At 50.7% G+C, this 139,792-nt stretch overlaps 5 protein-coding genes and 2 long non-coding RNA genes across 17 annotated transcripts; 3 read left to right on the top strand and 4 right to left on the bottom strand.

Moving 5' to 3' along the window:
- Nucleotides 1-2,947: 2,947 nt before the first annotated feature.
- LOC311522458 (uncharacterized protein) lies at nt 2,948-10,958 on the bottom strand. 3 transcript variants are annotated; one of them, XM_084631816.1, is made up of 4 exons: nt 10,824-10,958; nt 10,181-10,307; nt 9,013-9,129; nt 2,948-5,308 (listed from the first exon to the last, which is right to left on the bottom strand). In XM_084631816.1, the coding sequence occupies exons 1-4, from the start codon at nt 10,845-10,847 to the stop codon at nt 3,984-3,986; spliced, it is 1,593 nt and encodes a 530-aa protein (XP_084487942.1). In that variant the 5' UTR covers nt 10,848-10,958; the 3' UTR covers nt 2,948-3,983. The 3 variants fall into 3 exon arrangements, with proteins under 3 accessions (XP_084487942.1, XP_084487943.1, XP_084487941.1); XM_084631817.1 differs by having other exon boundaries at nt 2,948-5,305; nt 10,181-10,310; nt 10,824-10,942; XM_084631815.1 differs by having other exon boundaries at nt 10,181-10,310; nt 10,824-10,942.
- A 143-nt stretch (nt 10,959-11,101) lies between these two features.
- LOC311522491 lies at nt 11,102-16,516 on the top strand. 3 transcript variants are annotated; one of them, XR_014712132.1, is made up of 4 exons: nt 11,102-11,717; nt 12,085-12,222; nt 12,454-12,560; nt 15,259-16,516. It is a non-coding gene; the product is annotated as an uncharacterized lncRNA (long non-coding RNA). The 3 variants fall into 3 exon arrangements; XR_014712134.1 differs by having other exon boundaries at nt 11,124-11,222; XR_014712133.1 differs by lacking the exon at nt 12,454-12,560 and having other exon boundaries at nt 15,259-16,514.
- An 8-nt stretch (nt 16,517-16,524) lies between these two features.
- Nucleotides 16,525-30,548, bottom strand: LOC311522484 (zinc finger protein 517-like). Of its 2 annotated transcripts, XM_084631878.1 has the most exons (5): nt 30,353-30,548; nt 29,701-29,827; nt 28,061-28,177; nt 21,490-22,168; nt 16,525-19,348 (listed from the first exon to the last, which is right to left on the bottom strand). In XM_084631878.1, exons 1-4 carry the CDS (start codon nt 30,374-30,376, stop codon nt 21,498-21,500), a joined length of 939 nt encoding a protein of 312 aa, XP_084488004.1. In that variant the 5' UTR covers nt 30,377-30,548; the 3' UTR covers nt 16,525-19,348; nt 21,490-21,497. The 2 variants fall into 2 exon arrangements, with proteins under 2 accessions (XP_084488004.1, XP_084488005.1); XM_084631879.1 differs by having other exon boundaries at nt 16,525-22,165.
- A 2,155-nt stretch (nt 30,549-32,703) lies between these two features.
- On the top strand, nt 32,704-44,662 carry LOC311522493. 2 transcript variants are annotated; one of them, XR_014712136.1, is made up of 5 exons: nt 32,704-35,076; nt 36,852-37,013; nt 42,122-42,264; nt 43,065-43,221; nt 44,019-44,662. It is a non-coding gene; the product is annotated as an uncharacterized lncRNA (long non-coding RNA). The 2 variants fall into 2 exon arrangements; XR_014712137.1 differs by lacking the exon at nt 44,019-44,662 and having other exon boundaries at nt 43,065-43,376.
- A 21,202-nt stretch (nt 44,663-65,864) lies between these two features.
- LOC311522720 (maestro heat-like repeat family member 5) lies at nt 65,865-68,881 on the top strand (the record flags this gene model as incomplete). Its single annotated transcript, XM_084632208.1, has 6 exons — nt 65,865-65,888; nt 66,775-66,897; nt 67,190-67,269; nt 67,693-67,876; nt 68,009-68,104; nt 68,804-68,881. The coding sequence occupies 6 exons, from the start codon at nt 65,865-65,867 to the stop codon at nt 68,879-68,881; spliced, it is 585 nt and encodes a 194-aa protein (XP_084488334.1).
- Nucleotides 68,882-84,109: 15,228 nt separating this feature from the next.
- LOC311522455 (uncharacterized protein) lies at nt 84,110-99,263 on the bottom strand. 3 transcript variants are annotated; one of them, XM_084631807.1, is made up of 4 exons: nt 98,471-99,263; nt 97,829-97,955; nt 97,039-97,155; nt 84,110-88,887 (listed from the first exon to the last, which is right to left on the bottom strand). In XM_084631807.1, the coding sequence occupies exons 1-4, from the start codon at nt 98,492-98,494 to the stop codon at nt 87,521-87,523; spliced, it is 1,635 nt and encodes a 544-aa protein (XP_084487933.1). In that variant the 5' UTR covers nt 98,495-99,263; the 3' UTR covers nt 84,110-87,520. The 3 variants fall into 3 exon arrangements, with proteins under 3 accessions (XP_084487933.1, XP_084487934.1, XP_084487932.1); XM_084631808.1 differs by having other exon boundaries at nt 84,110-88,884; nt 97,829-97,958; XM_084631806.1 differs by having other exon boundaries at nt 97,829-97,958.
- Nucleotides 99,264-104,764: 5,501 nt separating this feature from the next.
- LOC311522453 (uncharacterized protein) lies at nt 104,765-113,871 on the bottom strand. 3 transcript variants are annotated; one of them, XM_084631801.1, is made up of 4 exons: nt 113,753-113,871; nt 112,184-112,310; nt 111,134-111,250; nt 104,765-108,592 (listed from the first exon to the last, which is right to left on the bottom strand). In XM_084631801.1, exons 1-4 carry the CDS (start codon nt 113,774-113,776, stop codon nt 107,100-107,102), a joined length of 1,761 nt encoding a protein of 586 aa, XP_084487927.1. In that variant the 5' UTR covers nt 113,777-113,871; the 3' UTR covers nt 104,765-107,099. The 3 variants fall into 3 exon arrangements, with proteins under 3 accessions (XP_084487927.1, XP_084487928.1, XP_084487926.1); XM_084631802.1 differs by having other exon boundaries at nt 104,765-108,589; nt 112,184-112,313; XM_084631800.1 differs by having other exon boundaries at nt 112,184-112,313.
- Nucleotides 113,872-139,792: the final 25,921 nt, after the last annotated feature.

Raw genomic sequence — 139,792 nt, forward strand, 5'->3', positions numbered from 1 at the left:
GCTGCTGTAGCTCCCAACCCGGACCACTCACAAACAGCCTCCAGCATTCCGGTGTCACCCCGAGTGTCTGTGTGTAGCTGCTGCCTGCCAGCCACGCTCAGCTCACACTCTGGCTTTCACAGCCTTGGTTATTACTGCAGGGTGACCCCAATACACATAAAGTCCCAGATTTCCCCCCAGAAATGTGTGGCCTGAACTGTCCAGCCCTCTCCTGGACAGTCCTGATAGAATAGGTCCATTGCCCCTCTAAGGGGATCAATACACAGTCATTTTTCCCACCCCAAATGGAGTTACCCACACAGTTTTCTTCTTTAATTGAAATGAAGTGAACAAATTTACTTAATCACAAAGGTAGATTTCAAGTGAGTACAAGTGATGAGGCATCAAAGTCAGAAATGGTTTCAAGAAAAAAAAAGAGATAAAAACACTTCCTAGTACTAAACTGAACAAACTAGACATGGTGCAAAGTGAAGTCCTTTACCACAGGTTTCCAGGAGCATTGTTGATAAAGTTTTCAGTTCAGGATCCGTTCCTTAGGTCCAAGGGCTGCTTTTCTTTCTTTCTTTCTTTCTTTTTTTTTGGTCCTCTTAGGTGAAAACGAGAGATGAACAGGGAGAAAGAACAAGAGGTGTTTTTGCCCCTCTCTTTTATAATTCAATCACCCTTTGAAATGCAGAATTTTCTCAAAGCTACCCCTAGATAAAGTTCTCAACTGAGTGGGGAGACATGAACTTTGGTGGGGAAGAAGTTTCATGCTGTTGTTTGCTAAAATGCAGATCAGTTTGTTCCTGATTGCCTTCCTTTCCAAAGAATGGCTACTTTATAGGTGATGGCTCATCAGCTCTGAGGACACCTTGGCTAGAGGGGTTAACTTTTCCTTTGTTTCTGAGAAACAGTTTTACCCACTCCCAAGACGTGTCTGGTCAACACGCTTCAGTTGCAATTTCAGCTTCTGTTCGTAAGTTTTTATATAAAGTTGCTGCATACATTTCACTATGATCATGCTGGCCAGTAAGTTATTAGTTTTCAAATGATACCTACCTTATAAGGCATAATTTGTACATAGATGATTATAGCAGTGTGTAGGGTTTGAATACAGGGGTGTATTCCATCCCAGAGACCTCTTGAGACTTTGGAAAACTCCAGTATCCCTGTGTAAAACACTTTTGTGTTGTCCCAGTTGGTGTGAGACCTGTGGGGTCATGGAGTGAACCTCAGCTCCAGTCAGTAACCTACCTCCACAAGCTACTTTTCATGGAATCCCTGCCCTGTGCTCCTTTGGCCAGCTTTGCATGACTCCATGCTCCTTCCATCAGCACTCTGAGCTGTGTGCAGAAATTAGAGATCTAAAAGGTAGATAGTTAACCGGTAAGCATAGTCTTACCAGTTAACTTAACTGTTAACCCCCACGCCAGCTGGAGCAGGCCCGGACACGGCACCCGGCCGGAGCAGTGCTGCCCAGCTGGAGCAGGCCTAGCCAGAACAGCACCATCCAGACAGACCAGGCCCCAGCCCCAGTCAGATGGGCCCCAGCCGCTTAAACAGTTAACTGTTTAAATGACATATTTTACTTGTTTAAACGGTTAACTTTTAAAACAGTATTTACATCCCTAGCAGAAATTTCCATCTAGAAGTTTGAACAATCTCTATGGAAAGTCTCTTTCCACTCCTGGATGGCTCCGTCCTTGGAGAGTAGCTCATCCCAGAGACATATACAGGGATTTGACTCATTTGCGTAGTCTGTGGGCATGGCTAACATGAGTGAACAGCTGAGGAAAGAACACGAACAGCTCTACGCACCTCTGTGCCAGGGCTTGACACTTCCCTACACGTCAGTGATTACATGTGTGACGTCACTTCACATGCGATACTCACGGAGGAATTCTGTGCCACCTGCAAAAGCACAAACTTCATGTTCTCCACATATTATTTTTCACCCCAGAATAATTGATTTTGATGGAGCAGCGCTGCAATTACACCTTTTCCCCCCTCTGGGGGCTGCTGTGACACCAGAAGAGAGGGCAGCTGGCTTACAGCTGGAGCAGCCAGCCACAGAGGGACAGGGTCAGAGGATACTTCACAGTTCTCTGCCCGCGAGGTCAGGTGTGGAGGCAAGGAATATGGGGGAGATGGACAAAATGGGGCATATAGGGGTCCCTGGGAGGGTCACAGAAGCTATTGAGGTAACATTGAGCCAGGGGTGGAATGCAAGTGGGGATGCAGGGACACATGGGGGAAAAAGGAGGGCAGGAATACACAGGGATGGGGGGATGCAGGGACACATGGGGAGAGAGGGCAGATGCGCCTGACTGAATGGGAGAGACCAAGGGTGAGCCAGGGTTTCATATGGGAGGCTCCCCAAGTCTCTAACAATCACTCTTCCCCTCCCCCCACAAAACCCCCTCTTGCATACGTCTCCCACCAACACCCAACAATTCTCAAAGTTCACTCCAGGCTCCTTCCCAGCAATTACTTCCCTCTCCCTCAGCTTCTCCATTACCCCGGCTCCCCCAAGTCTTTGCACTACTTCTGAGGGGTGCAGGAAATACATTTCTATATTGTAGTTTAAATGAATTATTACTCAAAGTTCTGTGTTAAAATGACGAGTAAGGAATCTATTTGTGAAAAATCCCTTCCTGAATCTTGTTTGTAGTGTTACAAACATAGTTGCTGATAATTTATTTCAAACTACCTATCAAAATAATTGAAACTTAGTGGGGGGGATGGATAGCTCAGTGGTTTGAGCTTTGGCCTGCTAAACCCAGGCTCCTGAATTCAATCCTTGAGGGGGCCATTTACGGATATGGGGCAAAAATTGGGGATTGGTCCTGCTTTGAGCAGGGGGTTGGACTAGATGACCTCCTGAGGACCCTTCCGACCCTGATAGTCTATGAAACTAGTGTGATTATATTATTTTGACAAATAAAATATGCAGAATTTTAAAATATGGTGTGCAAAATTTTTATTTTTTTTGGCACAGAATTCCCCAAGGAGTAATACAAAACTCTCTGTGCGGCTCACCAGTCACACAGTTCATCAGGCCTCATGGTCAGTAAGGCCTTAGGACATTTGGACTGGTTTATCTTAAAGATTTACACTTCATATTGGTTTCTCCACACACCATTCGAATGCATCAGCTTCTTTAATAGCAAAGAAACAACTGGTTAGACCTTTGCTACACATTAGTCACGTAGTTTTTCTTCATCACATTTCTATTTAGAATAGACGGTTTGAGCAGTTCCTGAGTCTTCTTTCAATCTGACACACCGCGCTGTCCTGCCCCCCCCACCCCCTTTGGACCAATCCATGCTGAGACAGGACTGCAAATCCCACCTCTAGATGTCACCCAAGAGTCACCTCCTGGCTGAAATCAAGGTAGCTCTCGGGGAGGGATGCAGGGGGAGGAAGGGGGATTGTCCTGGCTGCCTGACAGCTATATGTGTTGGGGGGAGTTTGACAGAAAGAGAGAAACCTGGCTGGACCCCACCTAGATGGAGGGGGTCCCAAATGGAGAAGGTTGTGCCCATCTGCTCTAAAATCCCCTCACCTGTCTCCTCTTCCCCACACTGCTCAGCCAAGTCCCATTCTCTGCCCCACAGTCTCTGCTGGGCATCATGGGGACAGGACCACTCCCTGGTCTGATTCTGCTGGCATTGTGCCAGGCCCGCCAGCTGCCAGAAGCCCCTTGGGGCCTAGCGGTGGCAGAAGGGCGAGTCAACTGGTGCCAGGTGAGGCTGCCCAAGTGAGCAAAGCATTTGCCCCAGTCAGCACACCTGGACAGCCGCTCCCCGTTGTGAATGCGCTGGTGTATTCTCAGGTATTAGCTCTGTGCAAAGTGCTTTCTGCAGACAGTGCATTGGAATGGCCGTTCCCCGGTGTGTGTGCGCGCAGATGTATTCAGAGGTTTGAGCTGTGTGCAAAGCCCTTGCCGCAGACAGCGCAGTGGTCCGGCTGCTCTCTGGTGTTCGTGCGCTGAAGCTGGGTCAACTTGTTGGCATTGCTGAACCTCTTACCCCAGTTGGCACAGCGGTAGAGCTGCTCCCCGGTGCGTGTGTGCGCTGATGTCTGGTCAGCGTACTGGCATTGCTGAAGCTTTTCTTGCAATTGTCACAGTGGTAGGGCCGCTCCCCGGTGTGCGTGCGCTGGTGTATTCTCAGGGTTGAACTCTGTGCAAAGCCCTTACCGCAGTCGGTGCAGCGGTGCGGCCGCTCCCCGGTGTGGGTGCGCTGGTGTGTTCTCAGCCTTGAGCTCTGGGCAAAGCCCTTGCCGCAGTCGGTACAGTTGTATGGCTGTTCCCCAGTGTGCGTGCGCTGGTGTCTTTGCAGGTGTGCAAACTGTGCAAAGCCCTTGCCACAGTCAGCACAGCGGTATGGCCGCTCCCCAGTGTGTGTGCGCTGGTGTACTCTCAGCTTTGAGCTCTCTGCAAAGCTCTTGCCACAGTCAGCACAGTGGTACGGCCGCTCCCCGGTGTGCGCGCGCTGATGTATTCTCAGCTTTGAGCTCTCTGCAAAGCTCTTGCCACAGTCACTGCAGTGGTAAGGCTGCTCCCCAGTGTGCGTGCGCTGGTGTTTTCTTAGAGTTGAGCTATGTGCAAAGCCCTTGCCGCAGTCGGTGCAGCAATACGGCCGCTCCCCGGTGTGCGTGCGCTGGTGTATTCTCAGCGTTGAGCTCTCTGCAAAGGTCTTGCCACAGTCAGCGCAGCAGTACGGCCGCTCCCCGGTGTGTGCGCACTGATGTGTTCTCAGGCTTGAGCTCTGGGCAAAGCCCTTGCCGCAGATGGTACAGTTGTATGGCAGTTCTCCAGTGTGCGTGCGCCGGTGTCTTTTCAGGTGGGCAAACTGTGCAAAGCCCTTGCCACAGTCAGCACAGCGGTGCGGCCGCTCCCCGGTGTGTGTGCGCTGATGTATTCTCAGCTTTGAGCTCTCTGCAAAGCTCTTGCCACAGTGTGTGCAGCGATACGGCCGCTCCCCGGTGTGCCTGCGCTGGTGTGTTTTCAGGGCTGAGCTCTTTGCAAAGCTCTTGCCACAGTCAGCGCAGCAATACGGCCGCTCCCCGGTGGGCATGCACCGGTGCTGGGTCAGTGCGAAGGGGTTCCTGAACCTCTTGCTGCAGTCGATGCACTGATGGGGACACCGGCCCATGGGGAGTCTCTGGTGTGTAATCAGATTTGGTCTCTGGCTGAGTTTACCCCAAGCATGGACTGCGTCCTGTGCATGGATCCCTCTGTGGGATGTGGGATCTTGTGTTCCAACAGTGCTCTCCCCACATTCAGACTGTGTCTGCGTTCCTCCCGGGATCCCGTGCCCTGCTGGAGAGAGCAGAGGCAATCCTGGTGTTAGCTCACACTTAGGGCTGCAGGTTTGTCAAGGACGGAAAATGTCACGGATGGAGCGATAGTCACAGACAAATGGGGCAGTTTTTGGGATGGGCGTCTCACCCTACAATGGCAGCTCCTGTCTGGGCATTGAGACCTGGCCTGCGGGGTTACAGTTCCACTCAGATTTGCCCCCGCCCACGGTCATGATGGTGAGGGAGGCAGGTCAAATTTCAGTGAATGGCATTAACACTCATGTTCTACACCCCAGGGGTTTTCAATCTTTTTCTTTCTGAGACCCCCCCCAACTTACTATAAAAACACGATAGCCCACCTGTGCCACAATAATTGGTTTTCTGCATATCAAAGGTGGGGACGGCGTTAGGCGGTAGCAAGCAGGGCACCCATGCTACAGGGACCCCCATGAAGCTACATGGCTCAGACTTCAGCCCTGAGTGGCAGGGCTTGGGGACCTGGGCTTCAGCCCCATGTGGAGGGAGCTTCAGCTTTCTGCCCTGAGCCCCAGCAAGTCTAATGCTGGCCCTGCTTGGAGGCCCCCCCGAAACCTGATCAACATCCCCCTAGGGGCCCCCAGACCCCTGGTTGAGAACCACTGCAGTACCCCACACCAACCCCTCTGCACCAGGCTGGGGTTAGGGTTGCAGTGCTGGCAGAAGAGTGCTTCTTTGGGTAGTTCCCCCTGGGCAGGGCAAGGAGGAGGGCAGGTGTTGTAAATGGTGGTGGTGGGGGAGTAGTACACCTGCCAGCCAGCCCGTTAGCTATAAAAATCCTTAGTAGCTGTTCCCTTTGCTTTACCTGTAAAGGGTTAAGGAGTCTCACTGCGATGCTTAGGTAAGAGGAAGTGAGTGGGCACCTGGCCAAAAGAGCCAATGGGAAGGCTAGAACTTTTTAAAATAGAGAAAAAACTTCCCTTTTATCTCTCTCTAGTTCTCTGGCTGGAGAGACAGGGAGCAGCTGCGCTGTAAGAAGCTTGGGGCCAGGTACGAAAATCATCAATATCTATACCTAGACTTTCTCATTTGGAACTACAGCTAGGTAAGTAGAACAGGAACATTTAGTGAGATGTGATCAGGTCTCTCTCTTTATTTTGGGCTTGTGGATTCGTCTGTGCTAAAACAGGTGCTTTTGTAACCTTTAAGCTGGACCCCAAGAAAGCCATTTCTGGTGTTTAATCCTTGCAGTTACTTTTTTTATTTAATATCTAACAGCAGCCTAATTTTCCAGATGTGTTTTCTTGTTTTTTTTTTCTTTTCAATAAAACTTATTTTTGTTTGTTTAAGAGGAGGATTGGATTTCTGTGTCTTAAGAGGTCCGTGTCCATGTTTTTCAATTAGCTGGTGGCAATAGCTGATTTCTTTTCCTTTTCTCAGCTCTTCCCTGTAGGGGGTCTGAAACAGTCTGGGGGTACCCCACAGGAAGGAATTCCCAAGTGCGCCTTCCTGGGCTCTCAAAGGGAATCTGCACTTGGGGGGTGGCAGAATTTACCAACCCAAGACCAGGGGTATCTCTAACCTTGGGAGTTTAATACAAGCCTGGAGTGGCAAGTATTACGTTTTAAAGTCCTTCCGGGCCCCCACCTTCTGCACTCAAAGTACCAGAGCAAGGAATCAGCCTTGACACCAGGTTTTATTAAAAATCCTGGAGCAGTCACAGTAAATTTACAGACCTGTGATTTTACTAAAGTTACTGTAACCGCTCTGTAATTTCTGATACAAAATGCTGTGACAAATCTACAACCTGACTCAGGGTGGTTCTACCCTATGGTGTTTCTGCAGCACCTAGCGCCTGCTCCCACAGGGGCTAGGCATGTCTTGGGTCTTGTTTTAAGCTTAAATGGTAGCCTACCCAGGATACAGGCAACACCTCTCGCAGCAGGGCCCTGGTTTTGTTTTCAAACTGATTTTGTCTTTATTTCAATCAGAGGGGTTTATTTATGTGGTATTGGTTCTTCACTTTCTCCTGTTTTATAGCATGAGGCCTGTTCCTCAGTATTTTTGCTGTTATAATTATATTGGTTTGAAACTAGTTTAGTTGAGGGGCTATAATCCCTTCATGCGGATGCAGTGAGACCAGTTTAAAACTGCTTAGAACAATGTAGCTTATTCTTGCGGGGGAGTGAGTCCTTTTCTAGGAATTCCTTTTGAAGAAATCATTTACTCTTGGCCTGAGGTTTCAGTCTTTGAGCAAAACTAAAATGAAACTAAAAGGCACGAAAGCCTTTTGAAAAATCTCTAGGGCGCCCCTTACCTTGGTATGACTTTCTGAGGTGTGGGAAGCCTAGAAGGTGTTGTGGTGTATGGCCGGACAGGCTTGTCTTTCTACCCAGGTGCTTGTTTCCTCCCCAGCAGCCAGCTCACACAGTCCCTCTATCTCCCCTCCTCCCCACCACCAGTCCATGTACCCATCTCCTCAGAGTGAGGGAAGGGGAGACAGGGCTCAGGAGAGCTTTCAGTGAATGCCTTAGATACAGCACCCAGCGTCTCTCAGAAACTTCCACAGCACACAGACTGACTCTGTGTGGTACAAACCCACACAGTCTCTGGCTCTTTCACACTCACCTCCCAACACAGAGTTGTAGTAGGTTTCAGAGTAACAGCCGTGTTAGTCTGTATTCGCAAAAAGAAAAGGAGTACTTGTGGCACCTTAGAGACTAACCAATTTATTTGAGCATGAGCTTTCTGCTACTTCTTGGTACTTCCTGTAATGCACATATCATCTCTGCAATTTTATGCTTCCTAAGTGTGTTACTTTAGGGTTTTGACTGGTCTATGCATTTCATGATTTTTATTTCTCTTCTACTTAAAAATTTAATTTAATTTAATTAGCGAGTTCTGAAATACCTAATGTCTCCTGGCTGGAGTAATTATCCCTATGGTAACTTTAAAAAAATATTATATTGAGGTTTTTTGTTTCTATTGGTGGCGCACAGACCTCGGTGCACATAATAAAATTTATTCTGCAGATGGATTGAAAAAAATGAGAGGGAACATTGCTCACAGCCCCAGTGCCCTTTCCATTAAACAGCTGGGGAAGCTGAGGAATGGTGGAGCTGTAGCGACTCTTGAAAAAAAGAGTCGTACGATAAACGGAAAGCAGGTCAAATTACAAAAATGAGTCTTAAAAAACAAAACAAGCATGTAGGGGGAAAATTAGAAAGGCAAAAAGCAAAACTAAACTAGCATTATAAAGGGAAAAAACAAAGCATTTTACAAATACACGGGAAAGCAGAGGAAAACAAGGACAGGCTAGGTCCACTACTGTGTCCACTTCTGGGCCCCAAACTTCAGGAAGTATGTGGACAAATTCGGGAGGGTCAGAGGAGAACAACAATACTGATTACATGTCTCGAAAACATGACTTCTGAAGTAAGTGAAAAAACTGGGTTTGTTTAGTCAGAAGAAGGGGGCGGGGGCAGGGGAGAACCCCTGATAACAGTCCTCATGGACATAAAAGGTTGTTACAAAGTGGAGGGTGATAAAGTGTTCTCCTTATTGACTGAGAATAGGTCAAGACTTTATGGGCTTCAATTGCAGCAAGAGAGATAGAGGTTAGATATTTGGAAAAACTTCCAACCTCTGAGGGTAGTTAAGCACTGGAACAAAATGATCTTGGCAGGTTGTGGAATCTCCACCATGGGAGGTTTCTAAGAACAGGTTAGACAGACACCTAGGACTCACCTGAGGAGGGGCTCTCAGGCCCAGAGTGTACCCTGGAGCCCTTGGCATCCCGGATCCAGAGCTCTGCCTCCCCGAGCTCGATCCGGTGGATTAAGTCCGGTTTGGAACCTGAAGAGCCTGTTTGGGGGAAAGTTTTATTAATAAATTTTTGGCGGCAGGGACTCGTTTATATGTTTGTGCAGCACCTGGCACAACAGGACATCACTCTCACAGGCTGCTTCAGAGGAAAGCTCAAGAGATCCAAAGCAGAAGAAAGAAATAAACCTTCCTTAGCAATAAACCTTCTTCCCGTCTCCCACCAGGCAAGTTCAGTTCGTACCCTGAATCGGCAACATCTACAACCCTCTCAGTTTGCAGTGGGGCCTAGTTTAAAGCCTTGCTGGGGTAACTTTAAATGTTCCCTTGAGATATCCCATTCTGCTAACACCTTGGCCTCTATGCTATCTTGTGGCACTACGTTCCATAGGACAAGCGTGTGACATGGTTTTCTTTTAACCCACAAAAAGACCAGTGAACACCCATTAGTTTCAGATTAAGAGACAGGGCGAATAGAAAATCTGCAACCACCTTCTTTCTGGTCATTATTTCACTTACCCAACTGTCTCCTGAAATATGGATCATGGGGAAGACTTTGGAAGAAGGGAACTTTGCTCCTTGCCAACTTATAGCTGTTGAAACGTTTCAGGCATGTCATTAAGGCAAATCGGCCACAATGTGCCATGGCAGGTGTCACCCGGTGTCACCGTTACACAGACATTCCAGTTCTTTTGCATTGTTCAGTTGTACAGTTATTAAATTTACGATGTTCATTCTTTTGGGGGAGGTGGGGAGCTGTTGCAGCAGCAGTGTTTTCCCCCTGCCTTATTTGTCTGACTAGAATCAGCTCCTGAGGCAGAGTTGCTGCCGTCAACCTCTGGCTGGGATTCTGGGAAGAGATGGTTGCTCATCGGCTCTTTGCTACCATCAGGGATGTGCCACGACTGAGGCAGGTAATTCAAATAAACCAGTTACACCAAGATTAGCCCCAGGCTCTGTAGCCCTGAGTTCTCCTCCAACAGCGAGCTGACCTGAAAGGGGCTGGCATTTGCCACCACTCAGTGACAGGGTGCCACATGGGGAACCCAAATGTTTTTCAGATGTGAATAAATGAAGGGAAATCGGTCCTTACCCAAGGAAACGAGGGCCCGGTAATTCCTCAGCATCTGGTCCCGGTACAGCTGCTTCTCTGGCCGGGATAAGAGCTCCCACTCCTCCCGGGTGAAATACAGAGCCACCTCCTCAAACGCCACCCGCAGCTGCTGGCACAAGCGTTACACACTCAGCACCCTCCGCGCCAGCCCCAGCCCGGGCTCTCCGCAGGGGACGCGGGTTCGAGGGCAGCGGCTCCCGGGGAACCCCCAGCCCAGCAGCTGTGAGCCAGGGAGACCCCCCCGCACAGCCCCCCGGGGACTCGGGCCCCGCTGGCCGGCGACAGGAGTCGCCCTCGGCTCCCCACGGGGCTCTGGGGCGGGGCGCTGGGAGGGGCCCGAATCCCAGGGCAGGGACCAGGCTCCTCCCCCGGCCGGAGTCCCCGCCTCCGCCCCAGGCCTGGGCTCGGCCCCGCCCCCGCCCCCGGCTCGGGGCTCCTCGGCCCGGCTCCGCGTGTCCGCCCGGCCCGGGGCCCCCAGCGCCGCTCCCCGGCCCCAGCGCTCCGGCTGCGGCAGCCCCCAGCCCCGGGGTCACTAGCGCGGGAGGGACCCGGTCCCGGCCCCCCTCGGCCCCAGCCGGGACCAGCCAGTGCCCGGCCGGGGAGTCCCCGCCCCGCGTCCTACCTGCGCCGGCCCCGCTGCAGCCATCGCCGGGCTCGGCTCCGGCCCCGGCCGCTTCCTCCGCCCGGGCAGCGACCTCCCGCCCCGCGGCTGGTGCCTCCCTCCCCGGGGCCGCCTCCCTGCGCACGGGCTGGGCTGGGACCCGGTACGCTCCCCACCCGCCCCCGACTCAAGGGCCCCGCGCCTGCGCCGCCATCTTCAGCTGCCGGGGGAAGCCCCAGCGCAGAGACCTTCCGGCCCGGCCCCGCCCCGCCCGGACGCCTGGGTCCCGAGTCCGGCCGCTGGGGGCGCTCGCGGCACCTGGTCCCCCGGCGGCAGGAGCCCGAAACGGGACAACTCGGTCCCCGCCCCTGGGCTGTGCGCGGGGCCCCGCTGTGCCGTGGGGAGCCGGGAGCAGGGCAGGTGGGTGGTGGTTGTTGCTAGGCTGTGTGAGGTTGGTGTGTGTATTTGAGGAGATCCCCCCCAGGCTGGGTCTGGGGTGTGGGTCTGAGTGGTACAGGAAGGCTGTGTGATGTGAGTGGTTTACAGATCACAACGTGACTGTGGAGTGTGTGTGTCACAGTAAGACACGGGTCTGGCTGTGTGATGTTGGTGTGTGTGTTACTTCCAGGGGATCACAGCCTGGGGTGTGTTTCAAGTGCTCACACCCATGTCCTTCCCAGGGCCCCGGGGAGGGCAGGTGCCCCATAAGATGCCGTGTTCTGGCCTCGGTGCTGGCGCTGAAGCAGCTGCCCCTGCCCCCCGCTCATTGGGCCGGGCCCTGCACACCTCAGGTGCCCCCCCCCCAGGCCGGTCAGAACAAATGGTCCAAGGTGAAGCACATCAAGGGCCTGCGGGACACCGAGCCCAGCCGGCTCTTCCAGAAGCTCGCCATGCTGCTGCGCTTTGCTCGCAAAGGTATCGCGGGGGGAGGAAGGGAAGGATCTTGTGCGTGACACAGCCCCAGCCAGAGGGAGTGCTACGGAGCCCTGCCAGCTTCCCCGTGCCCCACAGGCCCCGCTGCAGCCAGAGGGGGCATTACAGAGACTTCCCAGCTTCCCAGTATTTGACAGGTCCCAGCCAGAGGCTGTGGCTACAGAGCCCTGCCAGCCCAGCCTTGACCACTAGCACTGACCCTGTTGCCCCTAATAACCACAGCACCCCCTAACCTCTGTTAACCCAAGGCTAGCATCCTTCTTGGCTGCTGGAGCAGAGGATGCTGGTCTGAGGGGTAAAGTCTCCCCTTCTCATCCTTTCTCCACTGGACCTTTCTTCTGTTTCACAGCACCTCCCCTACGGTGGCTGAGTCTCTCCCCATCTCTCGCAGATGTTTCGCATAAGAGGGGGCAACCCAGTCTCTGTGGTTCAGGCAGCCTAAGATAACAGCTAATGGTGGCTGAAGAGGGGAAGGGCCCTGGAACAGGTAATTTGGGGCAGGGAGGGTCACCAGGAGCCCCAGGACTCCTGGGTCTCATCGCCGCCTCTGCAATTGGATAGTGGGTTACAGCAGGGGGGGCACCTTGTTTCTATTCCTGGCTCTGGGAGGGTAGTGGATTGTGGTGGGTTAAAGCAGCGGGGGCTGGGAGTCAGGACTGCTCTCAAGTGGAGTCCCAGCTGTGCCTCCCTTGTGACGCTCCATCTCTGTCCTTTGCAGCAGGGGGACCCAACCCTGATTTCAACACCAACCTGGCCAACCTCACTGAGCAGTGCCGGAGCATGGTCTTGACCAAAGCATCCACTGAGGTGGCCATCAAGGGAAGGGTACGTCGCTGCGTCCTGCCAGCTGGGCTCATGGGCTGCAGCCTTTTTGAATTCTCTGGGTCAGACCAGACCATGCCGAGGTGTTACAGGGAAAAATGAAAACCATTGTAAACCTATATGTTCCCCCTTCACAGGATGTAGGATCTTGTTTCTGGTATCAGCGTCTATCGCTGTGGAAGCAGCTGGTGATGTTGGTCTCATCCTCCTTCCAGTGTAGTGCAAGGAAAGAGGACAGAGACAGATAGGTGTTCCAAAACAATATAATAACATTTAACATTCCTGTGATGGGAAGAACATGTCAACAGCCCAACACTATAGCATTTTATTTCAGAAAGGGGAACTATACAAAAATGAGGGGGTTAGTTAAACAGAAATTAAAAGGTACAGTGAATAGAGTGAAATTCCTGCAAGCTGCATGGACACTTTTCAAACACACCATAATAGAGGCCCAACTTATATGTATACCCCAAATTAAAAAACACAGTAAAAGAACTAAAAAAGAGCCTTAAGAAGCATTGAGAGATAAAAAGGCATCTTTTAAAAAGCGGAAGTCAAATCCTTGTGTGGTAAATAGAAGGGAGCATAAACACTGCCAAATTAAGTGTAAAAATGTAATAAGAAAAGCCAAAAAGGAGTTTGAAGAAAAGCTAGCCAAAAACTCAATAGGTAATAACAAAATGTTTTTTAAGTTCATCAGAAGCAGGAAGCTTGCTAAACAACCAGTGGGGCCCCTTGGACGATCGAGATACAAAAGGAGCATTTAAAGACGCTAAAGTCATTGAGGAGAAACTAAATGAATTCTTTGCTTCAGTCTTCACGGCTGAGGACGTTAGAGAGATTCCCAAACCTGAGCTGTCTTTTGTAGGTGACAAATCTGAGGAATTGTCACAGATTGAAGTGTCACTAGAGGAGGTTTTGGAATTAATTGATAAACTGAACAGTAACAAGTCACCGGGACCAACTGGCATTCACCCAAGAGTTCTGAAAGAACTCAAATGTGAAATTGCGGAACTATTAACTATGGTTTGTAACCTGTCCTTTAAATGATCTTCTGTACCCAATGATTGGAAGATAGCTAATGTAACACCAATATTTAAAAAGGGCTCTAGAGGTGATCCCGGCAATTACAGACCGGTAAGTCTAACGTCAGTACTGGGCACATTAGTTGAAACAATAATAAAAAGAAAATTGTCAGACACGTAGAAGAACATAAATTGTTGGGCAAAAGTCAACATGGTTTCCGTAAAGGGAAATCAGGTCTTACTAATCTATTAGAGTTCTTGGAAGGGGTCAACAAACATGTGGACAAGGGCGATCCAGTGGACATAGTGACCTTAGATTTCCAGAAAGCCTTTGACAAGTCCCTCACCAAAGGCTCTTATGTAAATTAAGTTGCCATGGGATAAGAGGTGAAGATCCTTTCATAGATTGAGAACTGGTTAAAAGACAGGGAACAAAGGATAGGAATTAATGGTAAATTTTCAGAATGGAGAGCGGTAACTAGTGGTGTTCCCCAAGGATCAGTCCTAGGACCAATCCTATTCAACTTATTCATAAATGATCTGGAGAAAGGGGTAAACAGTGAGGGGGCAAAGTTTACAGATGATACTAAGCCGCCCAAAATAGTTAAGACTAAATCAGACTGTGAAGAACTTCAAAAAGATCTCACAAAACTAAGTGATTGGGCAACAAAATGGCAAATGGAATTTCATGTAGATAAATGTAAAGTAACGCACACTGGAATAAATAACCCCAACTATACATACGATACGATGGGGGCTAATTTCATTAAACTGAGCAGGAAAAAGATCTTGGAGTCATCTTGGATAGTTCTCTGAAGACGTCCACGTAGTGTGTAGCGACAGTCAAAAAAGCACACAGAATGTTAGGAATCATTACAAAAGGGATAGAGAATAAGACGGAGAATATCTTATTGCCCTTATATAAATCCATGGTATGCCCACATCTTCAATACTGCGTACAGATGTGGTCTCCTCATCTCAAAAAAGATACACTGGCATTAAAAAAGTTCAGAGAAGGTCAACTAAGATGAGATTAAGGGGGTATATGCACGAGGTATATAAAATTATGAATGGTGTAGAGAAAGTGAGTAAGAAAAAGTTATTTACTTCTTCCCATAATATAAAAACTACGGGCAACCAAGTGAAATTAATGGGCAGCAAGTTTAAAACAAATAAAAGTAAGTTTTTCACACAGCACGCAGTCAACCTGTGGAACTCCTTGCCTGAGGAGATTATGAAGGCTAGGACTATAACAGGATTTAAAAGAGAACTGGATACATTCATGGAAATTAAGTCCATTAATGGCTATTAGCCAGGATGGATAAGGAATGGTCTCCCTAGCCTCTGTTTGTCAGAGGGTGGAGATGGATGGCCGGAGAGAGATCACTTGATCACCTGTTAGGTTCACTCCCTCTGGGGCACCTGGCATTGGCCACTGTCGGTAGACGGGATACTGGGCTGGCTGGACCTTTGGTCTGACCCAGTATGGCCATACTTATGTTAACAAAAGGTAAGTGTATGAAGGTTGGTTTACAATAACTGGGGAAAAGGGGAAAAGGAAACACAACTGTCATAAAACCTAAGCAAACTGGGATCACAATACAAGGAGCTTGAAGCAAACTAAAATGATAAAATCCCCTAAAGTCCTGCTGCTGTCAGATGCTTTCTCTGGACAGGCTGGGTGTTGGAGTGCGTCGGACCCAGGACCTACGGCCCCCAGACCTGGTGATGGCCCGAAGGGAGGAACGCTGGATCGTGCTGTAGCTGGACTTGGAGCCAATGGCAGGGGTACGGCCAGGAACCCTGGATGCGGCAGGTACGCGGATGGGATGGATGAGGATGAGTTGTCTCTCAGGATTCGCTGATTCGTGATCTGAGGACCGTGCGAACGCCACTGCGCTCGGCTGCCGCTGTGACGGAGAGCATTGTGGTGATGTCACGCAGTTCCTTTTAACGGTTCTGTGACAGGAAAACCTGAGGTAGACTGTCAGTTACAGAACCAGTTCATTGTGGCCTGTTAGCTGCCCTTTCCCACCAAAGTTCAAAAAGGTGCAAAACCACCACCACCCAGCTGAAACAAGATGGAGTCGTTTGTGGCAAAGAGACACCATATTAAGTGTCCGACTCCATATTGGATAATCACCATTTTAGTGATTATGAGGGTATAACATCATAAAACCTCATTAAAAACGCTATAAAATCACAAGATACAAATATATTAAAACAGGGCGTTTGGAGCCTTGAATGAAGGAGCGAGGCTGGGCTTGTAATTATGGTGCTGGCCTGGACTACAGGACTCGTGGTTTCTATTCCTAGTTCTGCCACTTGGTCCCTCTCTGACCTTGAGCAAATCACTCAGTCAGTGGTTCTCAACCAGGGGTACAGATACCCCTGGGGGTATGCTGAGGGGGTGCACCAGGCAGTACACCATCTCATCTAGAGAGTGGCCTAGTTTTACAACAGGATACAAAAAAAGCACTTGCAAAGTCAGTACAAACTAAACTTTCATACTGACAATGACTTGTTTATACCACTCTATATACTATACACTGAAATACAAGTACAATATTTATATTGCAATTGATTTATTTTATAATTATATGGAAAAAAGGAGGAAGTCAGCATTTTGTCAGTACTAGTGTGCCGGGAGACTTTGGTATTTTTATGTCTGATTTTGTAAGCAAGTGGTTTTTAAGTAAGGAGAAACTTTGGCACACGCAAAAGAAATCAGAGTGCTGAAAGGGGTACAGTATTCCGGAAAGGTGGAGAGCCACTGATTTAAGTCATAGGGAATAGCCAGACTGGATCAGAGCGGAGGCCTAATTTGTTTGGTCAGTAATCTAATCTAATCTAACAGTACTTGTGGCACTTTAGAGACTAACAAATTTATTAGAGCATAAGCTTTCGTGAGCTACAGCTCACTTCATTGGATGCAGCCGATGAAGTGAGCTGTAGCTCAAGAAAACTTATGCTCTAACAAATTTATTAGTCTCTAAGGTGCCACAAGTACTCCTTTTCTTTTTGCGACTATTCAACTTTGTAACGTTAATAGCACAAGCAGGTCAGCTGTGAAGCTTTGATCCAAATTCAAACTCCTAATCTTCAGATCCAAACTCAAGTAACTTCACAAGAGTGTTGGGATTTGAGTTCTGAAATGGGCCATCATAAAAAGAAACCTGAGCTGTGAAGTTGAAATCTTCACCTAGATCTGATTTTCTTCATGTTTCTGAGTGGTCTGGATTCTGTGTCCTAGTTTGGGGTCTATCTCTAGTTAAACGTGAACTGTAAAGAGAAAATGGAATTGTAGGCAAGCTCAGATAGGTGACTGGAACGTCCCTGCTCACTGGACTGGGCACAGGAGATTGAACATAGAAATCTGTTTTAATTAACGTTCCAAAAATTCTTTCAAACCCTTCTCCTAGCATGATACCTGTTTTTCCAGCTTTGCTACTGACGCCCCATATTCAGCATTCTGTGATACTATAGATACCAGGAGAGAGACGTCATAGTCCCCAGAAGGGTTAGCATGAGATTTCTGATACCTGTGATGCCCAGGAGAGCCAAGCTTTCCTTCTAAATCCAGCAGAGAGAGCAGATTCAAATGCAGAGGGGAAATAATTGTATATGGTTAAATTAGAACTGATTCCTGACAGAATTATTGGGTGCTGATATTATCACAAGAGCCCCAAAAGATCATATCAAAAGTTCAGTTTGCAAATATCTCTGTTCTTCAAAATGATACAGTACATCAGTGCAACCCAGAGCTGCTTCATGTTGCTATGGCATAGTTTCGTAAAACATGACTGTGACACTGCGCTCCGTATTCTTCATAGCATAACTGAGATGTATTTTATGCAAGATGGGTTATGTGAGGTTTCACTGGAAAGGTTATGATTACTGGATGTGATTATCCTATTTGTAACCATGTTTCATTTTGGTATCTGTAGTTAGGAATATTGATTATGAATCAATTACAAGTGGGTTTTCACTGGGGAACGCCCACCAGAAAATGCAATCAGTCTGGATGGACTACGAGGAAAAACAATACATCTTTTAAGATTCCAATATCCCACCTTCCTGGGAAGCCTTCCAGTGGGCCCAACAAACAGACTTTGAGTGGTGGCTGCAGGGTCATATGATCACGTCGCCAGATACTGAACTCTATGATAAAATTAATACTTTTCCACTGACTGGGGATAGAATCACCCTGGAAAACAAGGGATTCTGGCCATATGTGAAACCTATTTAAGGCAGGGGAGCGACATAATCAGTGTTTGGTTTTCAGTGAATCCCTGCCCAAGATGCTGTAAGAAATTGATGCTGATAACTGGTTTCTTTAGCTTATTGAGTTTATCTTGCATGTTTGTTTTAGTTGATCCGTAATCTGTTTTGATCTGTTTGCTCTCTCTCTTATAATCACTAACATCGATCTTTTGTAGTTAATAAACTTGGGTTCGTTTTCGCTAAAACCACACTTCTTCCTCCACGCTGAGGAATGGGACGAATTTCATGAGCTTATGCCGTATAGTTCTCTATGCAGTGCACGACGATGTAAGTTTGGGTTTACACTCCAGAGGGGTTGTGCACTTGAGTGCTGAGCAATTCCTTAGTTGAAGCCTTCCCCTGCAGTGCTGGTTGCAGTGTCGGTGTCTTTCTGCAGCTGGGTGTGGCCCTACCTGTGTGCGTGCCGAAAAAGGCTTGAGGGCCTGGCTCAGCAGGACAGGGTAAGGGAGCCCAGGCTTGTGGAGCAGGCAGGCTCAGTGGTACCCAAAGTATATCAGGTGGCACCCTGAAGGGTGGGGGCGGCAACCAGACACAATGACATCAAAAGTAGGTCTAGAAATCAAAACTCCTTCGTCGCTTGAGTACCTGCCCTGACCCTGCAGCACACCACCAGAGCCTTTACATATTCCTCCCCGCACTGCCAGCCGTTACCAGTCACCTCTGCACATCAGACATTTTAGTCGCCCAGAGGGTGTTAACTCAGATATGAAGCAGTTCACTTAACACAACCATGCTGTCAATTCATTAACCAGTGTGTAAATATGGTTCATTAACCAATAAATAGCAAAATGACTTTTTTTTTTACATATCTGTTGGAGCTGGCATGGAGGTGACTTCTCTAGCTCAGCTTCACCGTTGCAGTGACTGGTTCTAGAGACGGAGAGGGAGTTCATTCAGGCGATTCACTCAAGGTGCTGTGTCAGCCAGACGCCTGTTCTCTGGGTGGATTTCTCAGCGGTTGCCCAAGACCAGACTTTAAAACAGGGAGTTAGTAGGGTGCTTGTCAGCAATCAGAATAAAATTGTTACCCAGCAGGCGGTGTTCTCTATGGCCAGGCTTTGCTGGTCCCACTCACGTCTCCTTCGTACAGACATTTTGACTTGAGAAAGCGACATGCCGAACAACATGGGACATTTTATACCATTTCTGTTGGATGGTGCAGCCTGGTCACGCTGCTGGGCAAAGCTGGCCTGGGCCAATCAGGAAATGACCCATACTCATGGCAGAATCTTGGAACATCCAACCAGGATATGAGCTGTGTCCATTCTTACTGTCCAATGAGACAATCACAATCCAGGCTGTAATCCAAACTAGTAAGGAGAGGTGGGGGAGCATGTCACCGCCTGCCCTGTAACCTGGGGTGCCCAGTAATGATGTGCTTCTGTAGTAGCTCCCAATGAGAGCCCTTGGCATCCCGGATCCGGAGTTCTGCCTCCCCTAGCTCGATCCAGTGAATTAAGTCCGGTTTGGAACCTGAAGAGCCTGTTTGGGGGGAAAGCTTTATTACTAAAGTTTTGGGGGCAGGGACTCATTAATATGTTGGCACAGCACGTGGAATGACAGGACACCAATCTGTCCAATCTGAAACAGAGGAAAGCTCAAGCGATCCCAAGAAGGAGAGTAATGAAATTAATTTTCCTTATTGGAGATTTCTTCCTGTCTCTCACTTGTACTCTGAATCGGCAGCTTTTACAACCCTTCTCACTTTGCAGTGGGGGCCGAGTTTAAAGCCTTGCTGAGGTTAACTCTAGATGTTCCATAGAAATATCCCATTCTGCTGACACAGGGCTGGGCAAACTTTTTGGCCAGAGGGCCACATCGGGGTTGCAAAATTGTATGGAGAATCATGGGGAAGACTTTGGAAGAAGGGAACTTTGCTCCTTTGCCATCTTACAGTGGTTGAAATGTTTCAGATATGTCATTAAGGCAAATCGGCCACAACGTGTCATGGCAGGTGTCACCGTTATACAGACATTCCAGTTCTTTTGCATTGTTCAGTTATACAGTTGTTAAATTTACGATGTTCATTCTTTTGGGGGAGGTGGGGAGCTGTTGCAGCAGCAGTGTTTTCCCCCTGCCTTATTTGTCTGACTAGAGTCAGTTCTTGGGGCAGAGTTGCCTCAAGAACTGACTCTAGTCAGACAAATAAGGCAGGGGGAAAACAAATAAGTGGGAAACTCTCTCTGTGCACCTGCCAGTCACAGGCCTCATGGGCAGTTGGGGCCAAGAACATTTTGATTGGCTACACTGTTTACACTGGCTTCTCCACATGCTGTGTGAATGCATCAGCTTATTTAATAGGAAAGAAACACTGGGTTAGACAGACCTCTGTTACAGATTAGGTACATAATTCTTCTTTGTTACATTTCTATTTAGAATAGACGGCATGAGCAGTTCCTGAGTCTTCTTTCAATCACACACACTAGGTCAGAGGTGGGCAAACTACAGCCTGTGGGCCACATCTGGCCTGCGGGACCGTCCTGCCCGGTCCTTGAGCCCCCGGTCAGGGAGGTGAGCCCCCGGCCCCTCCCCCCGCTGTCCCCCTTCCCCCGCAGCCGCATGGGCAGCATGGTTGGCTCCGGCGGGGCGGTGCGGCTGCTAGTCCTGCTGCTCTGAGCGGCATGGTAAGGGGGCATGGAGCAGGGGGGTTGGATGGGGCAGAGGTTCTGGGAGCGGTCAGGGGACGGAGAACAGGGAGGGGGGGTTGGACAGGCATGGGAGTCCTGGGGAGCCTGTGAGGGGCTGGGGGTGTGGATGGGGTCAGTGCAGTCAGGGGAAAGGGAGCAGCTGGCGTTGGAGTCGATGGGATGGGGGTGGAGTCGATCAGGGGACAAGGAGCATTCGGCACTGGATGGGTTGGGGGTTCGAGAGGGGCCCTCAGGGGCGGGGGCCCGGCTGTTTAGGGAGGCACAGACTTCCCTACCCAGCCCTCCATACAGGTTTGCACCCTGATGTGGCCCTCAGGCCAAAAAGTTTGCCCAGCCCTGCACTAGGTTGTCCTGCCCCTCAGCCCAATCCATCCTGAGACAGGACTGCAAATCCCACCTCTAGATGTCATCCAAGAGTAATCCTCTGGCTGGAACCAAGGTAGATGTGTGGGGGACGATCCTAGCTTCATCCCATTGAGACGGGGGGGGAGGGGGAGCGAGCGTGGGATGGAAAGAGAGAGACCTGGTTGGATCCCACCTAATGCAGTAGGCTGTGACCATCTGCTCTAAATACACTCCACCTGTCTGCTCTTCCACACACTGCTAAGCCAAGTCCCCTTCCCTGGCCCCCTCCCCCCCATCTCTCTGCTGGGCATCCTGGGGACAGGACTATGTCCTGATCTGCTCTGCTGGAGCTGTGTCAGGCCCACTGACTGCCAGAAGCCCTTGAGGCCCTGCAGGTGGCAGAAGGGCATTGGGGTGCATGACCGGGTGCTGAGAGGTTGGCCAATCTAGCAAAGTGCTTGCCCCAGCCAGCACAGCTGTATGGCCGCCCTCGGCTGTGAATGAACCGATGTGATAGCAAGGAGGAGGCCCGTGCAAAGTTCCTGCTTCAGCCAATGCATCGGAATGTCCTCCCCCCAGCCTGCGTGCACTGGTGCTTGATCAGTGCACTGGTTCTGGTGAAGTTCTTACTAGAATCGTTACAATGGTGCGGCTGCTCCTTGATGTGTGCGCTGGTGGGCTCTCAGGCTTGAGCTCCATGCAAAGCCCTTCCCACAGTCAGCACAGCGGTGCGGTCGCTCTCCGGTGTGCGTGCGCTGGTGTCTTCTCAGGTGTGAGCTCCGTGAAAACCTCTTCCCGCAGTCAGCACAGTGGTGCGGTCGCTCCCCGGTGTGCGTGCTCTGGTGTGTTCTCAGGTGTGAGCTCCGGAAAAACCTCTTCCCGCAGTCAGCACAGCAGTACGGTCGCTCCCCAGTGTGCGTACGCTGGTGGGCTCTCAGGCTTGAGCTCCATGCAAAGCCCTTCCCGCAGTCAGCACAGCGGTGCGGTCGCTCTCCGGTATGCGTGCACTGGTGGGCTCTCAGGTGTGAGCTCTGTGCAAAGCCCTTCCCGCAGTCAGCACAGCGGTGCGGCCGCTCCCCAGTGTGCGTAAACCAATGTGTTCTCAGGATTGAGGACTGTCTGAAGCTCTTGCCACAGTCAGCGCAGCGATAGGGACACCGGCCCATGGGGAGTCTCTTGCTGAGTTTATTCGGGGGACGGACTGCGTCCTGTGCATGGATCCTTTTGTGGGCTGTGGGATCCTGCGTTCCTGCCACGCTCTCCCCACACTCAGACGGTGTCCTCGGTCCCCCCAGTATCCCGAGCCCTGCTGGAGAGAGCAGAGACAATCCCAGTGTTAGCTCATAGTTAAGGCTACAGGTTTGTCAAGGAAGGAAAAATTTCAAGGATGGAGCGATTTCCCCATTTGTCTGTGACTGTTTTTTGGATGGGTGCCTCACCCAGCAATGGTGGCTCCTGTCCCACAGGGCTGGACCCAAAGCCTCGCTCTGGGTACTGAGACCTGGCCTGCGGGCTTACAGTGCCACTCAGATTTGCCCCCGCCCCCAGTCATGATGGTGGGGGAGGTGGGGCAAACTTCAGTGAATGGACTTGCCACTCATATCTTCTCCAGCCTGCCTCAATGCCTCTGCATCAGCCTGCGGTTAGGGTTGCAGTATTGGAGGGTTCCTGGGCAGGGCGAGGAGGAGGACAGGTTTTGTGAAAAATCATGGAGCAGCCACAGTAAATTTAGTGACCTGTGACGTTTACTAAATTTACTACAACTGCTCCGTAATTTCTGATAGGAAATGCTGACACAAATCTGCAGCCTGACTCAGGGTGGTTCTACCCTATGCTGTTTGTGCAGCACCTAGCACCTGTTCCCACGTGCGCCATGCACCTCTTGGGTCTTGTTTGATGCTTAAATTGGAGCCTGCCCAGGATACAGGCAGCGTCTGGCACAATGGGGCCCTCATCCAGAACGAGGGGCTCTAAGTGCTAACACACAGGATCCGGGTTTTGTTTTCACTGATTTTGGTTTTATTTCCATCAGAGGGGTTTATTTACATGTTGCTGGTTCTGTGCTGTAAAACAGGCGACAGTACGTCTCTTGTTCCCCAGTATTTGCTCTGTTTAAACTATATTAGTTTGAAACCAGCTTAGGATCTACAATCCCCTCGTGGACACATTGAGACCGGTATAAAGCTGCTTACATCAGCGTAGCTTATTCCTGTGCAGGAGTGAGTCCTTTTCAAGGAATTCCTTCTAAAGATGTCATTTACCCTGAGCCTGTTTCACTCTTTGTGCAAAACTAAACTAAAACCTCAAGAGGGTTGGGGGGAGGTTTGAGGGGATTACCACTCAGTCAGGGTTTGTGTGAAGTAACCTGAAAAACAGGTCCGTATTGTGTCACAAGACAATCAGTGACACTGCTGAGCTGGAAGGGGTGAACGGCTGCCACCCAGCAGGCCTTTGATCTACAGAGGGTCACAGACCATGTTAAGGCTGAGGGCTGTGCTAAGCATTGACACTGAAGCAATGTAAGTGACAATGATTTTGTGCCACTGAGAGAGCAGGAGGAAAGGGGGATGTGTTAAAGGCCATCCCACCACCTTCTCCCTCATACCCAGCCCATACACCAGGATACTCCAAGTTGTGCTACACAGGATAATTTCCTCTGGCTCCCATGTGCATTCGTGCCCCCAGCAGCAGCTGTCTGGCACGTGGGGCAGTTTTAGAGCATTACAGTGAAACGCTGCAAATACTGGAGACCTGCTCTACAAAATGGCGTCCTCCGCACTTATCGTACATGACTGATCCTGCCCTGAGTCATTCCCAGCTTTCTCCTTGCTCGCCGGGGACATGTTTCTCCAGTCGGAGAGGTCACGTGTGATGTGAAGTGGCAGAGAGGGGGTGGGGTGGGAACCTGAAGAGGACAGCGCCTTCTCTGCTAAGGGCCAGTGACTTGGGGATGTTCTCCCAGGCTGCAAGCAGGTTTTTGCCTGTCTGAGCTATGTCTGGATCCAGGTGCCCAGCCAGAGAACACCAGCGCACACAACTTGAGTCAGGAGGGGCAGAGGCATGAAGCCCATCTGAAAAATGTCTAGGATGCCCCCCGCTCGGTATGATTTTCTGAGGTGCGGAAAGCCTTGAAGAAGGTGTTGTGGTCTATGGACCAGTAGCAGTGTCTTTCTACCCAGGTGCTTGTCTGCCCCCCAGTGCCAGATCCACTGACACGCACATATTTTATTCTCACAGCCCCAGTGCTCTCTCCATTACACAGGTGGGGTAACTTGAGGCATGGGGGAGTCCCAGTGACTCACTTCTAGAACCGAAACAAGATGTTTTGAATCCTGCTGCAAAGTCCTACCCACAAGGGAAATGCAGTCCCCATATGCTCCCCCATCACAGAGACCTCTCTCTTTCCCTCAGCATCTCTCAAATCCACTGTGACATTGCACTCTATATGATTTTATAAAAATATGCTAATGAGTGTGCCTATAATGTAACTGAGGCATGCTTCATGCAAAAGGTCTCATTGTAAGGTATCATTACAAAGCTTCTAATCTACTGAATGTGTTTATCCTATTTGTATGAATGTCTCATTCTTGTATCTGAAACTAGAAATATAATATATAACTCTGAGGGCCTATTGTAATTATGCAAAGTGTGGACCATTAATAGTGGTATGGAATCTTGACAGGAACACTTCTTAAGCTGCTTTCAGTTTAAGCCTACAGCTGTTAGGGGGCGTGGTTCAGACCTGGGTCTGGGTTTGCAGCAGGCTAGCGGGTCTGGCTCAAACCAGGTAGGGCACTGAAGTCCCAAGCTGCCAGGGCAGGGAAAGCAGGTTCAGAAGTAGCCTTGGCACATCAGTTGGCAACCCCAAGGGGGTTTCTGTGATCCAACCCATCACATCCACCACCCCACATCTCTTCCAAGTTCATCACTGTTAGGATATAGATATTCAGGCCTGTCTGTAAAGGCCTATACTCTAAGAATTTAGGTGTATTTTTACCACTTGGCTAGTTAGAGGTATAAAAGAAAGAATCAAAATCACTGTCTGCCAGTGTAAGGGCCTTCTCTTACTGTGACAGTCTGAGGCCCTGTTCTTAGGCTAAGGCCTTTGGCTAAGCAGCAGAGGCAGCCATAAGCTGGGAAGCAACCGGTCATATCCTCCCATTCCAAACTAGTCACATTGAAAGAAGGTGCTATTGGGCTGTTAGGAATACAATCCTGTCCTGATAATGCCTATCACCTCCAGAGAAAGGGAAGTGCCTAGAAGACGTAAAAGGAAACTTAGTTTGATAGCATCCTGTCTGGCAAGAACTCACTTATCAATTGCTGGGATGTGAAATCCTCACTTCTGTATTGTTCTGTCATTATAGTTCCCATTTTGCTATTGTTTGTCTGTATAATCTCTGTCTGGTTCTGTGATTGTTTCTGTCTGCTGTATAATGAATTTTGCTGGGTGTAAACTAATTAAGGTGGTGGGATATAATTGGTTACATAATCATGTTACAATATGTTAGGATTGGTGAGTTAAATTTCAGGAAAAGGATTGGTTTAGGTATAGCTAAGCAGAACTCAAGTTTTACTATATAGTCTGCAGTCAATCAGGAAGTGGGTGGGGGGAAATGGGAACAGGGAATGGGGGTAAGGAAACTGAAATAATGTTTTGCTAAAGGGGGAAATGGGAACAGGGAATGGGGATGGGGAAACTGGAATCATGTTTGGCTAAGGGCAGGAATGGGAACAGGGACACAGGTGTAAGGCTCTGTGGTGTCAGAGCTGGGAAGGGGGACACTAAGGAAGGAAACTGGAATCATGCTTGCTGGAAGTTCACCCCAATAAACATCGAATTGTTTGCACCTTTGGACTTCGGGTATTGTTGCTCTCTGTTCATGCGAGAAGGACCAGGAAAGTAAGTGGGTGAAGGAATAATCCCCTTAATAATCACCTCCCCATCTCTGATCCATTTCTGTCACAGCTTTGAGGCCCCATCATTTTTAGGTCCCATCGTAGGTCACAGATATCCAATGAGTAGGAAAGATGGGAAGTATGATAGTAAGACTCCCTGGCTTAACCAGGAGATCTTCAATGACCGGAAACTCAAAAAGAGAGTCATACAAGAAGTGGAAACTAGGTCAAATTACAAAGGATGAATATTAAAAAAAAAAAAAAAAAACCCCAAACAAACCCACAAGCATGTAGGAACAAAATTAGAAAGGCCAAGGCAAAAAAGCGAATTAAACTAGGCAGTAATATAAAGGGAAAAAACAAAGCATTTTACAAATACATGGGAAGGCAGAGGAAAACAAGGACAGGCTAGGCCCATTCCTAAATGGAGGGAAAGAGAATAAGAGAAGAACGCAGCAATGGCCGAACAGTTAAATGCCTCTTTTGTTTCAGTTTTCACCAAAAAAGTTAGCTGTGATCAGCTGACTAACATAGTCAACATCAGTGTCAATGGGGTAGGATCTGCGCCTAAAATAGGCGAGGAAAATAGTTATGAATTACTTAGACAAGTTAGAGGTCTTCAAGTTGGCAGGGACTGATGAAGTACATCCTAGAATACTTAAGGAACTGGATGAAGAGATCTCTGAGCCATTAGGGATTATCTCTAAGAATGTGTGGAGGATGGTTGAGAGACCTGAGGATGGGAAAAGGGCAAATATAGTACCTAGGTATAGAAACGGGATAAGGACAACTCAGGGATTTATAGGCGAAGTAATCAAACATTCTATTTGTGAGCACCTAGAAGGACATAAAGTAATAACTAGCAGTCAGCATGGATTTGTCAATAACAAATTATGTCAAACTAACCTAACATCCTTCTTTGACGGGTAACAAGCTTTGGACTGGGCGGACGCAGTAGATGTCACATCTCAAATTTAGCAAGGCTTTTGATACTGTCTTACATGACCTTCCCATAAATAAACTAGAGAAATATAGCTGAGGCAAAGCTACTGTAAGGTGGGTTCGCAACTGGTTGGAAAACTGCACTGAGAGAGTGGTTCTTATCATTCTCTAATGAACTGAAAGGGTATCTTGAGTGGGATCCCAAAGGGATCTGTCCTGGGTCCGGTTCTATTCCGTATCTTTATTAATGATTTAGACAATGGCATGGAGAGTGCACTCATAAAGTTTATGGATGATTTAAAGCTGGGGAGGGGTTGCAAGCCCTTTAGAGGTCAGGACTAGAATTTAAAATGATCTTGACAAAATGGAGAAATGGTCGGAATTGAAATGATTGCCTAGGAAGGAGTACTGCAGAAAATCATCGGAGGTTATAGTGGATCACAAACTAAGTGAGTCAACAAAGTGAATCCTCAACTGGAATACTGTGTCCAGTTCTGGGCCTCACACTTCAGAAACGATGTAGATAAGCTGGACAGGATCAGAGGAGAGCAACAAGAATTACTAAAGGTCTAGAAAATATGACCTACGAGGTAAGATTGAAAAAAATTGGGTTTGTTTAGTCTGGAGAAGGGAAGATGGCCGGGGGAGGGGGAGAAAGGGTTTGATAACAGTCTTCAAGAACGTAAAAGGTTGTTACAAAGAGGAGGGTGATAAATTGTTGTTCTTATCCACTGTGGCCAGGACAAGAAGTAATGGGCTTAAATTGCAGCAAGGGAGATTTAGGTTGGACATTAGGAAAAACTTCCAAACTGTAAGGGTAGTTAAGCACTGGAACAAATTACCTGGAGAGGTTGTGAAATCTCCATCATGGGAAGTTTTTAAGACCATGTCAGGCATGGACTCGATAATACTTAGTCCTGCTTCAGTGCAGGGGACTGATTGGACTAGATGACTTACTGAGGTGCCTTCTAATTCTATGTTTTTAGGATTTCCAGGAGTCATAGATATCAAGGCCAGACAGGCTCACTGTGCCCATCTAGCCTGGCTTCCCGTCTATCGCAGCCAAAGAATCTCTCCCCCGTGACTCCTACCTCCTGGCTGAAGAAGAACAAAGCTTTGAGAAAGTCACACCCCATTTCCACTGACAGACTTCCAGCGAGGGAAAATCTATTGCGTCCTGTGGGGAGCTCTCCCAGTGGTTCATTCCCCTCCCAGATAAACACTGGCCCCTAATTCCCAGTCTCCATTTGTCCCCTTCTGCTCCCAGCCAGTGGATCTCACTTGGCCTTTGCCTTCTACATGAAGGAGCCCTGTGCTAGCAGGTATATAAATCACAAGGGACTGGTTTATGACGACTCACCTCGGGAGGGGCTCTCAGGCCCCGAGCTTTCCCTGGAGTCCTCGGCATCCTGGATCCAGAGCTCTGCCTCCTCTACCTCAATTCTGTGGATTAAATCTGGTGTGGAACCTGAATAGCCTGTTTGGGGGGAAAGAATCAGTTTTATTACTGAAGTTTTGGGGACAGGGACTCATTTATATGTTGGTGCAGACCAAAGAATGGCCCTACTGGGTCAGACCAAACGTCCATCTAGCCCAGTATCCTGGCTTCTGACAGTGGCCAGTGCCAGGTGCCCCAGAAGGAATGAACAGAACAGGTAATCATCAAGTGATCCATTTCCTGGATTCACATTCACAGCTTCTGGCAAACAGAGGCGAGGGACACCATCCCTGCCCATCCTGGCTAATAGCCATTGATGGACCTATCCTCCATGAATGTATCTGCTTCTTTTTTGAACCCTGTTATAGTCTTGGCCTCCACAACAGTCTCTGACAAGGACTTCCACAGGTTGACTGTGCATTGTGTGAAGAAATACTTCCTTTTATTTGTTTTAAACCTGCTGCCTACTCATTTGATTTCGTGACCCCTAGTTCTTGTGTTATGAGAAGTAGTAAACAACACTTCCTTACCTACTTTCTCTACCAGTCATGATTTTATAGACCTCAGTCTCCCCTTAGCTGTCTCTTTTCCAAGCTGAAAAGTCCCAGTCTTATTAATCTCTGCTCATACGAAAGCCGTTCCATACCCCTAATCATTTTTGTTGCCTTTTTCTGATCCTTTTCCAACACTAATATATCTTTTTTGAGATGGGGCGACCACATCTGCATATAGTATTGAAGATATGGGCATCCCATGGATTTCTAGAGCGGTAAAATGATATTTTCTGTCTTATTATCTATCCCTTTCTTAATGATTCCCAACATTCTGTTTGCTTTTTTGACTGCTGCTGCACATTGAGTGGATGTTTTCAGAGAACTATCCACAATGACTCCGAGTTCTCTTTCTTGAGTGCTAACAGCTAAACAGCACAACAGGACCCCGATCTCAGTCAAGGTGCGTCTGCACAGCACCTGGCATGATGGGGCCCCAATCTCGGATGCTGCTTGAGAGGAAAGCGCAGGAGATCCCAAGCAGGAGAGTAATGAAATAAACCTTCCTTAGAGGAAATTTCTTCCTGTCTCTCACCAGGCAAGTTCAGTTCATACTCTGAAGCAGCAATGTCTATGACCCGTCTCAATTTGCTTTGGGGACTTAGACACGGCAGGTGTCACCAGGTGTCACCATTACACAGACTTATCAGTTCTTTTGCTTAGGATGCAAGTATTGGTCAACTGCACGGTTGTTAAGTTTATGATGTTCATTCTTTTTGGGGAGATAGGGAGCTGTTACAAGCAGAAGAAGAGTTTTCTTCCTCCCTTATTTGCTCATGTGCTGTTTGGAACCAGCCCTGTACCACGACTGAGGTGAGGTAGGTAATGCAAGTAAACAAGTTACAACTAAGATTAGTCCCAGGCTCTGTAGCCCTGAGTTCTTCAACAGGAAGCTGAACTGAAAGAGGCTGTCATTTGACACTACTCAGCCATAGGGTGGCACATGCCAGGGGTGCCATCAAGGAAACCCAGACATTTGACAGCTATGAGTAGAGATAAATCGGTCCTTACCCAGGGAAACAAGGGCCTGGTAATTCCTCAGCATCTGGTCCCGGTACAGCTGCTTCTCTGGCCGGGATAAGAGCTCCCACTCCTCCCGGGTGAAATACAGAGCCACCTCCTCAAACGCCACCCGCAGCTGCTGGCACAAGCGTTACACACTCAGCACCCTCCGCGCCAGCCCCAGCCCGGGCTCTCCGCAGGGGACGCGGGTTCGAGGGCAGCGGCTCCCGGGGAACCCCCAGCCCAGCAGCTGTGAGCCAGGGAGACCCCCCCGCACAGCCCCCCGGGGACTCGGGCCCTGCTGGCCGGCGACAGGAGTCGCCCTCGGCTCCCCACGGGGCTCTGGGTCGGGGCGCTGGGAGGGGCCCGAATCCCAGGGCAGGGACCAGGCTCCTCCCCCGGCCGGAGTCCCCGCCTCCGCCCCAGGCCTGGGCTCGGCCCCGCTCCCGCCCCCGGCTCGGCCGCCTCGGGGCTCCTCGGCCCGGCTCCGCGTGTCCGCCCGGCCCGGGGCCCCCAGCGCCGCTCCCCGGCCCCAGCGCTCCGGCTGCGGCAGCCCCCAGCCCCGGGGTCACTAGCGCGGGAGGGACCCGGTCCCGGCCCCCCTCGGCCCCAGCCGGGACCAGCCAGTGCCCGGCCGGGGAGTCCCCGCCCCGCGTCCTACCTGCCCCGGCCCCGCTGCAGCCATCGCCGGGCTCGGCTCCGGCCCCGGCCGCTTCCTCCGCCCGGGCAGCGACCTCCCGCCCCGCGGCTGGTGCCTCGCTCCCCAGCGACCTGGGGCTGCAGCCGGGACCCGCCCTGCGCAGGGGCCGGGCTGGGACCCAGGGGGCTGGGAAGGCCCCGCCCGCGCCTGCGCCGCCAGCTCCAGCAGCCGGGGGAGGCCCCAGCGCAGGGACCCTCCGGCCCAGCCCCCCGCCGGACGCCTGGGTCCCGAGTCCTGCCGCTGGGGGCGCTCGTGGCACCTGGTCCCCCGGCGGCAGGAGCCCGAAACGGGACAACCCGGTCCCCGCCCCTGGGCTGTGCGCGGGGCCCCGCTGTGCTGTGGGGAGCCGGGAGCAGGGCAGGTGGGTGGTGGTTGTTGTTAGGTTTCAGAGTAACAGCCATGTTAGTCTGTATTCCCAAAAAGAAAAGGAGTTAGAGACTAACCAATTGATTTGAGCATAAGCTTTCCTGAGCTACAGCTCACTTCATCGGATGCATCCTGTGGAAAGTGTAGAAGATCTTTCTATACACAGAGAGCATGAAAAAATACCTCACCCCACCCCACTCTCCTGCTGGTAATAGCTTATCTAAAGTGATCACTCTCCTTACAATGTGTATGATAATCAAGTTAGGCCATTTCCAGCACAAATCCAGGTTTTCTCTTCCCCTCCTGCCCCCCCCCCCCCATAAACCCACTGTCCTGTTGCTAGGCTGTGTGAGGTTGGTGTGTGTATTTGAGGAGATCCCCCCCAGGCTGGGTCTGGGGTGTGGGTCTGAGTGGTACAGGAAGGCTGTGTGATGTGAGTGGTTTACAGATCACAACGTGACTGTGGAGTGTGTGTGTCACAGTAAGACACGGGTCTGGCTGTGTGATGTTGGTGTGTGTGTTACTTCCAGGGGATCACAGCCTGGGGTGTGTTTCAAGTGCTCACACCCATGTCCTTCCCAGGGCCCCGGGGAGGGCAGGTGCCCCATAAGATGCCGTGTTCTGGCCTCGGTGCTGGCGCTGAAGCAGCTGCCCCTGCCCCCCGCTCATTGGGCCGGGCCCTGCACACCTCAGGTGCCCCCCCCCCAGGCCGGTCAGAACAAATGGTCCAAGGTGAAGCACATCAAGGGCCTGCGGGACACCGAGCCCAGCCGGCTCTTCCAGAAGCTCGCCATGCTGCTGCGCTTTGCTCGCAAAGGTATCGCGGGGGGAGGAAGGGAAGGATCTTGTGCGTGACACAGCCCCAGCCAGAGGGAGTGCTACGGAGCCCTGCCAGCTTCCCCGTGCCCCACAGGCCCCGCTGCAGCCAGAGGGGGCATTACAGAGACTTCCCAGCTTCCCAGTATTTGACAGGTCCCAGCCAGAGGCTGTGGCTACAGAGCCCTGCCAGCCCAGCCTTGACCACTAGCACTGACCCTGTTGCCCCTAATAACCACAGCACCCCCTAACCTCTGTTAACCCAAGGCTAGCATCCTTCTTGGCTGCTGGAGCAGAGGATGCTGGTCTGAGGGGTAGAGTCTCCCCTTCTCATCCTTTCTCCACTGGACCTTTCTTCTGTTTCACAGCACCTCCCCTACAGTGGCTGAGTCTCTCCCCATCTCTCGCAGATGTTTCGCATAAGAGGGGGCAACCCAGTCTCTGTGGTTCAGGCGGCCTAAGATAACAGCTAACGGTGGCTGAAGAGGGGAAGGGCCCTGGAACAGGTAATTTGGGGCAGGGAGGGTCACCAGGAGCCCCAGGACTCCTGGGTCTCATCGCCGCCTCTGCAATTGGATAGTGGGTTACAGCAGGGGGGGCACCTTGTTTCTATTCCTGGCTCTGGGAGGGTAGTGGATCGTGGTGGGTTAAAGCAGTGGGGGTTGGGAGTCAGGACTGCCCTCAAGTGGGGTCCCAGCTGTGCCTCCCTTGTGATGCTCTATCTCTGTCCTTTGCAGCAGGGGGACCCAACCCTGATTTCAACACCAACCTGGCCAACCTCACTGAGCAGTGCCGGAGCATGGAGTCAAGGACCATAGCATCCACTGAGGTGGCCATCAAGGGAAGGGTACGTAGCTGCGTCCTGCCAGCTGGGCTCATGGGCTGCAGCCTTTTTGAATTCTCTGGGTCAGACCAGACCATGCCAAGGTGTTATAGGGAAAAATGAAAATCATTGTAAACCTATATGTTCCCCCTTCACAGGATGCAGGATCTTGTACCTGGTATCTGCGTCTATAGCTGTGGAAGCAGCTGGTGATGTTGGTCCCATCCTCCTTCCAGTGTAGTGCAAAGAAAGAGGACAGAGACAGATAGGTGTTCCAAAATAATATAATAACATTTAACAGTCCTGTGATGGGAAGAACACGTCAACAGCCCAACACTATAGCATTTTATTTCAGAAAGAGGAACTATACAAAAATGAGGGGGTTAGTTAATTAGAAATTAAAAGGTACAGTGAATAGAGTGAAATCCCCGCAAGCTGCATGGACACTTTTCAAACACACCATAATAGAGGCCCAAATTAAATGTATACCCCAAATTAAAAAACACAGTAAAAGAACTAAAAAAGAGCCTTAAGAAGCAGTAAGAGATAAAAAGGCATCTTTTAAAAAGCGGATGTCAAATCCTTGTGTGGTAAATAGAAGGGAGCATAAACACTGCCAAATTAAGTGTAAAAATGTAATAAGAAAAGCCAAAAAGGAGTTTGAAGAAAAGCTAGCCAAAAACTCAATAGGTAATAACAAAATGTTTTTTAAGTTCATCAGAAGCAGGAAGCTTGCTAAACAACCAGTGGGGCCTTGGACGATCGAGATACAAAAGGAGCACTTAAAGATGATAAAGTCATTGAGGAGAAACTAAATGAATTCTTTGCTTCAGTCTTCACGGCTGAAGACGTTAGGGAGATTGTAGGTGACAAATCTGAGGAATTGTCACAGATTGAAGTGTCACTAGAGGAGGTTTTGGAATTAATTGATAAACTGAACAGTAACAAGTCACCGGGACCAACTGGCATTCACCCAAGAGTTCTGAAAGAACTCAAATGTGAAATTGCGGAATTATTAACTATGGTTTGTAACCTGTCCTTTAAATGAGTTTCTATACCCAATGACTGGAAGATAGCTAATGTAACACCAATATTTAAAAAGGGCTCTAGAGGTGATCCCGGCAATTGCAGACTGGTAAGTCTAATGTCAGTACTGGGCAAATTAGTTGAAACAATAATAAAAAGAAAATTGTCAGACACGTAGAAGAACATAAATTGTTGGGCAAAAGTCAACATGGTTTCCGTAAAGGGAAATCAGGTCTTACTAATCTATTGGAGTTCTTGGAAGGGGTCAACAAACATGTGGACAAGGCTCTTATGTAAATTGAGTTGCCATGGGATAAGAGGGAAGATCCTTTCATAGATTGAGAACTGGTTAAAAGACAGGGAACAAAGGATAGGAATTAATGGTAAATTTTCAGAATGGAGAAGGGTAACTAGTAGTGTTCCCCAAGGATCAGTCCTAGGACCAATCCTATTCAACTTATTCATAAATGATCTGGAGAAAGGGGTAAACAGTGAGGGGGCAACAAAATGGCAAATGGAATTTCATGTAGATAAATGTGAAGTAACGCACACTGGAATAAATAACCCCAACTATACATATGATACGATGGGGGCTAATTTCTTTACAACTAAGCAGGAAAAAGATCTTGGAGTCATCGTGGATAGTTCTCTGAAGACGTCCATGTAGTGTGTAGCGACAGTCAAAAAAGTACACAGGATGTTAGGAATCATTACAAAAGGGATAGAGAATAAGACGGAGAATATCTTATTGCCCTTACATAAATCCATGGTACGCCCACATCTTCAATACTGCGTACAGATGTGGTCTCCTCATCTCAAAAAAGATATACTGGCATTAGAAAAGTTCAGAGAAGGTCAACTAAGACTGAGACTAAGGGGGTATATGCACGAGGTATATAAAATTATGAATGGTGTAGAGAAAGTGAATAAGGAAAAGCTATTTACTTCTTCCCATAATATAAAAACCACGGGCAACCAAGTGAAATTAATGGGCAGCAAGTTTAAAACAAAGAAAAGTAAGTTTTTCACACAGCGTGCAGTCAACCTGTGGAACTCCTTGCCTGAGGAGATTATGAAGGCTAGGACTATAACAGGATTTAAAAGAGAACTGGATACATTCATGGAAATTAAGTCCATTAATGGCTATTAGCCAGGATGGATAAGGAATGGTCTCCCTAGCCTCTGTTTGTCAGAGGGTGGAGATGGATGGCCGGAGAGAGATCACTTGATCACCTGTTAGGTTCACTCCCTCTGGGGCACCTGGCATTGGCCACTGTCGGTAGACGGGATACTGGGCTGGCTGGACCTTTGGTCTGACCCAGTATGGCCATACTTATGTTAACAAAAGGTAAGTGTATGAAGGTTGGTTTACAAGAACTGGGGAAAAGGGGAAAAGGAAACACAACTGTCATAAAACCTAAGCAAACTGGGATCACAATACAAGGAGCTTGAAGCAAACTAAAATGATAAAATCCCCTAAAGTCCTGCTGCTGTCAGATGCTTTCTCTGGACAGGCTGGGTGTTGGAGTGCGTCGGACCCAGGACCTACGGCCCCCAGACCTGGTGATGGCCCGAAGGGAGGAACGCTGGATCGTGCTGTAGCTGGACTTGGAGCCAATGGCAGGGGTACGGCCAGGAACCCTGGATGCGGCAGGTACGCGGATGGGATGGATGAGGATGAGTTGTCTCTCAGGATTCGCTGATTCGTGATCTGAGGACCACGTGAACGCCACTGTGCTTGGCTGCCGCTGTGACGGAGAGCATTGTGGTGATGTCACGCAGTTCCTTTTAACGGTTCTGTGACAGGAAAACCTGAGGTAGACTGTCAGTTACAGAACCAGTTCATTGTGGCCTGTTAGCTGCCCTTTCCCACCAAAGTTCAAAACGGCGCAAAACCACCACCACCCAGCTGAAACAAGATGGAGTCTTGTTGTTTGTGGCAAAGAGACACCATATTAAGTGTCCGACTCCATATTAAGTGTCCGACTCCATATTGGATAATCACCATTTTAGTGATTATGAGGGGATAACATCATAAAACCTCATTAAAAACGCTATAAAATCACAAGATACAAATATATTAAAACGGGGCGTTTGGAGCCTTGAATGAGGGAGCGAGGCTGGTCTTGTAATTATGGTGCTGGGCTGGACTACAGGACTCATGGTTTCTATTCCTAGTTCTGCCACTTGGTCCCTCTCTGACCTTGGGCAAATCACTCAGTCAGTGGTTCTCAACCAGGGGTACAGATACCCCTGGGGGTATGCTGAGGGGGTACACCAGGCAGTACACCATCTCATCTAGAGAGTGGCCTAGTTTTACAACAGGATACAAAAAAAGCACTTGCAAAGTCAGTACAAACTAAACTTTCATACTGACAATGACTTGTTTATACCACTCTATATACTACACACTGAAATATAAGTACAATATTTATATTGCAGTTGATTTATTTTATAATTATATGGAAAAAAGGAGGAAGTCAACATTTTGTCAGTACTAATGTGCTGGGCGGCTGGTATTTTTATGTCTTATTTTGTAAGCAAGTAGTTTTTAAGTAAGGAGAAACTTTGGCATACGCAAAAGAAATCAGAGTGCTGAAAGGGGTACAGTAGTCCGGAAAGGCTGAGAGCCACTGACTTAAATCATAGGGAATAGCCAGACTGGATCAGAGGGGAGGCCTAGTTTGTTTTCACAGTAATCTAATTAATATAGTTCAATTAGGCACTAGACAGCGTTTTATTTTTATTATTCTTGTAACCATTTCTGACTGTTATGCCTCATTGCTTGTACTCACTTAAAATCTCTTTGTCATTAATAAACTTGATTCATGGTTTCATCTAACCCAGTGTGTTTAAGTAACGTGTCGGAGTAACTTTGTTTATGGAAATGAACTGGTGTATGTTATTCCCTTTAAAGGAATAACGAATTTAGCATTTCTCGACTGCCTGGGAGAGGGTTGGACATGACAGAACATACATTTCTGAGGGAAAATCTGGGATTGGGAGTGTGTTGGGTTCACACTGCGATAATCCAGGCTGGTGAGAACAGTGTTGGTGTGCTTGGCTGACTGCAGAAGGAAGCTTGGGCAAATTCGGAGGTGGGGGGTAGACAGCAAGGCTCGGGGAGCCCGCGGGAAGCTGGACACTCCAGGGGCAATGTGGGGATGGCTGGGGAGCCTGGGGGAGGCATCGGGGCCAGAGTGGATGGCTGGGGCGACCAGAGGAAGCAGCAGGGAACCAGGATGATGGGGATGTGCATGGGGAAGACAGAAGGGGGAGGGGATTGCCAGGGCCTGGGGGTGGGGAGTGGGGCCAAGGCAATGGGGAGGTGGGCGAGGAGGCAGCGGGGGCCAGGGCAATGGGAAGATGAGGGGAATACAAGTGCAGTTCCCTTGAAACTGACAATATTTTATTTCATTTTTTCTTAAGACCCTCACCCAGCAGAATACATGAATGCTTCTACGGGCACAAAGCTCTAAAGATTTAGAGCAGGTTGCACAGCGGAGCCAAGAGGCCAGTGAAGAAGCCTGGCAACATGTGACCTCCAGAAGAAGAAGGGGGAATGTCCGGGTTCCAGCAACGCAGACACAGGTAACTAACCGCTTTCATGTTCTCTCCACAGGTACCATTGCGGAGAGTGGACCAGATGATATGTCTGGGGGGAGAAAGCAGAAGGAGACTCCGCTGGTTGGAAGGCATGAGATGCACTGTCCTTAGATGGGGGGTTCCACAACCACTACTCCCAAGAGAAGGAGGCGGGTGGTGGTGGTCGAGGACTCTCTCCTCCGGGGGACTGAGTCATCTATCTGCTGCCCTGACCAGGAAAACCGAGAAGTCTGCTGCTTGCCAGGGGTTAAGATTCACGATGTGACGGAGAGACTGCCGAGACTCATCAAGCCCTCGGATCGCTACCCCTTCCTGCTTCTCCACGTGAGCACCAATGATACTGCCAAGAATGACCTTGAGCGGATCACTGCGGACTACGTGGCTCTGGGAAGAAGGATAAAGGAGTTTGAGGCACAAGTGGTGTTCTCGTCCATCCTCCCCGTGGAAGGAAAAGGCCTGGGTAGGGACCGTCGAATCGTGGAAGTCAACGAATGGCTACGCAGGTGGTGTCGGAGAGAAGGCTTTGGATTCTTTGACCATGGGATGGTGTTCCATGAAGGAAGAGTGCTGGGCAGAGATGGCCTCTACCTTACGAAGAGAGGGAAGAGTATCTTTGCGAGCAGGCTGGCTAACCTAGTGTGGAGGGCTTTAAACTAGGTTCACCGGGGAAAGGAGACGAAAGCCCTGAGGTAAGTGGGAAAGCGGGATACCAGGAGGAAGCACAGGCAGGAATGTCTGTGAGGGGAGGGCTCCTGCCTCATACTGAGAATGAGGGGCGATCAGCAGGTTATCTCAAGTGCTTATATATGAATGCACAAAGCCTTGGAAACAAGCAGAGAGAACTGGAGGTCCTGGTGATGTCAAGGAATTATGACGTGATTGGAATAACAGAGACTTGGTGGGATAACTCACATGACTGGAGTACTGTCATGGATGGTTATAAACTGTTCAGGAAGGACAGGCAGGGCAGAAAAGGTGGGGGAGTAGCACTGTATGTAAGGGAGCAGTATGACTGCTCAGAGCTCCGGTACGAAACTGCAGAAAAACCTGAGTGTCTCTGGATTAAGTTTAGAAGTGTGAGCAACAAGAGTGATGTAGTGGTGGGAGTCTGCTATAGACCACCGGACCAGGGGGATGAGGTGGACGAGGCTTTCTTACGGCAACTCGCAGAAGCTACTAGATCGCACGCCCTGGTTCTCATGGGCGACTTTAATCATCCTGATATCTGCTGGGAGAGCAATACAGCAGTGCATAGACAATCCAGGAAGTTTTTGGAAAGCGTAGGGGACAATTTCCTGGTGCAAGTGCTAGAGGAGCCAACAAGGGGGGGAGCTTTTCTTGACCTGCTGCTCACAAACCGGGAAGAATTAGTAGGGGAAGCAAAAGTGGATGGGAATCTGGGAGGCAGTGACCATGAGTTGGTTGAGTTCAGGATCCTGACACAGGGAAGAAAGGTAAGCAGCAGGATACGGACCCTGGACTTCAGGAAAGCAGACTTCGACTCCCTCAGGGAACGGATGGCCAGGATCCCCTGGGCGACTAACTTGAAGGGGAAAGGAGTCCAGGAGAGCTGGCTGTATTTCAAGGAATCCCTGTTGAGGTTACAGGGACAAACCATCCCGATGTGTTGAAAGAATAGTAAATATGGCAGGCGACCAGCTTGGCTTAACGGTGAAATCCTAGCGGATCTTAAACATAAAAAAGAAGCTTACAAGAAGTGAAAGGTTGGACATATGACCAGGGAAGAGTATAAAAATATTGCTCGGGCATGTAGGAATGAAATCAGGAGGGCCAAATCGCACCTGGAGCTGCAGCTAGCGAGAGATGTCAAGAGTAACAAGAAGGGTTTCTTCAGGTATGTTGGCAACAAGAAGAAAGCCAAGGAAAATGTGGGCCCCTTAATCAATGAGGAAGGCAACCTAGTGACAGAGGATGTGGAAAAAGCTAATGTACTCAATGCTTTTTTTGCCTCTGTTTTCACTAACAAGGTCAGCTCCCAGACTGCTGTGCTGGGCACCACAACATGGGGAATAGATGGCCAGCCCTCTGTGGAGAAAGAGGTGGTTAGGGACTATTTAGAAAAGCTAGACGTGCACAAGTCCATGGGGCTGGACGAGTTGCATCCGAGAGTGCTAAAGGAATTGGCGGCTGTGATTGCAGAGCCATTGGCCATTATCTTTGAAAACTCGTGGCGAATGGGGGAAGTCCCGGATGACTGGAAAAAAGCTAATGTAATGCCAATCTTTAAAAAAGGGAAGAAGGAGGATCCTGGGAACTATAGGCCAGTCAGCCTCACCTCAGTCCCCGGAAAAATCATGGAGCAGGTCCTCAAAGAATCAATCCTGAAGCACTTACATGAGAGGAAAGTGATCAGGAACAGTCAGCATGGATTCACCAAGGGAAGGTCATGCCTGACTAATCTAATCGCCTTCTATGAAGAGATTACTGGTTCTGTGGATGAAGGGAAAGCAGTGGATGTATTGTTTCTTGACTTTAAGCTTTTGACACGGTCTCCCACAGTATTCTTGTCAGCAAGTTAAAGAAGTATGGGCTGGATGAATGCACTATAAGGTGGGTAGAAAGTTGTCTAGATTGTCGGGCTCAACGGGTAGTAATCAATGGCTCCATGTCTAGTTGGCAGCCGGTGTCAAGTGGAGTGCCCCAGGGGTCGGTCCTGGGGCCGGTTTTGTTCAATATCTTCATAAATGATCTGGAGGATGGTGTGGATTGCACTCTCAGCAAATTTGCGGATGATACTAAACTGGGAGGAGTGGTAGATACGCTGGAGGGCAGGGATAGGATACAGAGGGCCCTAGACAAATTAGAGGATTGGGCCAAAAGAAATCTTATGAGGTTCAATAAGGATAAGTGCAGGGTCCTGCACTTAGGACGGAAGAACCCAATGCACAGCTACAGACTAGGGACCGAATGGCTAGGCAGCAGTTCTGCGGAAAAGGACCTAGGAGTGACACTGGACGAGAAGCTGGATATGAGTCAGCAGTGTGCCCTTGTTGCCAAGAAGGCCAATGGCATTTTGGGCTATATAAGTAGGGGCATAGCGAGCAGATCGAGGGACATGATCGTCCCCCTCTGTTCGACATTGGTGAGGCCTCATCTGGAGTACTGTGTCCAGTTTTGGGCCCCACACTACAAGAAGGATGTGGATAAATTGGAGAGAGTCCAGCGAAGGGCAACAAAAATGATTAGGGGTCCGGAACACATGACTTATGAGGAGAGGCTGAGGGAACTGGGATTGTTTAGTCTGCAGAAGAGAAGAATGAGGGGGGATTTGATAGCTGCTTTCAACTACCTGAGAGGTGGTTCCAGAGAGGATGGTTCTAGACTATTCTCAGTGGTAGAAGAGGACAGGACAAGGAGTAATGGTCTCAAGTTGCAGTGGGGGAGGTTTAGGTTGGATATTAGGAAAAACTTTTTCACTAGGAGCGTGGTGAAACACTGGAATGCGTTACCTAGGGAGATGGTAGAATCTCCTTCCTTAGAAGTTTTTAAGGTCAGGCTTGACAAAGCCCTGGCTGGGATGATTTAATTGGGGATTGGTCCTGCTTTGAGCAGGGGGTTGGACTAGATGACCTCCTGAGGTACCTTCCAACCCTGATATTCTATGATTCTATGAATGTACTTAAATCCAAGCACTTGAGCAGTTCCATTGATTTCAGTGGGACTACTCACATGCTTATAATTGACCATATGCTTAAGAGCTTGCTGGATTAGGCCTTAATGCTAGAATATATTATAAGAATATATTATTAAGAACTGGAAAGTCACACAATTCAACTTTGTAACGTTAATAGCACAAGTGGGTCAGTTGTGAAGCTTTGATCCAAATTCAAGCTCCTAATCTTCAGATCCAAACCCAAGTCACTTCATAAGAGTGTTGGGATTTGAGTTCTTAAATGGGACACCATAAAAAGAAACCTGAGCTGTGAAGTTGAAATCTGCACCTAGATCTGACTTTCCTCATGTTTCTGAGCGGTCTGGATTCTGTGTCCTAGTTTGGGGCCCATCTCTAGTTAAAAGTGAAGTGTAGAGAGAAAATGGAATTGTAGGCAGGCTCAGATAGGTGACTGGAACGTCTCTGCTCACTGGGCTGGGCACAGGAGATTGAGCACAGAAATCTGTTTTAATTTACGTTCCAAAAATTCTTTCAAACCACTCCCCTCCTGCCACGATACCTGTTTTTCCAGCTTTGCTACTGACGCCCCATGTTCAGAATTCTGTGATACTCCTTACAGTGTGTATGGTAACACCCATTCATGTTCTCTATGTATATAAATCTCCCCACTGTATTTTCCACTGAATGCATCCGATGAAGTGAGCTGTAGCTCACGAAAGCTTATGCTTAAATAAATTTGTTAGTCTGTAAGGTGCCACAAGTCCTCCTTTTCTTTTTGTGATGCTATAGATACCAGAAGAGAGACATCATAGTCCTCAGGAGGGTTAGCATGAGATTTCTGATACTTATGATGCCCAAGAGTACCAAGCTTTTCTTGTAAATCCAGCAGAGAGAGTGGATTCAAATGCAGAGGGGAAATAATTGTATATGGTTAAATTACAAGCTGATTCCTGATATAATGATTGGGTGCTGATATTATCACAAGAGCCCCAAAACACCATATTAAAGGTTTAGTTTGCAAATATCTCTGTTCTTAAAATTGAGATAGTACATAAGTGCAACCCAGAGCTGCTTCATGTGTAGTTCTCCTTTGGAACAGTCTCCGTTCTGCTATTGCATAGCTTCGTAAAACATGACATGGGGAAGGCCAACACTCACATCCAGGTAGATCATCAACCTACTCCTCTGTGCCAGGAGCAGGAAGGCCTCTGGGTCTTGCTCTCTTGGTAGCTGGAGCTGCTAAGTTGGGGGTGCAGTGGGCCCTTGAGCCACCCATGATCAGTGCAGAGCAGTGTTTAACCAGTGACCAATCCATGAGAGGACCGTATGATGTACCTGTATGGCACAATAATTCTTCAATGAATCAGTTGATTCAAATGCTTATTCTCTGGGGTTCAGACCCTCTGTTCTCCCCTTGAGGTGAGAGAACCCTACCCTGATTGTCACATCTGTCTTTCAGGCTCTGTCCCAGTCTCTCACACAGATATATCCCTCAGCCAGCCCAGCTCAGGGAGCAGTGGGAACAGGTCATCTCATCCTGTCAAACCAAGCAACATGGGTCCCATTGAGGCTCAGATGGAAGATCCCATGCACCTCCTGGAGGTAAGAACCGTTCACTTGTCCTACCACTTGGGGCCCTTGCAACAAACGGAGCTCCTGCTACATAACCTGGTTGGGAGCTTGCCCTGTCCCTGGATCCTGGCCCTGGTACAGAGACCTATTTCTCATCATGATATCCTCATTTGATTCTCAGAGGATGTGTCCAGGATCCTGGAGTCTGTTTCCTGCTGCTGGAGGTTTGAGCAGGGAGCGATCACTCACTGTCACAACCCAGGGGCCTTCAACCCGGGTCTGCAGGGTTCATGGGATCAGCCACACTCCAACCCTCCACCCGGAAGCCTGCTGAAAATTGCTTACTTAGGACCCATGAAGTTCAGCCCCAGTTTGAGGCTCCACTCCTGAGGTCCTATTGGGGAGTCCCAGAAAAGCTAATTGGCCCCCTAGTCCTGCTTAAGACAGCAGCGGGAACAGGACGCTGACTGAACACCAGGGCTGCTCCCTGTTCTGGACCGTATGGTGCCTGTTTCTGCTGCCGCTCCCCTGGCTTGGTTTCCTGGCGTCTGATTTGTGGTTGTGATCGCAAGTTTGTCTTTTGCTGCTGATCTTCCAGTATCCTGACCCAGCTGACTCTCAACTCCTGTCATGGGAGAAATCTGCCCTTCTCCTAGGATCAGTCCCAGCAGTAATTCCACCCACCCTGGCCTCAGCTCAGCGACTTTGTTTACCTGGGGTCAGGGACCACTTTTGAAGCCCTTAGCGTGTGGGTGGAGGTGGGAGCAGAGGCTGAAGCTCGAGCAGTTTCCACCAAAGAGCACCACCCTGTCTTTCTGTGGTCTGGCTAGGGCTCACCATCCATCTTGGAGCTGAACACCAGATGGGAGCTGATAGATTGTCCTTGGCGGGCAGTGTTCTGTGTGTGACGGAGCTGTGTGCCAGAGAGGGCCAGGAGCAGATGCACCACGCCTGGCCAGGACCGGGCTAAACAGCCTGGAGTGCTAGGTGAGTCAAACCACGGCCACAATACAGACACCCTGGGCATCCATGGGGACTGATTCTGGGCCCTTCACTACCAAGAGCACAACTCATTCCAACTTGAGTCATGACAGTGGTGACCCCTGCCAGCCCCTCTGAGGTGGGTCAGTATTATCCCTGTTAGCTGGGGCATAGGGATAGAAAGCAACTGGCTTCAAGGCAGAGGTGAAAGTAAGCCGGTATGCCATGGTACGGCGTACCGGCAAGAGCCAGTGCACCGTAATGGGGCAGCCCGGCTTCCCCAGGGGGCAGCAGTGGCTGGAGCCCCAAGCCCTTTAAATTGCCTCCAGAGCCCCACTGCTGGAGCCCTGGGACAGTGGCTGCAGGGCTCTGGCAGCTATTTAAAGGGCCTGGGGCTCCTCTGCTTCCACTGCCCAGGCCCTTTAAATAGCCACTGGAGCCCCGCCATCGCTGCTCCGGCGGCTATTTAAAGGACCGGGGCAGTAGAAGCAGGGGAGCCGTGGGCCCTTTAAATAGCTCCCGGAGCCCTGGGGTAGCGGGGGCTCCAAGGGCTATTTAAAGGGCCCGGGCTCCAGCTGCCTCTGCTGCCCCGGTCCTTTAAATAGCCGCTGGAGCCCGCTGCTTCCCCAGGGCTCTGGCGGCTATTTAAAGGGCTAGGGAGGTAGAAGAGGGGAGCCCCGGGCCCTTTAAATAGCCCCCGGAGACCCGGACTGCTGCTGCGACCCCAGTGGAGGGGGCACTTACCTTACAGGGTGGGCTGGGGCTGGCTCTGACCCCCCTCAACCCCGCTCCTTCTGCCCTAGGCCCCGCCCCTTCCAGGGGACAGAGCTGGACCCAAAGTACCGGTAAGTCACTCAATTTACTTTCACCCCTGCTGCAAGGTCACACACAGCGTCACTGACAGAGGCAGGAAGGAAGCGTGGTACTGACACCAGTCCAGCTCCAACCACTAGACTCCTCCACCCACTTCCAAAGTCAGAGTACCCAGGAGCCCTGACTCTGACAGGTAGGCCTTAAATGACAAGACCAACCTCCCTCCCACTCAGGAAGCCATAGAAGGGACCATCTGCTGAGCTCCCCTTTGCAATGCCACTGTCAGAGACCATTGCTAGTGGGCGCCAAGTGACTGAGCAGGGAACTCCTTGAGAGCCTCCTAGAGACTCGCAGGGGTTTCACTGGAACCCTATGGGAGCCGTGGAAAGAGTGCTGCATTGAAGAGACTCTCCTGCTCAAACAAAGGATTTCTGTTCTCCTAGACAGTCAGCCAGTGAGGCCAGTTTGCAGAATGTGGAAGAGCCTTTTGGCGATGGGTTGGGGGATTGACCTTGTGGGTGTCAGCAGCTGCAGTGCCTGGGGTCCCCATGGGCCAAGCCTCGCCTCCTGACACTCCAGGCTAATCTCCCACTGCTCTCAGTGGGGCTTGGCTTTAGCTGCGGGGCCTGTGTGCCTAGACAGAGGACTCAGGGATTTCCATCAGGCTGCTCAATGGCACTCACTCTCTTCCTGGTAATAGCTCACCTTAAGTAATCACTTTCCTTACAGTGTGTACGGTAACACCCATTGTTTCATGTTCTCTGTGTATATAAATCTCCCCACTGTATTTTCCACTGAATGCATCCGATGAAGTGAGCTGTAGCTCACGAAAGCTTATGCTCAAATACATTTGTTAGTCTCTAAGGTGCCACAAGTACTCCTTTTCTTTTCTGGACTAGCCACCAGAAAAAGGACATGATACATGTGGCCAAGGAAATAGAGAGGCAGTGTTGCCTGTTAATATGGCTCTTGTGGGGGAGCACGGGAGGTTACTTCGGACTAGGTAGGAGCCACATGCCTCCAAACCTGCACATCTCGAGGCTCCAGAGACTTCTCTCCAGATCCCAGAGCTTCCTCAGAGTCCTAAAGAGCCAGATGGAATCTGGCCTCTCTCCCCCCACCTTAGCAGTCCAGAAAAAATTATTTGTAGACATATTATGTGTCCTCTCCTGCCACACTCACCTGTTGGTGACTAATGCAGTCACAGAGTCCAGGATCGGTGTCATGCATTTCTCTGGGCTGTGACAAGTCGGAGGACGTGAGCTGCAATGGATCCTCCTGTGCGTGGGCTGAGTGGGCAACCTCTCTACTGCCATATCTGGTTTCCAGCCCACACGCACTAAGGAGAAGGTGATGGACTTACCCCAAAGGTGGGGGTGGGAAGAAGCAGAGTAAAGAAGTGATCAGAGAGCCATCCCCTAGCATTCCTCCTAGAGTCACTCCAAGAACCACCTGGCTCCTTCCTGCCATAGGCCGCAGCCCCTAGGTTCCACAGGGAATTTCTGAATTAACGCTCTAGAAAGCTGCCTCTGGCTTTCTACAAGCTCTCAAGCAGCCCTGTCACGAGAGGTAAGGAATAAGGTCTTGCCTCCCCCAACTGCTCAGGGGGAATTCTCTCAGAGAATCAGTGCAGGGCTTTATGCATCTCTACAAACAGATCACTTTGCGTGGTGGCAGTGGAAACTGGGCCCCCAGGACTTCGAATGGATAGGGATCAATCTGCTAACTAACACAGCCCAGCAGATGAACTGTTGCGGGGCTTGCACAGTTCACTGAATCCAAACCAGAGAGCAGGAAATGTTTCTCCTTTTGCAACTGTCTGTGACTTGTGGGAAGAAATTAGGTTAGCACGGGGGACTTCCTATTGGGAGACAAACGGTGGAGGTCTCAAGTAGCCAGGAGTAAATCGTCCTTGGAGATTTTGAAAAATTATAGATACTTTTCTAATACAAAGTTTTGTACCCAACTAAGGGTGACTATTGTGGGCCTGCTTGTGGAGGATAAAGATGAACTGATCACTGGACTGGATGTCCATGGTTGTTCTGGGGCCAGTGATCATGACTTGACTATTCAGTAAGGACCAGTAAGAAGGTTTTGGAACAAATCGTTAAATTAAACAGCAATAAGTCACCAGAATCAGATGGTATTCACCCAAGAGATCTGAAGAAACTCAAATGTGAAATTGCAGTACTAATAAATAACTGTGGTATGTAACCTGTTGTCAGGGTTCCCTCCCCACTCTGAACTCTAGGATACAGATGTGGCAACCCGCATGAAAACCCCCCTAAGCTTATTTCTACCAGCTTAGGTTAAAAACTTCCCCAAGGCACAAATCCTTTGTCCTTGGATGGTAAGCTGTCACCACCAAGTGATTTAGACAAAGAATCAGGGAAAGGACTACTTGGAGTTCCTATTACCCCAAAATATCCCCCCAAGCCCTTACACCCCCTTTCCTGGGGAGGCTTGAGAATAATATCCTAACCAATTGGTTACAAAGTGAGCACAGATCAACCCCCCTGAGTCTTAGGACACTAAAAATCAATTAGGTTCTTAAAAGAAAAATTTTATTTAAAAAAAAAAAAGGGAAAAAGAATCACCTGTGCAAAATCAGGATGGAAGATAACTTTACAGGGTAACAAAAGATTCAGAAACACAGCAGAACTCCCTCTAGGCTTTGTTTCAAAGTTACAAAATCCAGGAATAAACCTCCTTCTAGCAAAGGGAAAATTCACAAGCTGAAACAAAAGATAATCTAACACGCCTTGCCTTATTTACTTACTCTTTTTGCAATATTGAGACTCATTTTAGGATGGTTTATAGGAGAAGGAGTTTTCTGACTTGATGCTTCTCTGCTTCCCAAGAAAACACTCAAACAAAGCCTCCCCCTCCCACCCCCCCACGATTTGAAAGTATCTTCTTTCCCATTGGTCCTTTTGGTCAGGTGTCAACCAGGTTATTTGAGCTTCTTAACCGCTTACAGGTAAGGAGGAATTCTAGGCTACCCTTAACTGTATGGTTAGGACACTTGTCCTTTAAATCAGCTTCCGTACCAGTTGCCTGGAGGATAGCTAATATGATACCAATGTAGAAAAAGGGCTCCAGAGACGCTCCCGGCAATTACAGGCCACTAAGGCTAATTTCAGTACCAGGCAAATTGGGTAAAATTATAGTAAAGAGCACAATTATTAGACACAAAGATAAACACAATTTGTTGTGGAAGAGTGAACATGGTTTTTGTAAAGGGAAATCATGCCTCACAAATCTACTAGAATTCTTTGAGGGAGTCGTCAAGCATGTGGATAAAGGTCATCCCGTGGATATAGTGTACTTAGATTTTCAGAAAACCTTTGACAAGGTCTCTCCCCAAAGGCTCTGAAGCAAAATGGGATAAGAGGGAAGGTCCTCTCTGGGATAGGGAACTGGTTCAAAGGCAAGAAAGAAAGGGTCTGACTAAGTGCTCAGTTTTCAGAATGGAGAGAGGTAAATAGTGGTGTCCCCCTGGGGTCTGTACTGCGGGGACCAGTACTGTTCAACATACTCCTAAGTGATCTGGAAAAAGGGGTAAACAGTGAGGTGGCAACATTTGCAGATGATACAAACCAACTCAAGTTAGTTAAGTCCAAAAGAGAGTGCAAAGTGAGAGTGTAAAGGGATCTCACCAAACGGAGTGACTGGGCAACAAAAAGGCAGATGAAATTCATTGTTGATAAATGCAAAGTAATGCACGTTGAAAAACGTGATCCCAACTCTACATCTAAAATGATGGGGTCTAAGTGAGCTCTTACAACTTAAGAAAGGGATCTTGGAGTCATTGTGGATAGTTGTCTGAAAATGTCCACTCAATGTGCATCGGCAGTCAAAAAAGCGAACAAAATGTTGGGAAGTGATTAGGAAAGGGATAGATAGCAAGACAGAAATGTAATATTGCCTCTCTATAAATCCATGGCATGCCCACATCTTGAATACTGGAGCTGGTCCCCGCATCTCAAAAAGATATATTGGAATTGGAAAAGGTACAGAAAAGGGCAACCAAAACGATTAGCGGTATAGAACAGCTGCCGTATGAGGTGAAATTAATAAGACTGGGGGGAGTTTTCAGCTTGGAAAAGAGATGACTAAGGGGGATAGGATAGAGGTCTATAAAATGATGACGGGTATGGAGAAAGTAAATCAGGAAGTGTTATTTACTCCTTCTCATAACACAGGAACTAGGGGTCACCAAATGAAATGAATAGGCAGCAGTCTTAAAACAAACAAAAGGAAGTATTTCTTCACACAACGCACAGTCAACCTGGGGAAACTCTTTGCCAGAGGATGTTGTGAGGGCCAAGACTATAACAGAGTTCAACAAAGAACTAGATAAGTTCATGAAGGATAGGTCCATCATTGGCTATTAGCCAGGATAGGCAGGGATAAAAAAACATGCTCTTAAAGTGTCCCTAGCCTCTGTTTGCCGGAAGCTGGTAATGGGCGACAGGGGATGGATCGCTTGATTTTTACCTGTTCTGACAATTCCCTCTGGGGCACCTGGCATTGGCCACTGTGGGAGGATAGGATTCTGGGCTGGCTGGACCATTGGTCTGATCCGGTATGGCTGTTCTTATGACCAATAGAGGGCAGTCCCAACCAGCAATATTTATTTTGGGTGCACTGAAAGGGCTAACTTTCCAAAGCTGACCAAAATGATTAGTGAAAATGGAGAAAAAAACTAAACAGAACAATGTGAATTAAAATTGGGAGCTATTCTTTAAGGAGCTTGTTAGATTGGGCATAAGCCACATTGTATAATTAGCTGAGCTTGCAATGGCCTTCCACTCAACTCGCTGACGTTTCTCCGTCTGCAAATGTGGTGACCATTTTAAAATCTAGATCCAATCAATTACAAAACGTCAGGGAAGATTCTAGGCATCAATGGTCTGATCATTGTGTTGATGGCAGTAAATAAGAGATTCCCATAGGGCTCCCTCCCTCCCTCTTCCCAAGAGCCACCCTCATCCTCTCTCCCCTTTCTGCTCCCGCATCCTCTGCGAACTTTCAAAGATGGATGCCTCGTCATGGCCTTCGCTCATAGGGATGTTGCCTAGTGGTCAGGGTTTCGGCCCTTCAGGGGGGAAGGGCGCGGCAGATGGTGGGGGAGCCCAGGGCCTCCCACTGGGCTCTGACCCAGGCCACTCTGAGGGCAACACAAGGGGGTGACACTTCCTAACACCCCGCTATTGTCCAAGTTCGCAGTTTATCGCAGGAAGCTCTGAAGGGTGTCAACTCACTGCTTGGCACCTCTTCACGGCCAGGCGTGGCATGGCAGCTCTCTCCTTCTTGGGGTGACAGTTGCCTCTGTTCCGCTGACAGATCCCAGTTGTCGGTGGGTGGGATCGAACCGGGGACCTCTGGAGCTTAGTGCATGGGGCTCTACAGCATGAACTAAAAGCCCCCTGGCTGTTAGCGAAGGCTGTAGAGAAGACTCGTTTTATCTCTCCCTCTAAGTGGTCTTGGTGCCACTAGCTGGGACACACCACCGCACCCAGAAGGTGTGTGGGTTACATACTTCCCCTAGCTGCAGCAGCGCGTCCTGACCTTCAGAGACTTCCCAGTTGTAATCCCGGACGACCCCTGTAACGATGCGGCCTCTGGCGGGACACTACTGAGAGTCTCAATTCAGGACAAATTGCTTGGAGCAGGGCAGTCACAGCCCAAGGCTGGGGTTTTTCTACCTCTAAGGCAAACCAAACCGGCCAAACAGAGAAGACTTCAGTTTTACCCCACTAGCCCACCACAAGTCACACAAGCAATTTCCCTTGGACACTGCAGTTTCCCAGTATCACTGCCAGTGCCACTCCTTATGGGGATGAATGGTTATGAAAACCAATACCCCAATAAAAGAAAAAGGGTTCTCTCAAAGGACCAAGCCCCAGACCCAGGTCAATATACTGTGACGGGGCAAGGCCAGATGGCTATAGAAAAGTAGTGGGAGATAGATATATTAGCTCCAGGCTAAACAAATCCCTGGTACCAGGTTAAGTGAAGTGGCAGCTGCTCCAGGTCAATTAAGACACCGGGGGCCAATTAAGAACTTTCCAGAAGGCAGGGAGAAGGCTAGGTTGATTGGGACACCTGAAGCCAATCAGGGGCTGGCTGAAACTAGTTAAAAGCCTCCCAGTTAGTCAGGTGGGTGTGGATGTCAGGAGCTGTGGGAGGAAGTTGCGCTGTTGGAGAGACTGAGTAGTACACACCATATCAGGGTCAAGGAAGGAGGCCCTGAGGTGAGGGTGAAGTGGAGCTTGAGGAAGTGAGGGCTGCTGTGGGGGAAGTAGCCCAGGGAATTGTACACGTCATGTTTCTAAAAGGTCAGCTACCATAGCTGATACTATTAGGGTTCCTGGGCTGGAGCCTGGAGTAGAGGGTGGGCCCGGGCTCCCCCCCACCTTTTCCCCCTGATTAATCACTGAGACTGGGAGACAACAGAGACTGTGCAAGGAAGGATAACTTCTCCTCACCTCCCTTGCTGGCTTATGATGAAAATGGCTCAGTAGACAGTGACCCTTGTCTCTAGAGAAAGAAGGGTCATGTGGAGGGTCACAGTGGGCCTCTGAGGCTAGCGAAATCCGCCAAGAAACGCGGGACCCACGGAGGCAAGGACAGAGCTTTGTCACAATACAAATCAGATCTTACCCACAAATCACGCTGTTGCCAATCCTTTAGAATCTAAAATCTAAAGGTTTAGTCATGAAGGGAAAAAGATATAGATGAGAGCTAGAATTGTTAAATGAAATCAATTCCATACAGTAATGGCAAAGTTCTTGGTTCAGGCTTGTAGCAGTGATAGAATAAACTGCAGGTTCAAATAAAGTCTCTGGAGAACATCCACAGCTGGGATGGGTCATTCAGTCCTTTTTATAGAGCTTCAGTTTGTAGTAAAGTCCCTCCGGAGGTATGAAGCAGGATTGAAAACAAGATGGAGGTGAGGCATCAGCCTTTTCTAGTCTCTTGCCATGTGGTCTTTGCTTTCTTTGTCCCAAGGACACTCTATCCAGCACGTGGCATAGAAAAACCTTAGAGTTCTGTCCAGAGGCAGGTCCCTGCATACCTTGCTGAGTCACAAGGTGTTTATGCCTTGTCTCAATGGGTCGATTGTATAGCTGATGGTCCTTAATGGGCCATCAAGCAGGCTAGGCAGAGCTGACACCAAATTGTCTGGGGTGTTCCCCGGAAGCAGAGCACAAGTTTGAAATACAGACAGTATAGAGCCAATAGTCATAACTTCAACTACAAAAATGATACATATACACAGATAGCATAATTATAATCAGCCCATCATAACCGCTCCATAGACCCCTTACATGACAACCTTTATACAATATTGCCTGCAAATATATAACAGTGGTCGCAACAGTGATCTATAGAGTTACAGATTATGTCAATAACATCACAGGAGGTGACATGGCATCAGTGAGACTGATATTGGAATACTGCCTCCAGCTTTGGTGTCCTCATTTCAAAAAGATGTTGTGAAATTGGAGCTGGGGCAGCAAAGAGCCACCAAATGTTCTGCGGGCTGGAGAAAAATGCTTTCTCGTGAGCTATTGAAAGAGCTCAACCTGGTTAGCTTATCAAAACAAGATTGAAAGGGGACTTCATTGAAGTGTTGAAGTGCCTTAATGGAGAGAAGCTATTGGGTATTAAAGGGCTCTTTAATCTAGCAGAGAAAGGCATAACAAGACCCAATGGCTGGACAGTGAAAAGAGACAAATTCATATGCCAAATAAGGCACAAATATTCAACAGCAAGGATGATTCACCACAGGAACAAGCTACCAAGGAAAGTGGTGGATTCTCCATCTCTTGATGTCATTTAATGAAGACTAGATCCTTTCTGGAATGTGTTTGCCCCAAAAGTAGCTATTGTGTCATACAGGGGGCCTGTGATACGCAGGGGGTCAGATTAGACGCTCTAATGGTCTCTTCTGGCCACAAAGTCTCCTCATTTCTGAAAAACTGAGTGGAGCATTGGGAGCAGCGTCTGATGTTTTACTGTCGAGCCGGCTTGCTTCCGAGAATGAACAGTCCTTGAGTGGGGTGATCCACAGGGAGTAGCTCAAACCTCCAAAGTGCCTGGCCAGCGGCAGGACATTAGCACAGCAAGGGAGGGGTGTGGGAGTGACATCACAAAGGCCTTTTGCAGGACCTCAGACTATTGGTCCAAGGTGATGGGGAGGTGGTGACCTCACAGAGAGATGCTGACATCAGCCAGGCAGGACAAGGGTGAGGGGCCAGGGAAACCTCGCAGACCCCTGTGGCTTTGCTTCAGCAAGTCGTCTTCTCGAGGTCTCTCTTTGAAAGAGTATTAGGGTTCACGTACGTGAGCACGAGGAGGAACCTCTTTCAAGTTTTCTCCTTTCCTTTTACTGATTTGAGTAGAAAACAGTCGTCCCCTGTTAAGAAGGTAAGAGCCTCCTCGAGGTTTGAAACTTGTTCAGTCTGATCCATCTGGTGACATCTGAATTCTAGGTGTGAAAAACACGAGCTTAAGGAGGCAGAATTTTATTCTGCTCCTAGAATTTTGTCCCTTAGAATCACTGGGGACATTAGGGTTTGTCCTTTTTGTTTCACCTTTTTCTCCATCCCTCCCTCCTTTCTCTTCTTCTCTTGCTTCTTTTGTCCTTTTTCCTGTTCCCCTCCCAACACCAGGAGGGGTGTGTGTGTGTGTGTGAGTGAGTGAGTGAGTGTCTGTGTCACGGGGGAGAGCTCTGCAGCTCCCACTGTGAGAGGTCCCCCAAAAAATGTGGGGCTGAAATTGTGCTTGGGCAGTGATCCTCACCAGTGACCTGGGTCATCCTTTGGGCTCTCTGGTGAGAACCCTCAGCCTCCCGTCCTCAGTCTCTACCCTGATTGCCTGAGCAGGGGGTTATTGACAGGGAGGAGACTCAGGTCCTTGTTGTTCTCTTTTAAGACCAAGTAAATAAGTCATAACCAGTCATATGTTTGACGAATTTTGCTGCTTCTCTGCCTTAATTGTCTCTGAGAAGTTCATGATTCTCTCTAACATTCCAGGTTTCAGAGTAACAGCCGTGTTAGTCTGTATTCGCAAAAAGAAAAGGAGCACTTGTGGCACCTTAGAGACTAACCAATTTATTTGAGCATGAGCTTTCGTGAGCTACAGCTCACTTCATCAGATGCATGCTGTGGAAACTGCAGCAGACTTTATATATACACAGAGAATGCCGTGGAAACTGCAGCAGACTTTATATATACACAGAGAATATTCTCTGTGTATATATAAAGTCTGCTGCAGTTTCCACGGCATGCATCTGATGAAGTGAGCTGTAGCTCACGAAAGCTCATGCTCAAATAAATTGGTTAGTCTCTAAGGTGCCACAAGTACTCCTTTTCTTCTAACATTCCAGTTCTCCTAAAATACTTGCTGAATAATTCCTGTGCACTGTTGTTGGTCTGGAGCTCATTTGAGAGCATTTTATTCAGGTCATTCAATGTATGAAATTCAAGATCCGATAGTTAGTTTGAAAATCAGGGCTCTTGGGTCCTACTCCCAACTCTGCCACTGACTGGCTGTGTGACCTAAGACAAGTCAATTCTCCTTTCTCAGCCTTAGCTTCTCCCTCTTTCAAGTAGGGGTAATAATGATCCGCTCCTACCTACCTCATAGTGGGTGGAGGATGGGGATCCATTGGAGAGTGTCACTACGAGAAGTGCATAATATGAGGTGTCCTATCACGTTTACTCAGATCAGATTATGACATCATAGAATAGCTGAAATATTCTATTTTATTGGTATTTTTTTATTTTGAAATTGTTAAGAGCAGCAACTATTTAGCTCAGACTGAAGCATCTCATCTAATTTTCGAGATCTAAGTGTTTCCTCTTTGTGTGCGATGAGACAATTTAACACATTGTGACAAACAGGAGGTGCTTTTGTTTTGCAACAAAATATTTGTGCAAAGAACTTTCATCCCACTTGTTATGATTTCAAGAAGCAAACTGGTGTAGTCTGAGTGGGATTTTCTGACAGAAATGGGGGATTCAATGAAATTTCCCCCCATCTCAATTCCTGGGCTCTATCCCTGCCCCGGGGGGGTTTGTGGTCTGTTAGAACGGGAGTCAGGACTGGTGGCTTTTCTTTCTGGCTCTGCCACCGCCTTGCTGTGTAGGCCCTTGGGTAGGTCACTTCCCTTCTCTGTACTTCAGGCTCCTCCCCATCTGTCCAATGGGAACAGGGACAATTCTTGAACTCTGGGCAGTCGTGAGCCTGAGTAAGAGAAGGGGCACTAAAGCCCTCTGTGAAGGAGACGGGAATTTCACGGTGTTTAGCACCAAGGAATTTTAAAGTTTGCTAAAACGTCTAGTCTGCGGAAACAAGAAATGGTTGGGGCCAAATTTTGTAACCACTGCCTTTTTTAAGCCCATTCAGGGATGTGAGTCCCTGTCTTTTAGGTACCTGGGATTCTTTACCAGCAGGAGAGAAGAGGTTCCTGCCTCCATTCTTGTGGCCTTAACAAACCAGGTGCTGTGCCCCAGTTCTCGTCTGAGATCCCTGAAAAAGAACATCTTCCCATCCATTCCCAAGACAGGACCTATCTTTAAAAGGGGAACAAAGAGAACCCTGAGACTTACAGACTAGCTAGCCTCACTTCCATAGCTGGAAAGATATTGGAATATATTCTTAAACAATCAGTTTGTCAGCACCTGCAGGATAATTTGGTTCTTAGGACTAGTGAGCATGGATTTGTGAAGAACAAATCATTCCAAACCAATCCTATTTCCTTCTTTGGCAGCGTTATGCAGGGCCAGTGCAAGGATGTTTTGTGTCCTAGGCGAAACTTCCGCCTTGACCCCCCCCCATTCCCCCCCTTCTTTCCCCTCCCCTCGTACTGCTTCACTACAGTACAAAGTGGCAATGACAACATCAATATGACAAATGTCAAAAACCTACACACGCATAGTCGCACGTAAACATATACACCCAAATACTGAACATACCCACACAATTGACACGAAGTATTCGCGAAATGATACAGCAGCACTTGCCAGAGTCTGAGATCTGAAACAACTCCACAAAAATAGTTAGCCTCAGTTGACAATCTCTGAAAACTAGTCAACTTAGCACAATAAACAGCCTGTCAGAACGGGGTGACAGCCGCGCGCAATGGGGAAAATGACGTCTCTCTCTCTCTCACACACACACAAAATCTGGGTACCCAGAGGGGGAGGTTTCCATGGTTGGTAACTATAATGCCTCATGGTGCCCGCTTGTCTCTGCATTGACCAGCTGTGGCTCCAGGTGAGCACTTCCCATAGAAATCCTGAGATGGTTAAACTGCCCCAAGAAATTTAAAAATGTCCTGGGCCAAATGTAGAATGAGGGGGGCAGGCAGGGGTCTCCGAGACTGCTCGCTATGGGGAGCTGGGGCACCAGCGGGAAGGCTGCGGGGGGCACATGGGGAGGCAGCGGCAGGTACCCACCCTCAGGCTTGGGCAAGGAGTCCCACTCCATCCCGCTAGCACCCGCCTGCAGCTCCCATCTGGTCTCGTTGGGGCCCTGCTCAGCAAAGGGTCCCGCCTTAGGGGGACAAGCCTGGCACACCTTGTGGGCCCGCAGGGGCTGTGCTCTGCCCCAGAGCAGGCCAGGCCCTGTGCTCCCCGCCCCAGAGGGGGCTGACCTGGCTCCCCACAGGGCCAGATTAACTTTTTGTGGGCCTGGCGCCAAACATATTTGTGGGCCCCCCGGGGAATGAAGAGGCCAGGGGTAAGAGCACAGCGGGCAGGGTGGATTTGATTTAAATCATTACTTAAATCACTAGTTAGGAAGTCTTGATTTAATCATGGGTTTCTACATAAAAGTGCATTCTTGTTGGTTGTTATAACCTTAATACATATTCTTCACAACTCAGAGATAGACATAGGTTTCATTTTTACAAGGTACACGCTATACATTTTTAAACCATGATTTATTTTGAAAACTTTTCAGATGAGTTTTACAGCTATATCAGAAAATGAATGATTGTTTGGTTATTTCCTTTATCAAAGATAATTGAAGCAGATATTTATGAAGTCATTGGGAGGTGAACTATCTCCAATTCAAGAGATTAATCATTAATATCTGGAGGATTTTCTTGCCAGGCTGTATTAGGAGGAGAACACCACCTGACAGACATTTAAATTGTTTTACTTAACTAAGACAACAACGTTAAGTATTCTGGATTTTTTTCTTCAACAGCAAACATTATATTTTAACAAAAAAGCATATGTCCCTCACTTCTCACATTTATCTCCAGGCTTCTTCTCCTTGTCCAGATCTATTCGGCCCCCAACAATCTTCTATTCATTGAACTTTTTGAAACTTTTTCTTTTAAAGTACACAAATTTGCAGAGGGACAGTAGGGTTGAGGTCTGTTATTTCTCACCTCTATACAGTATTTATTTAAAAACATTTTTGCTGTTAACAAGCATGTTACTTCTGGAGACACAAATCCACAGTTTGAGAACTGCAAAATTAAGCATCTTGATGGTATCTTCTAGACTGAGCACTGAATCCCATTGGGTAGATAGAAAAATTAACCTAAATAATCTATACAGAAGCCCCTGAAACCCCATAAGATTGGGTCCCTAATCCATGAACTATTGGAACTCATTTACAAAACTTTTCTTAAACATTACATGAATATGTTGTCTCATACTATAGAATTAGAATTTATAATCCCTATTCCGTGATATAATGTATCTTAATTAATTAATCTTTAAATAGTTTTTTCCCTCAAAAATCCGATTTAAATTCAATTTTTTGATTTTTTTTTTGAGTCATTGATTTTTATCCACCCTGACAGCTGGGTATGGTCGGGGGGAAGGATTGGTCCTCAGCTGGAGCAAGGCAGGAGCCGGGGCAAGATGAACACAGTGGGTCATGGGGGGAGGATTAGTCCCTGCTGACTGGAGCAAGGCAGGGGCTGGGGGCAAAAGTACAGCAGGGCAGGAGCTAGGGTTGGTCCTTGGAGCAAGGGAGTGGCCGGGAGTAAACTGCAAGCGCAGCAGGGCTGGGGAAGGGGTAAACAGGATCCCCCCCTCACCCCTGCCCACATAGAGCAGGTACCTACCTTCTCCCTGGTTCTAACCCATTCCCTTCGTCTCTCTCTGCACCGAGCTGAGGGTGGGGGTGCAGGGTCTGGGAGGGAGTTAGGGTGCAGAAGCAGGCTGGGGGTTGTGGGTGCAGGGTCTGGCCAGGAGCTAGAATGACGGAAGGGGCTCAGGGTTGGGGCAGGGGGGTTAGGTGCGGAGCGCTTATCTGGGGAAACTCCCATTTGGTGCGAGGGGTGCAGGTGAGTATCTGTATGGGGGGGTGCAGGAGCTCCTGTTTAGTGCTCAGGGTGGGGGTGGGGATGTGCAGGAGTCAGGGCATGAGGTGGAGGGGCTGGGTATATGTGAGGGTGCAGGAGTCAGGGCAGGGTTCTGGGGGTGTGTGAGGGGGTGCAGGAGTCAGGGCTGGGATCAAGGCAGTGTGTGTGGGGGTGCAGGAGTCAGGGCTAGGAGGTGTGGGGGGTGTAGGAGTCAGGGCAGCAGGCTGGGTGTGTGTGAGGGGGGTGCAGGAGTCAGGGCAAGGAGGTGTGGGGGGTGCAGGAGTCAGGGCAGAGGGCTGGGGGTGTGTGAGAGGGTGCAGGAGTCAGGAATGGGGTCATGTGGAGGTGTTGGGGGGTGCAGGAGTCAGGGCAGGGGGCTGGGGGTGTGTGAGGGAGGTGCAGGAGTTACGGCTGAGGGCTGGGGATGTGTGAGGGGGTGCAGGAGTCAGGGCTGGGGTCATGGCGGTGTGTGGGGGGGTGCGGGAGTCAGGGCAGAGGGCTGGGGGCATGTGAGGGGGTGCAGGAGTCAGGGCTGGGGTCATGGTGTGTGAGGGTGTGCAGGAGTCAGGGCTAGGAGGTGTGGGGGGTGTAGGAGTCAGGGCAGAGGGCTGGGTGTGTGTGAGGGGGGTGCAGGGGTCAGGGCAGAGGGCTGGGAGGTGTGGGCTGGGGTCGTGCGGATGCTCCCAACCCCTGCCCCGAGCAGCTCATGTCAGGGGGCTGGAGGGGATATGCCCCGATTCCACTCCTTTCCCCAAGGCCCCGCCCCTGCCTCTTCTCTGCTTCCTCCCTCTCCCTCTCCCTCTCCCTGGCAGCAGTTGGTCAGTGGCAGGGAGGGAGAGGGGGAGGCAGGAACCGCCCGCTGGGGGAAGAGGCGGAGAAGTGGGGAGCTTGGCGGCCAGCACAGCCTGCCCTGTTGAAGCAGGACAGAGCCCCAGGAGCCGCAGCACCAAGCTTCTGTCCCCTCAGGGGAGAGCGGGGGATGGAGAAGAGCGGCCGCCGGGGCCCCTTCGGGGTGTGGGCCCGGTGCCATAGCTGGCGCCATGGTGCATCAGCTACTGCCCGCGGTGCTGCCCCGCCTGCCGCGGTGACAGCTGGGCCCAGCCCAGGCCGCGCCCCGCCGTTCCGTCCCCCGGCTCCGTGCGCGGTGGGGCGGCCAGCCAGCGCCCCTGCTCGTCGAAGATAAGACAAGTTAAAACGTAAAAAAAAGGGGGTCACCGTTTTTTGGCACCTCCACATCTTGGTGCCCGAGGCAGTGGGCAGAGTCCTCGCTGTGTGCCTGGCCCGACACAATTGCAGGGGGTGGGGTGTAGAAGACAGAAAGAGAGAGAGAGAGAGACTCATCCTCCAGCCGGGGTCAGTCTGAGAGAAATTGGCTGGGGTCCCAGTCTCACTCTTCTCTCGGGTGCCATTTCCCAGCTGGGTTCCTTACCCTTCTGGTGCAGCAGCAGCTGGTAGAGCCGGTAAACCCCCTCCCTGGCCTGCCAGGTGATGTCCTTGGCTGGGTCACCGACGAACAGAGCCAGCTGTGCCACGTGGTGAGCCATCCTGAGGAATTCGGATGAGTTCTAATGGGAGGGAGAGGGAGAGGGGACTTAATCAGCATTTTCCTCTCAGCTCCCAGTCCCCGGCTGGGCCAGGACTCTCCTTCTCCTCAGCCCATCTGCAGGAGATGCTAGAGGATAGGAGCTAGAGCAAGATCCTTAATTGTCTCTGCCCGCAAGGGAGCCTGGAGCACAGGGATGTGGGCAGAGCCCTCCATGAGAATTTGCTGCCCCAGCTGCTCCAGGATGACAGGAAGGCATGAATCTGGAGCATGGTCCCCTTAAAAGCGAGAGTCACCAGGTAACCAGGACACGAAGAACTTGACTCAAGCTGGGCACATTCTCTGCTTCGACTCTGCCTCCCCAAGAGGAGCACTCCTAACCCACAGCCCCTGCAGCAGCAGATCCTACAGCCCGTTGGAGCCAGCCCACCTACGCCTGGAGTCAGGAAGCTGGGGTCAGAAGCCACTTATGTCAAAGTCAGGGAGGGTGATGGTGGATCTGAGCAGGACCGTGCGCACCCTGGACATGATCCAGTAGTTAATGTACTGTGGGGAAAGGAGGCAGCTCAGGATCAATGGGCAGGTGCATGTGTTGTGCTAATGAGCCCCTCCCCATCCCCAGGGGGCTGAGACATTGTATGCGGGGTGGAATACCTGATTCATTGATCGCAGAGCTTTAAAAGGGGATTGTTGCCCCCAGGACGAAGCTTGTAGGTCACAACTTGTCATTGTCTCTCTACATTGGGACAATGCTCGGTGTCGGGGCTGGTCCCATCCTCCCAGAACTCCTGATTCCTGAACAGCTCACCAGGAAGGAGACAGACCCCTCACCCCTCCCTTCCTCAAGTCCTTGGTTGGGTGAACGGACTGAGTGTGAGCACAATCCCCCCAGGAATCTCGGGCCTGTCAGAGACAAGGGCTGATTCTCTGGGTCCTCCTGTTTCTCGAGGAACAAGCGTGTGACAAGAGGACCATCTTCTGGATCTCACAGGAGCGGTTCAGACTCTCACTCCCCAAGCCAGCCAGGGGCCCCATGGTTAGTGCTCAACAGAACCAGGCAGAGCTCTGGCTTGAAGTCCCAGCTCCTTCCTCTGTCCTTCAAGGAGGAAGGGCATGACGCTGCATTGTACTGACTGCCCTGACCAAGGATGGCCCACTGGGGGCCCAGCTAGGAGGACAGCCTGGAAAAGGGATCTAAGAGTTAAGGGAAAATTGCCCCCACCCCTCTCATGGGGCTCACCTCCAAGATGTAGTGGAGCCTGTTGGTGTCTGGGGACTTTGCCAGCGGGTTCCCCAGCATGGCATCCAGGAGGTCTGGCAAGACCCTATGCAGATCCTACAAAGCAAGGGAGAGTCATGGGTCAGAGTTAGGGAAACTGGGGCTACACCTGCCACAGGATGGGAAGAGGGGGTCTCTTGGAAGCACTGGTGAGACCCCCAAACACATATCCTGGCCTCTCTCATTCACATCCCACTGCAGGCAATTCGCAAGGATTCGTGGCAGGATGACAGCTGGCTCTTCAATCTGGGATTTAGCACGATCTACCTGGACTTGGGTGGTGTCCTTCTCTGTGCCCAGAGTGAAGACTGCATGCAGGGCAGCTCGAAGGAGGTGGGTCTCCAGCGCTGGCTCAAGGGCAGGTGTCATGGTGCTGGCAAGAGAGAGGAGCCGGTTTTAGACTGTGCAGTGCAGGGGTGGGACTAGCACCAACACGGACGAGAAGCTGCAGGGAAAGAGACAGAGGCGGGCGAGAACGGAAACTGAGGCACCAAGCCAGGGACTGATAAGGCCAAGGTCTCCCACACAGACAGTGGCAGGGCAGGAATAGTGTCTGTTCCCTGGACCCTGCTGCCCCTCCTGTATCTGATCCAAGGAGTCAGCCTCTCTCAAAAGCCATTGCAATGTTACTGGAGGGAAAAAAACAGCAGCCAGGAGAGAGAGTGAATCTTCCCGCCACCTCTGCCAGAGGAGACACCCTTGGGACGTGACCTGGGAGTGGGAGGGGCAGTGACTCCCAGCCATGGGCCTGAGCAGCACCAGGGTTAGGGGAACCGGGCAAGAGGGTCTTGGTACCTGAGGTTGCCCACAGCAATCAGGGAGTTGGACAGGACGGCGCTGGGTGGAGAATCATCAGGAAGCTCCTCAATGAGCTCCTGTGAGACCCAAAGGAGACAAAGGAGCATGTGAGCTTTGGGCCTCACTCACGCTTCCCAATAAGGAGATTACACAGCCAGTACCCCACACAGCCAGCAGGATCCCCCCACCTACCTCCCGCTCCTCCGATTCCTGCCCACTATTTCTCCCATCTCCTCTCCCCAATCTTCAGCCCCAGCAATCCCTGCCCTCAGCTGCCCCTCCAGCACCAGCCATCCCCCAACCATCAGCCCGGGGAGACCCCTGCCCCTCCCATGTCTCTGTCCACCCTCCAGCTGCCGGGTGCCGTGTCTCACTCACCACAATCCTCTCCTCCACAGCCGCCTTGCAGCAGTGCGGCTCCAGTGTGTCCTGCCCTCTCTGCTGTGCAGCGAGACACGCGGGGTGGATGGCGTGCAGGAACATGAGCTGCTGGGCCTCATCCTGTACCCACCAGGAGTGGGGTTAGGGGAGATAGAGCCAGTTAGCCAGGGACCTCCCTGCCCCAGCCACACCAGCTCCAGGACTTAGGCCTGAATGGGGGATAGTGGGGACCCGCCCATTGTCCAAATCCCCCACGACTCCTACACAAGCAGGGTCAGGAACTGGGTCAGTGCCTGTGGGGGGGGAGACCCCGGGTGGTGTGGGACAACACCGTTATCTTGGGGGTCCCAGATCATGGAGAAGAAAGGTCCCCATTAGGGGTGGTGGCACATGAGGGCCAAGACCCTCTGCAGGGGGTTGGGATGCTGGGAAGGAGTGGGACAATCTCAGTTCCAGCACTGCTGGGGAACGTTTGTACCTTCTCTTGGCCCGGGAGCTGCTCTAGGATGTTTTTGAGAGCAGCCTCCTCTGTGAGCACATCCACCCTTTCCTCCTCCTCCTCATCCTCTAAGTCCCTGGTGGTCCCTGCACCAGGGAGAGAAGGGGACAGGGTGACTCCTGCTGCCACTCGGGGAAGGACAGGGGCATGGTGGGGCAATGTGCCCCCTTCCCACCTCCGGGACCTAGGGCAGATCGGGCCCCACCCTTCCCCCTCTCAGTGATGCCTTCAGCCACCAACTCCTTCAGGAGCCCATAGCAAAGAGACACCCCTCCCACCCACTCTCCTGGACTCCCTGGGAGGTGCCTCTCCACTTGCCCTCCTGCCTCCCTGCCCAATGGAGCACCAAGGACCAAAGTGGCAGCATCTAGTGTCAGTGGGGTTCACGTGGCTCAGGCCAGACACCTGGGCTGGGGACCCACCCCCATAGCACTGGTCGAGGGCCTGGGCCCAGCGGGTTCACAGCCCCCTCCTCACCCCTCCCTGAGCCCAGCCTGGCTCCTCACCTGGAACAAAGCAGAAGCGTCCATCGGCCTCGCTGCTGCCCGAGTCCCACTCACTGCTGCTGTCCCATGGGGCGAGAGCCGAGCTTGCTGGTGCTGGTACAGGGATCCTCCACCTCCTACCCTGGGAAGGCTGGAAGGTCCTCAGGGACCGGGCAGGGTGATGCCTCCTGCTGGAAATGAGGGCTGGGCTTCTGGGGCCGCTGCTGCCCCAGTGCCATCCTGCCCGGTTCCGCTCCTGGGCTGGGTCCTGCCTGCCCAGACGCATCGTGGCCCAGCTCCATTTTGGCCTGGCCATTGCCTCTGCCACCTCGGTGCCTGCACCAGGAGCGGGTTTCCTCTGTCAGAAGGCTGGGCACTTTCACCTCCTGGCCCGGCCAGGAGCTCCTTCCCCACCAGCGGGGACGGAGGGAACGCTCTGCTCCTGGGGAAGATGGCAGCTGCTTTCCTCAGGCTCGGGGGCCACCTGCAGAGCCTTCTTCCTGAACCTCCTCAGGAGCCTGGCCATCCTGGAACCGAGCGGGCAGTAGGCGTGAGTCTGGGGTCAAGGCAGCCTCTCACGAACCAGCCTTTTTGGTCCCTCCCCATCCCTGCCCCAGTCAGAGCAGCTCCTCCTCCCCCCACAGGGGTTCAGGGAGTGCAAGCAGGAGTTCATTGCATGATCTGCTCCCAATGTTCCCCCTCGTCATCCCTAGTGCTGCAATAACCAGGGAGTCTCGTCCTTTTTGAGCACTGGGGTCAGTCACAAAGACCATCGGTCACTTTGGACAAGCAGCTCCCTCCTGCCATCCCAGGCCACACTTCTCCCTGCCCAGGTTAGAGAAGGAACAGAACCCAGGAGTCCGGACTTCTCCTGGGAAACCATTCCCCACTTCAAAGTCCCTAGGCTTAGCAAGGCCAGGGCCCCCTCGTTTCCCATTGATTTCCATGCTCAGCAGCTCACAGCATCTGGCCCAGCTCAGAGACTCTCAGTCTGGGGAACTGTCTCCCACAAGGGAAGGGCTGGGAGCCCCTTTGCTGGGACCTTTCCAAACACACTGGAGATGGCTCTGGAGAAGCCCCTCCCCGGTCTGAGAGTGAGGGGCTCCTGGGGGCTGTTTGTAAATCCAATCTCCTTTGGGAGAGATTCTCTCCCCCTCTTTCTGCCTCTCCCCAGACAGATAGAGAACGCCACAGAGGAACTCTAATGCCACTCACTTGCTCTAGGTGATGGAGCGATGGATGGAGGATGTTCAGTGTCATCCCTCGCCCTTCTCCTCACTCTCCAAGCTAAGGCAGGCTGGAGAGGGTGGTGACCTGAGGAGTTACCCAGCCCAGCCAGCAGGCAGGGTGATGACACTGAGCGATCGACTGGCTGGAAAACAAGAGTCTGTCTTATTGGCAAGGGACGGAGAAACTCGGTCAGCCCCAGGGGGTAGAGATCACTGCTGTAGTGTGGGGGTGACAGCGCCTCCAGGATCCTGACATCCCAGCACTTTACACACCTTCCTGGAGCCTCCCAAGCCCCCTGGGCTGTAGGGACTGTGATCCCAACCCAACTGATGAGAAACAGGCCTGGGGAGGGGAAGCTACTGGCTCAGGGTCACACCAAGTGTCAGAGCTATGGATGGGACCCAGCAGTCCTTATTTCCAGGCCCCTTCACTAACCACTGCTGCACACTCCCTCCCACAGCTGGCAATTACAACCAGGCCCTCATGTCCGCTCCCCCTGACTTTCAGAGGGAGTGTGCTCTGCTGGAGTGACTGGACCAGGGAATTGGGAGTCAGGACTCCTGAGTTCCATTGCTGGGTTTCCTATTTGATCCATTGCTGGTTGTTTTCCTTTTCCTGTGGGACTTTGGGCAAGTTGCTCCCCCGTCTATGGCTCTGTCCCCAGCAGTCAAATGGGGATTTAATACTTTCCCGCTATTGGAAAGTGCTCTGACACTTGGTGTGACCCTGAGCCAGTAGCTTCCCCTCCCCAGGCCTGTTTCTCATCAGTTGGGTTGGGATCACAGTCCCTACAGCCCAGGGGGCTTGGGAGGCTCCAGGAAGGTGTGTAAAGTGCTGGGATGTCAGGATCCTGGAGGCGCGGTCACCCCCACACTACAGCAGTGATCTCTACCCCCTGGGGCTGACCGAGTTTCTCCATCCCTTGCCAATAAGACAGACTCTTGTTTTCCAGCCAGTCGATCGCTCAGTGTCATCACCCTGCCTGCTGGCTGGGCTGGGTAACTCCTCAGGTCACCACCCTCTCCAGCCTGCCTTAGCTTGGAGAGTGAGGAGAAGGGCGAGGGATGACACTGAACATCCTCCATCCATCGCTCCATCACCTAGAGCAAGTGAGTGGCATTAGAGTTCCTCTGTGGCGTTCTCTGTCTGTCTGGGGAGAGGCAGAAAGAGGGGGAGAGAATCTCTCCCAAAGGAGATTGGATTTACAAACAGCCCCCAGGAGCCCCTCACTCTCAGACCGGGGAGGGGCTTCTCCAGAGCCATCTCCAGTGTGTTTGGAAAGGTCCCAGCAAAGGGGCTCCCAGCCCTTCCCTTGTGGGAGACAGTTCCCCAGGCTGAGAGTCTCTGAGCTGGGCCAGACGCTGTGAGCTGCTGAGCATGGAAATCAATGGGAAACGAGGGGGCCCTGGCCTTGCTAAGCCTAGGGACTCTGAAGTGGGGAATGGTTTCCCAGGAGAAGTCCGGACTCCTGGGTTCTGTTCCTTCTCTAACCTGGGCAGGGAGAAGTGTGGCCTGGGATGGCAGGAGGGAGCTGCTTGTCCAAAGTGACCGATGGTCTTTGTGACTGACCCCAGTGCTCAAAAAGGACGAGATTCCCCGGTTATTGCAGCACTAGGGATGACGAGGGGGAACATTGGGAGCAGATCATGCAATGAACTCCTGCTTGCAGCCCCTGCACCACTGTGGGGGGAGGAGGAGCTGCTCTGGCTGGGGCAGGGATGGGGAGGGACCAAAAAGGCTGGTTCGTGAGAGGCTGCCTTGACCCCAGACTCACGCCTACTGCCTGCTCGGTTCCAGGATGGCCAGGCTCCTGAGGAGGTTCAGGAAGAAGGCTCTGCAGGTGGCTCCCGAGCCTGAGGAAAGCAGCTGCCATCTTCCCCAGGAGCAGAGCGTTCCCTCCGTCCCCGCTGGTGGGGAAGGAGCTCCTGGCCGGGCCAGGAGGTGAAAGTGCCCAGCCTTCTGACAGAGGAAACCCGCTCCTGGTGCAGGCACCGAGGTGGCAGAGGCAATGGCCAGGCCAAAATGGAGCTGGGCCACGATGCGTCTGGGCAGGCAGGACCCAGCCCAGGAGCGGAACCGGGCAGGATGGCACTGGGGCAGCAGCGGCCCCAGAAGCCCAGCCCTCATTTCCAGCAGGAGGCATCACCCTGCCCGGTCCCTGAGGACCTTCCAGCCTTCCCAGGGTAGGAGGTGGAGGATCCCTGTACCAGCACCAGCAAGCTCGGCTCTCGCCCCATGGGACAGCAGCAGTGAGTGGGACTCGGGCAGCAGCGAGGCCGATGGACGCTTCTGCTTTGTTCCAGGTGAGGAGCCAGGCTGGGCTCAGGGAGGGGTGAGGAGGGGGCTATGAACCCGCTGGGCCCAGGCCCTCGACCAGTGCTATGGGGGTGGGTCCCCAGCCCAGGTGTCTGGCCTGAGCCACGTGAACCCCACTGACACTAGATGCTGCCACTTTGGTCCTTGGTGCTCCATTGGGCAGGGAGGCAGGAGGGCAAGTGGAGAGGCACCTCCCAGGGAGTCCAGGAGAGTGGGTGGGAGGGGTGTCTCTTTGCTATGGGCTCCTGAAGGAGTTGGTGGCTGAAGGCATCACTGAGAGGGGGAAGGGTGGGGCCCGATCTGCCCTAGGTCCCGGAGGTGGGAAGGGGGCACATTGCCCCACCATGCCCCTGTCCTTCCCCGAGTGGCAGCAGGAGTCACCCTGTCCCCTTCTCTCCCTGGTGCAGGGACCGCCTAGGACTCAGAGGACGAGGAGGAGGAGGAAAGGGTGGATGTGCTCACAGAGGAGGCTGCTCTCAAAAACATCCTAGAGCAGCTCCAGGGCCAAGAAAAGGCACAAACATTCCCCAGCTGTGCTGGAACCAAGATTGTCCCACTCCTTCCCAGCATCCCGACCCCCTGCAGAGGGTCTTGGCCCTCATGTGCCACCACCTCTAATGGGGACCTTTCTCCTCCATGATCTAGGACCCCCAAGATAAGGGTGTTTGTCACACACCAGCCGGGGTCTCCTCCCCCACAGGCACTGACCCAGTTCCTGACCCTGCTTGTGTAGGAGTCGTGGGGGATTTGGACAATGGGCGGGTCCCCACTATCCCCCATTCAGGCCTAAGTCCTGGAGCTGGTGTGGCTGGGGCAGGGAGGTCCCTGGCTAACTGGCTCTATCTCCCCTAACCCCACTCCTGGTGGGTACAGGATGAGGCCCAGCAGCTCATGTTCCTGCACGCCATCCACCCCGCGTGTCTCGCTGCACAGCAGAGAGGGCAGGACACACTGGAGCCGCACTGCTGCAAGGCGGCTGTGGAGGAGAGGATTGTGGTGAGCGAGACAGGGCGCCCGGCAGCTAGAGGGTGGACAGAGACATGGGAGGGGTAGGGGTCTCCCCGGGCTGATGGTCGGGGGATGGCTGGTGCTGGAGGGGCAGCTGTGGGCAGGGATTGCTGGGGCTGAAGATTGGGGAGAAGAGACGGGAGAAATAGTGGGCAGGAATCGGAGGAGCGGGAGGCAGGTGGGGGGATCCTGTTGGCTGTGTGGGGTGCTGGCTGTGTAATCTCCCCACTGGGAAGCGTGAGTGAGGCCCAAAGCTCACACGCTCCTTTGCGTCTCACAGGAGCTCAATGAGGAGCTTCCTGATGATTCTCCACCCAGCGCCGTCCTGGCCAACTTCCTGATTGCTGTGGGCAACCTCAGGTACCAAGACCCTCTTGCCCAGTTCCCCTAACCCTGGTGCTGCTCAGGCCCATGGCTGGGAGTCACTGCCCCTCCCACTCCCAGGTCACGTCCCAAGGGTGTCTCCTCTGGCAGAGGTGGCGGGAAGGTTCACTCTCTCTCCTGGCTGCTCTGTTTTTTTCCCTCCAGTAACATTGCAATGGGTTTGGGGAGAGGCTGACTCCTTGGATCAGATACAGGAGGGGCAGCAGGGTCCAGGGAACAGACACCATTCCTGCCCTGCCACTGTCTGTGGGGTGACCTTGGCTTTATCAGTCCCTGGCTTGGTGCCTCAGTTTCCGTTCTCGCCCGCCTCTGCCTCTTTCCCTGCAGTTTCACGTCCGTGTTGTTGCCAGTCCCACCCCTGCACTGCACAGTCTAAAACCGGCTCCTCTCTCTTGCCAGCACCATGACACCTGCCCTTGAGCCAGCGCTGGAGACCCACCTCCTTCGAGCTGCCCTGCATGCAGTCTTCACTCTGGGCACAGAGAAGGACACCACCCAAGTCCAAGTAGATCGTGCTAAATCCCGGATTGAAGAGCCAGCTGTCATCCTGCCACGAATCCTTGCGAATTGCCTGCAGTGGGATGTGAATGAGAGAGGCCAGGATATGTGTTTGGGGGTCTCACCAGTGCTTCCAAGAGACCCCCTCTTCCCATCCTGTGGCAGGTGTAGCCCCAGTTTCCCTAACTCTGACCCACGACTCTCCCTTGCTTTGTAGGATCTGCATAGGGTCTTGCCAGAGCTCCTGGATGCCACGCTGGGGAACCCGCTGGCAAAGTCCCCAGACTCCAACAGGCTCCACTACATCTTGGAGGTGAGCCCCATGAGAGGGGTGGGGGCAATTTTCCCTTAACTCTTAGATCCCTTTTCCAGGCTGTCCTCCTAGCTGGGCCCCCAGTGGGCCATCCTGGGTCAGGGCAGTCAGTGCAATGAAGTGTCATGCCCTTCCTCTTTGAAGGACAGAGGAAGGAGCTGGGACTTCAAGCCAGAATTCTGCCTGGTTCTGTTAAGCACTAACCATGGGGCCCCTGGCTGGCTTGGGGAGTGAGAGTCTGAACCCCTCCTGTGAGATCCAGAAGATGGTCCTCAGAGAAGAGTCACACGCTTGTTCCTCGAGAAATAGGAGGACCCAGAGAATCAGCCCTTGTCTCTGACGGGCCCGAGATGCCTGGGGGAATTGTGCTCATACTCAGTCTGTTCACCCAACCAAGGACTTGAGGAAGGGAGGGGTGAGGGGTCTGTCTCCTTCCTGGTGAGCTGTTCAGGAATCAGGAGTTCAGGGAGGTTGGGACCAGCCCCGACACCGAATATTGTCCCAATGTAGAGAGTCAACGACAAGTTGTGACCTACAAGCATCGTCCTGGGCACAACAATCCGTTCTGAAGCTCTGATATCAATGAATCAGGTATTCCACCCCGCATACAATGTCTCAGCCTCCTGGGGATGGGGAGGGGCTCATTAGCACAACACATGCACCTGCCCATTGACCCTGAGCTGCCTCCTTTCCCCACAGCACATTAACTACTGGATCATTTCCAGGGTGTCGCGAGAGAGAGCCAGGGCCATTAGGAGCAGCACTGTCCTGCTCTGATCCATCATCACCTTCCCTGACTTTGACATAAATGGCCTCTGACCCCAGCTTCCTGACTCCAGGCATAGGTGGGCTGGCTTCAACGGGCTGTAGGATCTGCTGCTGCATGGGCTGTGAGTTAGGAGTGCACCTCTTGGGGAGGCAGAGTCAAAGCAGAGAATGAGCCTGGCTTGAGTCAAGTTCTTCTTGTCCTGGTTAAGTGCCAGCTCTCGCTTTTAAGGGGACCATGCTCCAGATTCATGCCTTCCTGTCATCCTGGAGCAGCTGGGGAAGCAAATCCTCATGTAGAGTCCTGCCTGCATCTCTGTGCTCCAGGCTTCCTTGCGGGCAGAGACAATTAAGGATCTCGCTCTAGCTCCTATGCTCTAGCATCTCCTGCAGATGGGCTGAGAAGAAGGAGAGTCCTGGCTCAGGTGGGGACTGGGAGCTGACAGGAAAATGCTGATGAAGTTCCCGCTCCCGCTCCCTCTCCTTTCGATTAGAACTCAGACAAATTCCCCAGGATGGGTCACTATGTGGCACAGCTGGCTCTGTTCATCGGTGACCCAGCCAAGGACATCACCTGGGAGGCCAAGGAGGTGGTTTACCGGCTCTACCAACTGCTGCTGCACCAGAGGGGTAAGGAGCCCAGCTGGGAAATGGAAAAGGAGGACTTGTGGCACCCTAGAGACTAACCAATTTATTTGAGCATAAGCTTTCGTGAGCTACAGCTCACTTCATCGGATCCATACTGTGGAAAGTATAGAAGATCTTTTTATACACACAAAGCATGAAAAAATGGGTGTTTACCACTACAAAAGGTTTTCTCTCCCTCCACCCCACTCTCCTGCTGGTAATAGCTTATCTAAGTGATCACTCTCCTTACAATGTGTATGATAATCAAGTTGGGCCATTTCCATCACAAATCCAGGTTTTCTCTCCCCCCCCCAACACAAACCCACTCTCCTGTTGGTAATAGCTTGTCTAAAGTGATCACTCTCCTTACAATGTGTATGATAATCAAGGTTGGCCGTTTCCAGCACAAATCCAGGGTTTAACAAGAACGTCTGAGGAAGGGGGGGGAGGAAAAAACAAGGGGAAATAGGTTACCTTGCATAATGACTTAGCTACTCCCAGTCTCTATTCAAGACTAAGTTAATTGTATCCAATTTGCAAATGAGTTCCAATTCAACAGTCTCTCGCTGGAGTCTGGTTTTGAAGTTTTTTTATTGTAATATCGCAACTTTCATGTCTGTAATCGCGTGACCAGAGAGATTGAAGTGTTCTCTGACTGGTTTATGAATGTTATAATTCTTGATATCTGATTTGTGTCCATTTATTCTTTTACGTAGAGACTGTCCAGTTTGACCAATGTACATGGCAGAGGGGCATTGCTGGCACATGATGGCATATATCACATTGGTAGATGTGCAGGTGAATGAGCCTCTGATAGTGTGGCTGATGTTATTAGGCCCTATGATGGTGTCCCCTGAATAGATATGTGGGCACAGTTGGCAACGGGCTTTGTTGCAAGGATAGGTTCCAGGGTTAGTGGTTCTGTTATGTGGTATGTGGTTGCTGGTGAGTATTTGCTTCAGGTTCGGGGCCTGTCTGTAGGCAAGGACTGGCCTGTCTCCCAAGATTTGTGAGAGTGTTGGGTCATCCTTCAGGATAGGTTGTAGATCCTTAATAATACATTGGAGGGGTTTTAGTTGGGGGCTGAAGGTGACGGCTAGTGGTGTTCTGTTATTTTCTTTGTGTAAGCAGTGTCAGGATGAGCTCCACCCTGACATCTGGTGGTGAGGTGTGGCAAGTTGTGGAAAAGAACTTCAGGGGCTGATCTCATTTGCATAGGCACACCCACGCCGCCTAGAATGAGGCCATAGCTGCCCAAATGGTCACTTTGGCTGCCGTGGGATCCCCAGTGTCTCTGTTATTGGGGCAGGAAGAATAAATTGTTATTACCCTGATTATGGGAACTGTGCTTGGAACTGTACTTGGCCTTTTGTTATGATGGAGGGATTCACCATCAACTAAGTAGCACTCGCTAGGCAAGGGTCATGGGTTCCAAAACTCTGTGAATTGACAGAGGCTGGGGATAAGTATTAATACTTGGTGGTATGGGCCCCTGGGTGAGGGCCTTACATGCTAATTGTACTTCCTCCTATCTCCACTGTGGAATATCAGAGCTAATTTTTATTCCATTAGGAGTCCAGTTACAGGCTGCTGAGCTCACTTTGGGCTAATAGTGTACCAGCACTGAGACTCCCCTACTACAAGCTGAATTCACCTAAGAGCTGAAATCACTGAGCATTGTGTTAAGTAGTAGGGGAGCCTGAAGATACATTGTGGAGCAGTTTGCGGGACGGCTGGAGTGCCTTATGGACAGGCTGGTGGAGCAGTTTGTGGGACGGCAGGAGCTGCTTGTGGGCAGTGGAGCGGAGCGAAGCCGAGCGAAGCAGTTCGTGGGGCGGCTGGTGGAACGGAGCGAAGGCCTATGGAGCTGAGGGGTGGTCAGCTTCAGATCATGTAAGGTGCCCCTTTTACCTCTCTTCCCCACCCCCCCATCTCCACCCAGGTTGGGAGGTAAAGCTCTGCAGATAAACTTTTGAACTCTGGGGCTGCCCTGACCAGGGAAAGAGACTTTGGGTGATTTGGGGTTGTTGGACTCAAGAACCAAAGGGAAAGAGCATGCCCCAATTCGTTTGGGGTGGGTTTTTGCTCATGGGTTGTGTTACGAATCCCGTTGGTTGTGTTTCCCCAACATAATGCCACATTGTTTCTCTCTGTTATTAAAAGGCTTTTGCTACACTCAGACTCTGTGCTTGCGAGAGGGGAAGTATTGCCTCTTGGAGGCACCCAGCGGGGGTGGTATATATTTGTCCCAGGTCACTGGGTGGGGGCTCGAGCCGGTTTGCCTTGTGTTATTGGAATGAATCCCCTAGATATTGAACCCGGCCCTTGTTGCTGCCAACTCTGATGGGCAGAAGGGTTACATTTGTTAGGCCTGTCCTGTAGTAGGTGACTTCTGGGAACTCTTCTGGCTCTATCAATCTGTTTCTTCACTTCCGCAGGTGGATATTGTAGTTGTAAGAATGCTTGATAGAGATCTTGTAGGTGTTTGTCTCTGTCTGAGGGGTTGGAGCAAATGCGCTTGTATCGCAGAGCTCGGCTATAGACAATGGATCGTGGTCAGGGTGAAAGCTGGAGGCATGTAGGTAGGAAAAGCGGTCAGTAGGTTTCCGGTATAGGGTGGTGTTTATGTGACCATCGTTTATTAGCACTGTAGTGTCCAGGAAGTGGATCTCTTGTGTGGACTGGACCAGGCTGAGGTTGATGGTGGGATGGAAATTGTTGAAATCATGGTGGAATTCCTCAAGGGCTTCTTTTCCATGGGTCCAGATGATGAAGATGTCATCAATATAGCGCAAGTAGAGTAGGGGCGTTAGGGGACGAGAGCTGAGGAAGCGTTGTTCTAAGTCAGCCATAAAAATGTTGGCATACTGTGGGGCCATGCGGGTACCCATAGCAGTGCCGCTGATTTGAAGGTATACATTGTCCCCAAATGTAAAATAGTTATGGGTAAGGACAAAGTCACAAAGTTCAGCCACCTGGTTAGCCGTGACATTATCGGGGACAGCTGGGAAATGGCACCTGAGAGAAGAGTGTGACTGGGAACCCAGCCAATTTCTCTCAGACTAACCCCGGCTGGAGAATGAGTCTCTCTCTCTTTCTGTCTACTACACCACCCCCTGCAATTCGGTTGGACCAGGCACACAGCGAGGACTCTGCCCACTCTGCAGCCACCAATGCGATTGGAAGGACACAAGCACTGCAGCCAGAATGACAAATGTCATTCTCTCTTTCCCAGGCCTGACCGTCCACGAGGCCAAAGACCTAACCCTGCCAAAGAAGGAAATAGGATTGGTTTGGAATGATTTGTTCTTGACAAATCCATGCTCACTAGTCTTAAGAACCAAATTATCCTGCAGGTGCTGACAAACTGATTGTTTAAGAATATATTCCAGTATCTTTCCAGCTATGGAAGTGAGGCTAGCTCGTCTGTAAGTCCCAGGGTTCTCTTTGTTCCCCTTTTAAAGATAGGTCCTGTCTTGTTAATGGATGGGAAGATGTTCTTTTTCAGGGATCTCAGACGAGAACTGGGGCACAGCACTTGGTTTGTTAAGGCCACAAAAATGGAGGCAGGAACCTCTTTTCTCCTGCTGGCAAAGAACCCCAGGTACCTAAAAGACAGGGACTCACATCCCTGAATGGGCTTTAAAAAAGGCAGTGGTTACAAAATTTGGCCCCAACCATTTCTTGTTTCCGCAGACTAGACATTTTAGCAAACTTTAAAATTCCTTGGTGCTAAACACCGTGAAATTCCCCTGTCTCCTTCACAGAGGGCTTTAGTGCCCCTTCTCTCACTCAGGCTCATGACTGCTCAGAGTTCGAGAATTGTCCCTGTTCCCATTGGACAGATGGGGAGGAGCCTGAGGTACAGAGAAGGGAAGTGACCTACCCAAGGGCCTACACAGCAAGGTGGTGGCAGAGCCAGAAAGAGAAGCCACCAGTCCTGACTCCCGTTCTAACAGACCACAACCCCTGCCCCGCCATGGCACAACTCCCCCGCTGAGGCAGGGATAGAGCCCAGGAATCGAGATGGTGGGGAAATTGCATTGAAACCCCTGTTTCTGTCAGAAAATCCCATTCAGAGTACACCAGTTTGTTTCTTGAAATCATAACAAGTGGGATGAAAGTTCTTTGCACAAATGTTTTGTTGCAAAACAAAAGCACCTCCTGTTTGTCACAGTGTGTTAAATTGTCTCGTCGCACACAAAGAGGAGACACTTAGATCTCAAAAATTAGATGAGATGCTTCAGTCTGAGCTAAGTAGTTGCTGCTCTTAACAATTTCAAAATAAAAAAACACCAATAAAATAGAATATTTCAGCTATTCTATGATGTCATAATCTGATCTGAGTAAACGTGATAGGACACCTCATATTATGCACTTCTCGTAGTGACACTCTCCAATGGATCCCCATCTTCCACGCACCGTGAGGTAGGTAGGAGCGGATCATTATTATCCCTACTTGAAAGAGGGAGAAGCTAAGGCTGAGAAAGGAGAATTGACTTGTCTTAGGTCACACAGCCAGTCAGTGGCAGAGTTGGGAATAGGACCCAAGAGCCCTGATTTTCAAACTAACCATCGGATCTTGAATTTCATACATTGAATGACCTGAATAAAGTGTTCTCAAATGAGCTCCAGACCAACAACAGTGCACAGGAATTATTCAGCAAGTATTTTAGGAGAACTGGAATATTAGAGAGAATCATGAACTGCTCAGAGACAATTAAGGCAGAGAAGCAGCAAAATTCGTCAAACATATGACTGGTTATGACTTATTTACTTGGTCTTAAAAGAGAACAACAAGGACCTGAGTCTCCTCCCTGTCAATAACCCCCTGCTCAGGCAATCAGGGTAGAGACTGAGGATGGAAGGCTGAGGGCTCTCACCAGAGAGCCCAAAGGATGGCCCAGGTCACTGGTGGGGATCACTGCCCGAGCACTATTTCAGCCCCACATTTTTGGGTGGACCTCCCACAATGGGAGCTGCAGAGCTCTCCCCCGCGAAACACACACAGATACACCTCCTACTGTTGGGAGGGGAACAAGAGAAAGGACAAAAGAAGCAAGAGAAGAAGAGAAAGGAGAGAGGGATGGAGGAGAAGGTGAAACAAAAAGGACAAACCCTAATGTCCCCAGTGATTCAAAGGGACAAAATTTTAGGTGGAGAATAAAATTCTGCCTCCTTAAACTCATGTTTTCCACGCCTAGAATTCAGCTGTCTCCAGATGGATCAGACTGAGCAGGTTTCAAACCTCGAGGAGGCTCTTACCTTCTAAACAGGAATGTCTGTTTTCTAGTCAAATCAGTAAAAGGAAAAGAGAAAACTCGAAAGAGGTTCCTGCTGGTGCTCACGTATGTGAACCCTAATATGCTCTCAGTCCTCAAAGAGAGACCTGGAGAAGGAGACTTGCTGAAGCAAAGACACAGGGGTCTGCAAGGTTTCCCTGGCCCCTCACCCCTGTTCTGCCTGGCTGATGTCAGCATCTCTCTGTGAGGTCACCACCTCCCCATCACCTTGGACCAATAGTCTGAGGTCCTGCAAAAGGCCTTTGTGATGTCACTCCCACACCCCTCCCTTGTAGTGCTAATGTCCTGCCGCTGGCCAGGCACTTTGGAGGTTTGAGCTACTCCCTGTGGATCACCCCACTCAAGAAGTGTTCATTCTCGGAAGCAAGCCGGCTCGACAGTAAAACATCAGACGCTGCTCCCAATGCTCCACTCAGTTTTTCAGAAATGAGGAGACTTTGTGGCCAGGAGAGACCATTAGAGCATCTAATCTGACCTCCTGCATATCACAGGCCCCCTGTATGACACAACAGCTACTTTTGGGGCAAACACATTCCAGAAAGGATCTAGTCTTCATTAAATGACATCAAGAGATGGCGAATCCACCGCTTTCCTTGGTAGCTTGTTCCTGTGGTGAATCATCCTCGCTGTTGAATATTTGTGCCTTATTTGGCATATGAATTTGTCTCTTTTCACTGTCCAGCCATTGGGTCTTGTTATGCCTTTCTCTGCTAGATTAAAGAGCCCTTTAATACCCAATAGCTTCTCTCCATTAAGGCACTTCAACACTTCAATGAAGTCCCCTTTCAATCTTCTTTTGATAAGCTAACCAGGTTGAGCTCTTTCAATAGCTCACGAGAAAGCATTTTTCTCCAGCCCGCAGAACATTTGGTGGCTCTTTGCTGCCCCAGCTCCAATTTCACAACATCTTTTTGAAATGAGGACACCAAAGCTGGAGGCAGTATTCCAATATCAGTCTCACTGATGCCATGTCACCTCCTGTGATGTTATTGACATAATCTGTAACTCTATAGATCACTGTTGCGACCACTGTTATATATTTGCAGGCAATATTGTATAAAGGTTGTCGTGTAAGGGGTCTATGGAGCGGTTATGATGGGCTGATTATAATTATGCTATCTGTGTATATGTATCATTTTTGTAGTTGAAGTTATGACTATTGGCTCTATACTGTCTGTATTTCAAACTTGTGCTCTGCTTCCGGGGAACACCCCAGACAATTTGGTGTCAGCTCTGCCTAGCCTGCTTGATGGCCCATTAAGGACCATCAGCTATACAATCGACCCATTGAGACAAGGCATAAACACCTTGTGACTCAGCAAGGTATGCAGGGATCTGCCTCTGGATAGAACTCTAAGGTTTTTCTATGCCACGTGCTGGATAGAGTGTCCTTGGGACAAAGAAAGCAAAGACCACATGGCAAGAGACTAGAAAAGGCTGCTGCCTCGCCTCCATCTTGTCTTCAGTCCTGCTTCAGACCTCTGGAGGGACTTTGCTAGAAACTGAAGCTCTATAAAAAGGACTGAATGACCCATCCCAGCTGTGGATATTCTCCAGAGACTTGATTTGAACCTGCAGTTTATTCTGTCGCTGCTACAACCCTAAACCAAGAACTTTGCCTTTACTGTATGTAATTGATTCCATTTCACCAATTCTAGCTCTCATCTATATTTTTTTCCCTTCATGACTAAACCTTTAGATTTTAGATTCTAAAGGATTGGCAACAGCGTGGTTTGTGGGTAAGATCTGATTTGTATATTGTCCTGGGTCTGGGGCTTGGTCCTTTGGGATCGAGAGAACCTTTTTTCTTTTACTGGGGTATAGGTTTTCATAACCATTCATCCCCATAGCGAGTGGCACTGGTGGTGATACTGGGAAACGGGAGTGTCTCAGGGAATTGCTTGTGTGACTTGTGGTTAGTCGGTGGGTAAAATCAAAGTCCTCTCTGTTTGGCTGGTTTGGTTTGCATAAGAGTTGGAAAAACCCCAGTCTTGGGCTCTAACTGCCCTCCTTGAAGCAATTTGTCCTGAATTGGCACTCTTTGTTGAGTCCTGCCAGAACCAGCATCGTTACAGTGATAGAATAAACTGCAGGTTCAAATCAAGTCTCTGGAGTGCATCCACAGCTGGGATGGGTCATTCAGTCCTTTGTGTAGAGCTTCCATTTGTAGCAAAGTCCCTCCAGAGGTAAGAAGCAGGACTGAAGACAAAATGGAGACGAGGCATCAGCGGGATCCGGAGCTCTGCCTCCCCTACCTCGATCTGGTGGATTAAGTCTGGTGTGGAACCTGAATAGCCTGTTTGGGGGGAATGAATCAGTTTTATTACTAAAGTTTTGGGGGTAGGGACTCCTTTATATGTCGGTGCAGCCCAGCACAACAGGGCCCCGATCTCGGTCAGTGTTTGTCTGCGCAGCACTGGGCACGGCAAGGCCCCAGTCTCAGTCGCTGCTTCAGAGGAAAGCGCAAGAGATCCCAACCAGGAGAATAAAGAAATAAACCTTCCTTAGAGGAGATTTCTTCCCATCTCCCACCAGGCAACTTCAGTTCACACTCTGAAGCAGCAACGTCTGTGACCCTTTTCAATTTGCTTTGAGGGCTGAGTCACGGCAGGTGTCACTGTTACACAGACCTATGAGTTCTTTTGCTTAGGGTGCAGCATTGTTCAACTGTGCGCTTGTTCAGTTTATGATGTTAATTCTTGCTGGGGAGCTGAGGAGGTGTTACAAGCAGAAGAGTTTTCTCTCTGCCTTATTTGCTCATGTGCTCTTTACAACCACCCCTGTGCCAGGACTGAGGTATATAATCCAAGTAAACAAGTTACACTAAGATTAGCCTCAGGCTCTGTAGCCCTGACTTCTCCTTCAACAGGAAGCCAACCTGAAACGGGCTGACATTTACCACCACTGGGCTGCTGGGTGACACATGGCAGCTGAGGCGTCGAGGGACCACATACATTTCACAGGTGTGAGTAAAAGATGGGAAGTTGGTATTTACCCAGGGAAACGAAGGCCCGGTAATTCCTCAGCATCTGGTCCTGGTACAGCTGCTTCTCTGGCTGGGATAAGAGCTCCCACTCCTCCCAGGTGAAATACAGAGCGACATCCTCAAACGCCACCTGGAGCTGCTAGCCCAGCAGCTGTGACCCAGGGGGACTCCCACTCCCAGCTCTCCCAGGGACTTTGGGGCCCTACTGGCAGGGAACAGGAGTCGCCTTTGGCTCTGGGGTGGGGCTCTGGGAAGGTCCTGAATCCCAGTGCAGGGAACAGGCTCCTTCCCCACCGCCTCCCCAGCCGGAGTCCCCACCTCTGCCCCAGGCCTCTGCTCAGCACAGCTCTCGCCCCTGGCTCAGGCGCCTCGGGGGTAAAGGGGTCGCACCTGGCTCCGCATGTCCGCCTCGGCCAGGGCCTTCCCCTCCCTAGCCGCAGGGACGCTCCCGGCTTTCTGGGCGGGTCCCAGGGCCCCAAAGCTGCTCCCCGGCCCCAGCGTTCCGGCAGCTGCAGCCTCTGAGCCCCCAGGCTGCGCTGGTGCAAAGCGGGACCTGGGCCCTGCCTGGCCATGCTGCGCTGAGCTGCTCCCAGCCCCAGGGTCATTAGCGCGGGAGCGACCTGGGTCCCGGCCCCCTTGGCCCCCAGCCGGGAGCAGTCAGTGCCTGGCCAGGGAGTCCGCGCCCTGCGTCCTGCCTGCGCTGGCCCCGCTGCAGCCATTGCCAGGCTCGGCTCCGGCCCAGGCAGCGACTTCCCGCCCTGCGGCTGGTGCCTCCCCAGGGCCGCCTCTTGCCTGCTCCCCACCCTGGGGCTGCAGCCAGGGCCTGCCCTGCGCATTGTCCAGGCTGGCCCGGGAAGGCTCCTCCCTTGGCTCAGCTCGCTAAGCGCTCCAGCCCTGCTGCTTCCTGCCTGCCCCTGGCTCAAGGGTCCCACGCGTGCGCTGCCAGCTCTAGCAGCCAGGGAAGGCCCCAGCGTAGGGACCTTCTGGCCGAGCCCCTCCGGACGCCTGGGTCCCGAGTCTCACCGCTAGGGCGCTCGCTGCACGTGGTGCCTGGGAGGCAGGAGCCCGTTACAGGCCAGACACCTGGGCTGGGAGTGGGGCCCCACTGCGCCTTGGGGAGCTGGCTAAGGCTGGGGGTTGGGAGCCCAGACTCCTGGGTCCGCCCCCGGCTCTGGGATGGGAGGGGGACAAGTGGGTACCAGAGGGCCCAGACCAGGCTGTGCAGCATGTGTGTCACAGTAAGGGATGGGTCAGGTTGTGTTTGTTGCTTGGTTGTGTGATGTTGGTGTGTGTGTTACAGGAGATCACACCCCAGGCTGTGTATGGTGTGTAGGTATGAGTGTTGCAGGAAGGCTGCGTGATGTTGTCAAGGTTTCTTCCCCACTCTGAACTCTAGGGTACAGATGTGGGGATTTGTATGAAAGACTCCCCTAAGCTTATTCTTACCAGCTTAGGTTAAAAACTTCCCCAAGATACAAACTTTGCCTTGTCCTCGAACCGTATGCCGCCACCACCAAGCGTTTTAAACAAAGAACAGGGAAAGAGCCCATTTGGAGACGTCTTCCCCCCAAATATCCCCCCAACCCCTACACCCCCTTTCCTGGGGAAGGCTTGATAAGAATCCTCATCAATTTGTACAGGTGAACACAGACCCAAACCCTTGGATCTTAAGAACAATGAAAAAGCAATCAGGTTCTTAAAAGAAGAATTTTAATTAAAGAAAAGGTAAAAGAATCACCTCTGTAAAATCAGGATGGTAAATACTTTACAGGGTAATCAGATTCAAAACCTAGAGAATCCCTCTAGGCAAAACCTTAAGTTACAAAAAGACACAAAAACAGGAATATACATTCCATCCAGCACAGCTTATTTTACCAGCCATTAAACAAAAGGAAATCTAACGCAGTTCTAGCTAGATTACTTACTAACTTTACAGGAGTTAGGTTTCAGAGTAGCAGCCGTGTTAGTCTGAATCCGCAAAAAGAACAGGAGGACTTGTGGCATCTTAGAGACTAACCAATTTATTTGAGCATAAGCTTTCGTGAGCTACAGCAACATCCGATGAAGTGAGCTGTAGCTCATGAAAGCTCATGCTCAAATAAATTTGTTAGTCTCTAAGGTGCCACAAGTACTCCTTTTCCTTTTACAGGAGTTGTAAGTCTGCATTCCTGATCTGTTGCCAGCAAAAGCATCACACAAACAGAACAACCCTTTGTTCCCCCCCTCCGGATTTGAAAGTATCTTGTCCTCTCATTGGTCATTTTGGGTCAGGTGCCACCTAGGTTACCATAGCTTCTTAATCCTTTACAGGTGAAAGGGTTTCGCCTCTGGCCAGGAGGGATTTTATAGCACTGTATACAGAAAGGTGGTTACCCTTCCCTTTATATTTATGATAGAGGTGTTTTACAGATCACACTCTGGCTGTAAGTATCAGGGGGTCGCCGTGTTAGTCTGTATCCACAAAAACAAGGAGGAGTCCAGTGGCACCTTAAAGACTAACAGATTTATTTGAGCATAAGCTTTCATGGGTAAAAACCCCACTTCTTCAGGTGCAAGAGCCTTCTCTGGCTGTAGTGTGCATTTGTTATAGGACCCTGTTGCCCCTAACTCCAGCACCCCCTAACCCTTGTTAACCCAAGGCCAGCACCGTCCCTCGCTGATGAAGAGGATGCTGGTCTATGGGGTAGTTTCTCCCCTTCTCATCCTTCCTCTGCGGGACCTTTCCTCTGTCCCACAGCACCTCCCCTAAGGTGGCTGGGTTTCTGCTCCCCCTCCCCCGTCTAGCAGTTGCTTCGCATAAGAGGGGGGCAGTCCAGTCCCTGTGGTTCAGGCAGCCGGAGGTAACAGCTAACGGTGGCTGAAGAGGGGAAGGGCCTTGGGACAGGTGGTGTGGGGCAGGGAGGGTCACCAGGGGCCTCAGAACACCTGGGTCCCATCCCCAGCTCTGGAGGGGGGATAGTGGGTTAGAGCAGGGGCGTCTCAGAGTCAGGACACCTGGGTTCTATCCCTGGCTCTTGGAGAGGAGTGGAGGCTGGTGGGTTAAAGTAGTGGGGGCTGGAAGCCAGGACTACCCTGAAATGGGATCTCAGCCATGTCTTCTTGTGATGCCTCCTGCAGAGATGGGGCCCACCCAACCCTGATCTCAACACCAACCTGGCTGACAACATCAAGCACTGATGGAGCAATAGCATGCCCACAGCACCCACTGATATGGCCATCGAGGGAGGAGTACGTAGCCGCATCCGGGCAGCCCAGCTCACAAGGCAGAGGGGCTCATGAGCAGCAGCCTTGCTGCATTGTCTGGGCCATGCCGAGGGGCAGGGCCATCCTTACCCATACGCAAAGTATGCAGCTGCATAGGGCAAATTTCCTGCTGTCCTGCACAGCTGCATGTTGCTCCAGCCCCTGCCCTGCCTCTTCCCCATGACCCCCCCCTTCCCGCCCCTGCTCTGATCCAGCCCCACCCCCACTCCACCCCTTCCCCAAAGCCCCTGCCCTGCTCTGCCCCACCCTGCCTCTTCCCCACCCCTGCTCTGCCCCCACTGCCCTGAGGACGGCAGCAGGGTAGGGCCTGCACTCACTGGCAGCAGCCTGGCCCCAGCCACACCGCCGGTGAGTGCTGGGGGGTGGGTCCTCCCTGCCCTGCCCCGGCTAGGCTTGGGGCCAGCCCCGCCCCCTCCCACAGAGGCCTGCCCCCCCCGGGGGGGCTGCATACGGCCCCAGAATAGCTAGGGACAGCTCTGCCAAGGGGCATTGGGAACCTTGAATGAGGGAGCGAGGCTGGGCTTGTGGCTACAGGGCTGGGCTACAGAACTCCCGGTGTCTACTCCCAGCTCTGCCACTTGCTGCCTCTGTGACCTTTGGTCACAGGGAATTGCCAGACGGGATCAGAGCAGAGGTGTGTCCACTCCAGTGTCCTGTTTCCAGCACCAGAGGCTGCAGAGGTTGGTGTAAGAATCCCGCAGTAGCGGATGGGGTGGGGGGGGAATAGTCATCCTGTGCTCGTGTCACTCAGTGGGTCACACCGGGAAATACCAGATTCAGGACAAACTGCTGAGAAATAGGGCAGACACATGCCAAAATTGCTGGTTATTCTTCCAGAAGATATACCAAACCAGCAACAAAAGTAAACTCCTGTCTCACCACAGTGGCTAATAGTCAGAAATGCAGCCGCCTTAGATATCCCAGGCCTTGTTTCATCACCCACACACTAGACTTAATGATGAGTGGTTATTGAAAACCAACTTCATCAAACAAGGAGTTCTTCTGAGCCCAAAGGCTCAGCCACAAACCCAGGTTAATATACAGCTCAGATCTTGCCCAATAATCACTGTTGCCAATCCTTGGTATCTAATATCTAAAGCAGGGGTCTCAAACCCAAATGACCACGAGGGCCACATGAGGACTAATACCTTGGCCCGAGGGCCGCATCATTGACACCCCGACCTGCAGCCTCCGCCCCCACTCCACCCCTTCCATGAGGCTCTGCCCCTGCCCTACCTCTCCCCTGCCCCCATTCCAACCCCTTCCCCAAAATCCCCACCCCAACTCTGCCCCCTCCCTGCCCCCAGGGGGTGCAGGTAGGGTGTGGCGGGGGCTCAGGGCAGGGAGTTGAGGTGCAGGAGGGGTGCGGGGTGCAGCAGGGGGCTCAGGGTGCAGGAGGGGTGTGGGGTGCAGCAGGGGTCTCAGGGCAGGGGGTCGGGGTGCAGGAGGGGGTTCAGGGCAGGGGGTTCAGCTGCAGGAGGGGTTTTGGGGGGCAGGCTCTGGCCTGGCATGCACCAGGGCAGGGCAGGCTCCCTTCCTGCCTGCCTGCCCTGCCCCCGCGCTGCTCCGGGAAGCAGACGGAACCTGGGGGAGGGGGGGTACAGGGGTCTGTGTGTTGCCCTGGCTGCTCCTCCAGGTACCTCCCCCGAAGCTCCCATTGGCCAGGAACAGGGAACTGCGTGTTTGAGACCCCTGATTGAAAGCCATGTGTTTAAGACCCCTGATCTAAAGATTTATGTATAAGCGAAAGGAAGAGGTGAGGGTAAAAACTGTTAAAGGAATCAAATATATACACACATTGCAAAGTGCTTGTGTCCAGTTTGAAGCAGTGATGGAATAAACTGCTGGCTTGTTAAGTCTCTGATGGCATCCAAAAGAATGGAAGGTCCCGAGTCCATTGGTTAGAACGCTCCTTTTATTGTAAGTCCATAGTCCAGAGATCAGTGCAGGGAAGAGGCAAAATGCAGATGTTTCTAGGGCTTTTTATAGCTTCTGCCAGGCCTAAGTGTTTCATGAATTTCTTATTTCTTTTTTAGTATTTTGCTAAATGTGCCAAATAAGTCAATAACCAGCTCTGCATTTTGTCTCATACATGGGTGTACTGTCCAACTTTACATTGTTAGATTTACCTGACATTAGGCTCTGTGTGTTTTGTATAAAATACTGCTGAAAACAAGTATGATGGTCTGTGAGACTTAACTGTCAATAAAACTAACTTGAACATATGCTTAAAGTAGTTTATCTATAAAATAATATGCAGTTTGGTTTGAGTGTATGCTAAATTGTTTTGAGAAAGAGGAGGGAAGGGTGGATGTTAAAGTGTTATGTGTCTGTATGCGTGTAGAGAGGTCAGAAAACAACATTTATAGCTCTGGTAAAAAGTGGAATCAACTCTAACATAAAATAGTTTAAACTAGCCTTACATTTTGTCTACATGGGGTGTATTGAACAATTGAACACTGTTAGATTTCTTTTAAGCTAGGCTGTGTGCGTATTCTGTATAAAATAATGCTGAAAAACAAGTATGAATGTGTATGTGAGTGGGTGACATCTATAAAACTAATTTGAATGTATGCTTATGGTGGTTCATAAGTTGGCTTGAATGAATGCTTATTCGTTTTGGGAAGTAGAGCTGGGAGGGGTTTGTGACTGGGGCTGTGTGTGCAGGCTTTTGGGTTTTATTTATTTTTTTCTTTTTAATTTCTCTATCTCTTCACCCACTGCCACAATATACATAGGAAGAACAGTTCTACCTCATATAACTGAGCAGCATGAGCTCCAAAATGAACATTTACTACGGTTCTTCTCTCCCGTGTCTTGTGGGCCACAAATAGATTGCTGAGACCGGCTAGACCCCTCTGGAGTGGAGAATTCCTGACTCGCTGTGCCACCGGATGACCCTACCACCGACTCCACAACGCTCTCCAACTTGACCTTTGTCCAGGACTTCGTTCTCGGGCTTGAGCCCCCTGTCTGCTGCCTGCAGCCCCACCAAAGTATCCACAGGGCTCTTGGCGGTGGAGGTGAGGTCACCACCAAGGGTGGCATCCAGCTCCTGATAGAAGGGGTAGGTCTTCAGCGCGGGACGAGAGTGACGGTTTACCTCCCTTGCCTTCTGGTACGCCTGCCTCAGCTCCTTTCTCTTCGCTCAGCACTGCTGCCTCCTCCCACCCCGTAACCGGACTTTTGGTTCGGGCACCATTTAGGGTTGCCAGATCCCTAAAGCCAGACACCCAGAAACCCTAAATGGCACCCGGCCACAAAAGCGAAAACCTGGACAGGTGGCAACCTTACTAGTCATACAATAAGTACACACTGTGGAACAGGCCTCTCCTTTCATCTCATTAAAAGCTGGGGCATTCCTGGGTGGTCAGATCTCTCCTTGCTCAGTTTGGCAGTGACATTAGGAGGGTTGTGGAGGCTGTTACTCTTTCATGCTGTACGAAGGGGTGTGTGAAGCCCCATTTAAAGGCACAGCAAGACATTACACACTGAAGAGCTGTTTTTAAAGGCAGTGTGGTTCAGTGGGCTGAGCTATGGGCTGGGATCCAGGAGACCAGAGTTCCATTCCCAGCTCTGCTGCTGGCCCGTTGACTGACCTTGGGTGAGGCTCTCTGTGCCTTGGTTTCCCCATTTGTATAATGGGGATTGAGGCACTAAGTGACTTTGTAAAGCACTTTGTGATGTACAGCTGGCCCCCATCTTCAAGTATTTCAATAGAATAATATATTTCAAGTACAACCAAATCAAACAACTCTTCTACCCCAAGTGTTGTGACAGATTTTTTCCTTCTCCAGCCCCAAAGCACAGGTCAGAGTGGGCTGTGTCAATCCAATCAAGGTGCTATTGTGTAAGTGGTGGGACAATCAAAGCATCAGACAGACTTTCATGGAAGGGAAAAAGCAGCCACTGCCCCAAGGAAATGAAGCCCACACTGTGCAGCCGGCTACTGCTGCCGTCAGCCCACCTTTGCACATCTGGTGCAATGGCTGCTGCCCTGCAAGAGGCATTGTGCTGTTTGACTCTCCTCTGAGAACATCCACAACCATTTCGCCGTGTGCATAAGCTGTTTTTACAACAGAGAATTCATCTCTTCACTAGAGTGTGAGCTGTCGGGGGGAGGGGAGGGGAGGGGAAGAGATGGCAACTGAAAGCTCTTCTTCACAGACACATGGTAAAATAAAAACAAACTTCCTTCCCTACTTTTAACCATGCACATGTACAATTCATAACTTCTGAAGCATCCTGGTGGATTCTTCATCTCTGGCCATTTTAAAATCAAGACTGGATTTAAAAAAAAAAAAGAAAGTTCTGCTGTAGTTCAAACAGACATTAACTCAGAGAAGTTTTGGCCCGTGTTATACAGGAGCTCAGGCTGAATGTGGTCTCCTGTATAGGCCTGGGGAAATTGTGCACCACTGCACAGGCGCAGAATTCATGTCCCCAGCAGACTTTTTTTCCCCTTGGCAGAAAATACATTTTGCCACAGAGGCGCTGCAGTTACACCTTTCTCCCACCAGGAGCTGTTATGGCACCAGAAGAGAGGGCAGCTAGCTCAGAGCTGTAGCAGAAGTCGCATTCCTCACAGCAAACTGCCCAAAGGGGCCAGGTGAGGAAGCAGGCAATATGGGGGGTGGGGAGGGCAGACAGAGCAGGGCACATAGGGCTGCTGCGGGGACCACATAGGCTGGGGTTCAGAAGGGCTGGTGGGGGGGGAAGATTGGGGTGAGGGTCTAAGTGGGAGTGGGGGTGCAGGACCACACAGGGATAGGGGCTACACAGGGGCAGGTGTGGCTGAGTGGGAGTGCAGGGTCACACAGGGATAGGGGAAGGAGGGTGCAGGGACACACAGGAATGGGGCAGATGTGCCTAACTGAATGGGAGAGGCTAGGGAGTCAGCCAGGGAAGTATGGGGGAGGCTCCCCAACTCTCTAACAATCCCCGCCCCCCCCAAATCTGTTACATACTTCTCCCACCCACACCCAACAACCCTTCTGCTTCACTCCCAGGCTACTTCCAGCAATTACTTCCCTCCCTCTCAGCTCCTCTGTTACTCCTGACTCCCCCAAGCCTTTGTACTACTGCTGAGGGGTGCAGGAAATAGGTTTCTGTATTATAGTTTACATGAATTCTTACTCAGAGTTCTGTGTTAATATGCCTAGGAAAGAATCTATTTGTCAAAAAACACTTTCTGAATCTTTTTTTTGGTCTCTCCATTGCTACAGACATACTTGCTGACAGGAATTTTGAAATAAATTACCAAAATAACTGAAACTAGTGTTCATGCATCTGATGAAGTGAGCTGTAGCTCATGAAAGCTTATGCTCAAATAAATGTGTTAGTCTCTAAGGTGCCACAAGTACTCCTTTTCTTTTTGCAGATATAGACTAACACGGCTGCTACTCTGAAACTAGTGTGATTATACTGTGTTATTTTGACAAATTAAATATGCAAAATTTTAAAATATTGTTTGCAGAATTTTTAGGCGCAGAATTCCCCCAGGAGTAATGGGAAACTCTCTCTGTGCACCTGCCAGTCACACAGTTCATCAAGCCTCATGGTCAGTTAGGCCCTGGAACACTTTGATTGGTTGCACTTTACATTGGCTTTTCCACCTGCCGTGTGAATGAATCAGCTTTTTTAATAGCAAAGAAACACCTGGTTAGACAGACCTTTGTTACACATTAGGGACGTAGTTCTTCATCACATTCCTATTTAAAGTAGACGGCATGTGCAGTTCCTGAGTCTTCTTTCAATCACACACACTGGGCTGTCCTGCCCGGCCCCGCCCCTCAGCCCAATTCATGCTGAGGGAGGACTGCAAATCCCACCTCTAGATGTCACCCAAGAGTCACCCGCTGGCTGGAACAGAGCTAGATGTTGGGGGGGGAAGTTCCTGGCTGGGTCCCATCCAGGAGAGAGAGAGAGAGAAGGGGTTATCCTGGCTACAGCCCAGTGAAATGAGTGCGTGAGTGTAGGACAGAAAGAGAGACATGGCCGGATCCCACCTACATGAGGGGGAGGGCTCCCAAATGCAGTAGGCTGTGATCATCTGCTCTAAACTCCCTCCACCTGTCTGCTCTTCCCCACACTTGCTCAGCCAAATCCCCTCCCCTGCCCCCCAGTCTCTCTGCTGGGCATCATGGGGACAGGACCATTCCCTGGTCTGGATCTGCTGGCACTGTGTCAGGCCCACGGGCTGCCAGAAGCCCCTCAGGCCCTGGCAGTGGCAGAGGGGCACCGGTGTGCGTGACCGGGTGCCGGGTGAGGTTGGCCACTCTAGCAAAGTGCTTGCCCCAGTCAGCACAGCTGTACTGCTGCTCTCAGCTGTGAAAGAACCAATGTGATTGCAAGGAGGCGGCCCGTGCAAAGCTCTTGCTGCAGCCAGCGCGTCGGAATGTCCTCCCCGCAGTGTGCGTGCACTGGTGCCGGGTGGGTGGATTGGTTTTTTTCACGTTCTTACCAGAATCATCACAGTAGTTCGGCTGCTCCCCGGTGTGTGCGCTGGTGTGTTCTTAGGGTTGAGCTCTGTGCAAAATCCTTGCCACAGTCAGCACAGCGATATGGCCGCTCCCCGGTGTGCGTTCGCTGGTGTGTTCTCAGGGTTGATGTCTCTGCAAAGCCCTTCCCGCAGTCAGCACAGCGATGCGGCCGCTCCCCAGTGTGTGTGCGCTGGTGTCTGCTCAGCTCTGAGCGCCGCGCAAAGCCCTTCCCGCAGTCAGCACAGCAGTGCGGCCACTCCCCGGTGTGCGTTCGCTGGTGCACTGTCAGCGTGGAAGCACTGCGGAATCCCTTACCACACTGGGCACAACGGTGCGGCCGCTCCCCGGAGTGCGTGCGCTGGTGTGTTTTCAGGCTTGAGCTGTCTGCAAAGCCCTTGCCGCAGTCAGCACAGCGGTACGGCCGCTCCCCGGTGTGTGTGCGCTGGTGTATTCTCATGGCTGAGCTCTGTGCAAAGCCCTTGTCACAGTCAGCACAGCGGTACGGCCGCTCCCCGGTGTGCGTGCGCTGATGTATTCTCAGCTTTGAGCTCTCTGCAAAGCCCTTGCCACAGTCAGCGCAGCGATGCGGCTGCTCCCCGGTGTGCGTGCGCTGGTGACTTCTCAGGTGTGAGCTCCGTGCAAAGGCCTTGCCGCAGTCAGCACAGCGATGTGGCCGTTCCCCAGTGTGTGTGCGCTGGTGTATTCTTAGGGTTGAGCTCTGTGCAAAGCCCTTGCCGCAGTCAGCACAGCGGTACGGCCGCTCCCCGGTGTGCGTGCGCTGGTGTATTCTCAGCTTTGAGCTCTCTGCAAAGCCCTTGCCGCAGTCAGCGCAGCGGTGCGGCTGCTCCCCGGTGTGCGTTCGCTGGTGCAGTGTCAGGGTGGAAGCACAGCGGAATCCCTTACCACAGTGGGCACAGTGGTGCGGCCGCTCCCCGGTGTGGGTGCGCTGGTGTATTCTCAGCTTTGAGCTCTCCGCAAAGGCCTTGCTGCAGTCAGCGCAGCGATGCGGCCGCTCCCCAGTGTGTGCGCGCTGGTGTCTTCTCAGGTGTGAGCGCCATGCAAAGGCCTTGCCGCAGTCAGCGCAGCGGTGCAGCGACTCCCTGGTGTGCGTGCATTGGTGCTGGTTCAGTGCGGACGGGTTGCTGAACCTCTTGGCGCAGTCGGTGCAGTGGTGGGGACGCTGGCCCATGGGGAGTCTCTGGTGTGTAGCAAGGTCTGGTCTCTGGCTGAGTTTATTCGGGGGACAGACTGCGTCCTTTGCATGGATCCCTCTGTGGGATGTGGAATCCTGCTTCCCTACCGCACTTTCCCCACATTCAGACTGTGTCCGCGTCCCCACCAGGATCCCGAGCCCTGCTGGAGAGAGCTCACGGTTAAGGCTACAGGTTTGTCAAGGATGGAAAATGTCACAGATGGAGCGATTTCACCATTTGTCCGTGACTGTTTTTTGGATGGGTGCTCACCCTGCAATGGCGGCTTCTGTCTCACAGAACGTCTCTCTCTGGGTACTGAGACCTGGTCTGCGGGCTTACAGCGCCACTCAGATTTGCCCTCGCCCCCCAGTGATAATGGTAGGGGAGGCAAGCCAAACTACAGTGAATGGCCTTGCCACTCTGATCCTCTCTAGCCCGCACCAACCCCTCTGCACCAGGCTGCGGTCAGGCTTGCAGCACTTGGGGAAGTGCTGGGTGGGTGCCCCATGGCGAGGAGGAGGGCAGGTTTTGTTAAAAATCAAGGAGCAGTCACAGGAAGTTTAGTGATCTGTGACTTTTACTAAATTTTCTGTAATTTTTTATACAAAATGCCATGACAAATCTGCAGCCTGACTCAGGGTGGTTCTACCCTGTTGTTTGTGCAGCGCCTAGCGCCTGCTCCCTTGTGCGCCATGCACCTCTTGGGTTTTCTTTGATGATTAAACTGTAGCTTGCCCAGGATACAGACAGCGCCAGGCACAACAGGGCCCTTATCCAGAACTAGGTGCTCTAAGTGCTAAAAAAGAGGGTCCAGGGTTTGTTTCAAATTGATTTTGGTTATATTTCAATCAGAGGTTTCTATTTACATGTGGCTGGTTCTTAACATTCTCCTGTTTTATACCATGAGGCCTGTTCCACAGTGTTTGCGCGGTTTTAACCATATTGGTTCGAAACTAGCTCATGTGGATGCAGTGAGACCGGTCTAAAGCTGCTTAGAACTACACAGTTTATTCCTGCGGGGAGTGAGTCCTTCTCAAGGAATTCCTTCTAAAGCAGTCTTTTACTCTCTGCCTGACGTTTCACTCTTTGTGCAAAACTAAAACTAAACTAAACCCCTCAAAAGGGTAGGGGGTTTTTTGGGGGTGGGAAGTGGGTTGAGGGGATGACAAGTCACTCAGGGTTTGTGTGATGCAATCAGAAAACCATGTCTTGTTTTACAACCCAATCAGTGACACTGCTGAGCTGGAAGGGGTGAATGGCTGCTACCCGGCAGGCCTTTGAGCTACAGACAGTCACAGACTGCGTTCAGGCTGAGGGCTGGGCTAAGCATGGACAATGAAGCAATGTAAGTAAGAACGATTTCGTGCCACTTAGAGAGCAGGAGGAGAGGGGATGTGACAAAGGCCATTCCACCCCCTCTCCCTCACACCCAGCCTATACACCAGGGTACTCCAAGCTGTGGCCTGAAGGACGATTTCGTCTGGCTACCAAACATGCCCAGCAGCAGCTGCCTGGAACGTGGGGCAGTTTTAGAGGATTACAGTGAAGCGCTGGAAGTGCTGGAGACCTGCTCTACAAAATGGTGTCCTCCATGTGGTGTAACCTCACACTCATCACACGTGACTGATCCTGCCCTGCCCTGAGTCACGCCCAACTTTCTCCTTGTTTGCTGGGGCAGGTTTCTCCAGCCTGAGAGGTCATGTGCGAAGGGAAGCAGCAGAGAGGGGGTGAGGTGGGAGCCTTGAGAGGACAGCGCCTTCTCTGCCAAGGGCCAGTGACTCTGGGATGCTCTCCCAGGCTGCAAGCAGGTTTTTGTCCCCATCTGAAGTATTTCTGGATCCAGGTGCCAAGGGCCTTAGGGCACCAGCACGTACAGCCTGAGTCAGGAGGGGCAGGCATTAAGCCCATTTGAAAAATCTCTTGGGCACCCCGGCTTGGTATGATTTTCTGAGATGTGGGAAGCCTAGAAGGTGGTGGTGTGGTCTATGGACCGGCAGGCGTGTCTTTCTACCCAGGTGCTTGTCTGACCCCCAGTGCCAGATCCACTGACACGCACAGATGGATTTTATCCTCACAGCCCCAGTGCCCTTTCCATTACACAGCTGGGGAATCTGAGGCATGCTGGAGCTGTAGTGACTCGCTTCTAGAACTGAACCAAGATCTTCTGAATCCTACTACAATGTCCTACCCACTAGGTAAATGCAGTTCCCATATGCTCCCCCACCACAGAGACCTCTCTCTTTCCCTCAGCATCCCTCAAATCTTCCCCCTCCACACATTGTCCCATATCACTGTCCCACCCTCTTCCAACTTCATCACCTCCCCATCTCCGATCCACTTCTCTTTCACAGCTTTGAGGTCCCATCATTTTTAGGTCCCATCCTAGGTCACAGATATCCAATGAGTAGGAAAGAGAGGAAGTATGATAATAAGACTCTCTGGCTTAACCAGGAGATCTTCAATGATCTGAAACTCAAAAAAAAGAGTTTCTACTTCTGTCATAAATATAAAGGAAGGGGTAAACACCTTTAAAATCTCTCCTGGCCAGAGGAAAAACCATTCCACCTGTAAAGGGTTAAGAAGCTAGGATAATCTCGCTGTCACCTGACCAAAATGACCAATGAGGAGACAAGATACTTTCAAAGCTGGGGGGGGGGGGGAGAAACAAAGGTTCTCGCGGCCTGTGTGATGCTTTGGCCGGGAACAGAACAGGAATGGAGTCTTAGAACTTAGTAAGTAATCTAGCTAGATATGCATTAGATTTTGTTTTGTTTAAATGGCTGGTAAAATAAGCTGTGCTGAATGGAATGGATATTCCTGTTTTTGTGTCTTTTTGTAACTTAAGGTTTTGCCTAGAGGGATTCTCTATGTTTGGAATCTGATTACCCTGTAAGGTATTTACTATCCTGATTTTACAGAGATCATTCTTTTATTTTTTCTTCTATTAAAATTATTCTTTTAAGAATCTGATTGCTTTTTCATTGTTCTTAAGATCTAAGGGTTTGGGTCTGTGTTCACCTATGCAAATTGGTGAGGATTTTTATCAAGCCTTCCCCAGGAAACGGGGTGTAGGGTTTTGGGGGGAAAGACGTTTCCAAGCGGGCTCTTTCCCTGTTATATATATTTGTTAGACGCTTGGTGGTGGCAGCAATAAAGTCCAAGGGCAAAAGGTAAAATAATTGGTACCTTGGGGAAGTTTTAACCTAAGTTGGTAAAAATGAGCTTAGGGGGTTTTCATGCAGGTCCCCACATCTGTACCCTAGAGTTCAGAGTGGGGAAGGAACTTTGACAACTTCTTGTATGACTAAGTCAAGTTACAAAGGATGAATATTTAAAAACAAACAAACAAACAAAAAAGCACCACAAGCATGTAGGGACAAAATTAGAAAAGCCAAGGCAAAACAAAAAGCTAAACTAGCTAGGGATATAAAGAGGAACAAGAAAGCATTTTATAAATACAAGGGAAACAAGAGGAAGACAAAGGGCAGGCTAGGCCCATAACTAAATGAAGAGGGAGAGAAAATAAGAGAAAAAGCAGCAATGGCCAAACTGTTAAATGCCTCTTTTGTTTCGTTTTCACCAAAAAAAGTTAGCAGTAATCAGTCAACTAATATAGTGAACACCAGTGTCAATGGGGTAGGATCTGAGCCTAAAATAGGAAAGGAAATAGTTATGAATTACTTGGGCCTGGTCCACAGTACATGATTATGTTGAATTTAAATGCATTAGGTTGAATTAAAACGAAATCCGTCCACACAATGAACCCCGTTTTGTCGACTTAAAGGGCTCTTAAAATCAATTTCTGTACTCCTCCCTGGCAAGGGGAGTAGTGGTAAAATCAACATCACTGGTTCAAATTTGGGGTACTGTGGACACAATTCTACAGTATTGGCCTCCGGGAGCTATCCCAGAATGCTCCACTGTGACCACTCTGGACAACAGTTTCAACTCAGATGCACTAGCCAGGTAGTCAGGAAAAGCCCCGGGAACTTTTGAATTTAATTTCCTGTTTGAGCAGCATGGTGAGCTCATCAGTGACCATGCACAGCTCACCAGCACAGACAGGTGACCATGCAGTCCCAGATGCGCAAATGAGCTCCAGCTCCGGGAGGTACTGGACTGGATCTCATCGCAGCATGGGGAGAAGAATCTGTGCAGGCAGAACTCTGTTCAAAAATCAGAACGCCAACATATATGAGAAAATCTCCCAGGGCATGACGGACAGAGGCTACTCCAGGGACACACAGCACTGCCCTGTGAAAATTACGGAGCTCAGGCAAGCCTACCAAAAGACAAAAGAGGCGAACGGTCACTTGAGGTCACAGCCCCATACATGCCGCAACTATGATGAGATGCATGCAAATCTGGGGAGGGGATGCTACCACTACCCCACCACTGTCCGTGGACACCTGCAAGGGGGGTCTCACAGAGCAGGGAGGATGATTTTGTGGAGGAGGAAGAGGGCAGTGCACAGGCAGCAAGCGGTGAATCCATTCCCCCCGGAAGCCAGGAACTGTTCATCACCCTGGAGCCAATACCCTCCACCCCCTCCCACGGCGGGCTCCGGCACTATGATGCCAGAGATGGCACTTCTGGTGTACCTTTGTAAATATGAGACAGGGTTTAAAAGAAAGTGTGTTTAATGATTCCTTTGCCCTGAAGAATTGGGATGCAATCGTGGCCAGTAAGGCTACTGGAAAAGTCCGCTCACGCTGGGCTGTTCGCGTTTGGCTTAAAGGGCTCAGCCCTGATCAGAGCCACGTGGTGGTGGTGGTGGTGGAGGCGTGTCATGTTGCGCATCTGTACAGAAACCGCAGGCTCTCCTTTTAAATGTACCATGAATTGCATGTTTCACTGAGAAAGAGTCTCCCCTTTGGTATCTTTTAAAATTCTACTCTCCCTTTTTCTCCTCCCGCAGGTGCAAATGTTTCCATGCTCCCCCTATCATCTCCGTCCCAGAGGCTGTCCCAGATTAGAAGGCAAAAAAAGATGAATTCAGGACAAAATGTGTTCAGAGCTTAGGCAGTCCTCCCACGCTGACAGACACCAGCTGAATGCACGGAAACAAACAATGGCAGAGTCCCGGAAAGCGTTCAATGAATGCGATGAGAGGAGGGAGGCGCACGATGAGAGCAGGCAGGACGCCATGCTCAAGCTAATGGGGGAGCAAACTGCTCCGCTGTCTGGTGGATCTGACGTGGGAAAGGCAGCAAGAGCACGCCCAGCTGTGCTCTTCTAATCGCCCTGGTGTCTGGCTGCGTGAAACTGGCCACCAGGCGATTTACCTCGACCTCCCACACCGCCATAAACATCTCCCCCTTACTCTCACAGATAATGTGGAGCACACGGCAAGAAGCAATAACAATGGGAATACTGGTTTTGCCAAGGTCTAACCGAGTCAGTAAACTGCACCAGCGAGCTTTTAAACGTCCAAAGGCACATTCTACCACCATTCTGCACTTGCTCAGCCTATAGTTGAACGGCTCCTGACTACTGTCCAGGGTGCCTGTGTACGGCTTCATGAGCCATGGCATTAAGGGGTAGGCTGGGTCCCCGAGGATAACGATAGGCATTTCAACATCCCCAACAGTAATTTTCTGGTCTGGGAAGGAAGTTCCTACCTGCAGCTGTTCAAACAGACCAGAGTTCCTGAAGACACAAACGTCATGCATCTTTCCCAGCCATTCCATGTCTATGTCGGTGAAACGTCCTTTGTGATCCACCAGTGCTTGCAGTACCATTGAGAAGTACCCCTTGCGATTTACATAGTGGCTGCCCTGGTGGTCTGGTGCCAAGATAGTGATATGTGTTCTGTCTATTTCCCCACCATAGTTAGGGAACCCCATCGCAGCAAAGCCATCCACAATGACCTGCGCATTTCCCAGAGTCACTACCCTTGATAGCAGCAGGTCAGTGATTGCATTGGCTACTTGCATCACAGCAGCCCCCACAGTAGATTTGCCCACTCCAAATTGATTCCCGACTGACGGGTAGCTTTCAGGCGTTGCAAGCTTCCACAGGGCTATCGCCACTCATTTCTCAACTGTGAGGGCTGCTCTCATTTTGGTATCTTTGCACTTCAGGGCAGGGGATAGCAAGTTATAGAGTTCAAGGAAAGTGGCATTACACATGCAAAAGTTTCACAGCCACTGGGAATCATCCCATACCTGCAACACTATACAGTCCCACCAGTCTGCCTGTTTCCCAGGCCCAGAATCAGCGTTCCACAGCATGAACCTGGCCCAACAGCACCATGATCTCCCAATTGCCACATCCTGTGCTTCCAGGAACATCTGAGTCCATGTCCTCATCACTATCATCATTGCACTGTCATTGCTTCCTCACCCGGTTTTGCAGATTCTGCACATACTGCAGGATAATGTGCGAGGTGTTTACAATGGTCACAACTGCAGCGGTGAACTGAACAGGCTCCATGCTTGCCGTGCTATGGCGTCTGCCCAGGTAATTCAGGAAAAAAGGCGCAACACAATTGTTTGCTGTTGCTTTCACAGAGGGAGGGGAGAATGACGACATGTACCCAAAACCACCTTGCTCAGCCTATAGTTGAAATGCTCCTTACTACTGTCCAGGCTTCATGAGCCATGGGAGCAAGGGGTAGGCGCGACCGCGTTGTGCTGCTGTCTGGGAGAGCAGCCTGAGGCAGAAGCCTCCAGCTCACAGGAGAGCAGAAGTGGTGGAGCCATACACCATTTACAAGGACAGCTATCAATCCTATTGCACCGTCTGCTGCAGAAAAAAGGCGCGAAACAATTATTGCCATTGCTTTCACGGAGGGAGGGGTGACTGACGACATGCACCCAAAACCACCCGCAACAATGTTTTTGCCCCATCAGGCATTGGGAGCTTAACCCAGAATTCTAATGGGCGGCAGAGACTGCGGGAACTGTGGGATAGCTACCCAAAGTGCACCATTCCGAGAGTCAACGCTAGCCATGGTACTGTGGATGCCCTCCACCAACTTAACGTGCTTAGTGGGGGCTGGCAGATGCGTGGAGTGAGCAGGCAGACACCGCTCAGCTCTGCTGCACTGCCGGGGCCCCGGGCCATTGTAAGTTGCCTGAGGGGGGGAACACACCCGGGAGGTGGCAGGTGGGGCCAAGGGAGAGACCCGGCCCCAAAACTGCTGGAGCCCCACGGGCCACATAGTTTGAGTCCCCCTGACCTAGAAGGAAATAAAGTAATAAGTAACAGTCTGCATGGATTTGTCAAGAACAAATTATGTCTAACCAACTTAATATTCTTATGAACGATTTAAAGTTGGGTGGGGTTGCAAGCACATTAAAGGACAGGATTAGAATTTAAAGTGATCTTGACAAACTGGAGAAATGGTCAGAATTGAAATGACAGCTTAGGAAGGAATACTGCAGAAAACCATCTGGGGTTACAGTGGATCACAAATTAAATATGAGTCAATGTAATACTGTTGAAAAGAAAAAAAGCAAATATCATTCTGGGATGTATTAGCAGGAGTGTTGCAAGCAAGATGTGAGAAGTAATTCTTCTACTCCTCTCAGCACGGGTAAGGTGTCAACTGGACTACTGTGTCCAGTTCTGGGCCCCGCACTTCAGAAAGGATGTAGACAAACTGGACGGGGTCAGAGGAGAGCAATGAGAATGATTAAAGATCTAGAAAACATGACCTACGAGGAAAAATTGAAAAATTGGATTTGTTTAGTCTGGCGAAGGAAAGACTGAGGGGGGCTTAACAAGATTCTTTAAGTACATAAAAGGTTGTTACAAAGTAGAGGGTGATAAATTGTTCTCCTTATTCACTGAGGCCAGGACAAGAAGTAATGGGCTTAAATTGCAGCAGGGTAGATTTAGGGTAGATATTAGGAAAAACTTCCAAACTCTAAGTGTAGTTAAGCACTGGAACAAATTACCTGGGATGGTTGTGGAATCTCCATCATGGGAGGCTTTTAAGAGCAGGTTAGACAAACACCTGGACTAGATAATACGTAGTCCTGTCTCTAGTAAAGAGGACTGGACTAGATGACCTACTGAGGTCCCTTCTAATCCTACATGTCTATAATTTCTAGGATTCATAGATATCAATCATTGTGCCCATCCAGCCTGGCTTCCTGCCTATCCCAGGAAACTCCCCCCAGTGATTCCTGCCTCCAGCCCAGTAACTCCTTCCCCTCCAGAATAAATACTGGCCCCTAATTCCCAGCCTCCATTTGTCCCCTTCAGTTCTTCGGCAGTGGATTTCACTCTGCCTTTGCCTTCTACATTAAGGAGCCGTCCACTAGCAGGTGCGTAAATCAGAAGGGATTGGATTATTACGACTCACCTCGGAATGGGCTCTCTGGCCCGGAGCTTTCCCTGGAGTCCTCAGCATCCCGAATCCAGAGCTCTGCCTCCCCTACCTCGATCTGGTGGATTAAGTCTGGTGTGGAACCTGAATAGCCTGTTTGGGGGGAATTAATCAGTTTTATTACTAAAGTTTTGCGGGTAGGGACTCATTTATATGTCGGTGCAGCCCAGCACAGTAGGGCTCCGATCTCGGTCAGTGTTTGTCTGTGCAGCACTTGGTGCGATAAGGCCCCAATCTCAGACACTGCTTGAGAGGAAAGCGCAAGAGATCTCAAGCAGGAGAATAAAGAAATTAAACTTCCTTAGAGGAGATTTCATCCCGTCTCCTGCCAGGCAAGTTGAGTTCGTACTCTGAAGCAGCAACGTCTATGATCCTTCTCAATTTGCTTTGGGACTGAGTCCTGGCAGTTGTCACTGTTATACAGACCTACCATTTTTTTGCTTAGCGTGCAAGAATTGTTCAAATGTACGGTTAAGATTATGATGTTCATTCTTTCTGGGGAGGTGGGGAGCTGTTTTCTTCCTGCCTTATTAGTCTTATTTGCTCATGAGCTCTTTGCAACCAGCCCTGTGCCAGGACTGAGGTAGGTAAACAAGTTACACTAAGACTAGCCCCAGGCTCTGTAGCCCTGAGTTCTTCAACAGGAAGCTGAACTGAAAGAGGCTGTCATTTGACACTACTCAGCCATCGGGTGGCACATGCCAGGGGTGCCATCAAGGAAACCCAGACATTTGACAGCTATGAGTAGAGATAAATTGGTCCTTACCCAAGGAAACGAGGGCCCGGTAATTCCTCAGCATCTGGTCCCGGTACAGCTGCTTCTCTGGCCGGGATAAGAGCTCCCACTCCTCCCGGGTGAAATACAGAGCCACCTCCTCAAACGCCACCCGCAGCTGCTGGCACAAGCGTTACACACTCAGCACCCTCCGCGCCAGCCCCAGCCCGGGCTCTCCGCAGGGGACGCGGGTTCGAGGGCAGCGGCTCCCGGGGAACCCCCAGCCCAGCAGCTGTGACCCAGGGAGACCCCCCCGCACAGCCCCCCGGGGACTCGGGCCCCGCTGGCCGGCGACAGGAGTCGCCCTCGGCTCCCCACGGGGCTCTGGGGCGGGGCGCTGGGAGGGGCCCGAATCCCAGGGCAGGGACCAGGCTCCTCCCCCGGCCGGAGTCCCCGCCTCCGCCCCAGGCCTGGGCTCGGCCCGCTCCCGCCCCCGGCTCGGGGCTCCTCGGCCCGGCTCCGCGTGTCCGCCCGGCCCGGGGCCCCCAGCGCCGCTCCCCGGCCCCAGCGCTCCGGCTGCGGCAGCCCCCAGCCCCGGGGTCACTAGCGCGGGAGGGACCCGGTCCCGGCCCCCCTCGGCCCCAGCCGGGACCAGCCAGTGCCCGGCCGGGGAGTCCCCGCCCCGCGTCCTACCTGCGCCGGCCCCGCTGCAGCCATCGCCGGGCTCGGCTCCGGCCCCGGCCGCTTCCTCCGCCCGGGCAGCGACCTCCCGCCCCGCGGCTGGTGCCTCCCTTCCCGGCCGGCCCTGCGCCTGCGCCGCCAGCTCCAGCAGCCGGGGGAGGCCCCAGCGCAGCGACCTTCTTGCCCAGCCCCCGGACGCCTGGGTCCCGGGTCCGGCCGCTGGGGGCGCTCGCGGCACCTGGTCCCCGGGCGGCAGGAGCCCGTAAGGGGGCAGCCCAGTCCCCGCCCCTGACATGTGCGTGGGGCCCCCTTGTGCTATGGTAGCTGGGAGCCCGGACTCCCTCGGCTCTGGGAGGGGAGCGGGGACTAGTGGGTACAAGAGGGCCTCGGCCAGGCTGTGCAGCGTGGGAGTGTCACAGTAACACACGGGTCGGGCTGTGGTTGTTGATTGGCTGTGTGAGGTTGGTGTGCGCATCTGAGGAGATCAACCCCCAGGCTGTCTGTGGGTCTGAGTGGTACAGGAAGGCTGTGTAACGTGAGTGTTTTACAGATCACAAGGTGACTGTGGAGTGTGTGTGTGTCACAGTAAGACAAGGCTCTGGATGTGTGCTGTGTTTGTTGTTAGGCTGTGTGATGTTGGTGTGTGTGTTACTTACAGGGGATCACAGCCTGGTGTGTGGTCCCCTGTAATGTGTGTGTTAGACGACAACTGTGTGTGAGTTAGAGGAGGGCGGTGTGTTCATGAGAGTTACAGGAGCTCACACGTGGCTGTAGTGTGTTTGTGTGTTTCAGGAGCTCACACCCATATCACTGCCCAGTGCCATGGGGAGGGCAGGTGCCCCATACAGATGCCATGTTCTGGCCTCGGTGCTGGCACTGAAGCAGCTGCCCCTGCCCCCCGCTCATTGTGCCGGACCCTGCACACCTCAGGTGTTCCCCCCCCCCCCCCCCCCCGCCGGTGACAACATCAAGGGCCCACGGGAAGCCAAGCACAACCCGCTCTTCCAGAAGCTTGTCATGCTCCTGCACTTTGCCTGCAAAGCTATGGGGAGGAAGGGATGGATCCTGTGTCTGTGTGACACAACCCCAGCCAGAGGGAGTGCTGCAGAGCCCTGTCAGCTTCCCAGATAACAGCTAACGATGGCTGAAGAGGGGAAGGGCCCTGGAACAGGTAGTTTGGGGCAGGGAGGGTCACCAGGGGCCTCAGGACTCCGGGGTCCCATCTCCGCTCTGCAAGGGGATGGCGGGTTATAGCAGAGGGCTCAGAGTCAGGACACCTTGATTCTATCCCAGGCTCTGGGAGGGGAGTGGATCGTGGTGGGTTGAAGCAGAGGGGGCTCGCAGTCAGGATTGCCCTCGAGTGGGGTCCCAGCTGTATCTTCCTTGTGACGTTCCATCTCTGTGCATTGCAGCAGGGGGACCCAACCCTGATTTCAACACCAACCTGGCAAACATCACTGAGCAATGCCAGAGCATGGTCTTGACAAAGCATCCACTGAGGTGGCCATCAAGGGAAGGGTTCGTAGCTGCGTCCTGTCAGCCGGGCTCATGGGCTGCAGCCTTTTTGAATTCTCTGGTCAGGCCCGACCTTCCCAAGGTGTTACAGGTGTCACCCTGGATGCGGCAGGTACGTGGATGGGATGGATGAGGATGAGCTGTCTTTCACGATTTGCTGACTCGTGATCTGAGGACCGTGCTAACGCCACTGCGATCGGCTGCCTCTGTGACGGAGAGCATTGTGGTGACGTCACGCAGTTCCTTTTAACGGTTCTGTGACGGGAAGACCTGAGGTAAACTGTCAGTTACAGAACCAGTTCAGAGTGGCCTGTTAGCTGCCCTTTCCCGCCAAAGTTCAAAAAGGGTGCAAAACCACCACCACCCAGCTGAAACAAGATGGAGTCTTGTTGCTTGTGGCAAAGAGACCCCGTATTAGATGTCTGACTCCATATTGGATAATCACCATTTTAGTGATTATGAGGGGATAACATTATAAAACCTCATTAAAAACACTATAAAATGACAAGATACAAATATATTAAAACTCTTAACAGGGGGCGTTCGCAGCCTTGAATGAAGGAGAGAGGCTGGGCTTGTAGTTATGGTGCTGGGCTGGACTACAGGACTCGTGGTTTCTATTCCTAGTTCTGCCACTTGGTCCCTCTCTGACCTGAGCAAATCACTCAGGTCAATGGTTCTCAACCAGGGGTACAGATACCCCTGGGGGTATGCTGAGGGGGTGCACCAGGCAGTACACCATCTCATCTAGAGAGTGGCCTAGTTTTACAACAGGATACAAAAAGCACTCGCAAAGTCAGTACAAACTAAACTTTCGTACTGACAATGACTTGTTTATACCACTCTATATACTATACACTGAAATACAAGTTCAATATTCATATTGCAATTGATTCATAATTATATGATAAAAATGAGGAAGTAAGCATTTTGTCAGTACTAGTGTGCTGGAAGACTTTTGTATTTTTATGTCTGATTTCGTAAGCAAGTGGTTTTTAAGTGAGGTGAAACTTTGGCATACGCAAAAGAAATCACACTGCTGAAAGGGGTACAGTAGTCCGGAAATGTTGAGAGCCACTGGCTATTCCCTATGACTTAAGTCAGACTGGATCAGAGCGGAGGCCTCATTTGTTTGGTCAGTAATCTAATCTAACATAGTTCAAGTAGGCACTAGACAGCATTTTATTTTTATTATTCTTGTAACCATTTCTGACTGTTATGCCTCATTGCTGTACTCACTTAAAATCTCTCTTTGTCATTAATAAACTTCATTCATGGTTTCATCAATTCTGAAGCACTTAAAGAAGAGGAAAGTGATCAGGAACAGTCAGCATGGATTCACCAAGGGCAAGTTATGCCTGACTAATCTAATTGCCTTCTGTGACAAGACAACTGGCTCTGTGGATCAGGGGAAAGCAGTGGACATGTTATTCCTTGACTTTAGGAAAGCTTTTGATACGGTCTCCCACAGTATTCTTGCCAGCAAGTTAAAGAAGTATGGGCTGGATGAATGGACTATAAGGTGGCTAGAAAGCTGACTAGATTGTCAGGCTCAACGGGTAGTGATCAATGGCTCCATGTCTAGTTGGCAGCCGATATCGAGCGGAGTGCCCCAAGGGTCGGTCCTGGGGCCGGTTTTGTTCAATATCTTCATTAATGATCTGGAGGAGGGCGTGGATTACACCCTCAGCAAGTTTGCAGATGACACTAAACTGGGAGGGGTGGTGGATACCCTGGAGGGTAGGGATGGGATACAGAGGGCCCTAGACAAATTAGAGGATGGGGCGAAAAGAAATCTAATGAGGTTCAACAAGGATAAGTGCAGAGTCCTGCACTTAGGATGGAAGAATCCCATGCGCTGCTGCAGACGAGGGACCGAATAGTTAGGCAGCAGTTCTGCAGAAAAGGACCTAGGGGTTACAATGGACGAGAAGCTGGATATGAGTCAACAGTGTGCCCTTGTTGCTAAGAAGGCTAATGGCATTTGGGATTGTATAAGTAGGGGCATTTCCAGCAAATCGAGGGACGTGATCATTCCCCTCTATTTGGCATTGGTGAGGTCTCATCTGGAGTACTGTGTCCAGTTTTGGGCTCCACACCGCAAGAAGGATGTGGATAAATTGGAAAGAGTCCAGCGGAGGGCAACAAAAATGATTAGGGGGCTGGAGGAGAGGCTGAGGGAACTGGGATTGTTTAGTCTGCAGAAGAGAATTTGATAGCTGCTTTTAACTACCTGAAAGGGGGTTCCGAAGAGGATGGATCTAGACTGTTCTCAGTGGTAGCAGATGAGAGTACAAGGAGTAATGGTCTCAAGTTGCAGTGCGGGAGGTTAGGTTGGATATTAGGAAAAACTTTTTCACTAGGAGGGTGATGAAGCACTGGAATGGGTTACCTAGGGAGGTGGTGGGATCACCTTCCTTAGAGGTTTTTAAGGTCAGGCTTGACAAAGCCCTGGCTGGTATGATTTAGTTGGGGATTGGTCCTGCTTTGAGCAGGAGGTTGGACTAGATGACCTCCTAAGGTATCTTCAAACCCTGATATTCTATAATTCTATGGATGGGCTCCTAGGAAAACCAATAGGTCTTTTAAGATTCTAATGTTCCCCCCCTGACTTCCAAGCCAGCTGTCCCCCCACATCATGGAGACCTGGGTCCCCACACACCCCGCCCTGTGAGGGGGCTGCGTTGGGAGCCAGAATAGCTAGGGACGGCCCTGCCAGTCGCCTCTGCGCCTCATACATTTTAGTCGCCCAGAGGATGTTAACTCACATACGAAGCAGTTAGCTTAACACAACCATGTTGTCAGTTTATTATCCAGTATGTAAATATGGTTCATTAACCAATATGTAAATATGCAAAATGATTTTTTTCTACATATCCATTGGAGCTGGCCTGGAGGTGACTTCTCTAGCTCAGCTTCACCGTTGCAGAGGCTGGTTCTAGAGACGGAGAGGGAGTTCATTCAGGTTTTTCACTCAAGATGCTGTGACAGTCAGACGCCTGTTCTCTGCATGGATTTCTCAGTGGTTGCCCAAGACCGGACTAGAACAGACAGAGTTAACAGGGTGCTTGTCAGCAACCAACTCAAGTTGTTACCCAGCAGGTGGTGTTCTCCCTGATGCTGGTCCACTCACATCTCCTTCATGCAGACATTTTGACTTGAGGAAGCAACGTACTGAACAACATGGGACATTTTATACCATTTCTGTTAGATGGCGCTGCCGCTTAAATGGTTAACCCTTTAAATGACATATTTTACTTGTTTGAACGGTTAACTTTTAAAACAGTATTTACATCCCTAGCAGAAATTTCCATCTAGAAGTTCGAACAATCTCTATGGAAAGTCTCTTTCCACTCCTGGATGGCTCCGTCCTTGGAGAGTAGTTCATCCCAGAGACATATACAGGGATTTGACTCATTTGCGTAGTCTGTGGGCATGGCTAACAGGAGAGAACAGTTGAGGAAAGAACACGAACAGCTCTACGCACCTCCGTGCCTAGGGCTTGATTTTGCCGTACCCGTCAATGATTACATGTGTGACGTCACTTCATATGCGATACTCACGGAGGAATTCTGCACCACTGCGCAAGCACAAAATTCATGTGCTCCAAATATTATTTTTCACTCCAAAATAATTGATTTTATTCTGCAATTACACCTTTTTCCTACTAGGGACCGCTGTGGCACCAGAAGAGAGGGCAGCTGGCTTACGGCTGGAGCAGCCAGCCACTGAGGGGGAGGGGGTCAGAGGATACTTCACAATGGAGTCAGGTGTGGAGGCAAGGAGTATGGGGGAGATGGACAGAATGGAGCATACAGGGCTCCTGGGGTCTCACTGGAGCTAGAGAGGTAACAGTGATCCAGGGGTGGAATGCAAGTGGGAACGCAGGGACACATAGGAGTGGAAGGGGGGGCAGGGACATACAAGGATGGGGGGGATGCAGGGACACATGGGGAGAGAGGGCAGATGTGCCTTACTCAATGGGAGAGGCCAAGGGTGAGCCACGGTTCCATACGGGAGGCTCTGCAACTCTCTATCAATCACTCTTCCCCTCTCCCCCCAAATCCCCCTCTTCCATACTTCCCCCACCCACCCCCAACAACTCTCAAAGTTCACTCCAGGCTCCTTCCCAGTAATTACTTCCCTCTCCCTCAGCTCCTTCATTACCCCTGGCTCTCCCAAGCCTTTGCACTGCTTCTGAGGGGTGCGGGAAATACATTTCTATATTGTAGTTTAAATGAATTATTACTCTGTTAAAAGGTCTAGTAACGAATCTCTTTGTGAAAAATCACTTTCTCAGTCTTTTTGTTTGTATTGTTACGAACATAGATGCCAATAGGTGGCTTGAAATAAATTATCAAAATAATTGAAACTCCTGTGATTATTGTGAGGGGTTGGTATCACAGAACCCCCTTTGGGGCTGCCACCTGATGTGCCAAGACTACTTCTGTCCCTGCTTTCTCCGCCAGCTTAGGATGTCAGCATCCTGTCTTACTGAGCCAGACACGCCAGTCTGCGCCAACACAGACCCAGGGCCTGAAACATGTGCCTCAAAGGCTTAAATCATCCCAGCGAGGCTTAAATGAAAGCCAGTTGAGAAGTGTTCCTGCCTTTGACACTCAGATACCCAACTCCCAATGGGGTCCAAACCCTAGATGAATCCGTTTTACCCTGTATAAAGCCTAAACAGGGTAAACTCATAGATTGTTCGCCCTCTATAACACTGATAGAGAGCTATGCACAGCTGTTTGCCTCCTCTTCCCCCAGGTACTAAGACGTACTCCAGGTTAATTAAGAAGTAAAAAGTGATTTTAATAAGTACAGAAAGTAGGATTTAAGTGGTTCCAAGTAGTAACCGACAGAACAAAGTGAATTACCTAATAAAATAAAATAAAACATGCAAATCCATCTCTAATACAGTGATAAAAACTGAATATAGATAAAAACCCTACCAGTAAGCTTCCTTGTACAGACTAGACTCCTTCTAGCCTGGGTCTAGCAGTCACTCACACCCCCTATAGTTATTGTCCCTTGTTCCAGTTTCTTTCAGGTATCCTTGGGGGTGGAGAGGCTCTCTCTTTAGCCAGCTGAACACAAAATGGAGGGGTCTCCCAGGGGTTTAAATAGACTTTCTCTTGTGGGTGGACACCCTCCCTCCCTCCCCCAGTGTAGAATCCAGCTCCAAGATGGAGTTTTGGAGTCACATGGGCAATGTTAGAGAGCTTATTTCTTCACTCTCCCACTTCCCTGGTTCTTCTCGCATGAACAGAGAGCAACAATACCCGAAGTCCGAAGGTGCAAACAATTAGATGTTTATTGGGGTGAACTTCCAGCAAGCTTAAATCTAAGTTCCTTTTTCCTTATTTTTGAATCCCAACTAACTTCCTGTTATTATTTATATAGTAATATTCTTAGCTATACCTTAACCAATCATTCTACTGAAATTTAACTAACCAATCCTAACACATTGTAACATGATTAGCTAACCAATTATATCCCACCACCTTAATTAGTTTACACCCAGCAAAATTAATTATACAGTAGACAGAAACAATCACAGAACCAGGCAGAGACCATGCCAATAAACAATAGCAAAGTGGGAACTACAATGACAAAACAATACAGAAGTGAGGATTTCACAACTACATCTATAAAGACATAAGAGTTTCCCAGCTGTGTCTATTGGTAAGTGAGTTCTTACCAGACAGAAAACTAACAACCTAAATGTCCTTTTACATCTTCTAGGCACTTTCCTTTCTCTGACAGACACTATCAAGACAGGATTGTATTCCTAACAGCCCAATAGCACCTTATTTCAATGTGACTAGTTTGCAATGTGAGGATGTGACCAGTCACTTCCCAGCTTATGACTGCCTCTGTCACTTAGCCAAAGGCCTTCGCTTAAGAACAGGGCCTCAGACTGTCACAGTAAGAGAAGGACCTTACGCTGGCAGACAGTGATTTTGATTCTTTCTTTCTTTTATGCCTCTAGAACTAGCCAAGTGATAAGAATACACCTAAATTCTTAAAGTACCGGCCTTTGCAGACAGGCCCGAATATCTATATCCTAACAGGCAAGTCACATGTCCCTGCAAGACTGAGTTCCTTAGCAGTCACACCACATTCCTGGGAAAGCTCAGAAGTGGATTGGCGTCTCCCAAATCACTGTTGGCTTAAGTGGTTCTTGATTGGGCACTTACTGGGATTAGACTTCTCTCAGAAAACTGACAAAATACTTTACCAATGGCTACCCGGAAATCAAGCATGTACACAGCCAATATTCATAACTTCAACTACAAAAATGACACATGCATATAGATAGGAGGAATAGATTCAATAGATCATAACCTTTACAGAGATATGATACATGGCACATGTACCATAAAACACATTCCAGTTATGTCATATAGACATTTACAAGCATATCTCCATAAAGCCTTATAGGGGGCCCTGTCACAATTATATTGTGTTATTTTGACAAATAAAATATGCAGAATTTTAAAATATGGGGTGCAGAATTTTTTTTTGACATAGAATTCCCCAAGGAGTAATGCAAAACTCTCTGTGTGCACCCGCCAGTCACACAGTTCATCAGGCCTCATGGTCAGTCAAGCCTTAGTACATTTGGGCTGGTTTATCTTAAAGATTTACACTTCACATTGGCTTCTGAATGCAGCAGCTTCTTTAATAGCAAAGAAACACCAGGTTATCCCCCCACCTGGCTGCTCTTCCCCACACTGCTCAGTTAAGTCCAATTCCCTGCCCCACACAGTCTCTGCTGGGCATGATGGGGACAGGACCACTTCCTGGTCTGAGTCTGCTGGCACTGTGCCAGGCCTGCCAGCAGCCCGTCGGGCCCTGGTGGTGGCAGAGGGGTATTAGGGAGTCAACTGGGGACAGGTGAGCAAAGCATTTGCCACAGTCAGCACACCTGTAGAGCCGCTCCCCACTGTGAATGCGCTGGTGTATTCTCAGGTATTAGCTCTGTGCAAAGCTCTTTCTGCAGACAGTGCATTGGAATGGCCATTCCCCGGTGTGTGCACTGATGTATTCAGAGATTTGAGCTGTGTGCAAAGCCCTTTCCGCAGTCAGTCCAGCATTACAGCTGCTCCCCGGTGCGTGTGGGTCAGCTTGTTGGCACTGCTGAACTTCTTACCACAGTTGGCACAGCGGTAGAGCTGCTCCCCCGTGTGTGTGCGCGAAGATGTTTGGTCAGCGTACTGGCATTGCTGAAGCTTTTCTTGCAAACATCACAGTGGTAGGGCCGCTCCCCGGTGTGCGTGCGCTGGTGTGTTTTCAGGGTCGAGCTCTTTGCAAAACTCTTGCAGCAGTCGTTGCAGCGGTACGGCCGCTCCCTTGTGTGCGTGCGCTGGTGTGTTCTCAGGTTTGAGCCATGGGCAAAGCCCTTGCCGCAGTCGGTACAGTGGAGTGGCCACTCCCCGGTGTGCGTGCGCCGGTGTCTTCTCAGGTTTGAGCTCTCTGCAAAGCTCTTGCCGCAGTCAGCGCAGCGGTGCGGCCGCTCCCCGGTGTGCCTGCGCTGGTGTATTTTCAGGTGTGAGCTCTGTGAAAAACACTTACCGCAGTCGGTGCAGCGGTGCAGCCACTTCCGGGTATCTATGCCCTGGTGCCTTCTCAGGGTTGAGATCCGATGAAAGCCCTTGCCGCAGTCAGCACAGTGGTGCGGCAGCTCCCCGGTGTGCGTGCGCTGGTGGGCTCTCAGGTGTGAGCTCTCCGCAAAGCTCTTGCCACAGTCGGGGCAGCGGTACGGCCGCTCCCCGGTGTGCGTGCGCTGGTGACTTCTCAGCTTTGAGCTCGTTGAAAAGCCCTTGCCACAGTGGGTGCAGTGATACAGCCGCTCCCCGCTGTGCGTGCGCTGGTGACTTCTCAAGCTTGCGCTCGCTGCAAAGCTCTTGCCGCAGTCGGCGCAGCGGTGCAGCCGCTCCCCGCTGTGTGTGAGCTGGTGCATTCTCAAGCTTGAGTTCTGGGCAAAGCCCTTGCCGCAGTCGGTACAGCTGTATGGCAGTTCCCCGGTGTGCGTGCGCTGGTGTCTTCTCAGGTACGAAAATTGTGCAAAGCCCTTGCCGCAGTCAGCACAGTGGTGCGGCCGCTCTCGAGTGTGCGTGCGCTGGTGTGTTCTCAGGTGTGAGCTCTCTGCAAAGCTCTTGCCACAGTGTGTGCAGCGATATGGCCGCTCCCCCGTGTGCCTGCGCTGGTGTGTTTTCAGGGCTGAGCTCTTTGCAAAGCTCTTGCCGCAGTCAGCACAACAATACGGCCGCTCCCCAGTGTGTGTGCGCTGGTGTATTTTCAGGACTGAGGACCATCTGAATCTTCTGCCGCAGTCAGCACAGCAATACGGCTGCTCCCCGGTGGGCATGCACCGGTGCTGCGTCAGTGCGGAGGGGTTGCTGAACCTCTTGCCGCAGTCGATACAGCGATGGGGACACCGGCCCATGGCGAGTCTCTGGTGTGTAGCCAGGTCCGGTCTCTGCCTGAGTCTGCCCCGGGGATGGACTGTGTCCTGTGCATGGATCCCTCTGTGGGCTGTGGGATTCTGCGTTCCTGCCGTGCTCTCTCCACATTCAGACTGTGTCCTCGTTCCTCCTGGGATCCTGAGCCCTGCTGGAGAGAGCAGAGGGTATCCCAGTGTTAGCTCACGGTTAGGGCTAGGGTTAGAATCTCTAACCTTGGGAGTTTAATACAAGCCTGGAGTGGCAAGTATTAAGGTTTAAAGTCCTTCCAGGCCCCCACCTTCTGCACTCGAAGTGCCAGAGCAGGGAATGAGCCTTGACAGCAGGGTTTATTAAAAATCCTGGAGCAGTCACAGTAAATTTACAGACCTGTGATTTTACTAAAGTTACTGTAACCGCTCCATAATTTCTAATAAAAAAAATGTGGTGACAAATCTGCAGCCTGACTCAGGGTGGTTCTACCCTTTGGTGTTTCCGCAGCACCTTGCGCCTGCTCCCACAGGGGCTAGGCATGTCTTGGGTCTTGGTTTAAGCTTCAATTTTAGCCTGCCCAGGATACAGGCAGCGCCTGGCACAGCAAGGCCTGGTTTTGTTTCCAAACTTATTTTGTGTTTATTGCAATCAGAGGGGTTTATTTATGTGGTATTAGTTCTTCACTTTCTCCTGTTTTATAGGATGAGGCCTGTTCCCCAGTTATTTTGCTGTTATAATTATATTGGTTTGAAACTAGTTTAGTTGAGGGGCTACAATCCCTTCATGTGGACGCAGTGAGACCAGTTTAAAGCTGCTTAGAACAATGTAGCTTATTCCTGTGGGGGAGCGAGTCCCTTTCTAGGAATTCCTTTTGAAGAAATCATTTACTCTCGGCCTGAGGTTTGAGTCTTTGTGCAAAACTAAAACTAAACTAAAATCCTCAAGAAGATGAGGGTTTTGGGGGGTGTCTGTGTGTGAAGGATTTGAGGGGATGACCAGTCACTCAGAGTTTGTGTGATGTAACCTGGAAAACATGTCTGTATTGTGTCACAACCCGCTCCCTGGCACTGCTGAGCTGGAAGGGGTGAATGGCTGCCACCCAGCCTTTGGTCTAGAGACAGTCACAGACACGTTAGGGCTGAGGGCTGTGCTAAGCATTGACACTGAAGCAATGTAAGTGACAAAAGTATCGTGCCACAAAGAGCAAGAGGAGAGGGGATGGGACAAAGGCCATACCGCCACCCTCTCTCTCACAGCCAGCCCATACACCAGGGTACTCCAAGTCATGGCCCGCAGGACAATTTAATCTGGCCCCTAAATGTGTCCACTCCCCCCACAGCAGCCGCCTGGCCCGCGGGGCAGTTTTAGAGCATTACAGCGAAGTGCTGCAGGTGCTAGAGATCTGTTCTGCACCATGGCACCTCTGCATGGCATCACCTTACACTAGTCCTATGTGACTGACCCTGCCCGGCGTCATTCCCAGCTTTCTCCTTGCTCGCTGGGAACAGGTTTCTCCAGTCTGAGAGGTCACATGCAAAGTGAAGTGGCAGAGAGGGGGTGGGGTGGGAACCTGGAGAGGACAGCGCTTTCTCTGCCAAGGGCCAGTGACTCTGGGATGCTCTTGCAGGGGGCAGAAGCATGAAAAGCCATTTGAAAAATCTCTAGGGCGCCCCTTACCTTGGATAATTTTCTGAGGTGTGGGAAGCCTAGAAGGTGTTGTGGTCTATGGCTGGACAGGTTTGTCTTTCTACCCAGGTGCTTGTTTCCTCCCCAGCAGCCAGCTCACACAGTCTCTATTTTTCTTTCCCCTCCTCCTCCCCACCAGTCTACGTACCCCATCTCCTCAGAGTGAGGGCAGGGGAGACAGGGCTCAGGAGAGCTTTCAGTGAATGTCTGACTATGGACTGATTACACACACACACACACACACTCATTGGCTCTTCCACACTCACCTCCGAACACACAGTTGTAATATTGTTGTTACTTCTTGCTACTTCCTATAATGCACATATATTCTCTGAAATTTTATTCTTCCTCAATGTGTTACTTTAGTGTTTTGACTGGTCTATGCATTTCATGATTTTTATTTCTCTTGCACTTAAATTTAATTAAATTTAATTAGTAAGTTCCAAAATACCTAAGGTCTCCTGGCTGAGGTAAATATCCCTATGGTAACTTTTAAAAAAAGTATATGTAGATTTTTTTGTGTCTACTGGTAGTACACATAACTCGATGTACATAACAAAATTTATTCTGCAAATGGATGGAAAAAATGAGAGGGAACATTGCTCACAGCCCCAGTGTCCTTTCCATTAAACTGCTGGGGTAGCCGAGACATGGTGGAGCTGTAGCGACTCTTCAAAAAAGAGTCGTACAAGAAATGGAAAGCAGGTCAAATTTCAAAAATGAGTATTAAAAAACACCACAAGCATCTAGGGAGAAAATGAGAAAGGCCAAGGCAAAAAACAAAACTAAACTAGCAATATAAAGGGAAAAAACAAAGCGTTTTATAAATACACGGTGAGGGAGAATCCATCGCGGGAGCTCTCCCAATGGTTTATTCCCCCTCCCAGATAAACACTGGCCCCTAATTCCCAGCTTCAATTTGTCTCTCTTCAGCTCCCAGCCAGTGAATCTCGCTCTGCCTTTGCCTTCTACATCAAGGAGACCTTCGCTAGCAGGTGTGTAAATCAGAAGGGACTGGATTATTATGACTCACCTGAGGAGGGGCTCTCAGGCCCAGAGTTTACCCTGGAGATCTCAGCATCCCGGATCCAGAGCTCTGCCTCCCCTAGCTCGATCCGGTGGATTAAGTCCGGTTTGGAACCTGAAGAACCTGTTTTGGGGGAAAGTTTTATTACTAAAGTTTTGGGGGCAGGGTCTCGTTTATGTTTGTGTAGCACCTGGCATGACATCTTGCACGCTGCTTCATGGGAAAGCACAAGAGTTTCCAAGCAGGAGAATAAAGAAATAAACCTTCCTCAGAGGAGATTCCTTCCCGTCTTCCGCCAGGCAAGTTCAGTTCATACTCTGAATCAGCAACGCCTACAACCCTTCTCACTTTGCAGTGGGGGCCAAGTTTAAATCCTTGCTGAAGTAACTCTAGATGTTCCATAGAAATATCCCTTTCTGCTAATACCTTGGCCTCTACGCGATCTTGTGGCACTACGTTCCATAGGACAACTGTGTGACATGGATTTTCTTTTAACCCACACTTTGGACTAAGGCAACTTTGCTCCTTGCCGACTTATAGCTGTTGAAACATTTCAGGCATGTCATTAAGGCAAATCGGCCACAACGTGTCGTGGCAGGTGTGACCCGGTGTCACCGTTACACAGACATTCCAGTTCTTTTGCATTGTTCAGTTGTACAGTTGTTAAATTTACAATGTTCATTCTTTTGGGGGAAGTAGGGAGCTGTTGCAGCAGCAGTGTTTTCCCCCTGCCTTATTTGTCTGACTAGAATGAGTTCCTGAGGCAGAGTTGCTGCCGTCAACCTCTGGCTGGGATTCTGGGAAGAGATGGTTGCTCATCGGCTCTTTGCTACCATCAGGAATGTGCCACGACTGAGGCAGGTAATTCAAATAAACCAGTTACACCAAGATTAGCCCCAGGCTCTGTAGCCCCGAGTTCTCCTCCAACAGCGAGCTGACCTGAAAGGGGCTGGCATTTGCCACCACTCAGTGACAGGGTGCCACATGGCAGCCAAAGGCTCAAGGGAACCCAAATGTTTTACAGCTGTGAATAAATGAAGGGAAATTGGTCCTTACCCAAGGAAACGAGGGCCTGGTAATTCCTCAGCATCTGGTTCCGGTACAGCTGCTTCTCTGGCTGGGACAAGAGCTCCCACTCCTCCCGGGTGAAATACAGAGCCACGTCCTCAAACGCCACCCGCAGCTGCTGGCACAAGCGTTACACACTCAGCACCCTCCGCGCCAGCCCCAGCCCGGGCTCTCCGCAGGGGACGCGGGTTCGAGGGCAGCGGCTCCCGGGGAACCCCCAGCCCAGCAGCTGTGACCCAAGGAGACCCCCCCGCACAGCCCCCCGGGGACTCAGGCCCTGCTGGCTGGGGACAGGAGTCATAGAATCATAGAATATCAGGGTTGGAAGGGACCTCAGGAGGTCATCTAGTCCAACCCCCTGCTCAAAAGCAGGACCCATACCCAATTAAATCATCCCAGCCAGGGCTTTGTCAAGCCTGACCTTAAAAAGGTCAAAGGAAGGAGATTCCACCACCTCCCTAGGCAACGCATTCCAGTGTTTCACCACCCTTGGAGTGAAAAAGTTTTTCCTAATATCCAACCTGAACCTCCCCCACTGCAACTTGAGACCATTACTCCTTGTCCTGTCCTCTTCTACCACTGAGAATAGTCTAGAACCATCCTCTCTGGAACCACCTCTCAGGTAGCTGAAAGCAGCTATCAAATCCCCCCTCATTCTTCTCTTCTGCAGACTAAACAATCCCAGCTCCCTCAGCCTCTCCTCATAACTCATGTGTTCCAGACCCCTAATCATTTTTGTTGCCCTTCGCTGGACTCTCTCCAATTTATCCACATCCTTCTTGTAGTGTGGGGCCCAAAACTGGACACAGTACTCCAGATGAGGCCTCACCAATGTCGAATAGAGGGGGACGATCACGTCCCTCGATCTGCTGGCAATGCCCCTACTTATACATCCCAAAATGCCACTGGCCTTCTTGGCAACAAGGACACACTGCTGACTCATATCCAGCTTCTCGTCCACTGTCACCCCTAGGTCCTTTTCCGCAGAACTGCTGCCTAGCCATTCGGTCCCTAGTCTGTAGCTGTGCATTGGGTTCTTCCGTCCTAAGTGCAGGACCCTGCACTTATCCTTATTGAACCTCATCAGATTTCTTTTGGCCCAATCCTCCAATTTGTCTAGGTCCTTCTGTATCCTATCCCTCCCCTCCAGCGTATCTACCACTCCTCCCAGTTTAGTATCATCCGCAAATTTGCTGAGAGTGCAATCCACACCATCCTCCAGATCATTTATGAAGATATTGAACAAAACGGGCCCTCGGCTCCCCACGGGGCTCTGGGGCGGGGCGCTGGGAGGGGCCCGAATCCCAGGGCAGGGACCAGGCTCCGCCCCAGGCCTGGGCTCGGCCCGCTCCCGCCCCCGGCTCGGGGCTCCTCGGCCCGGCTCCGCGTGTCCGCCCGGCCCGGGGCCCCCAGCGCCGCTCCCCGGCCCCAGCGCTCCGGCTGCGGCAGCCCCCAGCCCCGGGGTCACTAGCGCGGGAGGGACCCGGTCCCGGCCCCCCTCGGCCCCAGCCGGGACCAGCCAGTGCCCGGCCGGGGAGTCCCCGCCCCGCGTCCTACCTGCGCCGGCCCCGCTGCAGCCATCGCCGGGCTCGGCTCCGGCCCCGGCCGCTTCCTCCGCCCGGGCAGCGACCTCCCGCCCCGCGGCTGATGCCTCCCTCCCCGGGGCCGCCTCCCGCTCCGGCTCCGCCCCGGGCCCCGCGCCTGCGCCGCCCACTCCAGCAGCCGGGGGAGGCCCCAGCCCAGCGACCTTCCGGCCCCGCCCCCGGACGCCTGGGTCCCGAGTCCCGCCGCTGGGGGCGCTCGCGGCACCTGGTCCCCGGGCGGCAGGAGCCCGAAACGGGACAACCCGGTCCCCGCCCCTGGGCTGTGCGCGGGGCCCCGCTGTGCTGTGGGGAGCTGGGAGCCCGGAGCCCGGACTCCTGGGTCCTCTCTCGGCTCTGGGAGGGGAGCGGGGACTAGTGGGTACAAGAGGGCCTCGGCCAGGCTGTGCAGCGTGGGAGTGTCACAGTAACACACGGGTCGGGCTGTGGTTGTTGATTGGCTGTGTGAGGTTGGTGTGCGCATCTGAGGAGATCAACCCCCAGGCTGTCTGTGGGTCTGAGTGGTACAGGAAGGCTGTGTAACGTGAGTGTTTTACAGATCACAAGGTGACTGTGGAGTGTGTGTGTGTCACAGTAAGACAAGGCTCTGGATGTGTGCTGTGTTTGTTGTTAGGCTGTGTGATGTTGGTGTGTGTGTTACTTACAGGGGATCACAGCCTGGTGTGTGGTCCCCTGTAATGTGTGTGTTAGACGACAACTGTGTGTGAGTTAGAGGAGGGCGGTGTGTTCATGAGAGTTACAGGAGCTCACACGTGGCTGTAGTGTGTTTGTGTGTTTCAGGAGCTCACACCCATATCACTGCCCAGTGCCATGGGGAGGGCAGGTGCCCCATACAGATGCCATGTTCTGGCCTCGGTGCTGGCACTGAAGCAGCTGCCACTGCCCCCTGCTCATTGTGCCGGGCCCTGCACACCTCAGGTGTTCCCCCCCCCCCGCCGGTGACAACATCAAGGGCCCACGGGAAGCCAAGCACAACCCGCTCTTCCAGAAGCTTGTCATGCTCCTGCACTTTGCCCAGAAAGGTATGGGGAGGAAGGGATGGATCCTGTGTCTGTGTGACACAACCCCAGCCAGAGGGAGTGCTGCAGAGCCCTGCCAGCTTCCCAGATAACAGCTAACGATGGCTGAAGAGGGGAAGGGCCCTGGAACAGGTAGTTTGGGGCAGGGAGGGTCACCAGGGGCCTCAGGACTCCGGGGTCCCATCTCCGCTCTGCAAGGGGATGGCGGGTTATAGCAGAGGGCTCAGAGTCAGGACACCTTGATTCTATCCCAAGCTCTGGGAGGGGAGTGGATCGTGGTGGGTTGAAGCAGAGGGGGCTCGCAGTCAGGATTGCCCTCGAGTGGGGTCCCAGCTGTATCTTCCTTGTGACGTTCCATCTCTGTGCATTGCAGCAGGGGGACCCAACCCTGATTTCAACACCAACCTGGCAAACATCACTGAGCAGTGCCGGAGCATGGTCTTGACAAAGCATCCACTGAGGTGGCCATCAAGGGAAGGGTTCGTAGCTGCGTCCTGTCAGCCGGGCTCATGGGCTGCAGCCTTTTTGAATTCTCTGGTCAGGCCCGACCTTCCCAAGGTGTTACAGGTGTCACCCTGGATGCGGCAGGTACGTGGATGGGATGGATGAGGATGAGCTGTCTTTCACGATTTGCTGACTCGTGATCTGAGGACCGTGCTAACGCCACTGCGATCGGCTGCCTCTGTGACGGAGAGCATTGTGGTGACGTCACGCAGTTCCTTTTAACGGTTCTGTGACGGGAAGACCTGAGGTAGACTGTCAGTTACAGAACCAGTTCAGAGTGGCCTGTTAGCTGCCCTTTCCCGCCAAAGTTCAAACAGGGTGCAAAACCACCACCACCCAGCTGAAACAAAATGGAGTCTTGTTGCTTGTGGCAAAGAGATGCCATATTAAATGTCTGACTCCATATTGGATAATCACCATTTTAGTGATTATGAGGGGATAAAATCAGAAAACCTCATTAAAAACACTATAAAATTACAAGATACAAATATATTAAAACTCTTAACAGGGGGCGTTCGCAGCCTTGAATGAAGGAGAGAGGCTGGGTTTGTAGTTATGATGCTGGGCTGGACTACAGGACTCGTGGTTTCTATTCCAGGTTCTGCCACTTGGTCCCTCTCTGACCTTGAGCAAATCACTCAGGTCAATGGTTCTCAACCAGGGTACAGATACCCCTGGGGGTATGCTGAGGGGGTGCACCAGGCAGTACACCATCTCATCTAGAGAGTGGCCTAGTTTTACAACAGGATACAAAAAGCACTCGCAAAGTCAGTACAAACTAAACTTTCGTACTGACAATGACTTGTTTATACCACTCTATATACTATACACTGAAATACAAGTTCAATATTCATATTGCAATTGATTCATAATTATATGATAAAAATGAGGAAGTAAGCATTTTGTCAGTACTAGTGTGCTGGAAGACTTTTGTATTTTTATGTCTGATTTCGTAAGCAAGTGGTTTTTAAGTGAGGTGAAACTTTGGCATACGCAAAAGAAATCACACTGCTGAAAGGGGTACAGTAGTCCGGAAATGTTGAGAGCCACTGGCTATTCCCTATGACTTAAGTCAGACTGGATCAGAGCGGAGGCCTCATTTGTTTGGTCAGTAATCTAATCTAACATAGTTCAAGTAGGCACTAGACAGCATTTTATTTTTATTATTCTTGTAACCATTTCTGACTGTTATGCCTCATTGCTGTACTCACTTAAAATCTCTCTTTGTCATTAATAAACTTCATTCATGGTTTCATCAATTCTGAAGCACTTAAAGAAGAGGAAAGTGATCAGGAACAGTCAGCATGGATTCACCAAGGGCAAGTTATGCCTGACTAATCTAATTGCCTTCTGTGACAAGACAACTGGCTCTGTGGATCAGGGGAAAGCAGTGGACATGTTATTCCTTGACTTTAGGAAAGCTTTTGATACGGTCTCCCACAGTATTCTTGCCAGCAAGTTAAAGAAGTATGGGCTGGATGAATGGACTATAAGGTGGCTAGAAAGCTGACTAGATTGTCAGGCTCAACGGGTAGTGATCAATGGCTCCATGTCTAGTTGGCAGCCGATATCGAGCGGAGTGCCCCAAGGGTCGGTCCTGGGGCCGGTTTTGTTCAATATCTTCATTAATGATCTGGAGGAGGGCGTGGATTACACCCTCAGCAAGTTTGCAGATGACACTAAACTGGGAGGGGTGGTGGATACCCTGGAGGGTAGGGATGGGATACAGAGGGCCCTAGACAAATTAGAGGATGGGGCGAAAAGAAATCTAATGAGGTTCAACAAGGATAAGTGCAGAGTCCTGCACTTAGGATGGAAGAATCCCATGCGCTGCTACAGACAAGGGACCGAATAGTTAGGCAGCAGTTCTGCAGAAAAGGACCTAGGGGTTACAATGGATGAGAAGCTGGATACGAGTCAACAGTGTGCCTTTGTTGCTAAGAAGGCTAACGGCATTTGGGGTTGTACAAGTAGGGGCATTTCCAGCAGATCGAGGGACATGATCTTTCCCTCTATTCGGCATTGGTGAGGTCTCATCTGGAGTACTGTGTCCAGTTTTGGGCTCCACACCGCAAGAAGGATGTGGATAAATTGGAAAGAGTCCAGCGGAGGGCAACAAAAATGATTAGGGGGCTGGAGGAGAGGCTGAGGGAACTGGGATTGTTTAGTCTGCAGAAGAGAATTTGATAGCTGCTTTTAACTAGCTGAAAGGGGGTTCCGAAGAGGATGGATCTAGACTGTTCTCAGTGGTAGCAGATGAGAGTACAAGGAGTAACGGTCTCAAGTTGCAGTGCGGGAGGTTAGGTTGGATATTAGGAAAAACTTTTTCACTAGGAGGGTGATGAAGCACTGGAATGGGTTACCTAGGGAAGTGGTGGGATCTCCTTCCTTAGAGGTTTTTAAGGTCAGGCTTGACAAAGCCGTGGCTGGGATGATTTAGTTGAGGATTGGTCCTGCTTTGAGAAGGAGGTTGGACTAGATGACCACCTGAGGTCTCTTCTAACCCTGATATTCTAAAATTCTATGGATGGGCACCTAGGAAAACCAATAGGTCTTTTAAGATTCTAATGTTCCCCCCCTGACTTCCAAGCCAGCTGTCCCCCCACATCATGGAGACCTGGGTCCCCACACACCCCGCCCTGTGAGGGGGCTGTGTAGGGACCCAGAATAGCTAGGGACGGCCCTGCCAGTCGCCTCTGCACCTCATGCATTTTAGTCGCCTAGAGGATGTTAACTCATATACGAAGCAGTTAGTTTAACACAACCATGTTGTGGGAACGGATGGCCAGGATCCCCTGGGGGACTAACTTGAAGGGGAAAGGAGTCCAGGAGAGCTGGCTGTATTTCAAGGAATCCCTGTTGAGGTTACAGGGACAAACCATCCCAATGAGTCGAAAGAATAGTAAATATGGCAGGCGACCAGCTTGGCTTAATGGTGAAATCCTAGCGGATCTTAAACATAAAAAAGAAACTTACAAGAAGTGGAAGGTTGGACTTATGACCAGGGAAGAGTATAAAAATATTGCTCGGGCATGTAGGAATGATATCAGGAGGGCCAAATCGCACCTGGAGCTGCAGCTAGCCAGAGATGTCAAGAGTTACAAGAAGGGTTTCTTCAGGTATGTTGGCAACAAGAAGAAAGCCAAGGAATGTGTGGGCCCCTTACTGAATGAGGGAGGCAACCTAGTGACAGAGGATGTGGAAAAAGCTAATGTACTCAATGCTTTTTTTGCCTCTGTTTTCACTAATAAGGTCAGCTCCCAGACTGCTGCACTGGGCATCACAAAATGGGGAAGAGATGGCCAGCCGTCTGTGGAGATAGAGGTGGTTAGGGACTATTTAGAAAAGCTGGACGTGCACAAGTCCATGGGGCCGGACGAGTTGCATCTGAGAGTGCTGAAGGAATTGGTGGCTGTGATTGCAGAGCCATTGGCCATTATCTTTGAAAACTCGTGGCGAACCGGGGAAGTCCCGGATGACTGGAAAAAGGCTAATGTAGTGCCAATCTTTAAAAAAGGGAAGAAGGAGGATCCTGGGAACTACAGGCCAGTCAGCCTCACCTCAGTCCCTGGAAAAATCATGGAGCAGGTCCTCAAAGAATCAATCCTGAAGCACTTGCATGAGAGGAAAGTTATCAGGAACAGCTAGCATGGATTCACCAAGGGAAGGTCATGCCTGACTAATCTAATTGCCTTTTATGATGAGATTACTGGTTCTGTGGATGAAGGGAAAGCAGTGGATGTATTGTTTCTTGACTTTAGCAAAGCTTTTGACACGGTCTCCCACAGTATTCTTGTCAGCAAGTTAAGGAAGTATGGGCTGGATGAATGCACTATAAGGTGGGTAGAAAGCTGGCTAGATTGTCGGGCTGAACGGGTAGTGATCAATGGCTCCATGTCTAGTTGGCAGCCGGTATCAAGTGGAGTGCCCCAAGGGTCGGTCCTGGGGCCGGTTTTGTTCAATATCTTCATAAATGATCTGGAGGATGGTGTGGATTGCACTCTCAGCAAATTTGCGGATGATACTAAACTGGGAGGAGTGGTAGATACGCTGGAGGGGAGGGATAGGATACAGAAGGACCTAGACAAATTGGAGGATTGGGCCAAAAGAAATCTGATGAGGTTCAATAAGGATAAGTGCAGGGTCCTGCACTTAGGATGGAAGAATCCAATGCACCGCTACAGACTAGGGAATGAATGGCTAGGCAGCAGTTCTGCGGAAAAGGACCTAGGGGTGACAGTGGACGAGAAGCTGGATATGAGTCAGCAGTGTGCCCTTGTTGCCAAGAAGGCCAATGGCATTTTGGGATGTATAAGTAGGGGCATAGCGAGCAGATCGAGGGACGTGATCGTTCCCCTCTATTCGACATTGGTGAGGCCTCATCTGGAGTACTGTGTCCAGTTTTGGGCCCCACACTTCAAGAAGGATGTGGATGAATTGGAGAGAGTCCAGCGAAGGGCAACAAAAATGATTAGGGGACTGGAACACACGAGTTATGAGGAGAGGCTGAGGGAGCTGGGATTGTTTAGCCTGCAGAAGAGAAGAATGAGGGGGGATTTGATAGCTGCTTTCAACTACCTGAAAGGGGGTTCCAAAGAGGATGGCTCTAGACTGTTCTCAATGGTAGCAGATGACAGAACGAGGAGTAATGGTCTCAAGTTGCAGTGGGGGAGGTTTAGATTGGATATTAGGAAAAACTTTTTCACTAAGAGGGTGGTGAAACACTGGAATGCGTTACCTAGGGAGGTGGTAGAATCTCCTTCCTTAGAGGTTTTTAAGGTCAGGCTTGACAAAGCCCTGGCTGGGATGATTTAACTGGGAATTGGTCCTGCTTCGAGCAGGGGGTTGGACTAGATGACCTTCTGGGGTCCCTTCCAACCCTGATATTCTATGATTCTATGTTGTCAGTTTATTATCCAGTATGTAAATATGGTTCATTAACCAATATGGAAATATGCAAAATTATTTTTTTCTACATATCCATTGGAGCTGGCATGGAGGTGACTTCTCTAGCTCAGCTTCACCGTTGCAGTGGCTGGTTCTAAAGACGGAGAGGGAGTTCATTCAGGCGATTCACTCAAGGTGCTGTGACATCCATACGCCTGTTCTCTGGGTGTATTTCTCAGCGGTTGCCCAAGACCAGACTTTACAGGAGGGAGTTAGTAGGGTGCTTGTCAGCAACCAGACTAAAGTTGTTACCCAGCAGGCGGTGTCCTCTATGGCCAGGTGATGCTGGTCCCACTCACGTCTCCTTCGTACAGACATTTTGACTTGAGGAAGCGACGTGCTGAACTACATGGGACACTTTATACCATTTCTGTTGGATGGTGCAGCCTGGTCACACTGCTGGGCAAAGCTGGCCTGGGCCAATCAGGAAATGACCCATACTCATGGCAGAATCTTGGAACATCCAACTAGGATATGAGTTGTGTCTATTCTCACTATCCAAGGAGACAATGAGGCTATCACAATCCAGGGTGTAATCCAAACTAGTGAGGAGAGGTAGGGGGACATGTCACTGCCTGCCCTGTAACCTGGGGTGCCCAGTAATGATTTGCTGCTGTAGCTCCCAACCTGGACCACTCACAAACAGCCTCCAGCATCCTGTCTTACCCCAAGTGTCTGTGGATAGCTGCTGCCTGCCAGCCATGCTCAGCTCACACTCTGGCTTTCACAGCCTTGGTTATTACTGCAGGGTGATCCCAATACACACACAATCCCAGATTTCCCCCAGAAATGTGTGGCCTGTATTGTCCAGCCTTCTCCTGGACAGTCCTGATAGAATAGGTCCATTGCCCCTCTAAGGGGGATCAATCTACAGTCATTTTTCCCACCCCAAATGGAGCTGCCCACACAGTTCACTTCATTTCAATTAAAGAAGAAAACAAATTTATTTAATCACAAAGGTAGATTTCAAGTGAGTACAAGTAATGAGGCATCAAAGTCAGAAATGGTTTCAAGAAAAATAAAAATAAAAACACTTCCTAGTACTAAACTGAACAAACTAGACGTGGTGCAAAGTGAAGTCCCTTGCCACAGGTTTCCAGTAGCACTGCTGACCAAGTTTCCAGTTCAGGATCAGTTCCTGAGGTCCAAGGGCTCCTTTTTGTCCTTTTAGGTGATAAGGAGAGATGAACAGGGAGAAATAACAAGAGGTGTTTCTGCCCCTCTCTTTTATAGTTCAATCACCCTTTGAAATGCAGACTTTTCTCAAAGCAACCCCTAAATAAAGTTCTCAGCTGAGCGGGAAGACGTGAACATGGTGGGAAAGAGGTTTCATGCTCGGCTAGAGGCGTTAACTTCTCCTTTGTTTTTGAGAAACACTTTTACCCACTCCCAAGATGTGTCTGGTCAACACACTTCAGTTGCAATTTCAGCTTCTGTTCCTAGTTTTTTAATACAAAGTTGCTGCATACATTTCACTATGATAATACTGGCCAGTAAGTTATAAGTTTTCAAATGATACCTATCAGGTAAGGCATAATTTGTACAAAGATTATTATAGCAGTGTGTAGGGTTTGAATACAGGGGTGTATTCCATCCCAGAGGCCTCTTGAGACTTTGGAAAACTCCAGTATCCCCGTGTAAAACACTTTGTGCTGTCCCAGTTGGTATCAGACCTGTGGGGTCGTGGAGTGAACCTCAGCTCCAGTCTGTAACCTACCTCCACAAGCTACTTTCCATGGGCTCCCTGACCTGTGCTCCTTTGGCCAGCTTTGCATGACTCCATGCTCCTTCCATCAGCACTCTGAGCTGTGTGCAGAAATTAGGGATGTAAAAGGTAAAGTGATTACCTGGTAAGCATAGTCTTACCAGTTAGCCGCCTTAACTGTTAACCTCCACGCCAGCCGGAGCAGGCCCAGCTGGAAGAGCTCCAGCCAGCCAGAGCAGGCCCATAAATGCCATATTTTAATTGTTTAAACCAGCAGTGTCCAATACGTTCACCACTAGCCGCATGTGGCAAATTAGCCACAATTCAATAGGATATGCATGAGCAATGCGTTGGTGTATTGAAGACAACAGCACTGGAAGACAGGTTGCAGGCTTCGATATACAGCTTAACGTGGCTAGGATACAGTAATTTTGTGTTAGTAGTACCTGTTAATGATTTGAAAGGTCATTTGTAATGTGTTTTTAAATCCATTTTTATAATGTGGCGAGTAAGAAACATTCAAAACCAAAAGTGTGGCTAGCATCGAATTTCAAACCACAAGTGCGGCTAGCATCAAATTGCTATTGGACACCGCTGGTTTAAACAGTTAACTTTTTAAAATTGTATTTACATCCCTAGAAGAAATTTCCATCTCGAAGTTCAAACAATTTCTATGGAAAGTCTCTTTCCACTCCTGGGTGGCTCCTTGGAGAGTAGTTCATCCCAGAGACATATACAGGGATTTGACTCATTTGCGTAGTCTGTGGGCATGGCTAACAGGAGAGAACAGTTGAGGAAAGAACATGAACAGTTCTACGAACCTCTGTGCCAGGGCTTGATTTTGCCGTACCCGTCAATGATTACATGTGTGACGTCACTTCATATGCGATACTCCCGGAGGAATTCTGCACCACTGCGCAAGCACAAACTTCATGTGCCCCACAAGTTATTTTTCACCCCAGAATAATTGATTTTGATGGAGCAGCGCTGCAATTACACCTTTCCCCCCTGGGGACTGTTATGGCACCAGAAGAGAGGGCAGCTGGCTTACGGCGGGAGCAGCCAGCCACAGAGAGGGAGGGGGTCAGAGGATGCATCACAGTGCTCTGCCTGTGGGGTCAGGTATGGAGGCAAGGAGTATGGGGGAGATGGACAGAATGGGACACACAGGGCTCCTGGGAAAGGCTGTGACCATCTACTCTAAGATCGCCCCACCTGGCCGCTCTTCCCCATACTGCTCAGTTAAGTCCCATTCCCAAACTCCACACAGTCTCTGCTGGGCATCATGGGGACAGGACCACCCCCTGGTCTGATTCTGCTGGCACTATGCCAGGCCCGCCAGCAGCCCCTGGGATCTGGTGGTGGCAGAGCGGTGTTAGTGAACTGGGGCCAGGTGAGGTTGCCCAAGTGAGCAAAGCATTTGCCACAGTCAGCACACCTGGACAGCTTCTCCCCGCCATGAATGCGCTGGTGTACTCCCAGGTATTAGCTTGTTGCCACGACTGAACTTCTTACCCCAGTTGGTACAGCGGTGCAGCTGCTCCCCGGTGCGTGTGTGCGCTGATGTCTGGTCAGCGTACTGGCATTGCTGAAGCTTTTCTTGCAATTGTCACAGTGGTAGGGCCGCTCCCCGGTGTGCGTGCACTGGTGTATTCTCAGCTTTGAGCTCTGTGAAAAACTCTTGCCACAGTCGGTGCAGCCACTTCCTCGTATGCGTGCGCTGGTGCGTTCTTAGGTGTGTGACCCGTGCAAAGCCCTTGCCGCAGTCAACACAGCGATACGGCCGCTCCCCGGTGTGTGCGCGCTGGTGTATTCTCAGGCTTGAGCTCTGTGAAAAACTCTTGCCGCAGATGGTACAGTTGTATGGCAGTTCCCCGGTGTGTGCGCGCCGGTGTCTTTTCAGGTGTGCAAACTGTGCAAAGCCCTTTCTGCAATCAGCACAGCGGTGCGGCCGCTCCCCAGTGTGTGCGCGCTGGTGTGTTCTCAGGGTTGATCTCTTTGCAAAGCCCTTGCCGCAGTTGGTGCAGCAATACGGCCACTCCCCGGTGTGCGTGCGCTGGTGTATTCTCAGCTTCGAGCTCGCTGCAAAGCTCTTGCCGCAGTCAGAGCAGCGGTACGGCCGCTCCCCCGTGTGTGTGCGCTGATGTAGTCTCAGATTTGAGCTCTGGGCAAAGCTCTTGCCGCAGATGGTACAGTTGTATGGCAGTTCCCCAGTGTGCGTGCGCTGGTGTCTTTTCAGGTGGGCAAACTGTGCAAAGCCCTTTCCGCAATCAGCACAGTGGTCCGGCCGCTCCCCAGTGTGTGTGCGCTGGTGTATTTTCAGGACCGAGGACCATCTGAATCTTCCGCCGCAGTCAGCGCAGCAATACGGCTGCTCCCTGGTGGGCATGCACCGGTGCTGCGCCAGTGCGGAGGGGTTGCTGAACCTCTTGCCGCAGTCGATACAGCGATGGGGACACCGGCCCATGGGGAGTCTCTGGTGTGTAGCCAGGTCCGGTCTCTGCCTGAGTCTGCCCCGGGGATGGACTGTGTCCTGTGCATGGATCCCTCTGTGGGCTGTGGGATTCTGCGTTCCTGCCGTGCTCTCTCCACATTCAGACTGTGTCCTCGTTCCTCCCGGGATCCTGAGCCCTGCTGGAGAGAGCAGAGGGAATCCCAGGGTTAGCTCACGGTTAGGGCTGCAGGTATGTCAAGGACAGGAAAATGTCACGGATGGAGCAATTTCCCCATTTCTGACTGTTTTTGGGATGGGTGCCTCACCCTGCAATGGCCACTCCTGTCCCACAGGGCTGCACCCAACACCTCGCTGTGGGCATTGAGACCTGGCCTGCGGGGTTACAGCGCCACTCAGATTTGCCCCTGAATCCAGTCACGATGGTCGGGGAGGCAGGTCAAATTTCAGTGACTGGCCTTGCCACCCATATGTTCTCTACCCCACACCAACCCCCCTGCACCAGGCTGGAGTTAGGGTTTCAGTGCTGGGAGAAGGGTGCTTCTCTGGGCAGCAAGTTCCCCCTGGTCAGGGCGAGGAGGAGGGCAGGTGTTTTAAATTGGGGGTGGGGGTGGGGAGGGTAGTACACCCAGCCAGTCAGTTACCTATAAAAATTCTTAGTAGCTGTTCTCTTTGCTTTACTTATAAAGGGTTAAGGAGTCTCACTGCGATGCTTAGGTAAGAGGAAGCAAGTGTGGACCTGGCCAAAAGAGCCAATGGGAAGGCTAGAACTTTTTAAAATTGAGAAAAAACTTCTTTGTCTCTCTGTTGTTTTCTCAGCTGGATAGAGAGGGCACCAGCTATGCTGTAAGAAGCTTGGGGCCCACAGGCGCCAACTTCTGCTGGTACCGGTGGGTGCTTTACCTGCTCTGGCCCTGCCCTGACTCCACCCCTGCCCCATCCTAACCCCTTTCATAGATACCAAGGTCAGAAGGGACCATTATGATCATCTAGTCCGACCTCCTGCACAACGCAGGCCACAGAATCCCACCCACCCACTCACTCCTGCGAAAAACCTCTCACCTATGTCTGAGCTATCGAAGTCCTCAAATCGTGGTTTGAAGACTTCAAGGAGCAGAGAATCCTCCAGCAAGTGACCCGTGCCCCATGCTACAGAGGCAGGCGAAAAACCTCCAGGGCCTCTTCCAATCTGCCCTGGAGGAAAATTCCTTCCTGACCCCAAATATGGCGATCGGCTGAACCCTGAGTATATGGGCAAAATTCACCGTTCCCTGCCCTAACTCCTCCCCCTCCCTACACCTATTTCAACCCCTTCCCCAAATCCCCGTCCTGACCCCGCCTCCTCCTCTGAGCACACTGCGTTCCTGCTTCTCCCTGCATTTGAAACTACAGATATGTAGGTAGAACAGGAATATTTAGACCAATGGTGGGCAAACTTTTTGGCCTGAGGGCCGCATTGGATTTCCGAAATTTCCCTAACCGGCCCTCCATACAATTTCGGAAACCCCATCCAAACCCCCCTCTCCTTCCTGACGGCCCCCCTGGGGCCTCATCCACCCCCTCTGCTCTCTGACCACCCCTGGACCCCCCGCCACCCCATCCAACTCCTCTCCTTCCTGACAGCCCCCCCCCCCCGGACACCTGCCCCATCCAACCACCCCTTCTCCCTGTCCCCTGACCACCCCCGGAACCCCCACCCCTGACTGCCCCCTGCCGCCCCATCCAACCCCTCCTCTCATTCCTGACTGCCCCCCCGGGGGATCCCTGCCCCCATTCAACCCCCCTGTTCCCCGCCCTCTGACTGCCCCAACCCCTATCCACACCCCCGCCCCCTGACTACCTCCCGAACTCCGCTGCCCCCTATCCAAACCTCCGACCCACCCGCTCCCTGCCCTCTTACCGCGCTGCCTGGAGCACAGGTGGCTGGCGGCATGGCTGCACCAGGACAGGCAGCCATGCACCGCGCAGCAGGGAGCACTGGGTTGGGCCGCAGCTCAGCAGCCCCCCCGCACCCTCCCCGCCCAGAGCATTGTGCTGGCACCGTGGCGTGCTGAAGCTACGGGGGAGGGAGAACAGCAGGGAAGGGGCTGAGGGGAGCTTCCCCGGCGGGGAGCTCAGGGGCCAGGCAGGAGGGTCCTGCAGGCCGTAGTCTGCCCACCCCTGGTTTAGACAGATGTGATCAGGTCTCTCTCTTTACTTTGGGCTTGTGGATTCATCTGTGCTAACACAGGTGCTTTTGTTTTGTTTTTGTAACCGCTAAGCTGGACCCCAAGAAAGCCATTCCTGGTGTTTAATCCTTGCAGTTGCATTTTTGTGCTATATATATCTAACAGCAGCCTAATTTTCCAGATGTGTTTTCTTGCTTTTTTTTTGTTCAATAAAAACTTTTTTTTTTTTTTAAGAGGATGGGATTTCTCTGTCTTAAGAGGTCCGTGCACATGTTTTTCTATTAGCTGGTGGCGACAGCTGATTTCTTTTTCTTTTCCTTTTCTCAGCCCTTCCCCATAGGGGGAGCTGAAAGAGTTTGGGGGTACCCCACAGGAAGGAATTCCCAAGTGTGCCTTCCTGGGCTCTCAGAGGGGTTCTGCACTTAGGGGGTGGCAGCATTTACCAACCCAAGACCAGGGAGATCTCTAACCTTGGAAGTTTAATACAAACCTGGAGTGGCCAGTATTAAGTTTTAAAGTCCTTGCAGGCCCCCACTGTTGGGATATATAAGGGTTAAGTAAAGACATGGAAAACCGCTGGTGTTCTAGCATGGTATCAGGGAGTAGACACAGGCCTGCACTATTCCTTCGCCTAACAGATAAAGTGTTACCCCTTTCCCCTCCCTTCTCCTTGTGAAGAATTAAGAAGTGTTGCAGCTGCATGAGAATTGTGGGGATCTAAAGAATACCTTTTGGGTAAAGAAGCGTTATCTCCTCCTCCCTTCCTTTCCCAGCTACATAAGCAAGCCCTGGGTCATGGCCGCTTTCTCCCTCCCCTGCAAACTGCTGATCCAAGGAGTTCATTACTGCAATTATAGCAAAAAAGTGTATCTTCAAAGTAAAACTTATAGGCAAATATGCTAATGAGGTAAATAGTAATCAGGGGCGGGAATAATTATATGCAGTATAGGCAAAAAGAAAAGGAGGACTTGTGGCACCTTAGAGACTAACAAATTTATTTGAGCATAAGCTTTCGTGAGCTACAGCTCACTTCACCACTGAATGCATCCGATGAAGTGAGCTGTAGCTCACGAAAGCTTATGCTCAAATAAATTTGTTAGTCTCTTAGGTGCCACAAGTCCTCTTTTTCTTTTTAGTGGATACAGACTAACACGGCTGCTACTCTGAAACCTGTCACTCAGTATAGGGTTATCAATATTCATTGTATTTCAACTACCTGAAAGGGGGTTCCAAAGAGGATGGCTCTAGACTGTTCTCAGTGGTAGCAGATGACAGAACAAGGAGTAATGGTCTCAAGTTGCAGTGGGGGAGATTTAGGTTGGATATTAGGAAAAACTTTTTCACTAGGAGGGTGGTAAAACACTGGAATGCGTTACCTAGGGAGGTGGTGGAATCTCCTTCCTTAGAAGTTTTTAAGGTCATGCTTGACAAAGCCCTGGCTGGGATGATTTAGTTGGGGATTGGTTCTGCTTTGAGCAGGGGGTTGGACTAGATGACCTCCTGAGGTCCCTTCCAACCCTGATATTCTATGATTCTATGATTGTGTGGGCGTTCATATTACTCCATAAGGGTTTTGGGAGTGTTGTAATAAATGTAGGAATTTACATGCTAATGTAAATAAAAAGAGTATGATGTAACTAATCCAGTGCTTACTGGACAATTGGGTCCAGGGGAACAAGTACCGCAATAAAGAAGCCCATCTACTCAAATCTGCCCCTGGGTCAGCCTGTTCTTCTTCCAGCACCCACCTTCTGCAGTCTAAGTGCCAGAGCAGGGAATCAACCTTGACAACAGGGTTTATTAAAAATCCTGGAGCAGTCACAGTAAATTTACAGACCTGTGATTTTACTAAAGTTACTGTAACCGCTCCATAATTTCTGATAAAAAAAAATGTGGTGACAAATCTGCAGCCTGACTCAGGGTGGTTCTACCCTTTGGTGTTTCCGCAGCACCTTGCGCCTGCTCCCACAGGGGCTAGGCATGTCTTGGGTCTTGGTTTAAGCTTCAATTTTAGCCTGCCCAGGATACAGGCAGCGCCTGGCACAGCAAGGCCTGGTTTTGTTTCCAAACTTATTTTGTGTTTATTGCAATCAGAGGGGTTTATTTATGTGGTATTAGTTCTTCACTTTCTCCTGTTTTATAGGATGAGGCCTGTTCCCCAGTTATTTTGCTGTTATAATTATATTGGTTTGAAACTAGTTTAGTTGAGGGGCTACAATCCCTTCATGTGGACGCAGTGAGACCAGTTTAAAGCTGCTTAGAACAATGTAGCTTATTCCTGTGGGGGAGCGAGTCCTTTTCTAGGAATTCCTTTGAAGAAATCATTTACTCTCAGCCTGAGGTTTCAGTCTTTGTGTGAAACTAAAACTAAACTAAAATCCTCAAGAAGATGAGGATTTTGGGGGGTGTCTGTGTGTGAAGGATTTGAGGGGATGACCAGTCACTCAGAGTTTGTGTGATGTAACCTGGAAAACATGTCTGTATTGTGTCACAACCCGCTCCCTGGCACTGCTGAGCTGGAAGGGGTGAATGGCTGCCACCCAGCCTTTGGTCTAGAGACAGTCACAGACACGTTTGGGCTGAGGGCTGTGCTAAGCATTGACACTGAAGCAATGTAAGTGACAAAGTTTTCATGCCACAAAAAGCAGGAGGAGAGGGGATGGGACAAAGGCCATACCGCCACCCTCTCTCTCACAGCTAGCTCATACACCAGGGTACTCCAAGTCATGGCCCGCAGGACAATTTAATCTGGCCCCTAAATGTGTCCACTCCCCCCACAGCAGCTGCCTGGCCCGCGGGGCAGTTTTAGAGCATTACAGCGAAGTGCTGCAGGTGCTAGAGATCTGTTCTGCACCATGGCACCTCTGCATGGCGTCACCTTACACTAGTCGTATGTGACTGACCCTGCCCGGCGTCATTCCCAGCTTTCTCCTTGCTCGCTGGGGACAGGTTTCTCCAGTCTGAGAGGTCACATGCAAAGTGAAGTGGCAGAGAGGGGGTGGGGTGGGAACCTGGGGAGAACAGCACCTTCTCTGCCAAGGGCCAGCGACTCTGGGATGCTCTTGCAGGGGGCAGAGCCATGAAAAGCCATTTGAAAAATCTCTAGGGCGCCCTTTACCTTGGTATGATTTTCTGAGGTGTGGGAAGCCTAGCAGGTCTTGTGTTCTATGACCGGACAGGCTTGTCTTTCTACCCAGGTGCTTGTTTGCCCCCCATCAGCCAGTTCACACAGTCTCTATCTTTCTCTCCCCTCCTCCCCCACACCAGTCCATGTACCCCATCTCCTCAGAGCGAGGGCAGGGGAGACAGGGCTCAGGAGAGCTTTCAGTGAATGCCTTAGAGACAGCACCCAGCGTCTCTCAGAAACTTCGCCAGCACACAGACTGATTCTGTGTGTTACACACACAGTCTCCAGCTCTTTCACACTCACCTCTGAACACATACTTGTAATATTGTTGTTACTTCTTGGTACTTTCTGTAATGCATATATATTTTGACTGGTCTAAACACTAGCCCCTAGTTCCCAGCTTCAATTTGTCTCTCTTCAGCCCCCAGCCAGTGAATCTCGCTCTGCCTTTGCCTTCTACATCAAGGAGCGCTCCGCTAGCAGGTGTGTAAATCAGAAGGGACTGATTATGACTCACCTGAGGAGGGGCTCTCAGGCCCAGAGTGTACCGTGGAGCCCTTGGCATCCTGGATCCAGAGCTCTGCCTCCCAAAGCTCGATCCGGTGGATTAAGTCCGGTTTGGAACCTGAAGAGCCTGTTTTGGGGGAAAGTTTTATTCCTAAAGTTTTGGGGGCAGGGACTCGTTTATGTGTCGGTGCAGCCCAGCACAACAGGGCCCACATCTCGGTCAGGGTGTGTCTGCACAGCACCTGGCATGATGAGGCTCCAATCTCGGACACTGCTTCAGAGGAAAGCGCAAGAGATCCCAAGCAGGAGAATAATGAAATAAACCAGAGATCTCAAACTCCAATCACCAGGAGAGCCACACGAGTACTACTACTACATTGGCCCAAGGGCCACATCACTGACACCCCCCCACTGCCCCTGCCCCCCATTCCAACCCCTTCCCCAAATCCACGCCTCTGCCCCACCTCCTCCCCTAAGCACACAGCTCCGGGCTCCTCCCCCCTCCCTCCTGGAAAGCGATAAGCACCTGGAGGTAAGCAGAGGAGCAGGGACGTGGCGCGCTGGGGAGAGGGGGAGTGGGGAACCCCTGAAATAAACCTTTCTTAGAGGAGATTTCTTCCTGTCTCTCACTCGTACTATGAATTGGCAACATCTACAACCTTTCTCACTTTGCAGTGGGAGCCAAGTTTAAAGCCTTGCTGGGGTAACTCTAGATCAGAGGTGGGCAAACTTTTTGGCCCAAAGGCTACATTGGGGTTGTAAAATTGTATGGAGGGCCAGCTGGGGAAGGCTGTGCCTCCCCAAAGAGCCTGGCCCCGCCCACTATCCGTCCCCTCCCACTTCCCACCCCCTAACTGCCCCCTCACAATCCCCGACCTATCCAAACCCCCCTGCTCCTTGTCCCCTGACCACCCCCTCCAGAGACCCCCCCATCCCTAACCACCCCTTATCTAAGCCCCCCTGCTCCTTGTCCCCTGACTGCCCTCCCAGGACCTCCCCACCCTAACCGCCCCCCCAGGACCCCAACCCTCCCCGTCCCCTGACTGCCCCGACCCCATCCACACCCCAGCCCCCTGACAAGCCCCCAGGACTCCCACGCCCTATCCACACACCCCGTTCTCCATCCCCTGACCACTCCCCCAGAATCTCTGCCCCATCCAACCGCTCCCTGCCCCTTATCCAACCCCCTGGCCCCCTTACCATGCTGCTCAGAGCAGCGTGCCGGGCGACCACACAGAGCCAGACATGCTGCCCCGCAGGAGTGCACAGCCCTGACCTCCAGAGCGCTGCCCATGCGGCGGCATGGCTCCGGGAGAGGGGGAGAAGGCAGGGGAGGTCCGGGGACTAGTTCCTTGTCCGGGAGCTCAGGGGCTCAGGGGCTGGGCAGGATGTGGCCAGACGTAGTTTGCCCACCCCACTCTAGATGTTCCATAGAAATATCCCATTCTGCTAACACTTTGGCCTTTGTAGGGAGGAGGAACCACTTACCCGGTTGCATGCCCCTGAGCTTACCCAGGGAGAGGCTGCCAGGGGCCAGGCTGGGCTCTGGATGTCAGTTTAGAGCAACTTCACTTGTATTAGCCCTCAATGGCTCAACCAGGGCACCCGCTGTCAGGCTTCCAGCTCCCCAGCTGTTCCCTTTCTTGGCTGAAGACACTTGCCCCTCTTCCTTCTGATAGCGGTATTTCCAGGTTGCACCGTTCTCCCTTCCCTGTGTTATCCCAGCACAGACAGGCTGCCCAAGGACTTTCTTTTCAGAAATTGTTAATAGATGCACTGCGACAGGTATAAAGTACCACCCAGCATTTCCTAGCAAGTCTGCTTTCTTCTTAAGGTACAAAGAACTACAGAGAAAACACACAAAATAAATCAAATAAAAATAAGAAACCTATACTCATGCTAACAAGACCAGGATTCCCCAACCTGCCATGGATTCTGGCAGAAGCAGTCCTTCAAACCCCTGCCCAATTGTGTTCCTTGTGGTTACCAACTCTTCCCAGTTTCAGCTCAAAACTAGCACCCAGTCCTTCCAGCCCTCCCCTAAGGCCTGAAGTTCTGCGTGGCTCAGGGGTCCTGTCCATTTGATGGATCAGGAAGAAGGCCCTGAGCCTGTTTGAAACCAGGCTAGTTATTCGCAAAACCCTTCTTTGTGATTTGGTCCCTAGAGAATCCAGTCTGAACTAGTACACGCAGATCTCTCTGGGGTGGGATAACAGAGGAAGGATATTAGCCTCCCTACCAGAGAAGGTACGAGCAAGGTAATAATAACGCATACACAGCTGCATTTTTAGTATAATGTACCCCAAAGATATTAACCCTAATTCAATACAGTTTAACTTAATTCACTAACTTGTATCATAATTCCATAACGGTTTGTTCAGGATATTATAGGTCAGGCTGCGTTTTAGTCACAGGTATTTTTAGTAACCATGACCTGTCAATGATTTTTATTCCAGCTGCTATATTCCAGCCCCTAACTAAAACTTGGGCCAGGGGGCTACCCCCAGGACCCCTCTTGCACTGGGAGTGGGGGAGGGAGGCGGGCAGGTGGCAGAATGTACTATTGCCACCCTTTCTTTAGGAGAAAATACAGTGGGTGACTCTTGTCAGCATACATTTCAATAAAATCTCTTGAGAAGTTCAGAGTTTCCAAAAGGGCTCTTAAGGATGCCACATCAGTAGGGGTGGGAAGTTTTCTAATCAACTCCACCCATTGTGCAGCTGAGGCTCATCCTTCCTTTCCCAATATGACCCCTAAATATTTTACCTCTTGCTGTCCCGACTGGGCCTTGGCTTTGCAAGCCTTGAATCTTAGATGATCTGTAACACCTCCTCAGTGATCTAACCAACCTATTGTCCCCATGCACCAATAGATCATCAACTTAAGAAATTACTCTCTTTTGTTCATCCCGTGTCAATTTTTCCCACATCTTAACCACATGGGAGTGACAAATTGTGGGTGCGTTATGAAAACCCTGAGGGAATGTTGTGCAACCGAAGTGTCGTCCCCTGTAGCAGGGTGACCACTCACTGCTGCAGCGCCTCCTGCTGGTCAGTCCAGGAATTAGCTCATCCAACTCAGGATCACCTGCCTATGTCCAGTTTCTCCCGTGCCCTTACCTGCCCCTCCGCAGTCCCTTTTTCTCCACCAGTTCAGGCCCTGCATCCCTCCCGGACCACAGTTCCCACGGTTTAGGGTCCTCCCCTCCCAGGGGATCCCAATCCCATAAGCCAACCTCACTGCAGTGACCCATTGCCAGTGTTCATTCATTCGGGCAGCTAGGCCTTGCATTTCTTTGTTGCACTGTTTGCATTTTGCACGCATGCCTGTCCTACCCACAGGTAGAGGAACTTCATTAAAATATTCCCAAACTGGGTCTCTTTTATGGCCTGCTGCCATTATAGGTTTTCCCTTCTAGTGAGAGAATGGTAAAGGTAGAGTTCAAATCAATGAAGGCTACACTCAGAAAGAGCTCAAGACTTCTGGAATATGCTGCTGAAACAGTTTCACTTTTGTTTCTACTTCTTGTCCCTCCCTTCTCACATTTATCTCCAGACTTCTTCTCCTTGTCCAGATCTATTCGGCCCCCAACAATCTTCTATTCACTGAACTTTTTGAAACTTTGCACTTTTAGAGAGAGGTAAGGGATTGACTCTGTGTACACAAACTTGCAGAGGGACAATAGGGTTGAGGTCTGTTATTTCTCATCACTATATATCATTTATATATTTATTTAAAACATTTTTGCTGTTAATAAGCATGTTATTTGTAGAGACACAAATCCACAGTTTGAGAACTGCAAAACTAAGCCTCTCTGATGGTATCTCCTAGACTGAGCACTGAGTCCCATTGGGTAGATAGAAAGATTAACCTAAATAATCTATACAGAAGCCCCTGGAACCCCATAAGATTGGGTCCCTAGTCCATGAACTATTGGAACTCATTTACAAAACTTTTCTTAAACATTACATGAATATATTGTCTCATACTATAGAATTAGAATTTATAATCCCTATTCCATTATGAGATATCTTTGAGCTATAATGTATCTTAATTAAAACTTTTTTCCTCAAAAAGCATTTTATCAAAAAAACTGATTTAAATTAAAAAAAATATCATTGATTTTTATCCACCTTGAGTAGCACTGACCCTGTTGCCCCTAACCCCAGCACCTCTATTAGCCCAAGGCCCGCACCGTCCCTGCCTGCTGGAACAGAGGATGCTGGTCTGTGGGGTAGTGTCTCCCATTCTCATCCTTCTTCCACTGGACCTTTCCTCTGTCTCACAACACCTCCCCTAATGTGACTGGGTCTCTGTCCCGCTCTTGCAGCTACTTCGCATAAGTGGGGGGAAGCCCAGTCCCTGTGGTTCAGGCGGCCTAAGATAACATCTAACTGTGGCTGAAGAGGGGAAGGGTTTGGGACAGGTGGTTTAGGGCAGGGAGGGTCACCAGGGGTCTCAGGACTCCTCGGTTCTATCCCTGGCTCTGGGAGGGGGATAGTTAGAGTCAAGATGCTCAATGGATGCTTTGGGCATGCTCTTGCTCCAGCACTGCTTGATGATGTTGGCCAGGTTGGTGCTGAGATCAGGGTTGGGTCTGCAGGAAGTGTCACAAGGGAGACATGGCTGGGATCCCATTCCAGGACAGTCCTGGCTCCCAGCCCCTACTACTTTAAACCACCAGCCTCCACTCCTCTCCTCTCCAAGAGCCAGGGGTAGGACCCAGGCATCTTAAGGGTATGTTTACACTACGAAATTAGGCTGATATTATAGAAGTCAATTTTTAGAAATCGATTTTATACAGTCGATTGCATATGTCCACACTAAGTGCATTAAGTCGGGGAAGTGCGTCCTCACTACCGTGGCTAGCATCAACTTACAGAGCAGTGCACTGTGGGTAGCTATCCCACAGTTCCCGCAGTCTCCGCCGCCCATTGGAATTCTGGGTTAAGCTCCCAATGCCTGATGGGGCAAAAACATTGTCGTGCGTGGTTTTCGGTACATGTCATCAGTCTCCCCTCCCTCCATGAAAGCAACGGCTGACAATCGTTTCGCACCCTTTTTCCATGCGGACGCCATACTGCTTTCAGCAGACGGTGCAGTAGGACTGCTAACTGTCGTCATCCACCGCTTCCGCTGCAGTTCTGGCCTGATGCTATTGTCTCAATAGCAAATTACTCCATGTTGTCTGTCATGCGCTCCTGGGAACGTGTGTTCTTCCTCAGAAAATGTGCGCCGTGCAAACCGTCGTCCTCCACCGCTTCCGCTGCAACTCTGCTCTCCTGCTCTCATGAATCCACTTCACAGGTCCTCTTTTCGTTCTGTATAAATATCTATTCTTGTGTCATCCGTCATCCTCCACCGCTTCTGCTGCAACTCTGCCCTCCTGCAGATGCCATACCATGGCAAGCATGGAGCCCGCTCAGATAACCATGGCAGTTATGACCATTGTAAACACCTCATGCATTATCCTGCAGTATGTGCAGAACCAGAACCTACAAAAGCCGGCAAGGAGGCGATGGCAGCGCAGTGAGGAGAGTGAGGAGGACATGGACACAGATTTCTCTCAAAGCATGGGCCCAGCAATTTGGACATCCTGGTGGCAATGGGGCAGGTTCATGCCATGGAACATCGATTCTGGGCCAGGGAAACAAGCACAGACTGGTGGGACCGCATAGTGTTGCAGGTCTGCGATGACTCCCAGTGGCTGCAAAACTTTCGCATGTGTAAGGACACTTTCATGGAACTTTGTGACTTGCTTTCCCCTACCCTGAACCGCCAGAATACCAAGATGAGAGTAGTCCCCACAGTTGAGAAGCACGTGGCGATAGCCCTATGGAAGCTTGCAACGCCAGACAGCTCTACCGGTCAGTCGGTAATCAATTTGGAGTGGGCAAATCTACTGCAGGGGCTGCTGTGATCCAAGTAGCCAATGCAATCACTGAGCTGCTGCTATCAAGGGTAGCGACTCTGGGAAATGTGCAGGTCACAGTGGATGGCTTTGCTGCAATTTGATTCCCTAACTGTGGTGGGGCGATAGACAGAACGCATAGCCCTATCTTGGCACTGGACCACCTTGACAGCCAGTACATAAACCACAAGGGGTACTTTTCAGTGGTGCTGCAAGCACTGGTGGATCACAAGGGACGTTTCATGGGATGGCCGGGAAAGTTACATGATGCTTGCATCTTCAGGAACTCTGGTCTGTTTGAACAGCTGCAGGAAGGGACTTTCTTCCCAGACTAGAAGATTACAGTTGGGGATGTTGAAATGCCTGTAGTTATCCTCGGGGACGCAGCCTACCCCTTAATGCCATGGCTCATGAAGCTGTACACAGGCACCCCGGACAGTAGTCAGGAGCCGTTCAACTATAGGCTGAGCAAGTGCAGAATGGTGGTAGAATGTGCATTTGGACATTTAAAAGCGCGCTGGCGCAGTTTACTGACTCAGTTAGACCTCAGCAAAACCAATATTCCCATTGTTATTGCTGCTTGCTGTGTTCTCCACAATATCTGTGAGAGTAAGGGGGAGATGTTTATGCTGGGGTGGTAGGTTGAGGCAAATCGCCTGGCTGCTGATTATGCACAGCCAGACACCAGGGCGATTAGAAGAGCACAGCAGGGCGTGCTGCACATCAGAGAAGCTTTGTAAACTAGTTTCATGACTGGCCAGGCTACGGTGTGACACTTCTGTTTGTTTCTCCTTGATGAAACCCCCCACTCCTTGGTTCACTCTACTTCCTTGTAAGCCAGCTGCCTGCCCCACTTCGATCGCTGCTTGCAGAGGCAATAAAGTCATTGTTGTTTCAAAATCATGCATTCTTTATTAATTAATCACAGAAATAGGGGGATAACTGCCAAGGTAGCCTGGGAGGTGTAGGAGAGGAGGGAAGCACTGGGTGGGGTGGTGGATGAGGGGAGGAGGGAAGGACAAGGCCACAATGCACTTCAATACTTATTGAATGCCAGCTTTCTGTTGCTTGGGCAATCTTCTGGGGTGGAGGTTTGGGTGCCCAGAGCCTTCCCCCCCACCCCGGGCGTTCTTGGAAGTCTGGGTGAGGAGGCTATGGAACTTGGGAAGGAGGGCAGGCGGTTATACAGGGGCTATAGTGGCGGTCTGTGCTCCTGCTGCCTTTCCTGCAGCTCCACCAGATGCCTGAGCATGTCAGTCTGATCCCACAGTAGCCCCCAGCATTGACTCCTGCCTCCTCTCATCACGCTACCGCCACCGCTCCTCTTGCATGTCCCTCCTGTCCTCACGTTCATTTTCCGCTATCCTGGACTCTGCCATTGTTTGCCTCCAAGCATTCTGCTGAGCTCTTTCAGTGCGGGAGGACTGCATGAGCTCAGAGAACATTTCATCGTGCGTGCGTTTTTTTCACCTTCTTATCTGCGCAAGCCTCTGGGATGGAGATGATAGGGGGAGCATTGAAACATTTTCAGCTGTGGGAGGAAAAAAAGGGAGAGTAGTATTTAAAAAGATGCATTTTAGGGAACAATTGGTAGACTCTTCCATGGTGAACCAAGCTATTCACATTACATAGCACATGTGCTTTCAGTACAAGGTCGCATTTTGCCTTTTATATTGAGTACCTGCCGGTATTGCTGTGAGAGATCACAGACGCAGGGCCGGGCAACAGAATTCAGCTTGCAGGTAGCCATGGTAAGCCATAGTCTTTCGGCTTCTTCAACCTTCATAACATGTGGGAATGGTTTCAAACAGCAGCGCCCTGCTTTCCCACACCAAGCTAAGCCTGTTGTTTTGGGCATTTAAAAGGAGGTGCTGCAGTTTTCGGGTTAACATAGAATCATAGAATCATAGAATATCAGGGTTGGAAGGAACCCCTGAAGGTCATCTAGTCCAACCCCCTCCTCGAAGCAGGACCAATTCCCAGTTAAATCATCCCAACCAGGGCTTTGTCAAGCCTGACCTTAAAAACCTCTAAGGAAGGAGATTCTACCACCTCCCTAGGTATCGCATTCCAGTGTTTCACCACCCTCTTAGTGAAAAAGTTTTTCCTAATATCCAATCTAAACCTCCCCCACTGCAACTTGAGACCATTACTCCTCGTTCTGTCATCTGCTACCATTGAGAACAGTCTAGAGCCATCCTCTTTGGAACCCCCTTTCAGGTAGTTGAAAGCAGCTATCAAATCCCCCCTCATTCTTCTTTTCTGCAGACTAAACATCCCCAGCTCCCTCAGCCTCTCCTCATAAGTCATGTGTTCTAGACCCCTAATCATTTTTGTTGCCCTTCGCTGGACTCTCTCCAATTTATCCACATCCTTCTTGTAGTGTGGGGCCCAAAACTGGACACAGTACTCCAGATGAGGCCTCACCAATGTCGAATAGAGGGGAACGATCACGTCCCTCGATCTGCTCGCTATGCCCCTACTTATACATCCCAAAATGCCATTGGCCTTCTTGGCAACAAGGGCACACTGCTGACTCATATCCAGCTTCTCGTCCACTGTCACCCCTAGGTCCTTTTCCGCAGAACTGCTGCCTAGCCATTCGGTCCCTAGTCTGTAGCGGTGCATTGGATTCTTCCATCCTAAGTGCAGGACCCTGCACTTATCCTTATTGAACCTCATCAGATTTCTTTTGGCCCAATTCTCCAATCCCAATGCTCCAACATGCAGCACAAACCCAACTAACCCTCACCCCCAGTTCTCTGGGATGATCACTTCACCCCTCCCCACATCTATGGCAAGTATCAGGAAGATCCCTGCTAGCCAAATGTGAAAAGCTCAGCATGACTCGCCACCTCCGCCACCGCGTGGCTAACAGCGGGGAGGATTTCTGTTCAGCCACAGGCAAACAGCCCAGCAGGAACGGCCACCTCTGACTGTTCCCTTAATAAAATTCTCCTATTTCAACCAGGTGACCATGAATGATATAACTCTCCTCAGGATAACATAGAGAGATAAAGAATGGATGTTGCTTGAATGCCAGCAAACACTGGGACCATATGCTGCCAGGCTTTGTTATGCAATGATACCAGATTACTTGCTACTGGCTTGGTGTGGTAAAGTGTCCTACCATGGAGGACGGAATAAGGCTGCCCTCCCCAGAAACCTTCTGCAAAGGCTTTTGGAGTACCTCAGGGAGAGCTTCATGGAGATGTCCCTGGAGGATTCCTGCTCCATCTCCAGGCACGTAAACAGACTTTTCCATTAGCTGTACCGGCCGCGAATGCATCCCAAGTCTTCAGGGCAAATGAATAATTTTTAACCATGTATTATATTTACAAAGGTACACTCACCAGAGGTAGCTTCTCCGGCTTCATGGTCCAGGAGCCCGCCTTGGGAGGGTCGGGAGGGTATTGGCTCCAGGGTGATGAACAGTTCCTGGCTGCCAGGGAGAAGGGATTCTCCGCTTGCCTGCTGTGCGATATCCTCAACCTCGTCCTCCTCCTCCTTATCTTCCTCGTCCCTGTAGCATGAGACTCCCCGCTTGCTGGTGACCACGGACAGGGCCCCTCCCCCCTAGAATTGCATGCAGCTCGTCATAGAAGCAGCATGTCTGGGGCTCTGACCTGGAGCGTCTGTTTGCCTCTTTGGTTTT

This window comes from Lepidochelys olivacea, assembly GCF_965140295.1.
Source record: "Lepidochelys olivacea isolate rLepOli2 genome assembly, chromosome: 6".
Lineage (NCBI taxonomy): Eukaryota > Metazoa > Chordata > Testudines > Cheloniidae > Lepidochelys > Lepidochelys olivacea.

Bases quoted from the DNA above. Each gene is read 5' to 3' on its own strand.
- LOC311522458 (XM_084631815.1), bottom strand. From the start codon at position 10,847: ATGGCTGCAGCGGGGCCGGCGCAG. The intron at 10,311-10,823 runs GTAGGACGCGGG...CGCTTGTGCCAG, and splicing joins CTGCAGCGGGGCCGGCGCAG to CAGCTGCGGGTGGCGTTTGA. The intron at 5,309-9,012 runs GTGAGTCCTAGG...TGCTCTCTCCAG, and splicing joins GCCTGAGAGCCCCTCCTCAG to CAGGGCACGGGATCCCGGGA.
- LOC311522484 (XM_084631878.1), bottom strand. From the start codon at position 30,376: ATGGCTGCAGCGGGGCCGGGGCAG. The intron at 29,828-30,352 runs GTAGGACGCGGG...TTGTGCCAGCAG, and splicing joins CTGCAGCGGGGCCGGGGCAG to CTGCGGGTGGCGTTTGAGGA. The intron at 22,169-28,060 runs GTGAGTCGTCAT...TGCTCTCTCCAG, and splicing joins GCCTGAGAGCCCCTCCCGAG to CAGGGCTCGGGATACTGGGG.
- LOC311522455 (XM_084631806.1), bottom strand. From the start codon at position 98,494: ATGGCTGCAGCGGGGCCGGCGCAG. The intron at 97,959-98,470 runs GTAGGACGCGGG...CGCTTGTGCCAG, and splicing joins CTGCAGCGGGGCCGGCGCAG to CAGCTGCGGGTGGCGTTTGA. The intron at 88,888-97,038 runs GTGAGTCGTAAT...AGCTCTCTCCAG, and splicing joins GCCAGAGAGCCCATTCCGAG to CAGGGCTCGGGATCCTGGTG.
- LOC311522453 (XM_084631800.1), bottom strand. From the start codon at position 113,776: ATGGCTGCAGCGGGGCCGGCGCAG. The intron at 111,251-112,183 runs GTAAGGACCAAT...CCCCCAAAACAG, and splicing joins CCAGGCCCTCGTTTCCTTGG to GTTCTTCAGGTTCCAAACCG. The intron at 108,593-111,133 runs GTGAGTCATAAT...TGCTCTCTCCAG, and splicing joins GCCTGAGAGCCCCTCCTCAG to CAGGGCTCAGGATCCCAGGA.